The sequence below is a fragment of the Neofelis nebulosa genome, chromosome 2 (genome assembly GCF_028018385.1).
Source record: "Neofelis nebulosa isolate mNeoNeb1 chromosome 2, mNeoNeb1.pri, whole genome shotgun sequence".
Classification (NCBI taxonomy): domain Eukaryota; kingdom Metazoa; phylum Chordata; class Mammalia; order Carnivora; family Felidae; genus Neofelis; species Neofelis nebulosa.
This window is the reverse complement of record NC_080783.1, coordinates 83,530,742-83,674,920: the sequence shown is the minus strand read 5'-3', so window position 1 is coordinate 83,674,920 and position 144,179 is coordinate 83,530,742. Positions and strand designations below refer to the sequence as shown.

Genomic DNA, 144,179 nt, shown 5'->3' with positions numbered 1-144,179 from the left:
TCCGACAACCGTGGGATAGTCACAAAAAGAAAAAGCAAGACAGACAGACCTGGATCTACTTGTCCTTGAACAATTTTTTCCCTACTGAAATAAGTCCAAGACATGTGCGTGCACACATGCATACCTGTGCCTCCATACCTACTGCAGGTGTAAAGAGTTACTAAATATACTACTTCAACAGCTGGGATTTCACGAGTTGACTTTTCACAAGGTGTTTATGGTTTCTTAAAATGTGTTTGGCTCTCTTTTTTCTTCTTCTGAGATTTAAAAAAGTTAAGATAGAACTTAAATATAAGGCTGAATTGGTCAAGACAGTTACTACAAGGTTACTTTATACCAAATCATAGGCAGTGAATTCAAGCTTGGCTTAGTGTGATGCCAAATCACCCCACTTTGGCCAATAGCATTCAAATAAGGTAATCAGAAGACAAAGTGGTCACCATGAGGCCCTGCTGAAGTCGCCAGTGTGTGTCTATCTCTGCACCTGATTAGGGAGAATTCCCTTTGAATTCAGTGGGAACTAAGAACTGAGGGAACAAAGTTAGGGGAAACAAAGAACTAGATCCTAGTAGGGGATCTGGAAATTGGTGAAGTAGCCGCTCTCACTGTTATTCATTGGGCCTTGACCTATGCTGAGTTACTAAATAGATAACTTAGCTCAGAGATCCCATGATGCACACCCCTACCTCATGGAATGAATGAGCTCTTCTAGGAAACCAGACACCCACTGAGGAGACTAAGGAGTGCCCTGGAAGAGTTTCAGGGACTCCCTTTCCTGCAATGTCTCACTCATCTTCCTCTGGTATCCCCTCAGCTCATCTTCAATACAAATATTCACTACATAGGAATGTACTAGAAACTGAGTTGGACACTACACAGGAGACCTCCCTCAAGGGGTTGACAATCTGATGAGAATCAAGACTTGTACACAAAAAGCTAAATAATTATACAGCTAGAATAACCAGAGTGCCAAAGAAGTAAAGCAATGATAAGTATGGAATTCAGAGAAGGTCACTGTAATAAATTATAATAGATAAGAGTCCTTTCCTTTGCAGAGATTTAAATCCTTTTTGACATTTGATTCTTAAGTTGTATTATTTGGGGCAGCTTTCTGTTCTACCTTCATTATAATAAAAAAATGAGGAAGAAAAGTAGAAGAATCTAGCACAAAGAGTAGGCATTTGAATTATAAAGCTTCAGTTGAGCACCTACTATGTGTCAGGCACATAAAAAGAGAAACAAAATATAATACATGGTGGAGTAACTGAACCCCACTCATTAAGTTCCAGTTAAAAGACAAGTATGTATGACCTGCATGGGATCCTCAGATGGCTCCCAAAGATGCCATAGGCAAACTTGAGGAGGTGGAGGCCCATGAGAAGAACAGTGAGAAAGAACGTGGCTATCCCTAGAGAGGTAGAACACAGCCTTGTAATAAGATATTATAAATTGTGGGGGCTAGAGATGTAGGCAGATCAGAACAGACAACTAAGACTAAGAAGGGTATAAATGGTGGCTGGAATGAAATGTTATCTAAGAGTTATTATCTAAGGAATTCAGAAGGTTTAACAAGGATGAGAAAGATGTAAATGAAATGGGACCGGAAGGAAGAAGATATGCTCTTTCCCTGACCAGACACCACAGTATCAGACAAGGGCTCCATAAAATCTTCCTTTTATCTGCATTTGTCCTCCATATGGTGGGGGACATCATCTCCTTCCCAAGGGGAAAAATAGGTGCAGGAATCTGACACCAAACCACAAATGAGACTTGGGAGTGAATTATCTAATGGCTTGTGCTCCAGAATTTCCCTCTGTGACCTAAAGATAAACATGATAAACAGAGTCAACTCTCAGAAAGCCTGCTCATGAAGGCCAATAATATGAGTATATATAAGTGTGCATGACTCCAATAATTGTTTTTCAATACATTTCATTTATTCAAAATGGAATAAGAATAGAATTCAAATATTATATTAAAATAGTATTTATTTACCAAAAAAAAAAGTAAATATTTACTTCCTTAGTCAGATCTTGAAGGAAGATTTAGCAATAACAGAGCAATGAATTGTAGAGCTAACATATCATGCCTAGGAATTGTGATAGCTCAGTCCCCATGAGTCTCAATTAGTTAAAAGATTAGTCCTTACTCAGCATGTATAGATGATTCATTTTTATTTAACAATAACTAACTGTATCTCTGGGTTATGCAATTTATCAAAATGACTATATTCTAAGCAGAAAGATGAAAAGCAACAAAAATAATAAAGGATATCTGGGTGTGGCGTGTTTTCATGCTTCCTCTCACCCTTAAACCAAAATGTATTTCTTGTGCTTTCCGGTTGCTCAATGACACAAAATTTCCCATTGCCCCTTAGCCCATTGTTTGCACTGCTAGGCTCTAGAGGCAACACAGAAAAAGGAATAGAAGTGGAATCTGCAGCTAGTCAGCCCTTCAGTCAAATCCTTGCTCTGTCACTAAGTTGCAAGCATTAATTATTAATAATTCTTGAATTCCTAAAAAGTCCTCATCCTGGGCAAATTGCTTTACCTGTATTATGTGTCATAATAACTCCATGAAGTAATTACTATTCCTGTGCCCATTTTACAGATGAGAAAAATGAGACATAGAAAATTTAGTAACTTGGCCATGGTCACAATAAGTGGTAGAGCTAAGTTTTGGTCCTACACTTATGTCTCTTAACCTTTACATTACCTCTCTTTCTTGGATTTAGACTCTGGGCAACTTAGCTGCTCTGGGCTTCAGTTTCTTCATCAATAATATGGAGAATAGGGGCACCTGGGTGGCTCAGTCCAAAGTGTCTGACTTCGGCTCAGGTCATGATCTCACGGTTCAGTTTGTGAGTTTGAGCCCCATGTTGGGCTCTATGCTGACAGCTCAGAGCCTGGAGCCTGCTTGAGATTCTGTGTCTCCCTCTCTCTTTCTGCCCCTCCCCTGGTAATGCTCTGTCTCTCAAAAATAAATAAATATTTTTTAAAAAATAATAATAATATGGAGAATATACTACCTATCTTGCTGAATTGATGGAAAAATTAAAAGAGATGATAATGTAAAAAGTTTAGTGCAGTTCCTGGCCCAAAATAGGTAGTCATTAAATAGTAACTCTTATTGTATTTGATAGATGTTTGTTTTTATAATGTCTAAGATTTCCCTGATAAAATGGTTACTTCATAAGTTGTATAGCTACATTTTCATGAATAAGAATAAACTTATTAGTAGTAGTCTTTCATTAAAGGAAAATCACAATTCCCATTAACTTCTTTTACCTATGTACTTTGAGAGCAAAGTCAAATGCTTAAGAGAGCACTGATTAGGACTGGATTTTAGTCAGAGACTGTATGTAAAAATAAAAAAAAAAAAAAAAAAGACCAAAAGTATTTTAAATGAAACTTGAGAGGGTTGATGGGAGGTGGGGGAGAGGGGAAAGTGGGTGATGGGCATGGAGGAGGGCAGTTGTTGGGATGAGCACTGGGTGTTGTATGGAAACCAATTTGACAATAAATTATATATATAAAAAAGAAACTTGACCTCAACTTTTAATCATCTAAATAACCAAAAATAATGGCTTATATTGATCCTGAAACACCATAGTATTCACTAGTAATATGAGCCCACTCATGTGAAACGGCTGGTTATTGGACTAACTTTCTTATAAGAGACACTGTTGCTGCCTCTGCTCAACAGCATTTGCAAAGCCCCCACACCTGCCCCTTCTCCCTTCCTACGCCCTTGCTAACAGAACACAGATTTTATTCAAGGAATCCAAAGTCATCTGTTCCAAAGAGGTGAGGACCCTCCCAACCTGAGGTGGCAAATCATGAGGGACCTAAACTCATGCTGACATTTCCACCCTCCTTGCCAGTGATGGTTTAACAATGGACTTGTGCTAGGGTGCTAGATAGGAAGCCTAATGGGGCACTCGGAAAAAGATTTCAATTTTGAAAATAAACACTTAAATAGAAACTTCCCTCTTTGCACGTGTATGTGACAATTGCAACTGCAGCAACTAGCTTGACCTTTAGGGGAACAAATGTTAGAAGACAATGTGCTGAAGATGTCAGAGCAAGAGGATAAAGAGAACCTGAGTCCTCAATGAGCCAAGAAAGAAAATAATTCACCTTGAATGTGCTCTAAAGAAGCCCTCCAGACTTCTGGTGAACTACTTAACCTACTCAATATTGAAACCATTTTGAGGGGCGCCTGGGTGGCTCAGTCGGTTAAGCGGCCGACTTCGGCTCAGGTCATGATCTCGCGGTCCGTGAGTTCGAGCCCCGTGTCGGGCTCTGTGCTGACAGCTCAGAGCCTGGAGCCTGTTTCAGATTCTGTGTCTCCCTCTCTCTGCCCCTCCCCTGTTCATGCTTTGTCTCTCTCTGTCTCAAAAATAAATAAATGTTAAAAAAAAAATTAAAAAAAAAAAAAAGAAACCATTTTGAGTTGGGTCTTCCTGTTGTCCAAAGCTGAATGCATCTTAACTGACATCCAAACCCAGAAGACTACGTCTTGGTTAAACTTAGAAAGTCCAAAATAACAGAGATAGTCCAACATGTATTCTTGATTCTGATTCCTACCAAAGGCATTTGATTACAGGGAGAAGGAGAAACAGCAAAGTAGTATTTTTAAAAAAAAAGGGGGACCATTTTATCTGACCATTGTCCAGATACTGACTATTCCTTTCCATGCTCATTCCATTTCTTTTGACTAGCTCCTAGATCCACATCAATTTGCTCATTCTAAATCTCTTTATAGATGTCTCCGGAATGTTGAAATAGGACCTCAGATTCTGTTACAATCCTGGGAAAAGTGACTTCCAAACTAGAAATCTATGTCCTTGTTGAAATGTGCTTCCTCTCACCCTATACACAAACATCAAGTGCCACCTCCAACTGGCATCACTGAACTTTTACAGCACTGGTGACATCCAGAAAGTAACTCAGTCTGATTGGAAGAGGGTTGGGTAACTGCCCATGAACCACGATCTCTTTGACCATGTTGAGCATCAGCAGTAGAAAACTGTTTTCTGAGTGGGCACAGCCATGGAGAGTGAAGTACAGGAGCTTCCTAGAGCCACTAAATGAAAAGCAGAGACTGGCAGTAACAGCTTCCTTTTATCAGGGGTGATTGGATGATTGTCATGAGCAGCTGTTCTCTTCCACTACTGACAGACAGCAGGATTATATCTGGGAACAAAATTCCCCACAGTACAGTTTGTGAGAATAAAAACACGCTATGGAAGGACATTATAAAAATCTTCCCTGGAGACTTTACATTGTTTTCCCCTCAAACTCTCAATATGAAATGAAGATGTACGTACATATATATACATAATATCTACATAGAGGGAGATTGAGAGAAAGAAAGAGAATGAGATTGATTTTACATACATGTGAAATGAAGGGGTGATACTTAAATACAGTCCTGCAGTGGAGACAAATTATTCTTCAGTGCTATTAATCTGTGATATGCTATATCCTGAGGACACAGTTCACCCCACCTCACCAGTGATTATTGTCAGCATGAATTATTCTTGCACTGGTTAGTCAATTCCTTTCTTCACAGCCTTGACTAAAGAACTCTCCCTGCAATTTCAACTGCACTTCTTTCTTACCACCGCGTCTCATATCCTCTTTGTTTCCCTAGGTCTCCGATTTCATCCTTTCCCCTCTCTTCTTAATCCATCATTCTTTGTGAGGCACTGCTGGCTGAGCACTGCACAATAGGCCTTGTCTTACCCTATTTACCATGCCCATTAAATCTATTAGTCTCAGTACACCATCAGCTTTTAAAAGTGCCCCTTTCACAGGCCCCCCTCTTACCTGTTCTAATGACATTGTTCCCTTTCCCACTGCCCTTTGAACACTCATGTCATTAAGCTCCAATTTCACTTTGCTTTTGCAAATGACAAGATGGCTGCCCTCTATAATCTTACTCTGGAGCCTAACAGAGTACCTTTACAGCAGCAGCCACGAGAGATACCTATTGATGGCTCTTCTTGCCTCTCCTTCTTGCAAGGTTCCAGAGCTGCTGTTAGTATTTTTCCAGTTGAAGCCGGCTCACAAAGACAGTTTTAACTGGTCATTCTCATTCACACAGGAACATGGGTATTCTGAATGACTTAGAGCCCTTTCCTTCTTCCCCTTTCCTCCCAAGCATTCTGGTCAGATGTTCAGCTTCCATTCATGCCTTCAAATATGTACTTATTGAGTGTATTTCTAGTGCCAGGCTCTGGGCTAGGTGTTAGGGAAACAATAAAAATGAGATCCAGCCCCTTCTGCAAGGAAATTTCCATCTGGGTAGAGGGGAGAGGGGGCAACCAACCACCGCAGTACAGCAGGCTGATTGCTTTATTCAGGCCAGAGGGAATCCAAACACACCAGCTTCTGTTTTGTTGCTATACTAAAATTAAATGGAGTCTGTGCAGAGCAGGGTCAAAGTGGACTGCATCAAAATAAAGATGGGCCTTGGTTCACAATCTGCTTCAGCCACAACTTTGAATAACCTGAGGCAATCACTCGTACCTACTACAGAGTCTCAGAGCCTTCAGCTCTGCAGGTGAATGACTATAGCACCTATACCTCTCAGGGGCTACTGTGAGGATGAAATGGAACAATAACCTGGGGAGGTTCCTAGCCCAGCACCCGACACTCCATAAATGTTGACTAGGGTGCTCATACTTTTCATATTTCCCAGAAACCCTCCAATTTCTAAGGCCCAGTATCCCTCCACTAAACTGTTTCCCGTGGTGCCCTACAACTGGTGATTTTTTTCTGGTGAGTTTGTTTAAATAAATGTATGAGCCACATCAGCTTCAACTCTACCTGGGTTGAGGCAGCTCAGTTAATTTTCCACCAGCACCATACCTCCAGAGTACATGTTACCCATGAGACTTTAGGCACAGGGAAATTAGTTTCGAGACTCTTTGGGGAATTTATTCATGTCATAAAGTGGAGCTGGATTTATTACCAGTGACAGTATCTACTCAGGGGAGCCAAAGACCTGAACAGCAAGGGGTATGGGGGGAGGGTGCAGTTCCAGGTCACAATAGAGCCATATTATGAAGCTTTCCATGTAGTCTCTCATTTGCTCTACCTGAGCAGAAAAGGCCTTAAATTCATCTCCTGCTGCATTTTATTGTGACAGAAGACCCCCCACCTTTACCCCAAGGGAAGGGGCCCTCGTAAAAATCCTCCTGACATATTACCACCCTAATAACTGTACACTATCAACTGAAGGGCAGTGAAAAATGATTATTGAGCCATGTACAAACCACCCCAGCATTTTTAATTACAGATCATACAAGAAAAATAGAACTTCTTTTTTTGTTTTGTCTGTATTCAAGATAATCTTATCAGGATTGTCAGGAAAGAATAATATTGCAGTCAAAAGAATATTCAGTGCCCCTTCAGGCACTTTTCAGAATTTAGAGTGTCGGCACATATTTGAAAAGCAAATACAGAAGAAATGCATAACTTAGGGAGTTCAGGTGCTAAATTAGCAGAAGCTGAAGAAAAGAATGAGTCAGGGAAATAGGGAAGTGCTTCCCCACAATGCAACCTAGTCTTTAGCCCCAACTTTTCCAAGTCTTGTCAATGTGCTGAAGTCTGGTGTTGATGTTCAAATCATCTGACAACTTGTAACTCAACCATAAGCAGTTAGACATAAGCTACAAGTGTCTATTTTTACACACCACCAGCAATTCCCTCGGGAAACCCAGGCTTCCTTTCAGCCTGCTCTTCTGTCATCCTGAGAACCATTCCCTCCTATAGATGTTCCATTCTCTTGTTGGATGCCTTTAGAAAGTTGCCTTCCAGTTCCTAATTACCTCAAGCAGCTGCCTAATGCAGCTTCCAGGCACAAACCACTGTGGAGTATCCATTTTAACACTCAGCACTATCACTGACTGGTGTTGAGAGAGAGGGATTGCTTCTGTGCCTGTCAGGAAAACAACAGTTGTTGTATTCATTGGCCTCCCAGGAAACTAGGATGCCTTGCCATTGTGCATGGGATTTTCCCCCAGGGGCTCTGGCTGATGAGCCATCAGGCATACCAAAGAGGAATGGCTTTATTCTGCCCTCTGCTCTCCTTGGCAGGGGTTACCTCATTTGCTCAAGTACCATCATCAACACATCTATATATACACTGCCTACAGAAAACATTTTATAAGCCAAAAGCAGTTATGACAAACCCCATTAAGACAATGTTCTCTAGGTAACACAACACAGTGCCTATCTCCCAGGCCATAGCTTACTTATTTCAGGAACAATTCCAATTACAAAAATCACTCAGTAAAGACTTGTGGATTAATTGATTCCTTGATTGGTCTAGAATCCATCTATTAAATACTCTGAAATCTGCATTTTGATATAAGAGGGTGGGGTTTTCACAGCAATGGCATTTGCTGCCAGGCTGTTTAGCCTGCCCACATTTTATAAAAAAGAAGGTAATATCACTGAGGCTCTTTTGTTTCTTCACAAAGAATAGAAAAGGTGCCACAAAGAAAGAAAGAAAGAAAGAAAGAAGGAAAGAAAGAGGAAAGAAAGAAATTAAAACAGGAAAGGAAAGATTATGGGACTTGGCTTTTATTGCTGAAGAAAAACAATATTTTGCCCATATTATTGGTGGCAGTTTATACTGAGTGCTATTTAATTTGAGACCTGTTTTCATAGTGGCAGACAATTAATTACTACTATTTCAAACTCACTATTCAACCATCTCTTCCTTTCTTTTCACTAGTGGTTTCAGTAAACAAATCAGGGTCAGGAGAAACATGTTGAAAGAGCAGGGTTCTTTAATGAGAATAAACATGCACAATGGGTTCTCCTAATTTGAGAAAATACATTTCTCCCTTAAGGCATCTGTTAGGACCAACCTTCCAACACTGAGTTTCCCCAATATTGAACTCACTCTGCCTGGTAATTGGGGTAACTTCCATGTTGTGACATTTTCCAGGAAATGAAGAGACCCAGAGTGTCCTGCCCTCCCTGGGAAGCATTCACATTGACTTGGCATCACAGAATAGATCTATTTGCTTTGGGAAAAACTGGCCAACACTTGATTCCCTGACACTCATCTTTTGCATGAATTTCTTAGGATGACATGAACACCAAGGTCCTAAGAGTCTGTTTGTCAGTGAGGTAGAAGGAATATTGAACATGTTGCAGGATCTGAGTTCGAGTTTAAGACACAGTCTCCCTCAGACTCAGTGTCTTTGTCCATAAAATGAAGGACAGAAACTAGCATGTCCCTCCCCCACCCCCCCCACCCCCCACTTCAGCGCTTCTCTGGGATTCCTCACTAAGACACCACAGATGGTGTGTCCAGGGAGGGAAGCAGAAAGGGAAAGAAGGGGGTATGAGTGCACGTGGTGCCAGGATGTCATTTTTTTCCTTCATTACTCTCATGTGATTTTCACCAAGAGAGTGGAATGATTCACAGGGAAATAAGATTCTACACAGTAACAGCCTGGTTAGTTGAACTGAGGAGCCCAGTTATGTTTTCAAGAGGCCCTCAGTCATAAAAGAAGTAGCTCTCCTTTCTGTGGAAGGATGGTATTATTCACAAATACCTCTAAAATGCATACTTTAGGTGTTCTTCCCAGAGTGCTGATGGATTTGTGATACAGTCTTCTGCCATGACCAGTAATGTGTATTTGAGAAATACATGCCAGGATGAGAGCAGAGCGCTATAGCCTAAGTGTAACTACATGCTGTAACATTAGCTGAGGCTCCCAAATCACTGAGCCCTCCCCAAGGCAGAGGGCCTTGCAAATCCAAAAGACAAGGGTGGGGGATGAGGCAAGAGGGAAGGAAAGAGAAGAAAAAGAGATGAAGAGAGATACAGGAGGGAGAAAGAAAAATTGGGGAGAGGGGGCAGGTCATTTTGCTACTTAAAGAAGAAAGATTGTGGTGGGGGGGCACCTGAGTGGCTCAGTCAGTTAAACGTCTGACTTCAGCTCAGGTCATGATCTCACAGTTCATTGAGTTCGAGCCCCTCGTGGAGCTCTGGGCTGACAGCTCAGAGCCTAGAGCCTGCTTCAGATTCTGTGTCTCCCCTGCTCACATGCTGTATCTCTTTCTCAAAATAAATAAATAAACATTGGGAAAAAATTTTTTTAAAAGAAGAAGAAGAAAGATTATGTTTATCTATTAAATTCTATTTTCACTTTCAGATTTGTTCATTTTTCAATCCATGTATAATCTCCTGCTTTGTGTCCTGTCTTTTCTCTGGGCAAGGCAATAGGAAACAGTGTGTTGGCTTTTGCATTATTTTTTTATTATTTTGCGATAGTTACTAAGGCTTTTCCCCAATATTCCAGATTTCCTATTTCTAATTCCTAATTTCTATTAGGTCCAGGGTGAGATCGTCCTTCCCTGCCCCTTGAAATTGGGCAGAGACATGTGATTTATCTTGCCAATGGCAAAAATAATGTGTATTGCTTTTGGGCAAAAACCACTTAGAAGCAAGTATTTTTTGCAGGCTTCCTTCCTCCCACCAAAGACCAGCGAAACCCCAGTCTTTGGATGGTCCATCAGCCTGGCTCCAAATTAATTAAACCTGGAACAGAGTCCCCAGCTGTCCACAGTGGACATGTGTTGTAGGCAAGAAATAAAACTTTGTTGAGCCACTAAGACATTGGAGGCCCCTCATACTGTAGCATAACCTAGTCTAACCCGAGTGACGCATTGTTATCACTGGTTACGATTAGTTTCTGTCAGCTACTGTTGCTTAAAGTGCAATTCTGCAAAACATAAACTTTCTAACGTTTAAATAAATAAATAATAAGGTTTTTCCAAGACTGGGTTCTGTTCACAAAGAGTTTTTAGGATCTTTTGCTGAGTGTGGCGTTCACCAGTTGCAGTTGCATCTAAACAGAATTTTCTGTATATTTATAGCATACTAGGTCTGAGAGGAAATGTTGATTGGAAAAAATAGAGAAATACTTTTGCCATCATCATAGACATTTTTCGGGGATTACTATTAGTGAATAATTTTTATGAGTATAGAACAGCTGTAAACTTGTCAGAAATAGACACCAGAAAAATAAAATTATTGTTGTCATGATTATTTTATCATCTCCAATACCCTGAAGCTAAGCACTCAATGGTTTTTAACACCAAATAAAATTCAGCCAGTTCAAAGCAGGTTTATAAATGTAATAATCCTGTGAAGTTGAATCTGTAGAAATAACTCGATTGATCTGAAAGCATTTTTTAGATGAACATTTTTAGCTAAAGGAATCAAATATTGGAGAATGTAGACATAAATAAATGTTACCTAAACTTTCCTGAACAAAGCCTCATCCAGCTGTTGGCATCTTTAATACAAAAACCCAGTCTAATCTATAGTTGCAAATTTATTTATTTATTTATTTATTTAAAAAAAAAATTTTTAACGTTTTTATTTATTTTTGAGACAGAGAGAGACAGAGCATGAACGGGGGAGGGGCAGAGAGAGAGAGAGACACACAGAATTGGAAGCAGGCTCCAGGCTCTGAGCCATCAGCCCAGAGCCTGACGCGGGGCTTGGACTCATGGACCATGAGATCATGACCTGAGCTGAAGTCGGATGCTTAACCGACTGATTCACCCAGGCACCCCTATAGTTGCTAATTTATGACAGTGGCTTACATAGTCTGGAAATCATGGCCTTTCTGTACACTCTCAACCAGTAACAACTAAATACAAGAGAGGTATCTTAACAAAGTGAGGGATAGATTAGCCATTTCAATCTCCACTCCATCTCTCATGTTCTAGAAACATTCTGGGAGGTAATATGATTGTAGGTCCTTCCTAAACTTGAAGCTCTGACAAATTCAAGAAGAAAACCCAAGCACAGAAATCTTGTCATTCTTCAGTGCAGATGAGTAGACAACAGAGAACCTGGATTCGAAATAGCCTGTAAAAAGCAAAAGAACTGGACAAAGATAGATCTGGGCAGAGAAGGGAGCATTATGTTCATTTCTTTCTGTGTCCAGAAGGATTGGGGGTGATGAACTAAATAGAAGTTTCCCAGACCTACATCAAACCATATCAGTAAGCATACCCCACTTTGAACAGGCTGTGAAGTTAAGACAGCCTGGTGACACATTAATTCCATTATAAAGTAAAATTCATATGCATTACACCTTAACAAATCATTATCCTTTATTTACATTAAAGAATCAGAGGATTTCTTTTTTTCATCATTTTTTTTTCTATTTTTTTATATCTAGAAATCATTTGTCATAAAAAGCTGTCTCCAGAAAATTATTTTCCATTCCATCTTAATTACAACTTAAAGACTCAAAATATCTTTAGTAAACAAACATATATGGTAATGTAAGTTATAAGGAATAAACATGAAATTAACATATACTGATCTCATTTCATTTCAATAATCAAAAATAAACATAGGACCAAAAACCAGAGAAAAGAAATAGCTCAGCCTTCACCTACCTCAAACGTTGCTTACTATTTCTCAGTCTTTTCCTGTAGAGAAATAATTTTTAAAATGTTTCTGATTGCCATTTTCTGTATTAGAGTTTTTGAAATGATCAAAATGTGCACTAAAAAACACAATACATTCACTGTAGTCTTTCTGGTTGTAAAATCCTACAATGAATGCACTGATCTTAAATTAGTAAGATAACTGAGAGGGGGTATATTTTAGCTTCTTTTCAATCTCAAATAATAAAGCCTCAATTTATCAGAAGACCATAATGTATTCTTATTCAAAGCTAGTTAATTCACTTTTCTGGTCAGTTTGAATAGAATCAAATATTCGTTATTGTTTCAAGCCTCATTATGAAACAATTTCCCCATATTTTTTTTTTAATTTTGATAAATTTAATAAAGTGAATTAATATTTGCCTATTGTAGGAAGCACATGCTATTGGACATAATTGACCTTTTAAAATTCAGGGTCTTGCAGGGCTTTGAGACATAACATTCTACATCAATAGAGGTGATACAGATATAAAAGATTTAAGACAGCTGTTCTCAGTAGGGGTAAATGTATAAAAATCATCATGAAGATTTTTCTTTTTCAAACTACATATGTCCATCCCCACTTGAGAGTCTGGTATATGTGTGGTCTAGAAAAAATCCTCTGATGATCCTGAGGTTCGTTGCTTAGGAGATTGGGTAACTCCTTGAATATAGCACAGAAGTGTTATTCGTTTGTTTTTACTAAATTTGCATATTGAAATATTTTCTTCTTTCTTAAAAATTATGTGCAGGGAAAAAACTCTAATTTAGAGAACTGTTCCACTGAGTTTTTAGTTAAGGTCTTCACTGCCTGCTAGCTCTGCTTTTCTATCTATATTGGCAAATATGCTGTCTTTGTCTTTCACCAAATTGGTAACATTTGCTTAGAAAATTGAATCTGAAGAGTTGACTATCGCCACCAAACACCTCTGTCTTGTAGTTAAGTGGCTTTGCTGTAACCTGCTGGGAAGAAACAGTGGCTGATGGGCCAAGTCTAAGACACAGAAAGTGAAATGATTCTATTAAAGAAAGAGATTACAGCATCAGGCTTTGCAAACTAGGCTAAAGCTCTAAACTGCAAAATTATCTTGATGCATGTGATTGGGAAGGACTAATTAGAAGAGAGGATGACATTTTATTTTCTAACCAGCCCTCTCTGATCTGAAGCCACGACACCCCCTCACTTGTTACCTAGCAACCCTTCTTTGTATATGTAAGGTTACTCTATTCCTGCTTTGTTATTCAATTTACTTGCCATTTTAAAAGTGTCCTTATTCTCTTTAGGACTATCCCACCCTGGTGTGATTGGCCTTCTGCTCTAACATATCAGAGGGCCATCAATTAAGTACAACCAAATGTCATTGTACAGCCTACTGCTGTCCCTGCCATCAGTAGATTTCCGTAGATCAGTGCTAAACAAATGCTGTAGATTTCACCTTGGTATTTATGATTTTACCAGAGCCCTCCCTGTCTGCACCCCAGCCAACAACCCTCCGCCTAACCCAGAAATTGCTGTCATTGCTTTTATCTTGATTGAACGAATATAAGCAGGACTGGCTCCTTTTAACTCAGTGGAAAAATGACTATCAATTTAAACATTAACTGGTGTCCAATCTAATCATGAAGCTAAAAACAGAATTTGCTTCTGCACGTTACAGAGTTTCTCAGAAAAATCACCACCTAGCTAAACTTCACAATTTCACCTAAACCCCAGCAATATGTAAATAGGTAATCAACCACATTTGGAAACGTATTTTTTAATCAGGTAGTTTAGATGCATAATCACCTTCAAATCAAACCACCATTAGAGGCCATTAACTCTTGAAGGAAGGAAACTCAGCTGGCAGTCAGAATTCTATCAGAGATAGAGATCCCGGCTCCACCTTCAATATCTGTAGAGCCCCAGGCTTACACTCATCTTTTAGCCCCCCCCCGCCCCCCCCCACTTTTTTTCTCCTTAAAGAGAATTGTGAATCTTTCTTAATGCTGGATGAGAATTAGGAGGCTTAACAAAACCATCAGCCTATAGCACTTGAGTGCTTAGAAAAGGTCTATTGCCTCTTTACTGTTTCTATTTTCCCCTCAGTGACTTGAAAATTGTTCCTAACACCAAAAGTCTAAGTACCTCTAGAACACCAAACTCTAGTACATTCTAAAATACAATACCTAATATAAATCTAATGTACATCCTAATGATATAGTTGGCTCAAAGCAGTACCACGATATTACTCTTTCTAAAATAACAATAACCCCTGCTGAAAGAACCTGCACCCCCATTCATGGCAGTACCCAAATAATTCCAAAACCTCCACTGCAATTCTTTTAGGGTTTTATACAGAAAAGGAATTTGAAAGCATTTGTCGTCTATCTCCTACTGTGCTAGTTAGGGGATAATGGCAACAGGTGGGCCTAAGTCCTAGGATATGAGACAGTGGGGTGTATGGCCTGCCAAATTTAGATAACTCAATTAAAGCAGCCCCATTCACCCACTCCAAGGAAAAAGCTGGGAGCTGGGGGAGGGTGTCATGGTGAGCTTGGGTGACAACTGCAGATTTTCTTCTCCTGGGTCATTAGCTATGTTTGTATTTCTATAGCATAACTGTGTTGTAAGCTAGCATGGTTATTTTTGCCTTTGCCTCATCACTCAGTGCAAAAGGGCAGAGGTGATTGCTTATAAATTCACACAGCTGCTGGCTGGGAGAAGGCATTTGCAAAATAATTCAGTAACATGGACCTTTATTTCACTGAAAGAATTGTTTCTTGAACATTCTCCCTCCTAAACCAGGAGAGCACCAAGCTCCTGCAAAAACCTTCTCAGGTTAAAGCAAAGCACAATTTCCAGTTCTTGTGCCAGCAGAGGTATGCAAAGATTTTCTCAGCAGGAAGTCACTCATAGACATCACATGAATATTTAAACAATGGGAAGCCAGCAAAAGATTCTTTCACGCTGCAGGATGATAGTGACTTCTGAAATTATCACAATTATCATTCCATTATTGCAAAACAAATGACCTGATTTATTATGCTCTGCCTCTGCTCATCTCTGGATCTCTTCCTGATATATTACACAACCGGTTACTTAGGCATTCTACACAAACAGCATTTGTATCGACTACTTCATTAATATTTTGATTATTATAAATCTCAGGAACTCAATCCACATCTTAGACTAGAGTCAGCTCTCTCCCAGCCTTTCTCCCTGAAGATGATTTGAAAATTTTAGAGTGGGATATGATGATCAAGCCTATGGAATTCTGCAGAACGAGATAGCTGACCACATAACTCTCCCTTCATTGCAGAAATGTTCCTCATGTATATCCCACAGCAGAAAAGGTTAACAGTTCTTGAATCAGCAGGAAAAGAAGCTTACATTCAGGAAATCTAGGCAAAAATGCTATTTCTTAGCACGTTTCCACTGCATGTGTCACAGATCGTCTTAAAAAAAAAAATCCTGGTTGTTTTTCCCTTTAAGAAGTAAAGATAAGAAAAAAATCATGGAGGAATTACAACAGTTAAGTCATCAATAAAGTAGCAGAGACAATACTAAAACCCAGGTCTTCCAATCTTGTTCTCTTTTAAATCCTTGAGCTACATTAGGCAGCTTCATGTGCCCTATTTACCCACGCAGAACAAGTTTGTTTACCCTCTTAGCAAAACTCAGCAAAGAGTAGTTACATCCCACCGGTGACACAGCAGGGCAAGACAGGAATTCGGGGACAAAAAAAAAAATCAAACAACACACTTGCCAAAAGCAGATCATGGCAACATGCATGTTGTAATGAGATAACTGATGAGCCGTGAGTCAAATTCCTACTTCTTCCACTGGAACATTATCATAGTTTAAAGTGCTTGAAAAAGAGCATGTCTGCAATACACTAATGACTTTAAATGGGCTCATGTGTCAGCCTGTAGCTTGAAAAGAAAACTGAAACATTTTTCATGTGCTGTGAAATGACTGCAAATGATTTTAAGCTTTACCTGTCCAGCAACAATCAGCCCTGTCCTCATCTGGGCCTAATATTTACTCAGGAGGCACATATTACCATCTGCTTTCAAGGTGAATCTAAGATAGGTAGTCCCAGGCAAACTACCAATGAAACCTTTGGATTAATTCTCCTGGCAACACCCCTCCCACTTCTTTCATTATACTCCCCAGCCCCCACTGTACCCCCCTAAAAAAAATCAAGAAGCAAGTGTAGAATTGTCAGGACCCCAAAAGCAACTGACCTTGCGGAAACTTGTGAAGTTTCTATTGCAATAAAAATATCTTGAACGTTATATAAGATATTACACAAATATGAATAAGACACAGTCCCAATCATCAGGGAAATGAGAATTTAGAGAAACATAGGAATCAAAAACAATCAAGATAATTCATTTGAAAGAGATCACTACAGTCTATTTAATATAAATTTGTAGATTTTTTAAATAGAGAACGTCAGTAGAACTATATCCAGCATACAAGAAGAAAGGAGCTAAGAGGTAATCTCTTTTGTGGTTTGGGGAGAAAATCAGACCACCACTCAAGAGCCATTTAAATAAAGATTAGGAAGATAATAATAACTCCTAGCCCTCTTCCAGCTTCAATCCCAGAAATGAACATTGAAGAAGTAGCCAGAAAATGGGGGAAATTTGACAAGTTGGTGTGTTCTCATCTCAGTAGACCATAACAATTAGGGTAGGATGCTAAGGGAGTAATTGTTCCCAAACAGAGGCATGAAACAAGACTATGCCTTGGATATAACTAGCTTTTCCTGGAACCAAGAGGTTCACTGGTCTGATCTGGAGAGAAGCATGGCCTGCTGTTTTATTTCCATCCTCTGCATGGGAGGGATCAGCCTCATCTCACATCAACGATGCTGAGAAATATCATAAATTATCCATAATCCCCTCCTTTATTCAAATAGACATACTCTCCCTGAAAGGAATAATACCTAAGAGAAGTGTGTTTATTTCCCTTTGCATTGGGAAGGGCACCCAAATACAATCATGAATCAACAAAAGACAAAACTGAACCTTTTGCAGTACAGCAAAATTATTTGGTAAAACATTTAGACTGGGCCCATTTTTCTAACTAGCACCAAAACCTTTCTTTATGTTCTACTTCCTTATCTGTCATCAATGATAAAGCCTTGAACTTTTAAGTCATTTAATAACCAAGCAAGAGAATGAGAGAGAGAGAGAGAGAGAGAGAAATAGAAGAAGAAACAATGGCAGCACTGTATAAGCGTGCAAGTTTAAACCTTGGAGGAAAGCATTCTGTTGCATTACAAATACCTTGAAAGATTGGTCTTTTTTCTACTATGAAAATTCTCAGTATTCTATTATAATCTTCTATTGTCTAAATCAGACACATCTCTTACCACAAAACAAGTTGTAATTGGCCTTTGGCACCACAATTGGAATAATGCAGGAGAGGTTTTGGCAGACATCATTTAATGTTCTTCCATTATATTTTCCAGGATGCAGTTTTATTTATTTATTTCAATCTAAAAGAATTTTTTTAAATAAGGGATAAATATGTTTTCTTGTGTATCTTGAATTTCTTTGGTCCACTTGCAATTCATAATGATGCTAAAGGAGTATTTCTACCATTTTGAATCTTAAGTCATAACTTAGAGACAAAAGAGATAACCTTTCATCGCTGGGGATTAAGGTCTCCAGCTATATAAACCCTAGTCTTAAAATGGCAGTAAATCCAAATTAATAGACCTCTTTTCAAAGAGATTGCAAAATCTAACGTATGATAATCATGTAACAAAATATGTGAGAAATGTCAGTGTTTGTATTGATATTAAATTGATATCACATAGATTAATTGCTCTTTACTTTATGTGTCTGTTCCATTTATTTTGAATATCCCAGGAGGTATTTTTAAAAAGGGTGGTAGGGAGAGAGCCCTGGCCTCACTCCAGATCTCCAGAACCAGAATTTCAGAGAGTTGTGAGTGCTTGGGAATTTTTTTTAAGGGCCATGAGTGATTCTGATGCTTAGACAAGGCTGAGAACCACAGGTCTATTCTAGCCTTCAGGACGTGGGTGTTCTACAACAAGAGAAGCAAATGGGTTTTCCATCTTTCCAAGGCTCCAAGCAGAAGGATGGTGACAGGATTAAGCTCTCATGGAAGAATGTTATCTACACCTTCAAGAGAAGGCACAATACAAGTGATCTAAACAATTTTGCCATATATCCACAAAGGTCACCCAAATATTTTCCCCAGTTTCCTCTCTTCTATTATCCTTTTAAATAGGAACTCCCAATGTCCTCTCCAACCTTGGCCATTCATATGACTTAACAGAGTATGTCCACTCAAGGCACATCATCTATTTTACAGAGCAGTGCTTTGGGTAGACAATTTGTTCAAGAATTTCACCTTGCAGATAGGTTAACTGGCAGAGAATAGAAGAACAGATGAATATAAAACTGTCAAATGGAATCACATTAAATTGATGAGTTCCCAGAACAGAAAAGCCTACTGCACCCCTCACAATTTCCCAATCATATTAAAGAAAGTTTGAAGAAGAAAAATCTAGAAATAAAGGAATGAAATTGCCCAAATATATGACCATAGGGTGATACCAAGTTATGCTGCAAATAGACAAGAATAGGGTAACAATTCTATAATAACATATATAATATATACATACATATATAGAGAGAGAGGGGAAGAGAGGAAGAGTACTATTAGTACTCTGACATCACTGATGTAGGAATATGTAAATTCTCTAGTTAATTTCACAGCAGACTACAAAATACATAGGACAAAGTAATCTCCTTGCTTATTTAACAATGCAAGGAAAGTATCTTCTATGTGCCAAGCACTGGGCAAAGAATTTAGTCAGTATGATTAGTTCATTTGATTAATGCTCACGGCAACTCTATATTTACTATTAGTATCCCTACTTTACAAATTATAAAAATGAGTCATTGAAAAAGTTAAGTAATTTACCAAAGACCACGTAATTCATAACTCATAAGCAGCAGAGAAAGGATACAAAATAAGGCAGTCAGTCTGCCCCAGGGTCATGAAATTAACCTCAATGGTCTACAGTCTCTCATCTGTTACCAACAAAGTGTACTGCAGAGAGTGTTTATCTATGGACTCTCCCAACAGCTCATTTCATTCCTTACTTCTACCAAGTTAGGACATTTTCTTACTTCTCCTTTCTCCTGCAGAAGCGTATGCATCTGATATTTAATTTCCTCAGGGTTTTGATATCTGCTGGCTCATAGAATCCACATCAAGGATCAACACATAAAAATGGCTTAACATGTTATCTCTTAAAGATAATAGGTTTCCACTTAATCACAGGCTGTTAATGCTTAACTCAAAGCTCTAGTTACTATGGGATTCTGGCCACTGATGCCTATAGCTGGCATCTTTGGGGTAGAATCTGTATCTCATTAATATGTGTACTGTCAGTACCCAGCACAGTACCTGAGCAGAACTCAATCCTAATGCAATGTAAATTTATTGGATTGTAAAAGCAGGCCAGGATGCTCCTACAACCATCCCACATAGGCCAACTTCTTCCACAAAAGGCTAACTGGCCTACCTAATGTGAGCTTTCATAGCTCCTTTGGGCTCAAACTACCAAAATACCTCTAAAATGGGACATGTTGGTTAAGAATCTCCTTTTGCTTCTCATAAAAAGTAGGCCACATATGTTGTACAGGAGGATTGCTATAGGCAGCCACATTCCAGCCATTCATAAAGAAGAGAGAATGGATGGGGGGCCCTCAGTGCCACAAAAAGGCAAATTTTGATAAGAGGATACCTAGAAAAAAGGTCCTGATCATGGGCCAGTGTTTAGGTGAACCAAGTCGTAGGCCAATGGAAACATGGAATCCTGGCTTCCCAAGGGGACCTACAAGTTAAGAAAGGCTTGCTGAAAGCAAACAGAGATCTAAAATGGGAAATTGGAAAATTACTTTGGAGCTTCACAGATTTGCCCAGGGATATGTCTGAAGAAAAGTCCCCAAGGGTGCCTGGGTGGCTCATTTTGTTAAGGGACCAACTCTTCATCTCAGCTGAAATCTTGATCTCAGGGTTATGAGTTCAAGCCCTACATTGGACTTTGTGCTGGGAGTAAAGCCTACTAAATAATAAATAAATAAATAAATAAATAAATATCCCCGGTGAGGCAGATTACGTTACACTTCCCAAGATAGCCAAACACGATCTTTCATTCCACATGTTCTTTTGTACACAGGTATGTCATTGACACTCCTCCCATCAAAAGATGAGTCTGTGTCCCTTCTCCCCCACTTAAATATGGGCAGGTCTGAGATGACAATGGAAGTGATACTATGTGACTTCCAAGGAAAGGTCATAAAGGGCATTACAACTGCCTGGTTTTCCTGGGACACTTACCATTGGAACTAGGCTATTAAGAAGCCAAGGAGCCACATAGAAATGGCAGACAGGGATTCCAGCCAACAGCACAGCTGAGGTCTCAGGTGACAGCTAGTATCAAGCACCAGACATATGAATAAGGAAATCTTCAAGGTGGCTCCAGCTCCAGCCACCATCTGACTACAGTCACATGAGACACCCCAAGAGAGAACCATTTAAATGAGTCCCATCAACCTTCAGAGCCATGATGGATAATAATAAAATGATTGCTATTCTTAGGTCATTAAGTTTTGAGGTGATTTGTTATGCAGCACTAGTAACTGAAACACTCAGCATGGAAACAGTCTCAGGATCCACTTTCTGCAAAAGTAAGGATTAAAGCCCAAAGAAGAGTTGAGTTTTCCTAATAGCACACAAGGGAGCTAACTGCAGTTCAGACACTGGATGGGACTGGTTGAGTCACAGCAGCCAGAACATCTCCTTTTCCCTTTTTATAAGTTCAGAAGCTATAAAACCTCCCCTGAGAGCATGCTGAGTCTGCCCAGAGAGAAGCCACCTCACAGATGATTAGAATGTAAGTGGATAACGAGCCATTTGAATTATCTGCTCTAGTTCAAACACATGCTGTTGCCAATATGCTGTGGCAGCCAGCTAACATCTGAGCATCTTTAATTTAAATTGCATATACTTAACTTGAAATGGCATCTATACTCTCAAACTAAGAATTTACTGTACCATCATCAGATCATAGGAGAAATCATCTTTTCAGGAATTTCCTAAATTTGCCTTTTTACTGCGCTCTAATGTGGTAACAGCTTAATGCCTGATGGCACCCAAGTCAAATGTTTCAGAGTATGAGATATAACTCCTATTCCAATCAGTTTGTTAATACACATGCTGTTTCCTGTCTACATATGTGAATGGAATAATTCTCAGCAGCTTGGGTCTCATTCCCTCATAAACACAAAATTGTATCTGTAACCTTAAACAATAGACACATTCATAAAGCCAACGTTTAATATATCAAGCTTTATCAGAAACAAACCTTTCAAGGCAAAAACTCCAAAGGAAGCTAAAAAAAAAAAAAAACTTATGATAGAAATTTGAGATTGTACTCAAAATAAAAATAATAAAATTTTAATATAGCATTTGTAGAGCTCAAATTTTAGGCTCAGGATAATGACAAACAAAAAAGCAAATATACCAAAACCATGTTAGACTTAGTCATACTACGTTAACTGTTTACAGATTGGGAGATTATTTTATTAAAATGACCTCTTTTCAGCTATTATCCTACTTAACTGACTGCTGTCATATTTAACATTGCTGACCACCTAACATTCTCCTCCTCCTGTCCCAAAGTTTTCTTTTCCCTTGGATTTTACAATATGCCATTCCTCCTTCTTTTCTTGCTTCCTGGGAGGCAGTTTCTAGAATAGAGATGAACCTGACTCATATCCTCTGTCAGCCCCTCACTAGGTGGTATGACTTTTCATAAGCTAAATTATCTAGCCTCCATTTCTGTACCTGTAAAGTAAAGATAATAATGATATATTTCACACAAAACTACAGTGATGGTTTGATGAAATAATGCATAAGTACAGAATAAGTATTTAGTAAATGTTAACTATTATTTCAATATGTCTTAGCGGTTTTCAGTGTATTTTGTTGCCTTCTTTCTCCTCTCCTGGACCCTGAAAAGCTGGGATTCCACAGGAATCTATTCTCAGCTCCTTTTCACTTCCTTCTAACCATCTTATCCCCTTTTATAGCATCAATCACCTTCAACATGTCAATGATTCTCCAATCCTGACCTTTCTCCAGATCTTTATTTCTCTCTATTGTCCTGTTCTTCTAAAGCAATCAAGCCATTACTACTTTATGTGTTCAGTTCTTGAGGGCACTTCATATATATCAGAGGTCCTAGAAATAGTCTACTAATAGATCTATCTATGGGCTATCATTCCAGAGAATCCGAGTCTGAAGGCCCTTAAGGTCAATCTGTTTTAGAAGAAATACAGTTAAGATCTGAACATTGAGGCCAATCCTGTGACAATCTAACAAGCTAGACAAGTTCTATTCCTGTGTGTCCTGCTGTGCTGGGTTTACCTGTCCTAGTACAGTCTCCACCCAGATCTCTGCCCTGAGCCTGCATGGACTATATCAAGAGGCTCCCATACCCTCTAGCTTCTAACTGGGCTTGGTTAATGGGGACCCCTGGAAGGCTTTTGGAGAGATGCAAGAGAGAGAGAAGTTGGCATACTTATTCCCTTGGTTCCTCCCTGTCATCTCTCTCTGCTGATTTCATCCCTCAACTAATCACAGCTTTTTTTGTGGCAGAACTCTCCAGAAGACTCTGTCCTGTGGTGTTCTAGGCCCCCATGTTACCAGCCCCAGGGCATATCACTAACTTGCATCTAACTTTGAACACAGTTTCTCCATTAAACCCTCCTCAAATGATTCCAAAGTCAGGATGCCATTAGTCTTCTGCTGGAACCCTGACTTAAAAGCTTGCCTGTTTAGTAGCATCGTTTTTCCTTGGGAAACAAAAACAAAACAAAAGAAAACAAAACAAAACAAAACAAAACAAATATATATATATATGTGTGTGTGTATATATATATGTATATATATATATATATTAGAATGTTGATATATTGCTTTGCAATAATTTTGAAATATATTTAACATAACTATAATTAAAGTATTTATAAAATTTCATGCCTTTTTCCATTTAATATTATAAAATAAGCATTTTCCATTTTGCTAAATAATCTTTACAAACATCATCTTTAAATCTGCATAATATAAGTGAAATAAGCCATACAGAGAAAGACAGATACCATATGGTTTCACTCTTATGTGGATCCTGAGAAACGTAACAGAAACCCATGGGGGAGGGGAAGGGAAAAAAAAAAAAAAAGAGGTTAGAGTGGGAGAGAGCCAAAGCATAAGAGACTGTTAAAAACTGAGAACAAACTGAGGGTTGATGGGGGGTGGGAGGGAGGGCAGGGTGGGTGATGGGTATTGAGGAGGGCACCTTTTGGGATGAGCACTGGGTGTTGTATGGAAACCAATTTGACAGTAAATTTCATATATTAAAAAATAAATAAATAAATAAATAAATAAATTAAAAAAAAAATCTGCATAATATTCTATTAAAGGGATGTGCTATAATTTGCTGGGTTTTTCTCATATTAGTGAACATTTGGTATTCCCTTTCAAATGACCTTTTTAATGCATACATTCACACATACCATTACACATATGGTAATTTCCTTTCCATTTCTCTACAAGTTTTGCCAGAAGGCAATTTTTAAAATTTACATATGTTCTATAAAACAAAAGCATTCATGTTCCCAGAGACCTCTCCTTTAAAAAGTTTACTTAATCTTCTCCAAATGGAAAGCACAATGGATTTGAAGTCAGAAGGCCTTGGTTCAAAGCCCAGACTTTTTGTTGCAGTCTCTATGACAATGAATACTTCCTAGAAGAGGCTAAACAGTTGATCTCTAAGGCCCCTTCAAGTCTGATATGCTCACAAATGATTCAGAGTAGGATCACAATCATAAAGATGAGGACGGACAGGGGAAGACCATGAGTCTTCAGTTTGGAAGGATGATGTCTTACGGATCATCTGGTTGATAATGCATTCTCTCCTTGTTCTTACTCAGCACTCTGAGAATTTTCCATCTTGTGTATGAGGAAGCTAAGGCTCATAGAGCACCTGTGACTTACTAAGACACAAATTGAACATTAGTATTGGAGCCAGCACTCTACCCACTCCTGGTGACTCCTGGTCCAGTGGTGTGTTCAGGGCTCCCAGTATATGTCTTGAGGGGATCATTTAAACATCTGCCAACTCGCTTTGCTCATTCCTGAGATATAACTCTTTCACCTGTAAGATTTTTTTTTTCATCTTGCAATTCCTTAACCTTCCTCACTATACTTTCCCATCAGATGATATCACTGATTGTCTCCAATACTACATATGAAATTGTTAACAAAAACAAATAAAAAGTCCTTACATGAACAGAAATTAGTGAAGATTGTCTATATAGCTTTTTCTAGTGCCCAAAGAACCTGGAGACAGAAGTTAAGCATTTGAGGCCAAAATGGAAAAAGGGAGGGGGGGTGGAAAGAAAGCTAAGAAAACAAAATAAAATTGAACATTGAGATTACACTAATCAACAGTAGTACCTCAAACCTGACTGTCCAGCTCTGCAAATACTCTGAATCAGCAGCAGCGATTTGAACATTCTACATGCCACTCGCAAACCTTTTCAAAGGAACTGTCTTATACATTATCTCATTTTCTTCTCACAACAACCCCTTGAGGTAACTATAGCAAGATTTCCCACTGAATAGAGAAATGGAGAAGAGGACTTTTGTGTAGGATTTGGTTGCCCTAAACAGAAATTAGGCAAAGTGGATGAGCATCTTAAAGTCAGACCACTTCCCTAGCGGGAGGGAGGGTCTTCAGAGCACAGCCAGTTGCTGGAATCTGGAGACCCTGGCCAAATGAAACTTGAAGCCCTACAGGTTTACATAGAGACACCCTGCAGTATACTTTCTGGCTTTCTTGGCGGCCAAGATATCAATGAAATACAAAGTGTATTTTCTTCCAAAAATATGCCCTCTCAGCTTCTGAAAACAGGGGCCCAAAATAAACTATGAAGCAGACCCCTCTATGAATTACTCCTAAATAACTATATAGACCGCAAATTCAACATCTGCAACAAGGCACTGACAAAATGAGAAAGTAGAAAAAGAATAATTAGTGCCTCCCCACTTTGTTGAACTGCAATGTTAGAACTAGAAGGAACCCAAGAGCACTGAATTCAATCTTTCGGTCTCAGTTTCTGCATTCTCTTTCTTGTCTGGACATTCCTCATTGGCAGCATGCTATCATTTCTACCTATCTTCTGTCCATTTCCTAAGAATAATGCTGTCAAAAAAAAAAAAGTACTTCCAGTGAATTAAGAAGATAACAAATTATCCCTCTGTTAGAGATTTACCCAAGAGCCATTCTCCCTCCTTCCTGATAACAGCATCCTGGTTTGTTGCATAAATCATGACTGTACTTGATCATTTCCTTCTTTTCATATCCGCAACTTCCCAGACCTCCCTGCATGTGACTGATTCTACACCCATGAGAGATGGGACCAGCTGTTAAGACGAAATCCCTCTGGCTCTCACCACTTGGTTTCTGGGCCTTGACATGGTGTGAGAACTAAGTGCTTGAAGCCATGGCCACTATTTTGCAATCATGAATGATTGTTAGCAAGATAAAAAGCCAACAGTATAAGAATGGTAATCCAGAAAGGTGGAAAAGCCTTATAGTATCTCTAAGTAGATGAACCAAGTTCCAGGTGACCTAAATTCCAAATGCTTGTATGTAATTAATATTCTTTGGTTGAAACCATGGTTAGATTGCTTTTCGTTTCTCATAACTGAATGCATCCTAACTGATATACCCTTTCAGGTTACGCGTGTAATTTGACATAGGTTTCAATGCCTCAACCCATAAGATCAACTAATATATTCATTATGGGTTCCTGCAGCAATGTGGCAGAAGACATTTTATTTTAATTGATGCACAGAGAGGTTAACTGTCAAAGCCAGGGAGTTTGTTCTTTTTTTTTTTTTTTAGTGTTTATTTATTTATTTGGAGAGAGAGAGAACAAGCAGAGGAGAGGCAGAGAGAGAGAGAGAGAGAGAGAGAGAGAGAGACTCCTAAGCAGGCTCCATACTGCCAGCACAGAGCCCAATGCAGGGCTTGAACCCACAAACTGTGAGATTGTGACCTGAGCTGAAACCAAGAGTTGGACACTTAAACAACTGAGCTACCCTAGTGCCCCAGAAGAGGTATTTTTTGAGTAAATTGCCACTACAAACGGCCCTGCATTCCTTTTCTCATCATTGTCAATGGTTTTTTGAAAAGATAGATGAGGTCGGTGGGCGGGGGGGGGGGGGGGGGGGTGATGCTTGGGTGGCTCAGTTGGTTAAGCATCCGACTTTGGCTCAGGTGATGATCTCACAGCTTGCAAGTTCAAGCCCCACATGGGGCTCTGTGCTGACAGCTCGGAGCCTGGAGCCTGCTTCAGATTCTGTGTCTCCCTCTCTCTGCCCCCAACCCACTTGCATTCTGACAGAATACATCCCCATTGGAGAAAGTCATCATAGAAATAATACCACAGCAGCAAAAAAGCAGGGTTCTCTTCCTTATATTGACCTTTAAGTGACATATATGCCATGTCCCCACAATAAAGATCTGACTATTCCCCAAAGAAGTCCTATGTAAAAGTCGAATGGAACACATCCCACTGCCAACACTAACACCACCATCAAAAGGCAAGTACTTTATTTATCAAAAGTCAACCGTTCCAGAAAGGCCAAAATGCCTCATTATCTTTTGCAAATTTACCTCAGTATTTTTAACATCTACACTGTTCACCCCTTGTTGAGTTTTTAGTCGTATAATATGGAAATCTTCCTTTTCACTAATGGATACCTCGTTTTGTGAGCGGGTCATGTAAAAACCATGGTCTTACCAGGAGGTGAGCCTTGTGAGAATAGAGAGTTCTGGGATGTTTACAAAATTCAAAATTACTTTGAGTGGTCACCCAGAACAGTGTTTTATAACTATGTGATTCAGGATTTGAACCCTGGTTTTCAGATTGTGTACTCTGTGTTCAGTATCTTAAATCCATTTGCCCTCCTTTGGTGTTTCCTTAACACTTTTCATGGAATATGGATCTCTTTCTATCTTTAATTATAGATATGTGCATTTCTCACATCACCCTGTAGAGGACAAGATTTTTAGGAGTAAAAACTTTTTTAAAATCTACTCAGACCCATCAATACTCAGACAAAAGACTTTTACTTTTTATTTAAACTGATACATCATAAGTCTATAGCTACCATAGAGGAGAACATGGCAAAATATCCCTGTGCAGCCCACACAGCAGCAAATGGAGAGAAAATGTTTTAAATAAATTTCCACCATTCCTAAGTCTGATGTTGAGGTCAAATTTCTCTCTCATTTAAAAAATTTAAAACACAGATACAACTGTTCAAGGGCTCAAGTTTTACAATCCCATTCCAAAAACAAAGTAGTCACGAGTTGGTTTCAGATTTAGATTCCTTTGCTAATCTGCAGTTTTGGAGTTATAATAGAGCCTTGTGACCTTTGTACATTAAACCAGTTGTTTCTTTGCCCCATCTTCTCATTAAACTCACCCCCCAACTCCATCACTTCCCCTTCTTTGGGGTTTTCTGCTCCTGCAGACTCAAACTTCTTATCCTCTGCTACATATCCTCCTGACTTTCTTGACATGCATCATTTGCCTTTCATCCCTCCTGGAATACTATGAAGTCAGGTCTCTACCTCTTGACAGAGAGACTGAGGTAATTCTCCAACCAGTCTAGTACTCAACCCACTGTGGTGTGGTCATTTCTTTTGAAGTCCCTGGTTTGAGCTTTTATCATTCCCCAAATTCCTCAGGACATATGCCTACTTCTCAGTTGCTTAAGGATAACCTACATATGCCTCTCTCTCTCTCTCTCTCTCTCTCTCTCTCTCTCTCTCTCTCTCTTTTTTAAGTTTGTTTGTTTGATTATTTAGAGACCACAAGCAGAGGAGGGGAAGAGAGAGAGGGAGAGAGAGAATCCCAAGCAGGCTCTGCATGGTCAGCACAGAGTCCAACTCAGGGGTCAGTCCCATGATCTGTGAGATCATGGCCTGAGCCGAGATCAAAAGTCACACGCTTAAGCAACTGAGCAACCCAGGCGCCCCCATATGCCACGTTCTTAATCTCAAATGTACAGCTGTCTGTTGTGCTTTCCTTTGAAAAAGTGGCATCCCTATTTTCTTTGTCCCTCCCTATAGCTGTCCACCTAGCAGGTACCAACTGTTTAATGTAAATGCAAAGAAGAACCAGCTCAACATTCACTGAGGCTATTTTCCAGTTGTGGGATACACTTGCTGCCACTTAGGCCTTCTCCTTCCATCACATCCATGTAGTGAAATGATGACTTAGACAGATGGAAAGATGTAAAGAGAAGCCTAGAAATGGTTGGACCCCACTGAGTGCTAGTCAGTGGCACAAATGTCAAAAAGTAGTCAATAAAAACTTCTTCCCGATATTCCACAATTAAATTAAGGAAATAAGTCATCTAAATTGCCACTTTTAAAAACCAGAACTAGCTAATACTGAGAATTTATTATATGTCCAACGAACCCTCCCACAGAGAAAAACAGAAGAAGGCCTCTGACCTGCAGTAGTTACAAAATATTTGAAGAGATGCTAAATGTTTAAGGAGAATTCAAATGAGGACACACATATTCTGCTTCAACCTGTTGCACCTTCTACCTTTGGTACCAGCCTGTACCCAGTCTATGTGTGCCAGCAGGCTTCATTCTCTTAGGCATCTCCCCTCCTCCCTGAATATTGGGGGAAATCCAACAGTAGGCAGCTGGTTGTCTTAGCAGACATTTTGAACTTCAATCAGAAAGTCAGTGCAAACCTGATGTGGGCGGCCCTAGTCTCTCATTTAGTGGATTTAGTGTTGGACACAGAGATGTTTTTTACCTGTGTGATTTTCAGACTTCCCAGTGCCCACAATGTATCTCATACAACAGGCCTCCATCCCATCAGAGGGTGGAAAAAAACTCCCAGATGGGCTCAAAGGAAAACCAAAAGCAGATAGACTTTCCATCAGAAGAATAGCAGAGGAAAATTTATGCTCTGTGCTCTTGCTCTCTGGGGCGTTATCATTTTGTGGTGTCTCCATGGCACATGGACAGCACTTGACTTTTATATAGAACACTGCTAACTCTGATTACCTGTGAGTTGAAAAATCTCTTGTTTATTCTGCCCTAATCCTTCTTTCACTTTGAATACTATAAACAAAATTAAACGAAGTTATATAAACAACAAAAACTCTCCAGCTATAACAATCCATCTCAGTAGATAGTATCTCATAAATGATTCACCTCCATTGCTTTAACCTAGAGCCTTTTGTATTTTGCACATCCAAGTGAATAACCATTAGTAAGCTTTATGTGTTGCACTGTGTAAATTACCTCAGGTCTGTCATAATCTAGGGAGTAGCACTGATATTTGTGGGGTGGGGGTGGGTGGAAGGTCTGTTCTAATAATTTCTATGTTGAATCTCTTATCCCAACAGGAGCTGCAGGTTATCAAACAGAACCAGATTCACCTCCATACCTGATCTGGACTTTTTCTTTAATGTTTACAAATAGCATATATGTTCTATTTAACACCTTAACAAATAAAAAGAATTTTTATTCCAAAGGTCTTATAAATATTTTATATGCTTGACAGGAGAGTTAATTGTAATAAATGCTTAAAATACAGCCTCAAGGAGACACCTGAGTTTTTAAATGCTGCCCTCCATTACCTTAAAAATATATCTAAAACTAACAATCCTATTTACCTGGTGCAGGTACTAAACAGAAAACAAGACTTCTAATGCAGTCTTGCCTTTACTCAGCTGCTGAATAAGAAAGAAATTGCCTCCAAATAATTCCAGGCCTTACTTCAGCTATCCAAGGCAGTAGATAAGCCTTTGTTAAGGCAGATTTTTTTCCCCTCACAGCTGCATTGGAAAGGAAGGTGTCAAATTCCAAGGATACTATAGTAATGGAGTCACATAGGATGAAGGTAATAAGACATAGCTGAAAAGAAGTACATGTGGGGCTGTTGGGGCTAGCACCCACTTTTGGCAGAAGGGGAGGTCAAGTGGGAGGCCTTTGGATCCTCTCTTCTATGTTTCTCCAGTCCCCCCCCCTCACCCTGTGCCTACTTTATCAGCTATTCCCACATTCTGCCAACTATGACGCCTCAGGTTTCCCTGCTTCCATCCAAACAGACCTCTTCCTCATCCCATTTCCTCCAACACAGTTAGGCCAGCACTAGCTATTTATTAACCAATTCATAAGGCAGTTAGTGGCAGCTGACTCTCCATGTATTAGACCTTAGAGATCAACTTCTTGCTTCTTGGAGTTCTAATTCACCCTTGGAAGTGAGGAATGCAGAGGAAGATCTTTCAGATCTTCCTGAAGATTCTAAGTGGGGGATTGCTAACGCCACATCATAGGGGACTAAGCTTTCTGTTATCACATTATTTGTGTTTTAAATTAAGGCCAGGTTGGACATGGACTGTGGAACAGAATGTAACCTGGTCATTATAGTTTCTTCTTAGACTTATGAGGATAATATATACAGAAATGTTATGTACAAAATGTACAAAAATATGTCCAGGCCAAATGACAAATTATCAAGAAAGACCAAAGAAAAGTTATCAAGAAAATGAAAGAAGGGAGGTGAGGGTCTATGAATTACCCTGGAGCAGATGAATAAAGTTTTTAAAATGCAAACACCTGAGAGGAAAACTACACACATTTTAAAGTGCGTTGACTTTTGCTCCAGTTCTGAACCATGTTGATAAATAAAACAAAAGTGGATAGTTCGCATGAGTCGATCCTTAACAGCACACCACCCTATGAGTCATTTTATGGTGTTTTTAACAAGCAAGGTCATTAATACAATACAATACAAACCAAATAAATAATTTAGACATGAGCCCTACTGCACACAGATTTGGGGTTCCTTTGTATGACCTTTGAAAGAAATGGTTCCTTGGCATAATTGATTACTAGTGAGAGTGAGGTCAGGTGGATTCTCTCCTCCCATTCTGAAAAGGAAAGTAACACTGTGGGTCAGAACAGAGTCCAAGGTGAAGAGAGGAAGGAGGTTGTTAGCAATGCACACTTCTCTCCTGCCCTCTTCCATTTTCTCAATCCCATGCTTGAATTCAGGGTCCTGAGCCCTGACCAGAAGAATGGGTTTTCTTCTGCTCCACATCTGGGGCATTGGCAGGAAAGATGTACCACCGTGCCTGTGCAATCACACCCCCAAATTTTGTCTGCAATGGGAAGACCCCATGAGAAGTCTTAGGCTCAGTCTGCAAGCTTAACTAAAGAATAACAACTGTGAATGGGATCACCTTTACTCACTGACACTGTGGCACAGTGGTTAAGTCACACTCTGGAGTGGGATCTATGTTCAAATCCAACTGACAGCTTGCTATTCATTAGAAACCTCGGGCCTCAGATTCCACATCTGTAAAATGGATGTAATAATAGTATCTACCTCATGGGATTGGGACTTAACTAAGCTAATGATTGTCAAGCACTTAGTCTGAGTGTTGCTGACATACACTAAGTGTTCAATAAGTCCTGATTATTACAATTGATATTCTCCTTATTACTACAAAAGGAGCAGACTATGACAAGAATACAGACCATGCTGCCAGACTCATTTTTCTAGAAAGTGGTGAAAAAGTAACTAATATCTCCATTCCTAGAGTCACCTTGATCAAAGCTAAATTCAGTAGGACAAAAACCAATGGGTGAAATGGTCACTAAAGGAAAGAGATTAGGATTTTATTGTAGAAATGATAAGAGACCAGGTTTCCATATTTTGTTAAGCCAGGGAGGTAAACAGAGCTGCCTATGAAAAATGTGTTGAACATTTCATTCCAATAAGTATAGCTTGTATTGAAACTGCTTTGAAAAATGTGATTATTAGGAGAAACAGAAAAAGAGTTCACAGGATCTCTCTGTATCTTTTCCAATAACTTCATGTTAATATATAATTGTTTGAAAATAAGCTTCACAATTTCAAAATGTTTGACCCAAAACATGGCATCATAGAGTGTTTGTGGCAAAAAAATAAATAAGTAAATCTGGGAGATTGACACAACCCTTGCTTTGACACACTAAAACACTTGGAACTAAAGAGACTCACTCAGCTTTTTAGCTGGTTAGGAGCTTCTCATCAGAGCTTGTTGTACAGCCCAATGTTGCTTTGACTCCATCCATCAGTACCTAGGTATTGTGGGACCTGCTATTTGCTCAGCCCCTTGACAGAAACCGAGAATCATGTGTGTGCCCTCATCCTTAATCCATACCGACGAGAAGGAAGGTACAGAAGTGCATTATTATTATTAAAAAGTTTATGATTCTGTCTTTCTACCTGGTTCTGGAATACAGTATATAATCGTTTCCCAGGGCTGCCATAAAAAAAGTATCACAGACTACCTAAAACAATGGAAATTTATTGTCTCACAGTTCTGGAAGCTAGAAGTTTGAGATCAAGATATCAGCAGAGCCATGCTGACTCTGAAACCTATAGGGAAATCTTTCCTTGACTCTTCCTAGCTCTGATAGGCCCAGGTATCCTTTGACTTAGAGACACATTACTTCCATTCTCTGTTTTCACATGACATTCTTCCTGTGTATCTTCATACTGTCTTCCCTCTGTGAGTGCCTATGTCTGTGTCCAAATTTCCCATTTTTAGAAGGATACCAGTCAAATTGGAAGAAGGCTCACTCTAAAGGCTTCATTTTGGCTGACTACCTCTGTAAAGATGCTATTGCTAAATGAGGTCACAATCTGAGGTACTGGGAGTTAGAACTTCAATGTATCTTTTGGGGGACAGAATTCATTCTGTACATAGTACATGGTAGGTGTCCAATGGATATCTGATCACTAACTAATAAAAGAAGGAAACAAACCAAGAAACCACAGGTACAAGTCATGAAGACGGGGAAAAGATTATTGGATTTATTAGATATAAGTGAGTAATTTGGGAGGAGCTTAATATATGAAAAGAGGAGAGGGAGAGATGACTGAGAGATAGGCAGGGACCTGTTCAAGAAGTGCTGGGATGGAAGCTTGGACATTACCCTACAGGCAGCTCACAATTACTGGCCAGAGGTTGTTCCAGAGTTGTTTACTGAAGTAAGGATGAAAGCCAAATAAGATACAGTGCCCATCCTCAAGGGCCTCATTGACATGTAGAGGAAATCACGGTCCAAGCAAATCATTTCAGTTCATTGTGTGTTCTTGGGAGCAGCAATGGTGCTATATGCTCAATGTCTTATGAGTATAGCCTACTGCAGATAGTGAACAATTGTTTGCTGAATGATTCTAATATGTAAACGTAGTTTTTTTTTCTCATTTTTGTAGATATAGTAACAAAAATAATAGAGGTATTAGTAACTACATTGTATAGCAAGCACTGTGAGAAGCACTTTGATGTATTATCTCAGTTAGCCCCCATCACAATGCTGAGTTGTATATTGCTATTATCTCATTCTGCAGATGAGGAAAGAGAGGCTTAGAGAATTGCCCAAATTTATAGGCCTAGGAAGAGCTGTAACTGGGATTTGAACCCAGCTCTATAAGACTTCCAAGCCTGGATCTTATCCATTATACTGTGATGTTAATTGATGAGCTTTCCAACTCTCTTTACTTGTGCTCTAATTCTAGAAGTTAATGGTTATTCTTTTAAGTAAATCATTATCCTTTCATCACCAGGGGTAAACCTTATAAAAATGCTGATTGAGTGAAATTCAAGGGCAGTGTGTTTGTCAGTGGCCATTAATCAATCAATAGTCAATGTGTAAATTCTGTGCTCAACAATTAACTTATTGGAAAGTGTGTAAACAAGACAATTCTGATTATGACAGATATTAGACGATAGCTAAGTATGGAGACACAACATTAGGGACAAGCACACACCCTCCATTTAATTATATTTGTAAAATACCTACTGCACATGTAATAAACTTCCTGAGAAATCAGTCCCCTGGGACCTTTAGGTAATTGGGAATCATTCCTGTCGGCCTAATTCATGAAACAATCAGTCTCACTAATAATAAATGGAAAATCTTGTTGGAAGTGCAATTGTAAGACAGCGGGTTACAAATAAACAATTAATACAATTGTTTTGAGTTCAAATATGTGATTTGTATTTGATGTCACAGTAGTTTTGGAAGGAAGCATAATGATCCAGTCCAGAGGCTCTTAACCTCAGAGTCCTATGGAACGTTAGGGACCTGTCAACCACTCCATGTCTATTTGCATGTGTGTGAGTAACATACTGAAGAGGAATAATACAGCTCTATCAAAATCTTTTTTGGGTTTACCTGGCAACAAGGTTGAAAAGCAAACCATTAATGCAAACGAGTAAATCAAGACTCAGAGATGTTAAGACAACTATACAGGATCAGAGTAGTCATTCACTAGAGGAAGAGCCAGGACAAGAACCCTACTGCCCCCACAGCCTGGAGCTCCATGTCCTATGCCAATCCTTTATTAAATTATAGACCTGAAAATGTGAATATGGTCCCTAAACTGCTGCAATGTCTAGAGAAAGTAAACATCACCCTATCATTCCTGATACCTGCAAGTAGTTCACAAGATGCAAAAGTTCCACATTAGGCCATGTATTTTAAGGTACGTTTACAGTCCAACAAACATTTATTTATTTATACTTTAAAAATCCATCTTTCAAATACTCTGATGGTATTATATTTCAATGGAATGTAAAAGCAACTTCCCTTTCCTCCCTTCCTCTATCCCAACAGTATAATACCTTCCCTACTAAGAACCCTGCTGTTATTGGGAATGTAATTGCCTAGCACCCCACAGAGAATGCATTCTCTGAAGTGCCTGCAAAGTTTTTCCTTCGAGACAGGGCAGAGTACTCTGAAGGCTGGAGGATGTTCAGGATCTGTTAAAACAATGAACTTTATTTCTGCCCCCCCACCCCACCCCCAATGAAAATAGAAACCTCCCAAATTAAGGACCTGACTCTAAGCTCCATTTTCATATTATCCTTGGGCTAGATCTACATTATTCAGTTTATGCAACTATAGGATTCTGAGCAGGACCCGAACGTATGATCATTGAGAATCTTACTGACGCATGACTGCAGTTTCTAATTCCCACTGAACACTAGACATGCAACTCTTACATGCAGCCCATACCACTACTTCTGGTTTTCCTAAAGCCTGTGTTTGGTGACCTTGAGTTAGTGAAGGAAACAGAGAGGCCATGTCTCCCCTTCACTGCCACCATTCCATCGTTCCATCACAGCCACCATTACGACCTTGTGTTGGCCCAGGGGATGAAAACAACTCAGGATCAGGCAATAACACTGACCAGAGACCAACAATCTCATTCATCTTGAGAGGCTTTTCCCCCATCGATCCTTTCCAATACGACTTCATGTATCACGTATCTACAGTGTGGCTTTCTCTTGATTATATTGGACTAGAATAGAGTGACATCCATGCTGGCTTTCAGGGTTGCCAAATACCTATGCTTGTAGCTTAGATGCTGCAAATTGACAAGAGGTTGCTCTGTATGTTTATATTTTAAGTGATAAGGAAATATATGTGCTGTTTGCTGCCATGACAGTGAGAGAGCTCTGATGACATAAATGTCTCCAGAAAGATGAGTGAATTGGCCCTTTCAGAGAGCAGGGCTGCCAAGAAACCGAGGGAGTGGAGGTGGTGTCAGCTTCAGGGAAACACAGTCTGGCCTATAAATTAGGCAAATCACTTTCCCTTATAACTGTACTTTAGAAATTGATTTTTATATTAAAATGGACAGATAGATAGAACATTCAATTAACATGCCTCACTTTTATCTCTTTTGGTTCAAATTAACCCCCTTTTAAAAGCTCTGGGCACCACTGAAAATAAATTTAACAAATCATTTGAAAGTTCCTAATCCCTGATTAGAATCAAATCATTCTGCTTTTTCTACTGCAAGCATCAAAATACTTTTTAAGAGGTTTTTGGGGAGAGGTGGAAGGGGAGAGGAGTTAATTTGTTGGAGAAAAAAGTAAGACATTTTCAAATGACAGAAAAATCTTTACACGTTGGGGACCAAAACCACATTTTGCATTCACAAAATCAAACTCAGGATCTCCCATCCTCGGATCAGTTCTCTTGTTTTCTTGGATGACTTAATTGGCACCCACCAATTAAGAAACCAGTAATTCATCCACAAATATTTACTGAGCACCTACAAAGTGACACACAGAGGTAGAAAATAAGCAGACAAAATCTTTCTCATTGAGTTGACGCAAGAGATAGACAATACACAAATTAATGGGGCTGTGTTGTCATATACATGGCTGTGAAGATATATAAATCAGGGTAAGGGGATAGGCAGCATGAGATTATATCAGTTAACACAGGATGATGACAGAAATCCTCTCCGAAGAAGTAACTTTTGAGTAGAGACCTATATAGCTAAAATAACAATGCCGTGCAAACATCTGGGGAAGAACATTCCAGATGAAGGAAACAAACAGCAGGGACAAAGACCCTTAGATAAGAAAGGTGCTTACAGAAAACTGGTGTAGCTGAACCACAAGAGATTGGGTGGTAGGAATGAAGTCAAAGAGGCATCCAGGGGCCCAGACACATAGCTTCTCACAGGCCACGGTAAAGATGGATTTAATTCTAAGTATCATTGGAAGCATTTGAGAAGAGGAATAGAATAATCTGCTTTATATTTTTAAAGAATCTTCCAACCAATAGGAATTAAAATCACTTTTTAAAAAATATTTATTTCTTTGTGAGAGAGACAGAGCATGTGTGCACGCATGCAAGCAGGGTAAGGGACAGAGAGAGGAGAGAGAGAGAATCCCAAGCAGACTCTGCACTGACAGCACAGAGCCTGATGCAGGGTTCAACTTCATGAACTGTGAGATCATGACCTAAGCCAAAATCAAGAGTCATTGCTTAACCCACTGAGCCACCCAGGCACCTCTAAAGTCACTTTTAATTCTCTGATATTTGTATCCTTCATCTTTGGTTCACAAATTCAGTTGATTCTTCTCCACATATCCATTCTTTTGTTTCCAGCCACATTCTAGATCTAAACTACATCTCCTTATATGTGGACCATCATACCGACTTCTAGCTCTCATGCCTGCCCCCAGTTTCTCCAAGATCTAATCCAACTAGCAGAAGTGTCAAATTGCTCTTCCCCAAATACTCACCTATCCATGCTATTGTCCTGCTTTGGAAGAAGCAATTTACTCTCTGCTGGCCTTAGGATAACACTTACATTTCTGACTCTATAGTGAAAAATTTCACAATAAGACCCAAATATCAACCCCTAAAGACTCCCTTACCCCTCACCCCCCAAAAATTTATCAGCCAACCTCCTCATCTGTCCTTAAACATGCCTGGCTAACTCTTGATTCTAAGCCACACTTTTCCTAGAATGAGACTCTTTTTCCCTTTATATCAGCCATTTACATGATTTGTCCTTGGGGACTTAATTCAAAGAGGACCCTCTTCTCTGATGTCCTTCAAAATGCCTCCAACTCAGAGTGTGTGAAGTGCACATGTCCAGCAATGCCCATTTTGGTATATATTTCATAGTCTACCTTGAGATACTATGTACTTGGCTTCACATAATTATATGCTGTCCTCACAATAAAACTGTAAGCTCCCAGGGCCCTTACTACTTCTAAACCAATTCAATGGCTTACACACATTTGGCACAGAGTCAATCTTCAAGCACTTCTTAGAATCATAGACCTTTTAACTAAAAGAAACGTTAGAGCTTTTCTGTTTCTGGTCCCTCATTTTATGGGCACGAAAATCAACACCCAGGGATGTGATGAGCTTTGCCCAGACTCACATAACTACTCAGTGACAGAAAAAGAACTCAGGCACAGGTCCCTTCACTCTTTCCAACACATCATGCTGAATGGATCAAAGAATCAATTCCAGTAACTTGTCTCACTGTTATCACATTCTAACTATTATGGCTACAAACTTTCCTTCTTTTTCACACCTTCCCCCCCACCTACAACACTGCTATGGCATACTCAGATGTCCTCCACCAACCATGAAAAACATAATTATGATTCTCAGTGAGAATCCAGCTCTGAATGTCTTTACAAAAAGGGAACTCATTATTAAAGATATCAAAGGGATTGCACAATTGATGAAAAGCTTGAAAATGGATGGAATACGCAGTCACTGAGAAGGTATGGGAGGTAGGCTCCACAGTCATGGTTCCAGAACAGGGTGAGTGTGAACAACATAGCACCACCATGATGTGATGAATGAATGACCCCAACTGCTCCTTCTATCTGGTACCATATGTGCAAGACCAAAGTCCCCACTCACCCACAAAGTGGCAGATTGCTCAAGTGTATGTACCACCAGGAGATGGGGAGAGGAGAAGTCTGGATCTTTCAGCTTTGACAGTAGAAATCAGGGAACCAGAAACAATACTTCCACAAAGACCACTCATGAAGGGGTTTAATCATCAAAAAAGTAATTGTGTACTCTCACCAAGGGGGAATGAGGGAATTCAAACAAATTTCAAATGTCTACTATACTGACCATCCCTACAAAGATCAGAGAAAATTGTCTGCTCTTTAATTCCACTTCTGCTCAGCATGATAGTGTGGGAAAGGGGTAAGGGGATGAGTGTGGTAATGAGACATGTATGGATGTTTGGCTGTCTTACTAAGAGATCTACCACTTGTTTGAAATGGGCCAGGATCATTTCATCTTTGATGAAATGCCAAAGCATAGGTATAATTACATCCAATTATCCTTGATTTTCACATAGGGAAACTGACTCAGAGTGCTCAAAAGGAGGTTAAAATCAGAATCCTCCCAAGAGGTATATTTGAATGCAAATACCCATAATTCTACATTGATTTTTTAGCCCCCGAGTACTATCATTTCAATTATTACTAAGATGATAATAAAAGATTATTTTGTCCTACCATATGCCTGCATTTTACTAGGAACTTTATATATATACATTATCTCATTTATTCCTTAGGAAAAATATTGTATAGTCAGTATTATTTTTCTACATTTTAGGCAGAATAACTGAAGCTCAGAAAATCCAAGCTACAATTTGAATATTGATCTATTTGTTTCCAAAGTTTCTGTGCTTTCCATCTTGTTGTTGGAAAAACAGATGATACAGGAAAAATAGAATATTTGGATCCAACTCCTGGCCCTAGCTGTTATATAGGTCTGTAGCTTTGAGCAAACTGTTTTAATTTTTCTGTGTCACAGTAGCTTTATCTAGAAAATAGGGATACCTAATAATCACTACTCATTTTCCCTCATAAGGCTGTTAGCAAGAACACATATAAAAGGGCCTTGAAAACTGTTAACTATAAACCTACAAAATGCTGTTCAAATAAATCTTAGTAATTACCATTATTGTGATGTATAAGACAACTGGAGACAGTAGAATAAAGGCTAAGACACAGAAAATAATCTGGCTGAATGTGCTATGCTGGTGGGGCAGGGGAAGGGGTCCCAGAATGTAACTTTGCTCTGACCAGGTCTACCTGTGTATGGGAAGGAGGTGCAAGGAATATCTTAAAGACTGTACCCTATAGGATCTGAAATTAGGATATCATTTTGCAGATGTCTTGCTATTACAGAAATGAATGAAACAAAATAATTTGAATTTAAAGACAGTCTCATTACTCTTGACAGATTGGTTGCCTGACAACATTTTGGAACTGCCAGAGGAAGCAAGGTTACTTTTATGTAACTTTAAAACTGTCAGGAAAGTGGAGAGTAAAATTAAGTTTGTTCCATTTTACAACTACAGGTAGAGGTAAATTGCACTGCTAGATGAAGGAGAAGGAATGTGACAGCTCTAATGTTATAAATGAATATCTTTATGGGCACTGAAAGTTTGTGTATGGAGAATGATTTTTCTGCCATTCAGTAGGATTATAGAAAACTGATGTATTGCAGATCAGACCCAAAAGAGAAAAGTGGAACCAACAACAATATAATAACCACTCAAAAGGAGTACAGATGCAAGAAAAGATCCATTTGTTTTAATTTAAAGATATTTCTGTCTGAAGGAAATGTGAAAATAGGAGCATCCAAACTGATGTTTACATAGAATTACTTCCAATTTACACTTCGCCAGTCTCCTTCTTTTTATTGGAGTTTATGAATCATGATTGTAACATGAGTATTTATTTATGAATATGGAACAGTGTGCATTTAAATACACCCTACAAGCACTGAAAGCTGTACCTATAACCATTTGCCCATCTTTTCAATTACAATAAAGAAATATTCCTCCTCTTTCGAAAGGCCAAGACTTACATATGGGCCCTGGATCCTAAGTCCTCTAACCTTCCAAAAACCCTATTAACAAACCCCTCCCTCTGCAGTCTCATCAACCTCTAAGCTCCTCTCCATCATCACCCAAATATAATCTAATATCTCTCACCTTGGAATTTGAGGAAAACATGTCATCTCTTACCCACTGTCCTGTCCCTCTAGGACCCTGCACAGCCAAGAGTCTCAAAGTTAGACATTTGGATTCTGTCTCTTTACTCTCATGCACTCTGCAATCCACTCCCATCAGGCATCTTCCTACACTAAACACCATCCTCTTGATAAAAATTCTTCACATTGCTTGATTAATTTCTATGCTTCTCAAGTTCCCAGTATCATTCAAGACATGTGACCATGTCCTCCTTTCTTCTTTCTCTGGGCTTCCTTAACATCACACCTCACTCCCCAGTTGTGCTATCATCTATCTCTCTGTGGCTGCTTTTTAAGCTCTTTTGCTGGTTCTTCCTCTCCCACCTGATATTAAGTGTCCTGGACACTCTTTTCTTCTCATATTAGAGTCCCTCCTGAGGCAATCTCATTTACTCCTATTGCTTTAAATTCCAGATATGTGAAATGACTCCCAAATTTATACTTCCAGCCTACCCTCTTCTTTCAGGCTTCAGAACAGCATACTAGAACTAGCAAACACTTGGTGTTTGCCCTCATTTTTCTCCCCCACTACCAGTATCTCAGAATAGTCCAAATTCAACTTTTGATATCCCTTCCCACTTTGTATTGGCCACTCATTCAATATACTTCACCTCAGCACTTGACTTTATTATGTATACTCATTTCCAGGCCAATGACCTCGGAGTTGCCTTTGAACTGAGAGGTCCCACATCTAGTCTGTATACTTGACCTCCAGAACATACCTCTCTCTTCTCAACAGCTGTTAATAATCAAATTCCAACTATTAGCATCCTTTACCTGGGCAGTTACAATGACGTCCTAATGGACCTCCCACCGTCATCTCCAATTTTTTCCATATATGGGGGGATGTATGCTTCTAAAGGCAGCTCTAATCATGCCACTTCCATACATAAACACTTTCCATGGGGAGTTAAATTGCACTTAAGATAAAATCTTCACATACCCGAAAGATTATATACATGAAGCTATACCATGAGCAGAATGCTACTTTCATCTCTGTCACCATATGGATCCTGCCAAGAGGACAACTTGCAAACGCCATAAAGAATCAACCTAAGACAGCCCTGCCTTCAGTGTGCTTGGGAGATTAAATGTCACATAAAATAAGATGAATATGGGTCTGCTAGAACGAGAAATTACATTTTAATCATTTTTAAATGAATAAATTTATAAAATCATTTATTAGTATATACCTTAATGACAATAATTCTATCCTTCCATGAAATGATCTAAAATACACTAAATTACTAAAGTCACCTTTTTAAAATTTGTTAAATGATTTAAAAAAATTGAAATGGACTTATTCTCTTATTCAATAACTAACAAATACTTTTGCTACCTTGGAGTGCCCTAATATAAAGAAGAAAAGGAAATCCAAATTTTATACTCACTTGACCTTTGTTTGAAGCCAGTTATTTCAAGATATGTGTTTTTAATATAAAATAAGATTAAACTTTATTTCTTCAAAATTATTTATACAGGAAAATAAGGTGCATTTATTTTATCTGTAATTTTATTTCATTATTTTTTGGAGGACCAGCAAAAAGATGTCAAATGTTAATTCCTTAAAATCAAACCCACCTATGATCTCTATCTACAATAATTAATCAAGCACAATGAATGGCATCGCTCAAAATTTGCTGAGCTCTAGAACAGCTTTTTAAAGATGATTTTTGCAGCTGTTAATAACCGTATAAACTCTAGTGATAGTTCATCATTTATTGACTGTCATCATTATCTTTCATTCAATTATTTTAGTGCCTCCACAGAGTTATATAAAATTGCTCTGGTGCCCACTCTCTACTACCTGGCACCATGTGCTCATCAGGCAACCAGGCAAAAATGCACAAGGCTTCTCTGTTTTAATACCAAAGTATCAGTTTTGCTACCTGCCTTCAGTTTATGGATTGCTCTTTAGTCATCAACCCAGAAAACCGCACGCCCAGCAATCATTGGAATGCTACACCTACTTGACCCATATTCAGGGCCTGCCAGAGCCAACTAATGTTCCAATGGAGAAACACATTAACTACCAATTCTCTAGGTTCTTTGAGCTCTATTCCCATAACAAGTTAGGGCATCAACAACCAATGTCCCCAGACTGTACTAACCTACTTCCTGAATTGCAATCTAATGTAATGAGAATTGGCCATTTCAATAGTGGCTAGATCTTTTGCAAAATTGTAGCTGCATATATTGTCTCCTATGTCTCTCAGAGACAATTCAATAAATTTCCTCCTGATTTTAGCACTGAGAAATGGGTCCTTTTCAGTAAATGGGTATACTTCTCTATGTTAGCCTAGGAGAACTACCTAACTTGCCATGTTCACTTTTTGCTTTAGCAGCTGGGTATCAAAGAACTAAGTTTATTATTGAATTCCTCTAACTAGCTTACTGAGAGTTCCTGGTATAATAATTTCTCCTCTTTTCTAAAATCTAATTTTTCCTGGGTGCCTGGGTGGTTCAGTTGGTTGAGTGTCTGACTTTGGCTCAGGTCATGGTCTCACAGTTGGTGAGTTCAAGCCCCATGTCAGGCTCTGTGTTGACAGTTCAGGGCCTGGAGCCTGCTTTGGATTCTGTGTCTCCCTCTCTCTTTTCCCCTCCCCCACTCACACTCTGTCTCCATCTCTCAAAAATGAATAAATGTAAAAAAATTGTTTTAATAAAATTAAAAAATAAATAAATACATCTATCTTTTCCCTCCCTCACATACTAGAAAGATACAGCACAACTTCATCAGTAACACTGATTCAGTACAACAATAAGGCACAAACCCAGAAGTAACTAAAAAGTTCCCCAAAAGGCCTATGTATTGAGCAGGGATATCACCTTGAAAGAAAAGCAGATTCTCCTCAGTAATTGCTTTGTTATAAAAGTGAGGATTCTCACTGGGTTCTTACCCTAAATTATTCTGAGTCTACACATTCCTTTCCATTCCTCTGTACTCTCTCTACCCTCACCTCAGTTAGGAATCATTGATCTAAATCAGGAGTTGGCAAACTTTCCGTAAAGGGCCAAAGAGTAAATACTTAAGGCTTTGCAGGTCATACAGTCTCTGTAACAGCTACCCAACCCTGCTATGGCTCGGAGGCCACCATGGACAATACATAAACAAATGAACGTGGCTATGCTGTAATAAAACTTTGTTTATAAAATCATGTTGTTGGGGGGCGCGCCTGAGTGGTTCAGTTGGTTAAGTGGCTGACTCTTGGTTTCTGCTTAGGTCATGATCTCACTCCCTGTCTTTCTGTGCCCCTCCCCTGCTCTCTCTCTCTCTCTCTCAAAATAAATAAATAAACTTAAAGAACAAAACAAAACATGTTGTGGGCTGAATTGGGCCATGGGCTATAGTTTGCTGACCCCTGACATGGTTTCTAATGTTGGTTTTTAATTTTTATTTTAATGTTCTGAGATGTTTATGTCTAATATAGTAGCCACTTGGAAATATTTCATTGGAGTAGAAGAGAAATAAATTATAAATAATGGAACAACACTCAGAAACTCTATATTATATATGCAGTCAAGATATAGTTCACTAAAGTCCTGGATACTGAAAATTTTGAATGGGATCTTTGTTTTCCAAAAGTTTATACTCTCCTATAGGAGAAGGGTGCCTCTACAAATAAGTATAACACAGGTGCTGAAAGAAAGCTGCAAACAATGTCCTGTGGGGAATCACAAGGCCCCCTCTGGTCCTTCAAACCCAGGGAGTAGAAAGACATCCTATAGAAGTGATATTGGATCCAGGTGGGACTTCACCAGGTGAAGATAAAGGAAATAGGCATTTCAAATAGAGGGGCGGTATGATCCAAACAGAAGTGAAATAGGCTGGCAGTGTGCAGAGAAATTCCTTAGCTTGGCTGTAATATAGGACAGGTCTAGAAGAGAACTAAGCAATCATAATGATAAGTTTTGTCAAGGATGCAAGGTTAAGAAGTTTGGAATTTTTAGTGGGCAACAGAGAACCATTGAAAGCTTTTGAACAGGGAAAGAACTGTACCTTGGTCTTTATTGAGTATCAAGAAAATTAATCTGCCAGCAGCATACAAAAAAGGACAAAAAGTGAACATAAAATCTTCTTAAAAATGATGTGCAAGGTAGTAGAGGCAGAGAAGAGATGTATGCCTCTCCTTTGGGGCATATGCAAATCAACTACAGGTAGGGCTTTTTCAAACTGCATACTCTTATCCTAAAGATTTTGATATGGCTCTTATTGGAGAATCCCACCCCCCATGCTTCATTCACAGCTGGTAACTGAGAATCAATGCCTTTGCAAGTCATTGTTACAGTGCGCTGTATGCCTTAGAAGTGTTGGGATGGGGGGCAAAAGTTGATAAACTCAGGGAAGAAATATAAAGGAGGTGAAATATGGTAGTAAGAGTAGAAATACAAATGGATTTAAGAGTCTTTGCCCAAACAGGACTCGGAAAGTCCATTCTGAAGTATCTGGGAGCTGGGGCAGAATCTATAGAAGTGGGGGTGTCAGAAAGGGCACAGTCAGAGCAAAGGTCATTTCAGTGACAAGCACATAGGATCTGAAGTGTCAAGCAGATTGTGTAGGTGAAGAACAAGCCAAATATGGAACATGTGGATCTGAAGTTTGAAGGAGTTGAGGGTGAAGATGAAGTAGAGATGTGGGCATTGACCAGAGAAGTGATAGTCATGGACACTGTTCTGCCTCAGGTTGTTGAAGGAGCGTGTCAGAGAGAAGTAAGTGCCTGAGGATCACACACGTTTTAGTGCCACAAGAGGAAAGAGAACCAAGAAGGAGCAGTTAGAGAAGGAAGGAGAAAAAAATAAACTGTCCCAGAAGGAGGGAGTCAAAATAAAGGGGACCAACAGGGGAAAAAAAGGTCAAAAAACCAAGGACTGAGAAACAGGCCTTCGTACTGAACAAAGATGTCACCGTTCACCTTTGGGAGGACAGATGGGTTATAGCAGAACACAGGCTGCAAGGGATGGAGGAGTGAGCTGGGTGAGGAATTGCAAGTAGCAACTGTAAATCCTCTTGAGAAATTTGGGAGTGGTTTGTTCCTGGGTTACTATAAATAATAGGAATGCAGGAAGCAGGAAGTCAGGAGATGAAAGGGACATCTCAGTAACAGGAGAAGGGTTTTCAGTGGACAGTGTTTGGGATTAACTAGCCCCAAGGTTACAATCAGCCCATGGTATGATGTACAGGCCTTGAGATGTTTGCCACTCAGAATACAGTGGGTTCTGGCTTTCAGTAATGGGACAGCTGGCCAGCAATCATCATCATTCTCATCGAAAGTAGTTAGAAAACCCCTGAGTGAAAGTCACATGCACTTTGCTTAAAACAGTTTGTTTTAAGCAAGTGAGGCTTATAGTATGGAGAAACTAAGAATCCCAGAGAGAAAACACAAACTTTGAGTGCATATTAAAAAAAAAAAAAAGCAGCTGAGAACACATTGACTAATTGAAATAATAACTATACATTATGGGCAAACGAAGGAGACCATTCATTTTGTGAGGCGGAATGTGAAGACAAAGTTATAATTTGTACATGATTAAGCAGTGTTGTCGAGGAGTGGCTCCAATCGTTTTTGGGTGCCCAGAGAGTGTCATAACTGCTAGCCATGCACCAATTAACCACAAGGATTCACAGGCCAGCTCATCTCAGTAGCTGTGTCAGATTTCTGGGTGTCCTGGCTATCACTGCTGAATTCATTCCCGCAGTTCACCTTTCCATTAGTTCCCTCTTTTGTAAGTTCAAGTTTTCCACAACAACAAATATATAAAAATAAAAATAAATAAATATATATGTATATATAAATGTATATATAATTTTTTTTCTCTGTGATTGGAGCCCACCCCTGACTGTGCAAATCAGAGTTATGGTAGGTAAACACACACCAGGGAAGAGGACATTTCTAAAATGCATTTCTACTCACATGCCATTTGTTCAAAAACCCCTGATTCTTGAAGTACCTGAGAAAGGTGTGGTTGGGAAGTTGGGATTTCCATGCTGTCATCAGAGAACAGTCACCACTTTTTCAGGAGGGGTAAAGAAATTGCTGCCATTTCTCACTGGTCAGAAAGAAATCTTGAGTTGTGATGTGAGCCAAAGCCAAGCACTTTTTCAGTGTTCACTTTTTTACTTTGTCACAGTGTCTACAAAGCTGAGCTGGGCAGATCTTAACAGCCTGGGCAATGTTGACTGTAGGCTTGCCTTTACAGAGTTTACTTTTCCCCTACTGAAAAAGCTTCTTTCTCCTAGTTATTTTGTGGCTAGAGCCTCCTAGATGGGGAGGCTGCTGGACCTTCCCACCCCATCAGTCCCAGGCCTGGGAGATGACATCATGCCCCCTGACTGACAGGTAGATTGGAATCAGTTGCATGATGAGGCAGATCAGATTGAGTGATAATGCCGGAATGTTCCAAATGGCCAAGTAAGGTATATCCCTTCTGCCTTAGAAGGAGACCTTTATAATTCCTTTGTTCCAAAACATCCTCAGACACTGCTGTCCCTGCCCTAATCCAAACCATTCACTTTTAGGCCAAGTCATTGAAAAACTTCCAAATGATGCTCCTAAAAACATAGCTCCATTCTCTTAGCATCTCCACCCATTTCAGTGAGACTCTCTCCTTCCTCTGAACAGAAATAATACTAAACTCAACAGCTAATGACCTCTTCTGTACTGGATACCAGCCATGTATCCTTGTTGGTCTTACTGGGAAGGCCAACAGTCTTATACGTGTCCTGTCACGGGGCTCTTTATATTCTTGGAAGAAGTGGAAAAGGCAACAATATAGTGACCACACAGCAATCTCTCAGAGACCACCCAGCAAGTAGCTGAGGAGCACAGCTCATCCACAGATGGCCTCTAACAGGCTCACGGGATATTCTCCCATCCTGTGAGAAATCATGGGAGAGGCTGGGAGACACTTTCTATTATAGAATCATTAGCAAATGATCCACATACAGTTCTGTCTCTTGGCTGCTTCTAATCCTCACTGAACTGATCTTGGTACCAAAATAAAACAGAAGCTGAGGCCCAGTCTACCATCCCAGTATCTCTCCAATCGATCACTTCATGAAAAAATTTTAAGCTTCTGCAGAGCAAAAATAGCATAATTTCACAAAAAAGAAAACAACAGATTGTCATCCATATTTGTTGAAAATATTTTCCCCAAAGAGTTAATATTTATATTACATAAAATCTCATATAAAATGATGAGAAAAAATATCTAACGACTGCCACTTATCAGCAATTCAACTTTGGGCATAAAATTTAATTTCTTCCAGACTCAGTCTTCTCATCTATAAAATGCAGTTAGAAACACCAATCTTGCTGAAGTAGTGTGTAGATTAATGAGATAATGTATTCAAAATGCCAAGATCAAAGTACCAGCATAGTAGGTTCCTTTCTTTCCCCTTCATGTGCTCCAACATCAAATTGGGGAAATACTTTTATTTTGGAGGGAATATAGTTAGGAGGAAGAAATGAGAAAATATTCAATCTTACTAGCTACCCAACAAATGCAGATTAAAAGATACCTTGCATCTTTTACAGAGGATAAATGAAAAATAATGATACTGTCTTAACCTTGTCAACCCGGTTGTCAGGAGGACTGTGCTTTCATTCATTCTCCACTAATGGCAGAACAAGCTGGGAAACTCTTCTGGAAAGCCATTTGGCCAAACCCTTAAAAACATAAAATGCTCATATCCTTTGACCTGTACATCTATCCTAGAAATTTCTTCCAAGGAAATTGTCTGAAAATGCAGAAATACAAGGACAAAGATTTTCATTGCCACGAGATTCATTATAATGAAAAGATCTAGAAATAAGTTAGCATATAGTATCAAAGTACATAATTTAGTTACATAAGGGAAAAATCAAAGAAAGCAAAATCAGATCAGTATTATGGTTATGTTTTTATCTGTGCATGTAAACAAGGAGAGGGCAACATGAACAAATTTTAAACGACTGCTAGAATCTGAGGTAACAATTGTACTGAGATAATCTTTCCTTTGATTTGATTTCTGACATTTTTGTTGCAATTGTGTGTACAATTAGTAATTTTTCCTTAAAAAAAAAAAAAAGGAACATTATTCCCATTTCCACAGCCTTTACCTTAACTAGGACCTCCACCTTTCAGCTAGACTCACTCCCTACTATTTTTTTTTCTCTCATTGTGTTTCTCTTCCTACCAATGTAGGCAACAATAACATTCAACATTTACTGGGTACTTTCTCACTTGTCCCAGGCACTCTATATAAGACCTTTAAATACATCTTTGTCTTATATAAAATCTTTACAACTGCCACATGAGGAAGGTAAGACAAGAATCCTCATCATTCAGATGAAGAAAAAGAGTTTAGGAGTCTCTTGTGCTCTAGGATCTGAAGCAGAACCTATATTTACCTGACCTCAGTTTTAATATAGACTTTTAGCGCATAAAAATTGTTACTTTTAACTAGAGGTGAGCATAAAGGGGTGTATCTTCTTATTTCTATAAAGACAAAATAGAGGCCTAATGCTATGAGGCCCACTTCAGGGATCTAATGGCAAGAGAGTTTCTGAAAGGATTATCTTTATCCCTTTAATCCACAATCTCAAGAATCTTACTTGCTCAGTCAACAATCTGTTTGGTTCAACTGAACAGAAAATAGCAGGTGATTTTGAACACACTACTGACTATAGAGTAGGTATTTGATGAATATTCACTGGTGGAATTAATGACTCTGAAGACTTGGTCAGAACCCAGGCAGGATTGTGAAGTCAGTTTTCAAAACCCACTGTCTCCCTTCTTTCTTTCCCTGCTCATCTCTTTCCTTCAGTTCTAACTTAACCACCTCCATCCTTGCTAATGCCCATTATCCACATACTCTGTCCTGAAACCATAAGAAGATACTATAAGGAAAGGATATAGTAAATTTGTACATGCTCATATGTGACTTTTTAAAAGATTACTATCACGTGAAGCTCAAAACAAAGAAACAAATCTCTAATTGTGAAACATTAGCTTCTCAGGTATCAGACACTAAAGAAAGAAATTGCTAGAGAGAGTCAACAGTCAATAAATCCATTAAATGATAGTTAAAAGAAGTGTCCTACTTTGTTAACAAAGGGCATTAATAGATCTACCTATTATCAGATGCATGCATTAAATCACTTTCTTCAAACCATAAATAAATATAGTACCCAACTATATTTGGGTATCTTAAATATAAATTGTTGTGTACTTAAAAAAAAAAAAAACAACTTTGTATGCACATTCCTTCTTAAATTAAAAAAAAAATTAATGCACTAGGATGCTCTTGCATTATATACTGCAAATAAAACTAATAGAAAAATAAAAACTTCCCGATTATATAATATTTATGAAGGATAATTATATCTATGCAAACAGTGTGATGCATCAACTGAAAACAGTGGTAAGGTATAAAAAAAGACATTTGCCAAAGCCCTTAAGGCCTCCTGGTTGATTAAACTTGACATCTGTCCAACTTAATAGGACTGATCTTAAGGAATTCAGCTCTTCTTTCCTTATCCATTGTTACTTCAGTTGGACCTTGTTAACGGCTTTATTAGTGTCAGACTAGATAAGAGGGATTGGCCTTTCCACCTTCATCCAAAGCATTTCCCGGTGTGTAGACTCAGGTGATGAAAAAGAGCAAGCACTTTCAGAGTTTGCTTCCTCTGAGGAAAACTTTTCGTGAAACCATTTTTGGGTCTTAATTGGAAATGCTGATTTTATTCGACCAGGAGGGTAGCCATCTATATGAAGTCAAATATATTTCCTGATAAAAGAGATTCACCTGGCCAGGATGGCATTCACATTTCTGGCAGAGGATGGACAAGTCAAAGACTCCAGGTGGGTTGCTGTTATCTTGAGACAACAGTCTGCTGAACAGGATGGGCAGTAATTGACCATCATGTTACACTAGCAGAACAAAATCCATTCCAATGGATTGAGCCAGTTCTCTTCCCAGGGGGTCAGAGCGTGAAGCAGACATCCTAATTATCCCCAGCCAGCTGAAACCACACATACTGAGGCTTTTTCCATTGGCTTCTTGGTTATGAGAGATACAGAGAAGCACACAAAGTGTCTAAGCAGATGTTAGATCTGCAATGTCAATACCCAAAGAATACATAGCCCCACATTAGACAGGGTGTTAGTCTAGTGCCCCTGGGGTCCATACTGACTCTCCTCCCTCAGCTTCCTTAAAACCTTGACTTTGGGAGTAAATCCCGGAATAATGATCAGGGCCGACTTAAATAATGAAATTGGAAAACCTTTGCTAGAAATTCTCTCCATATTAAACTTACTAGCAATTGCCATCAGTGTTCTTTCTCCACCCCCTTTCCCACAGAGACTTTGAACTAAATGTAAGTTATATGGAAGTTGAATTAATAATATAATAATCAGGGGCACCTGGGTGGCTCAGTCAGTTAAGCATCCAACTTCAGCTCAGGTCATGATCTCACAGCTCATAAGTTCGAGCCCCGCATCAGGCTCTGTGCTGACAGCTCAGAGCCTAGAGCCTGCTTCGAATTCTGTGTCTCCCTCTCTCTCTGGCCCTCCCTGGCTTGCACTCTCTTTCTCTCTCTCTCTCAAAAATAAATAAACATTATAAAAATACATATAATCATATGTTGATCTTGAAAGATAAAATGAGAATGCTAGCTTCTCACATTAACATCTCAATGATATTCAGTCAGTTCCATCCAGTGACCCTCCAGAAAGCTGTCACAATGTACAATGTTTCTTAAATCATTATAACCAGGGAAATCTAATAAGTAATCTGAATTTCCTCGTTAACATACAAAAACTTATTGCGAGCCTGTTCTCACAGCTCCACTGGGATCTGGTCCATTTTTTTCCACCAGCCTCACCTCATACTCTAGCACTGTTTTTCTTCTTTGCCTGACTCTAGCTAGCCTTCAAAATGCCCTTCCTCCAGGAAGCCCTTCATGATCTATTTGCTATTAGGCTCTCTGCATTACCATTGTGCCATTTGCATATTCCTGTGATAGTATCTGTCATGTTTATGATGATAATATGGCTAAATTGTTTGTCTACCCACCAAATTATGATTGAAAAATCCATTGCAAGTACTCACTTCCATGTCTGGTTCATACTAACGACTGAATAACTCTAAAATAAATGGATGGATCAATGACCAAATAAATGAATGAATCCTAACCCTCTTGCCTATAACATCCTTCCCCTCTTCTTTTATCCAGTTATCAAAAACCTTTCTTATCTCAGAGACAAGCAGGTATGAACATACTAAAAAAACAGAAATGTTAAAACAATGTAAATATAAATGGAGTTCTAAAATTAGGTGGCACAACTCTATAAATTGACTAAAAGATATTGAATTGCACAGGGGAATCTTATAATATGTAAATTATGCCCCATTACAGCTATTTTCTAATGAATAGAAAATAAAATATTTATATTATAGAATGGTCCAGAGTGACAACATTTCAGAAATAGAAAATGGTGGGGCATGACAAGTAACAGGAGTAGTTACGGAGTTTCCTCATTTGCTTTTTTTGTTTGTTGGTGAAATTGTTTTTCACCAGGACAAGATGTTGCAGGAACTTTGCATTAAAAATATTTAAATGAGCGTGTCAGAGGTCACAAGTCGAAACTGGCCTATTACCAAATTGGCAGAAGGGACCCACCCAGTTTCAAAGTTTGATATATACATGGTTTGGAAAACAACAACTTTTGTTTTATTTAAGTAATGAATTGAATTCAAATTTATTTAACTCTAAAAAATGTATTGACAATAAATTAAAAACAATACATTTTTGCAATGGAATCTTATTGACATAAGTTTTGTAGTTTGCTATTTCTAAGCAAAGCGTTATCTGTTTTCAATCATCCTCACTGCCTCCTAATTTCCATTAAAATTTTCTTTGGCGTGTGCCAGGTCTCGTCTGCTGAGTTGCGAATGAAAGGATTTCTTCATATAGTCTGAAACATCTCAATTACATAAAAGTAGCCCTGTTTTCCTTTTAAGTTCTTAACTGCCTTACATTGAGAAGGAGTCCATCTTAAATAGATCCTCTTTTATAAATAATAGTAAATGCTTTTATCTGCCCATCAAAATCATGTTGAAAATTCCTTTTCGACCTCATTTTTATGACATCCCCACCTCTTCCGATAGAATTTATTCTTAGAAAGGGAAGTCACACCACAACAATAACTTCAGACCTCTTTTCATTGCCCGAGGTACAAATTCAACATGCAAATAATTCTTTTCATTATCTGCCTGTTAAAACTTAGAACAAAAGTTAAAGACAATGAATTCCTGTTGGAAACATGAAAGTTAAATATACTCTTTGACAGACACTTAATAAAATCAGATATGAAGAACAGGAAGGCTAAGTTGTTATAAGCATCAGTTGGCATGTCTTACAGTTCTTGGTGGTCTAAGATCACCGCTTTAAATTTCAAAGGATTTGAATAAAGACAGCTTCACAGTTGCTCTGGAGTCTTCAGATCTGAAAGAATCCTTTTACAGATCTAAAATGGACTGATTTGATATTTATTACCAAGCCGTCACGGTCTTGCAAAAAATCAGTGATTTATATTTGTAACCATATTTCCAATGAGAATATCTTTTTTATTGGGGGAGGGGGAGGGTGTGGGACACATAGATCATTCACAGCTGTCCTTGTCAAACAGTTGCTTTTTATGTGTGATCATTGCTAGATTCAACACTATACTGGCATTTCCATACTTGTTCTTAGTAGGTTTTCTTGTTGTTATTGTTGTTCTGATTAGAAGCATGCACTGCATTCTTTCTAAATTATGTGTCACTTTGTTGTGATTGTTATTTCTGGCAATTTAACAGTCTGTTGAAAGCTTTGAAATGACTGTCCTCTGTCCTTTGGCATAAACCAATTACCAGGATTTAAACCTATCTGACAAAAAGTGTAGTGACAGATTTGAGAACAAACTGGTTTTAAATTGTCATTTTTGAATATTTAACCTTCCCTCTTTTCCATAACTAGATGTTTTCAAGTACAGTATGTGATCATGAAAACAGCATCAACTTTTATTTCCTTAATAAAAAGTGCATCTTCCAGACTTTCCTATATCCTGTAATGACGAGCAAGAGCTTCAATTCACTTAAATTAACTACTTCCACTTAATACAATAGTGATGTGTTCGAAAACTTCAGAACCAAGATTGATTTCTGAAAACAGAATTTCATTCTCGAAGAAACACGTGCAGCCGTTTTCCAAGTTTTCTTCAAGGGAAGAGAATAAAAGCAGAAATGCGTTTTCTCAACTTAAAACTCTGAGAGATATGCAAACCTGGTTTAGAATGTGGTGCTCCCAGGTTTCCCTGCAAAAGTTAGAGTGTTTTCTTAGCTGTAGCGGATTATTATTCATGATGCGTCTACAGAAGAATTCTTCTGGCTTTAGCTCACCAGGCAGGCTGTCAGGTGAAGCAGCTTGGAGGCAATTTGACACAGTAACAAAAGTAACCAGATTCCTTCCCAACCGCATACTGCACCAAAGCTGACATCACTTTCCCGAGCCATGAAAGTGTTGAAACACTAAAAGATATGTCTGGCTAATAGGATACGAAGTAAAATAATGAAAAGCACTTTTCTTTGGTTATTCTCAAACAGGTCATAAATATTTACATCCCATTATAAAACACCTTAATAGCTTGGTGAGATTGAATGCAATAGTGCTTAATGCAATATAACTCCAAACGCTTTATAACTCCAGTGGACTTTATAACTACACCTTATAGAGTTTACCATGCAGGAAAATCTGTGAGCTGACTGGTTAAAGTTCTTTGTTTAAAAAACACCCAAAAGAAACACTATGTTCACTATATGGACAGTATTTATTAAAATAACATCTACATTTTATGTACAGTTTCATCCAGGGGCTATGTGAGTCTTGGAGGCATCAGACAAGGCACTAGTTTTTGTTTTGTTTTTTTTTTCCTTGAGGGTTCCTGCATTACATATTACACATCTTATGAAAAGGAAAATGCATGTGCTTAAAGCAAAGCACCTTCTGTCTCATGAAACTTACATTTAAATAATGCCTTACGGTTCACCAAACATTCTCTTGTTATTGTCTTATTCAATCATCACAACAATCCTCTGAGGTGAGTAAAATGAGTAGAGGGGAAAGGGTGTGGGAGGGAAGAAATGGATATTTTTGAGCACCTACTATGTACTAAACAGCATAGGAATGTAAAACTACTCATTGGTTGCATTCTGAAAACCATGTGGGCTGCGTGATTTCATTTTGTGATTTGATTTGTGAGGCTCAGAAATATTAATATCTCAGCCAGTGTCATATAAGGAATAATTGGCAGAGCTGGGATTCACTCTTGAGTCTTACTCCAAAAAGAAAAGTGTTCTTTCCTCCATTCGATTAACTGTGACTCAAGTAATTGACACAAGTAATTCTGAGACTGAGGTTTTCCCAATATTTTGTTGTTAAAATGTCCCGTCTTTTATGAAGTGTGAAGCTTCTTGAGTATCCTTCAGTGGCTGCTCTTAGAAGTATCCTTTCTTGACAAAATGAAACATTGAAAAGCCCGAATTAGTCTCTCATATTTCTTTTTAATTCTATAAGTCAATGAAATACAGAACTTTGAGAATGAGGATATTCTGGTTTTCTTCATGCAATGACCTGGAGCAGGTCTGTCAGGTATGATCACAGGCTAGAGTCCTCTATAAATAGGATGGGGAAGAGGGAGTCAAATTCTCTGTCTTCATGAGTAACATATGAATGATTCACAGGTGGATAAGCAAAGGGAAACTCTCTTTATCTTTTGACCCATTTACTACTGGCCCAGTTACCTACTATCTGCATGTGAGAGAAGGATAAGAATACTGCATCAATGAGTTGTTAAAATTCCCTCCTTCACTTTTTGTTTCTTAGTCTGATGGAGCTCAAATTATGTTCCTTAGACCCCAAGAGTTTTGTTGAGGTACATTTGGAGCAATTAAGAGGTAATTGTAGCAGGGGCATCTGTAGTGGCTCAGTCAGTTAAATGTCCAACTTCAGCTCAGGTCATGATCTCACAGTTCATGAGTTTGAGCCCCGCATCGGGCTCTGTGCTGACAGCTCAGAGTCTGGAGCCTGCTTCCGATTTGTGTCTCCCTCTCTCTATGCCCCTCCCCTGCTCACACTTGGTCTCTCTCTCTCTCTCTCTCTCTCTCAAAAATAAATAAACATAAAAAAAATTAAAAGAGGTAACAGTAACAGATAAAATTAGAGTGCTCTTCAGCGGTTTCAGCAATATTTTTAGCTACTTTACATATGGAGGTTTCGTTTTATGATTTCTTTTAAGAAAGACTTTTGTACTATATATATAAGTGCATATATATATATATATATATATATAAACATATATATGAATACATATAGAAGATATTGAAAACAACCAACCTTAGCCTTATGCTTATCAGTCTGAGGTCCTCAGACACCGAAAGATCTGCAAACCTGTAATAAAGTTTGGGAAGTTTTTCTTAATAATACAAAAACACTAACAGTCAATTTTAGCATAATGAGTTAACTTAAAAAAAAAAGATACTTGTGAGTAAATGCTTGGTTAACTACTCTGCTTTAGAGAAAGAAAACATAGGATTTACATCTCAGGGAGTTCAGAACATCAATTACATAGGTCTTTGATGGCCAAAAAGAATAAAGGAATTAATTAACACTTTAAATAGAGAAGGTAGTTTGAAAGACCAAATGATATAAAACATGAACTCTATAATGAAAGACCATTATCAAGTCAGCAGATTTTCTCCATCAGGCTCTCTTCCTTCTCTGTCTGGTTTCCTTCTACTTTCTCTCTTGATCCTCACTAAATTCCAAAAGTCACTAAGAGCTTGCAGTGCATTAAATGTGAAAACTGGCATCCAAAGTCTTCTCAGTGGAAACATCCCAGAGATCACTTTTGGCAGGGCCAGGAATCCTGAATCTTCCTGAACACGTGTCCAAGGACTGCTAGAAATCCCTCCTTCTGGAGAAGTAATCAAGCATCTAACAGTACTATTTAGCTGTAAAATGGGATTAAAGGTTAACATGAATGGATTCATATTCACAGTGCCAACAGTAAGAATAAATACTTGACAGAAATTTAATATGAGTATCACAAGCCATAGGTGAAGAACACTGTTGGCATAATTACATTAGGATTTCACAGCATTCGCCATCAGATTTTCTCTTCCTCTGACCACGAAAGAAAAAGCCTTTTCCACCATAAGTCAGGTAAGTGCCATTGAAGGGCTTGCATTCTATATTTGACTTCTTGATGTGATAGTCATGATGTGAGAGGCTTAAAAAGCATTTTTAAAGTGTTTCCCTCTTAGAGAAGAAGGAAACTCACAGTTTTTGATTTCTTGCTATGGGTCAACCTGATTTAATTTCATGAACACCCAATGTGCCGGGGAGATTATTAAGGTTTTAATTTAAGGGATTTTTTTTTCTGTTTTTGTTATTTTCATGGTTGTGTTGGCACGGTTGGCCAGTCGTGCTGTTCTGAGGCAGCCCTTGACCTCCAAAGGAGAACTTTGGATTGCTGAAAGAATAACAGTACCTGCCATGGCCATTTTGTCTGTGAGGACCCTCACCTATTCAACTGGAATGGGACTTCTTCATATACCATCTCGTCAATCATAGTGTCCAACATAGTGTCCAAATCCCTCTTTCCTGACAGGTGGGTCAGGGCCAATCACTGAGGGGTAAATGGGTATAGATCAGGAATGAAAGGGTGAAAGGGTGAAAGAAATTAAGAACACATCCAGAACAAAGAAGTGAGTAGACCAGAAAGCTAGAAAAAGAAATACAAATGAGTCATCCAATCAAGTGGTACTTCCCAGTAGAAATCAGAAATGAAGACAGTGGGCTAGGATGATGACAACAGTGAAGCTGGCCCTTTTGACATCAGGGACACAGGGAAATGCAGAACAAAAGGAACACAATGAAAGCTTAAATAGACCCTCCACCCAGTCTCCAGTGCTCACATCCCTACCTTGGTCCTTATACCATTCTTTGCTCTTTCCCTTTTGAGGGTATGATTTTGAAAACTAAGATTGATTTGCCTGAATGTGGCTCTGGGTCACAAGCAGAAAATGCCAAACCATTGCACAACTTTTCTCTAAGGATCAGAGATAAGGGTCTCTGTTACATTAACTTCTTGTTAATGTTTTTCAGCAAAAAGTTCAATTTTTTTTTTTTTTAAGGTCATGAAATACTGAGAAACTCTTGCCCACTTTCTGTTGTTACTGTATGGTCTGATTTTATCATTCACATTTTACACTTCAAAATGTGGTCAGCACTGAATGAGACACATCAGGGAACTATGGGATGAGGGAGTTAGAAGGTCCTGGGCAAAACTTGTATAATGCAACCACCAGCCTCTTCCTTTCTTCCTTACAAGGTGTGCCTCTAGTAACCTCTGGAAAGGAATTCCAGAGCATTAACTGGCCTTACTAGTTCTCCAGCTTGGATAGCTGTATGTATTCCCAGTTTTTTCATCTTGTAAATTTCACAGCTTCACATAGCTATCAGTTGAATGTCCATGGCTTTTGTCTCTATTCTGCTGGCTTCATTGAAAACCAGTTCTACCAAGACTAAAGTTGATCTCTGGTCCAGGAAAAAATGATTCTGGGCTTCCCTTTAGATATGGTTGGTTTTCTTCTAAACTAGGTAAAAACACACCTTGCCATCACCTGGTTTTCTTTCTTTCCAAAGATCACCTGTCTAATCTACCTGATGGACTCCTCTTCCTCCATTTATTTGACTGTGACCCAAATTTATATGAAATAATAACCTTAGCCCCACCATATTTAAGACACAGTCATCCTCTCTCTGCTCTGGATTTTATTAAAGAACTTTCTATACCAAACATTTAGATGTACTGAAAAGTCTCTCCCTCTTGTTTTGCCTACAACAGGCATCCGTCTCTACAGTTAGCTTCTTTGTACTTCTTACTAAGAAGAATGTGGGAGAAACCATCAAAACACAGGTCCATAGATAGGACAGCTAGTTAAACCTCCATTATTACAAATGTCAGACATGAGTGTCAGAGAAATTGAGTGACTTGGCCAAGTGAACAACTACCAAGGAGAGAGATTTGGGTCTAGAACCCAGATTTCCTAACAAGAAATGCAGTCCTCTATCCATTATAGTCTTCTATCCACTACAGGACCCATCTTTACATTCACTTCACAGAATATTTTTGTAGAATGAAGTGCTTTCACAAAGACCAGTTCAACAGAGTAGAAAGATTGGAAGCCACAAAATAGAATTTGGGAAGATATTTAATCCTTTACAAAGACCAGATACCTCTGCTCCATCCACTGCAATAGCAATAACATAATCTTATGAACTCACTGAGAAACAAAGAGTCTTCTGTCTGCTTTTTAGCAAGAAGGAATCACATTGGGCCTGAAAGTGCTGGACTCTTTCTCCAGCCCCAGGTCAGATTTCCCTGGGGATCAGCTTAAGTCCAACACTAGTTCTTGGGGCAAAATTTCATAGTGCTACCTCTAGTTTAAAGGTGTTGCTCTCAACTCAAGAACTGAGATAAAAATATATATTTTTTTTTATAGCTTAGAATATACCTTCCCTACCCCAGGGGCACCAATATGATGGAAACCTGCAACCAAGAATAAGCTATACAATGATTATCTAAGGCATCTGGTTTTCCCAGCCCCAGGCATAGATTAAAATTTTATAGGTCACTAGTAGCAAGATGATGACTATAAATGTCTAACCTCAAGCTATAGGAACGTGAATCTTTCAGCATTTAATCTACTTCATTATTCTCCTTGGGATGATAAGACAACTTAGCTTGGAGGAATTTTTATTATTTCTCAGGAAATGTAGGCAACCCATGATCAATATCATGAGAACAAAAGCCACTGAGAAACAATAATTAACAAAAGAAGAGGAGAAGGCTTTGGGCTAGCACCAAGAATTTAACAAAAAAGGTAAGTCTTACTTATCCTAAAAAATAAGTAGACAGTTCTCCAGGTTTTGTATACTACTGAGCCACTTCTCCCTTCCCAATAGCTCCCCAATTTTCAGTGTGACACTCCTGCAAAAATCCTTATATAGTTGCCATGACTAATTCTAGAACTATTCTCAAATAATGCCAATTGGCTATTAAACCATGATTGTGGCCTAATACTTAACTGATTGACAGCCAAAGAAAGGTCATTGGTCACAAAAATACCCACTAAAATCCTGGAAAAATCACTTGATATGAACTGCGTCTTTTGGTGGCTTACGTTTACAGTTCTTTCTTTTTAAAAAAATTCAAAGCCATGAATACAGATAGATTTCAGTTGTCCTTGTGTTTCTTGCCTGAAAGAACACTTTAAGTGCTCTTGAAATGGTTAGATGAGTAGCAGAAACAACTGCGTCCTTTCAACCCTGATCACAACAGTTCTAAGATTTTGATGAGTAAAAAGAATTGGAAAGATTTTAAGTTAATAGTGGCCCTCCAATTTCTAAAGTTCTTCCAGAGTACAAACTATGTTGCTTGTACTCTTCTGGCATGGTTTTGCTCATTTGCAGGAAAACCATATTTTGCACCACATCCTCACATATTGATATGTTGAGGAAATAAACAGCAAACATCACTTCCCATCCATCTGCTAAGCTTGTTAGAAAGATGAACACCCAGCGTTCAGATGTTTTGCACTCAGGTTTGAAATTCCACACTAGGCATAATTTTCTTTTACTTTTCAAGACACATTTTAGTCCAAGAAGAGGGAATTTACTCCTTTGTTGAAAATAAATGACATCAGTAAAATAGAAAGGCCAGCCATATTGGACATTGTCAAGACATGTCTACAACTTGGTTTCTTTTGAGACTCTAGAAACATAAGCAATAATTCTGAGGAAAGAAAATTTTTATTTTCAATTTTCTTATAAGCAAGTCTAACCAGTACTGTTTATGTGGTGATTACATAAATCAAATACCAGAGGAAATACTGAAAATGGCACTTAATCTATTATTTCTAATAAACTGTTTTCAGAAGATCTTTATAGTCATGCATTCATACCCAGAGTTACACAAGTTCTTCTTGGGTTGCAAATATTTTAAAAGTGTGAAGCAAAACAATAAACTCGAAGGAATAGGCAAAACCTCACAGTCACAGTGCCCACCAGAAATGGAGCCAAACGCTCTCATATAAAGAGCAGGAGAACAGAAAGTACATGCATCCCAGGTTTGTCCCTTCCAATATTTTGCTTCCATTTCTATTTGGAATTCCAGCTCTTCAGGGAAAGTTTGCCCTTCTCTTCTGCGTCTGATTTACTCCTCACACCATAAAAGATGGAACTGGTGACCTTGAAATTATGTCAGTGAGAGAGAAAACAGCAACAAAGCAGATGCACAGCTGAGAATTTCTAAGTTATATCTAACACAAACCCTTGGGGTCCTGTGCGACATAATATTTTTATATCAGTGTTGGTTTTCTTTGTGTGATTATAAAATGAATATGTTATAGATCTTTTAATTTTTCATAATGACATGAAGAACTTCAGTTAAACGAGTACAAGCTCATCTGTAATTTTATAAAATTAAATATATCAAACTTCCTCATGGGGCAACAGTTCCTGGAAATTGATCTTGTAGAAGCCATAGTGAGGGCCTAATGAAGAAGCAAAGAACAAAAAAAATAATGAGTTTTGAACAAAAGGATTCAAAAAGGTGTCTATAGGCCAGTGCTTCTCAAACTGTAATGTACACTCCAATCACATGGGAATCTTGTTACAATACAGATTCTGATTCAGTAGATCTAGGATGGAGGCACAATCTTGCACTCAGCTCCTGCGTGATACTGATGTTACAACTCTATGAACCACGTCTTGAGTGACAAGGGTCTAGTAGCCCATCCCCCAGGAACCAGGAAATTCAGAATAGGAAACTAGACCTATTAGACCTCATAAATATTGCAAGGAAAGAAATGAAGTGTAAGAAAGATAAACAGATGAGTTTCATGCAAAAAGAGTAAACTATTATAAATCAACAGACATTTATTATGGACTTCTTTTGTGTCAGGCAATGTTTTATGAGCAACAAAGGACTAACATATAAGTAAAGAAATAATCCCTACTCTCAAACTACTTAAGTCCAGTATTCTAGCTTGTCAATTCTCATCTTTTTTCAAATACAGGACACCTCTTTAGGGAGAATCCCTTTTATCTCAGGTACCAGATTCGATGCCCTCCTGCCTATTCTGAGATCTTGTTTTTCCAATTGTCCCTCCCTTTCCTGTATTGTTCAAATGTCCTCCCAGCCTCCTCGTCTTCTGCCTATATATTCTCCTTAGAGTAATCTTACCTACCCTCTACTGCCATGGCTTCTAAGCCAGTGGCTCCTAGTTCTCCATCCAAGGCAGAGATTGCTTTCCCAAGATAAAGTCCTTTTTTCAACTTGCCTATTGTATATCTCCTCCTGGCATGTACAATTTAACTGAATTTATTATCATATCCACAGAAGGTTCTTCTATTTTTTTCTATTTCCCAGAATCTAGCCTTTCTTCTGTATCTCACAGCTACAGTTTAGTCTCATAACTGGCCCCTTTGCCACCTGTCTCTCTCCTCCACTGTGTCCATAATCCATATATGTGCCAGAATTCTCTTCCCATGAAATAAATCTGAATATGTCAGTACTTTTCTTATACATTTCAGCACTCTGAAAGCTAAATGTACAAACTGCTTAGCTCCGCATAGCAGATAAGGACCCTGACAAGCTTGGCCCCAGCCATCACTTTAATCTTCTTTCCCACCCTCCAAACCACATGCACACAGCATATGCTTAGACTCCACTATTCGGTTCACCAGTCACCAACAACATCACACCCTCTTAGAACTTTGCCTCTGCACATCTTGCTCCCTCTGCCTGAAATATCCTTCCTCTTTCTCTGCCTGGAAAATTTCAATCCATTCTTTAAGATCCAGCCAGTCTCCGTGAAGCCTTTTCTACTGAGTTATGTGTGTCTTCTTCTAAGAGCCTACAGAAGTTACTCCATACTTCATTTAAGGCACATACCAGATCAGAGAGTGCTGTCGGCCTCTGTTTTCTCCATTAACACAAGAACTGGTTGAGATCAGACAATGCCTTACTCTTCTTGTTACCAGTGCCAGGCACAGTGCCTGGATTAAAGCAAGTATTCAGTAAATATTTACTGAATGACTAAAGATGTAAAACAGAAACTAATAATGCAAAACTACAGATGACAAATGACTGGTGCATATTAAAAGGGTTATAAGCCTCCAAAGGAAGGAGTGTTTACTGTGTACAATTAATTGCTAAAATGTGTGAAGTATGTATGACCTTCAGAGTAGACATTCAAGGCCAGCCTTGTGCAGGAAAAGGAAATGGGAGTTGGGCCTTGAAGGATGTAATTAGTAGACAAGTGTAGGTATCATTACCTGTAAGGTAGTCAGAGGTTAGGGAGGAGAGGCAATTATATGCTATATGTAATAAGGTGACCATCCCGATTAGGTTGGACAGTATTTTTTTAAAGAGAAATAAGAGGTAAAATTGAGTAAGGGACAGAAGGAAGGAGGGGATAGGTACCAAACTTCAGAAGAAATTGGCTTCGCTGTGGTAGGAAATACGACAGCAGGTGGCATGCCACACCCTCCTGCGGCACCAAATCACATTTATTATCAGGAGTTGTTGCTAGTTTCTTAATACCATTCCTCAAGCGATACATGTTCACTTTTTCTGGTTCTGCCTTTATATCTGCAATCATAAATTCTCCCTGTAAGCAACCTCATAATAATTGAAACTCATTTAAAGTTTTCTTCACTTTCTTTTCTCAAAACGTATCACCCACACACATAATATCCCTTCCTTGGGGCTTCTCTCCTCCATTCTTTCGATGTTTTGATCCTGTTCCTAAAACACGGAAGCCTAATGAAAATTTGAGCAAAGCTGAGGAATCCTGGCTCACGTGCTGCATTTCCAGCCACTTAGTTGATTGTACTCGTAGCAAAGGCTACTACTGTGAACAGAGCCCCCGCAATACCCCACTTCCACCTCGGGGTCTGGAAAGCCATCTTGGTCCCAGAAGACTTCACACCAGTCACCCAGCTGGATTAGAGCTCTGAAGGCAGCTTCCAAACTGCTAATGATACCAGAGAAGAGGAAGAGAGTCAGCTATTATCAATGGTTTCTGCATTCCTGATCATTCATTTTTGGGGTTAGATGTCACAGGAAGCAAGCCCTGTAGAAACAGGGCGCATGAAAAGTCAACTTTGGTGCATAAATCATTATTACACTTGTGCAAAAGAGTGTCCAGATGCAATTAAAAGTGTACCCTCAGATTATCCTCTCTTTAAAAAAAAACAAAAACCAAAAAACCGTGATTGTGTATAGCCTGTAAAACTGCCATTTTAAAACAAGGCGGATTTTCTTTCTAAGTAAAAGGACTGAATTCACCTTTGGGATAGACTCTTCCTTTGATTTGGGGTAATTGTTTCAAGAGGCCACTTCACTGACAAGAATATAAAGGAAGTCCCCACCCATTATTGTCCTTGGGGAATATTGTGAAGTAAACTGAGTGCAGGTGTTTTCAGCTGAGAAATTAAGTGTTCTGTTTGGTAATATAAACCATGGGGTACAGGTTTATTGCCAGATTCTTCATACTGGTTTCTTTCAGGGAATGTTTCTTTTATTGTACTATTTGATGTAGACAACCTGCAGCTCATCCTTGTGGACATGTGAGTATGTGCATGTCTGTGTGAGTGTGTGTGTGTTCTTGACCACTTGAAGGAGACAAGTTGGAGAGAGTGAGAAAAAGGTCACACCAGCCTGATCTTGACCTCATGATGGATGAGAGACGATGAAAGGAACTGGACTGGGAAATCTCAAAGAAACATGGACTGGACGTTTGAGGTTCTTTGTGTAGAATTGTTTGAAACCTTCAGAAAGAACTAATGTAACAAATAGATTTTTAAATAATTTATAGTTGGTTTTCTGTTGGAATGCAATGACCTGGCCACACACACTTGACAGGCGGGGCTTGAGTTTCTTCCTAAGACAGCAGCTATTCTCTTTGTCAATCATCCTGGGAAAATACTGAGACCAGAAATAAGGCCTGAGGAGGTGAACCTTAGTCTGGAAAGAAGGAGGAACACTTTGGTCTCTTTGGGGTGGCTGCAGATGTGAACTCCAAGGCCTAGAAAGCATTCCAGGAGGTGTGAGGAGTGAGAGGCTGGGCAGGTGGGCAGTAAAGCAGTGGGAAAGGATTTTGAGGGTATTTGTGGTCTGTGGACTTTGAGGCCAACCCTGTGTAGTCATGGCTGTATGTTAGCATCTAGAATGTATTTCCCCCCAGCGTTGCTCCATGGCTTCACCAAAGCCTTGGGAAATTTCCCAACTTATTCTCAGCTATGCTTCTGGGAATTTGAAGAATGATCCCAGAACATGCTGAGGAAAGGGGTAAAGGGAGGGACAGAGCTCCTCTCCCCTGACCAGGGCCATGGTGCAAGCCAGCAATGTCACCAGGAAAGGCCAGTTACCTTGAACTAGAAGAGTACCTGCCTGTACACTATGGATTGACAGGGAAGTTAGGAAGAAAGTACTGGAAGATTGCTCATAAAAACCTAGAGAGCAACTAAGGAGCCTAAGTTCCTGCATGGGGGTGGCAGGGAGCTCAAAGTCATTATAATTTGCATATGAATAAACATGTGCTTTAGTTCTAGATACACAGGCCAGTGAGTGCTAGGCATAAAAGCAAATCAAAGAATTTTTGTTACTTTTGTCTGATTATAAAACTTATGCATGCTCATTGCAGAGAAATTAGAAAACAAAGTTTTCAAAAAGAAAATTAAAACAACCCACAGCTCTACCAAGAGATAACCATACTTACTGCTGCACAGTTTTATAATCTGCTTTCTTGATCAGTCATTTACCTCTGGGCTCAAAGAAATCCAAAACTATTTTCCACAAAAATTCTTTACCCCACCCATAGATATTCCTTTGATTCACCTCTAAGCCAAAGTGAGAGAGTCTTTTATTTCAGCCTCCATTCTAGTATGGTAATTTTCAAACAAGGATATCAACCAATCCTCCACCCCCACCCCAGCTCTACCTTACACCTAAACCAGTGACATAGAAAGACTGCATTCCAGGTGTTTGTAAGAGTGTGACCTTGAAGTCACTAGCCCCCACCCCCATATTTTTCAAAAACTCCACATAGAGAAAAATTCTTGACCAAGGATTCTCTGAGGCAACTGTAATCCAATAATTCCTCTTCATAGCCCCAAATCCACTCTAATGTGCCCACAGAACCACATGTCTAAACTATATGCTATTTTCTCATTTGACTTAGTGACATTGATATTTCCTTGGGTTATTACATAATTTATTAAGACATCATCTGTAATAGCTTCATGTTAGACATTTGAGAATATCTCACAATTTATTTCGATATTTAGCTTAACTCCATTTTTTATCATTACATCTAAAACGGCAAAGAGCATCTTTGTACACAAATCTTTTATGAAGATGATTAGAGAGTGGAACAGAGAAAAAGCAAGAGATGGGCTGGTATAGTAAAGGGCCCCTGTCATCCAAGGGCCATGGGATAGGGAAAGTCCTCAACAAGAGCCCGAGAGCTACACAAGGGAGAAGAAATACTAGCAAGAGGAACAAACTCCTCCCCCTTCTCAGTTTCATTTAAGGGCAACATTGCCTTCAGCTTGTGAGGTACTGAGATACCCACCAGCAGTGTCATCTAATTCTATAAATTCCCTATTATTCAGTATCACCAGGAAATGGTCTATCTATTTTGATTAAGAATATATTCTGGTTAGGGGCGCCTGGGTGGCGCAGTCGGTTAAGCGTCCGACTTCAGCCAGGTCACGATCTCGCGGTCCGTGAGTTCGACCCCCGCGTCAGGCTCTGGGCTGATGGCTCGGAGCCTGGAGCCTGTTTCCGATTCTGCGTCTCCCTCTCTCTCTGCCCCTCCCCCGTTCATGCTCTGTCTCTCTCTGTCCCAAAAATACATAAAAAACGTTGAAAAAAAAAATTTTTAAAAAAAAAGAATATATTCTGGTTAATAGAGTATTGTCACCAATGACTAACATTATAAGGGTTGGAATAAAGTAATGTTTACTAACACTAAAGCTAAGGTGAATAAAAATGACATTTTTGTCAATAATTCTAACAATTTGTCAGAATCTACCCATTCATTCGTTCATTTCCCAAATATTTATTGAAGATCTATAATTATGTAGGGCACTATATTAAGTGTTATTACATCAATGATCTACTGTCTATCCATATCAGTACATATTTTAATCTGTCTGCCTTTACATAAGATTTGAGGTGGCCATGTCATGTCAGAGGGTAAAAGTCATAATTTACAGAGAATCAAGCTATTAAAATTATTTAAAAATAAAAAAGACTGCTTTATAAAGCTGCCAAATATGTAATCTGAATGGATCTAATGTTATATTATTTTAAAAATTCGTCTTTCCTCAAAGCTCTTAAATAGTGTGAAAATAGAACCAACATCCAAGTAAAAATCTGTGGCAGATCTAATATTTTTAATGATACAGATAGTAAGTATGTAAGAAATACTGCATGTCTTTATTTTCTAGAAAACAATTTAGTTTCAAGTTTCCTTCCTGCCTGTGTGATGGGAAACACAACTTCAGTCATTCTAAGGGAGCCCAGTGTTGGGCTACGTTTCAAGGTCTTTCAGAGTTCCAAGGCATTCTAAACTCCCATGGGGAGCACAGGCCATCAGTGCCGAGTTGTTGGGACACCCTCTGTCCCAGCCTGCACAGTCTCTCTAGATCCACTGCTCCATGCTTCTGAGTGCACTTGGGCCTGGAAACATGAGCAAGGCCAGCACTCCAGGCCCAAAATCTGTCCCTCGGGTAGCCTCTAAGACTGTGTTTTCACCTCAAAATACAGACCGGCAGCAAGATATGTGGCCCTTTGTCTGTCCCAGACCCCAGAAATCTGCTCTCCTTCTGGAACCCCAGAGGGGATCCCTTTGGACTCTCAGATCTCTATGTGTTTCCCCAGAAGCAGTCAGTCCTTTTCAATGGATTTCACTGGACACTTGCATGGTTTCAAAGCTATGTGTGTATCATCTCATTGAATTTCATTCATTCTTCGTCACAACTCTGCAAATTAGGCTTTATCCCTAACCTATAGGGAAAGAAACAGAGAGTTCAGGTAATTTGGCAGAAATCACACAGCCAGTGAGCCAGCACTGCAATAGTCATCCCTTATCACTCTCAATCTTATGTTTCTGTACCTTCTAGTAACTCTTCTCATTCTTTTAAAAAGACAGAAAACTTGAGACATCAAGATTTTATGTGGTTTATTCTGGGGTATACCATCCCATGTTCCTCTAGTTTCTTGTTTGTTTGTTTTTGTTTTTAATCATAGAATTTAGGCTCATAAGCACATAAACTAAGTGAGACATCATTACAGTAGTAGTAAGAATTTAAATTCAGCCAGACTTATCCAGACAATAGGATACTTATCAAAAGGACAAAAATGCATGACTTTTAAAAAAGAAATTAGTGCCATTTAGCAAATATCTACCTAGCAGTTTCCATGGGCAAAATTCTGTGTTCGGTGCTCTGAGAGATAACGAAAGAGATACTACCCCTGTCTTCCCCGGGCTTGCCGGCAATGGAAGGCACATAGGTACACAAATAGATCAAAGAAGTGAATGAAACTAGGCAGGAGGGACGCTGAGAGAGGCACAGTGTGGGCTGAGCGTGGACACAGCCAGACTCAAGTTTCCAAACCAGAGTGTAGGAGCGTTGTGGGTATCAAGGCAAACAGTGTGGGTGACCCCGCCTTTGTCCGCCTCCCAGGGGAGGAGAATGCTAGAAGCTCAGCTGTTGCAGAATGTAAACCATACGATTGCCCAGAGTTACTGACTCGCCTAAAGCCATAAAAAAAATTTTTTTTATGAGTTATTTTTCACTTCTTTTTCTGCCAGGATCAAGTATCAGCATTGTTATATTCAGAAACATACCACTTTTAACACACTCAAGAAGAGCTGGCCCAACCTGGGTAGGCATAAAACAGTTGTCAGAGGCAGGAAGTCTCCCAGACTCCAGCCCCAAGCTACAGCAGAGTAAATTTGAGACATTCAACAGATTTCTAATGCACTGAGATGCCTGAACTAGCCTTCATATTTACTAGTAAAGAGACAAAGAATGTTGTTTTGACAGAGCCAAAAAGAGATTTCGGGCAGATTTGGAATACTCAGATGAGTTTCTAAACTCATCTAAAAATCTAAAAATTTTTAAAGTCACTGCTCAGAATCCTAAAAGTATTGCGAAGATTTCTTCTCCATCACTGCTTTCTCTGAGCTCCTTTAGGTTGTCCCCAACAATACCAGGGGCTTCGAACTATCAGAACAAATCGTTAGACTCCATCTGTACCCCCCTCCGCCCCCCACCATTTGTTGAATTCTTTACCAAAGAGAAAAATGTCAAGAGACTCCAGTTGCTTGGGTTTTAGGTTTTGACTGACTCCTACCCCATCAGGGGCCAGGATCTCCATTTTCTTTGTCTTTGACTTTTCAGGAGACCCAGAGAATGAAATCCAATACTTTTGTCTGCATTTGCTGCTAAAAGCCTTTTTTCCCTGGCCATGCCACAGCTCCCTTGAGGCTCATTAAGCACATTTACATTTGGCTCTTAAAATCCTAAATACCCCATTTCACGCCTAGCAATGGTGTATTGATGAAAGAAGCACTCAGTGATGGCCAGCAGGATGAGAGTGAGGACACTTTTGACTCTGGATATCTCCCACAAAGGATTTGTACATGCTGTTAAGGACTTAAACAGAATCATGTGAGCAAGAGACAATTGTTGGAAAGACACATGCACACAAACTCCAATGTTATATACTGTCAGATATACCGGTTCGTGTGCAGAGAAAATGGCAAGCGTCTAAAATTTAGTGGAAAGGCACAGAGGTGTTTGAGAAAGAAAGAGGAGAAAGTGAAAAGGAAGAACAGAAGAGAGGGGAAGCAGAGAAAACAGGAAGGAGTATGCGTAGGAAGGAGAATGTGCATTGGATTTTAGTGTAAATCTTCCCATCAGAGTTTTAAGGATAAAAATGAGGAAATAAGGTAGGGCAACTAGTAAAGACATATGAATCGTGTTTCTGCTAGATGACAGTGAGTGTGTGTGCCTGCCACATGGAAGGTTAATGAGGGACCAACGGGTCCAAATCACCATGAGATTCAGATGGAGACAATTGGTTAGGTCTTGTCCATCTTCCTTTCCACCTACACCCTACACTTAACGCCCAGAATAAAGTGATACTTATTTCTGTGACTTCATCCCCTCAGGATGAAGGGAACTCGGCACACAACAGAAAGTGACCTATCACCCCTTCTAGTGTCCTCAAGAGAAATTCAATTCCACGTGGTTTCCTCAAGGATGAGCGAAGAACAATGCTCAATAGTGGGGGCTTAACATGGAAAAGAGATCTTTTATTTTTTATTTTATAACTTTCTGTATTTAAAAAAAGTAAAAGTAATAGATGCATAAGAGTAAAGTTTAGATGGGGTTATCTGTGTATTTACAGGTAACTTACATTTTGGTTTTCTTCATTATTTTTTTTTTTTAATTTTTTTTTTTCAACGTTTTTTATTTATTTTTGGGACAGAGAGAGACAGAGCATGAACAGGGGAGGGGCAGAGAGAGAGGGAGACACAGAATCGGAAACAGGCTCCAGGCTCCGAGCCATCAGCCCAGAGCCTGACGCGGGGCTCGAACTCACGGACCGCGAGATCGTGACCTGGCTGAAGTCGGATGCTTAACCGACTGCGCCACCCAGGCGCCCCTCTTCATTATTTTTTTATGTATGAAAAACTATCAATAAAGACGTTTTCATGGGTAGAGGGACAGGGCTGTCCCTTGTATCACCTGTGCCTCCCTCTGCTATGTCTGTAAGCTGATTACAATTTTACATCAGGTGAACTTCCTGGTATAGAATAGATATGTTCCCAGAGACAAATGCATAAATCAACCTTTTGCCAATTGAACCTTCTTTTCAGTGTGCCAAGAGCATTTGCTATTTACAGAAACATTTCATGAAATCCTCCTATAAAAGTGAATAATCTAGCTTTATGTATATAAAGCTGCAGTTGGTACCACTGTTAAAATGGAGTTCACGTGTGCAGCGCAGAGAATTGATTATGAGGGCAGGTTCCAGAGCCAGATCACATGGGTTGCAACCCCAGGGCTGCTACCTCCTACATACATGTGCCATGCCTGGCAAGTTACTTAACTTCTGTCACTTCTCATCTGTAGAATGGACTCATCTATTCATCTATAGAATATTAGCAACTTTTTCATGAGGTTTATGTAAAGATTAAATAACATAACTACTTAAATCACTTATGAGCTGGCACACAGTAAATGATCAATGTTAGCTGTTATCCTTAGTATTATTTCTATGACTATTACCGTTGTGGTTATACTGTTACTAATGCAGCCGTTGGGAAGGCTGCAAATAAGTCTTCCTTCTTCCTCCAACTAGATGGCAAGCCCATGAGGGCAAGACTGGTCTCAGTCTAGGCTCTATGCCAGCTCCAGCACTAGAACGGAGACCCCAGGACATAGAAAACCACTAATGAAAATCTTAATTAGTTGCAGCCGCCAGGTAACTAACACATGGTACCCAGTAGTGTGCCTGGGGCCAACCGAAGCAGTCAAATGAATGAATGATTGAACGAATTCACTAACTGTGGGGCACCCCCTAGCGATCCTAAAAAATAATATATAGGTAGTATAATTCATTTAATTAAATCCTAATTTTATTTTTCTTAAAAAGGCCTTTAGGAAATTTAGGGCCGTCAAAGCTTCAGCTAAGTGAGGAAAGGCACTAAGTGTAATTAGCAAGCCAAAAACAGATGATGTTTTCAGTAAGGTTTATGTCTTGTTAAAAGGAAACAATTTGTACGATCCTCACTAAACACACCTCATCTGTCACTCTCCCCCAGCCCCGCTCTCCCCAGGGCTCAGCTTTCCCTCTGCAGTTCTCCACACTCCACAAGTGTGCAGCTGACACACTTGAAAGGTTTGCCAACTGACAGTGAAGCCTGGACTTTGCAATTGGCCTCCCCCACGACATCTATTGCCAAGGGGGTCTCCTCAGCCAAAACACGTGTTTTATAAGATGTGCCCCCAAATCCAGTGATTCCCACATCAGTAAAGTCTTGGGCTGCCAAGTCCATAGTTTCCACATTAGTTGAAATTATCAAGGTTCAGCCAGGCCCTTGATGTTGCTTTTATTGAGCTGATTATTTTGTGCACATGGAGTGTATGCGTAAATTGTTAAAACCATTAGTTACAACCCTCCTTAAGGTGTATTGTTCATGCAGCTAGTGTTGAAAACAATGCGGCCCCTTAGGGAGGATTGGAGGCAGTCGGGAGCAGAAATTGAGAGGGAAGAAGCAGGTGTGGTCAGCCCTCCCCTGGGGGAGGGCACAGCACAAGTCTAATCCACCCCCTTCTCCATTTTACAGAGTTGGAGACTGAAGCACAGTAGAGAGGGATAACTTCTCCAAGAACACATAACCACATGTAACAACTAGGATTTGACCCCCGCCCTGTGCTCCCTCTTGCTTTGTTCGGCTTGATGTTAGAGTATTACCAAGAAAAACCCAAGAAGAGCTAAGAGGAGAGCCTAAGAGGAGGACGTGTCCAACGTCACTCATACTCAGTTGGGCTTTGACAAAATTAATATGTATCGGGGCGCCTGGGTGGCTCAGTCGGTTAAGCGTCCGACTTCAGCTCAGGTCACGATCTCGCGGTCCGTGAGTTCGAGCCCCGCGTCGGGCTCTGGGCTGATGGCTCAGAGCCTGGAGCCTGCTTCTGATTCTGTGTCTCCCTCTCTCTCTGCCCCTCCACCGTTCATGCTCTGTCTCTCTCTGTCTCAAAAATAAATAAACGTTAAAAAAAATTTTTAATATGTATCTGCATTATTAATGGGAGCAAAGAGTCACTGAGCAGTTACCACATTCAACAGTCAATGCTAGGTGAGATGGTATGAGATACGGTCCCTATCTTCAAAGGCCCTAAGAGACAGTCTCTGGTTCAGATACAAATACAAGGAGGTGACCTCATCTAATATGGGTCACAATCTACTGCTGGCCCCTTTTCAAGGGTTACCTCACTGTATCATCACAGCATTACTATCAGGTGGGTGAAATTATATCCCTATTTTAAAGATAAGAAAGGTAAGAGAATTATATCCCCATTTTATAGTTAAGAAAACTGAGTCTCAGGGAGGTTAAGTAACTTGCCCCCACCCAACTAGTAAGTCAAAAGACAGGATTTTAACTTAAGATGACTGGATTTGGAGCCTGTACTCCTAACCTGGATAGTTTCCCAGACCTGCCATAACAAAGACCACAAACTAGATGGCTTAAAACAATAGAAGTTTACTCTCTCAAGTTCTAAAGCCTACATCAAAATCAAGGTGGCAGCCCTTCTAAGATTCTCAGAGAGAGAGAATCTGTTCCATGCCTCTTTTGTAGCTTCTGGTGACAACAGACAACCTTTGGTGTTTATTGGCTTGTAGATACATCACCCCGATCTCTGCCTTCACATAGTATTCTCTCCGTGCATGTGTGTTCAAATTTCTCTCTTCTTTAATACACTTACTTTTTATTCTTTTTAATGTTTATTTATTTTTGAGAGAGAGAAAGAAAGAGAGAGAGCGTGCATGTGTATGAGCGGGGGAGGAACAGAGAGAGAGGGAGACACAGAATGTGAAGCAGGCTCCAGGCTCTGAGCTGTCAGCACAGAGCCCAATACAGGGCTGGAACTCACAAACCATGAGGTCGTGACCTGAGCTGAAGTTAGATATGTAGCTGACTGAGCCACCCAGGCGTCCTGAAAATTCCCTCTTCTTATAAGGACATTAGTAATATTGAGTAAGGCCTACTCTCATGATTTCATCTTAACTTGATTAAATGTGCAAAGACCCTATTTCCAAATAAGATCACATTTACAGGAACTGAAAATTAGAACTATGATGTATCATTTTTAGTGGGACACAATTCAACCCATAACATAACCGCTACATCACGGGCCTCCCATAATCCCAACTTTGGAAAATATCTCCCATCAAACCCTCTCAAAGAGATATTTGTACTCTTTGCATATTCTTTTTTATTCAACAAACATGAGATCACATCCCATCATCTACACCAGCAACTAAGTAATTGTATATATATATATATATATATATATATATACACACACACACACACACACACACACACATATATATATATATATATATATACACACACACACACATAAAATCAAGGAAGCTCTCTGACCCAGGGCAGTAGTGTCCAAACCCTGATTCTGGTAGTGATTATTTGAAAATAAGTATCTATAGAGTCTTGAGCTCCCTTTTGCACCAAAGTAACTTTTCTGAAGAAGTTTTAGCCCTAAGCTGCTATTAGGTCTTTGGAAGCAAGTCTTATATAGAATTCTAGAATATCCCACAAGAAAATGTTCTGATGGGTCCGCCCACAACATTTTATAGGTGATTAACATGAGGCCTGGAGTCTACAACTGGTCTGAAGTCACATGGCTAATTATGACAGCAAGAGGAGGAGGAGCATGCAGGCTTCCTGGCCTCTAGCCCAAATCTCTTTTCAGAACTCATAGGGCTGCTGGTCTTCTGTCTGTTCCAGATGTACCCAGAGGTGTTCTTGGTACTCTGCACTGTTTTAGAGCCCCAAAGAGGTGTGTATATCCACCCAGGGGCACAAACATTTTCCAAGATAAGCGGGCTCTTATGCCCCATGCTTTCTGAAATATCTCATTTGACTGATGAAGTTGAGCAACGTCAGTCTGGGTAGCTCGAACGTGCCAAGTGCCAGTGTTTTGCTCTGGCCCAGGAGCTTCTCTCACTCTAGAATCCTCCACTGTAAATGACACCTCAACAGCACTTCCTTTCTTCATTCCTTTCAGTTTGACAATTCAGATACGAAAACATTTGCCAAAGATAAGAGTGAAGTAAAAGACTCCAAAGAGAAAAATTACACAGGTTCACCTTGGAGAATATGATTCTCTTCACTTAGGCCCAGTTGGCAGTGTCTGATCAGGAGGTCAAGTGGCAGAGAGCCTCAGTAGTATCACACTCTGAGATTCCCCAGACCAGGGCAGCGGGGAAGGGAAGCTTGCTCTCTCCAAGACTGTCCACCAAAAGCAGAGGGCAGCCTGTAGCAATTTCAGTGTCCGGCTTTACGAATAATTCTCTTTCCCAAGTGGCCTTTCTACCAACAGCTTGTTTGAATAAATCAATAATGAAAAGCTCTAGTGTGTAACACAATGGAACTCTAGTTAATGGTCACTGAAGAGATTAGATGAAAATGTCTATCTCTACGGTTCTGTTCTGAGAAGCCAAATGACAGTCCCATCTTACCTCATCTTCACAATTCTATCCTTTGGGGGTCAGAATGGCAGATATATTCATGCTTAGGTAGTAAACTGGGCTATGAGATATTGGGGAAGATCAAGCAATTGGGGGTGTCACAGGTTTGGATCTGACACCCAGTGTCAGCGTGCTCTTCACTCTGCTGCCCAAAGACTGAGCAGTTTATTCCTGGGTAGACAGGAAGTACTAGAATATCCTGACTGAAAGTCCCTCCCAGTCCTTCTCCTTCTGAAGAAACTCCTGCTCAACCCTGATGCTGGATCTCCCGCCCCAACCCAAATGCTCCCACAGCTCTCAAAGGACTCTTCCAGCACTCGTGGGTCATCTCTCCCCAGGGGATGATGACAGGGAGCCTGTGGGGAAGCTGGGGGCTGAGTGGGCAGGAGCATTTGGAGGGAGTAAAAGAAGCAGTATGTGTTGTGCCCAGATGGGTACCCAGAGTGAAAAAGCAAACCTCGGTCCAAGGGGCTGGCACAGGATGAAGAACAGAGTTGCAATCAGAGATCAAGGGCCAGATCAATGCAGAAGCATAAATGGCAGAAAAAAGCAGCTAGTGGAGACAGAAAGGGAAGCAAAACTGAAGGACTACCCGATCCCCATAACCAGGCTGTGCAGGTGAGGCTCAGAGCGCGTGGTGTCAGCTGCAGGTGTGAGTAAGGATGTTCTTGGTGGAGTCAGACAGGACATTGAGGGAGGGTTGGGCAAGAGACTGTCTAAGGTTGAAAGCACAACACATGTGAGAACATTTTTCACATGGCATCCTATTTTTCCCTGCCACTTGACCAACGAGGGGTAATCTTTATCAGCTCTGTGTTCCTGGAGCCTAAACAAACAATGCCTACCACAGGGTCGGTGCTCCATAGGTGGGTATTGTTATACACTGTCCAACTCCCCAGTTGGAAGGACTCCTTTCTGACAAGATTGGGCTGAAAGGTGCTCACTGGCCTGCACTTGACCCTTTTGCAGGCATATAGGTAAAGCAGCTGGCTTCTCCCAGGCAGGCAGGCCTTTCCTTCGCTGGGTAGCTGTTAGAAGAACCTCTCATATACTTTGCATCCCTGTAGCCTGCACACTTGAGTCCTAGCTCTGCTCTCTGCAGCCACTTGAAATAATTCTGACCACATGGCAGTGCCTACCGTAAGGATGGAGGCCCATGGAATGTTCCCAGAGAGGTCTTCTGAAGTTTGCATGGCCTTGTAACCTCACTCCTTTAAAGAGATTAATGGGGAACAATGTAAGTTTAGAAACCCATGAGGAAGCCTTATCTCCCACAATCTTCTCCTCAGTTCCTACCCTCCATGGACCCACCCTGTGGTCCCTGCCATATCCCATCTCAGGGCCTTCCTGCCAAGTAAATTTTTCCAATAGCAACATAAATGTTATTTCCTGTGGGAGGTCTTCCCTGAGCTCCCCTGCTCCTCAACCCCAGAGGGTCCTCCTATTTTGTCTCACTTCACCCTTTCTTCTCCTTTGTAACAGTCTCACAATTGCAATTTAAATAATCAGACAGGGACTCTGTTAGTTAACATCTGTATCCTCCACTAGAAGGCAAGGTTTTGTCTGTTTTACTCATCTTTGCATACCCATCTAACACCTGGCTCATTTTACCAGGTACTTAAACTTTTCTATTGAATTACAATTTCTCAAATTTTTCCAAGGGATCAGCAGCAGATTCATAGTGTTATAGTTTATGACTTCTAATAAATGGTATGCTCCCAAAAGCAATTTATCAAATCTTCAGCTTTTAGCAGAAGGAAAGGTCAATGGACACCTGGATAGTGGAATCTGCCCACGCTACTGCTATGCTTGGACTATGTTTCAACTGTCACGTAAGCACTGCTCATCTGGCCAGGGAACTCACAGTCTGCCCTCACCCCCTAACCCCAAATCACTTGTAATTGCTCTTCTTTATGCTATTAATGTTCTCCACTGTGCATGTATGTTCCGATTTTGCAGACTTCCAGAAATAACTGAGGCTCTGGGGCATGTCCATCATTTCTATTTCATCAGTTTCCTTTGGACAAGATAAACCTTTGCATGTTGTTCTAAATTCTAGCCCATAAAGTCCCAGTGTTTTCAATGGCATTGGATTTGGTTCTAGTTGATTTTGGTTCTGAAACTCCAGATTGTTAATTCACTATTTTTTTTTTAATTTTCTTTAACATTTATTTATTTTTGAGAGACAGAGAGAGATAGAGCACAAGCAGGGGAGGAGCAGAGAGAGAGGGAGACACAGAATCCGAAGCAGAGTCCAGGCTCCGAACTGTCAGCACAGAGCCCGACGCGGGGCTCGAACCCACAAACCACGAGATCATGACCTGAGCTGAAGTCGGTCACTTAACCAACTGAGCCACCCAGGCGCCCCACTATTTTTAATCTCTATATAATCTGAGATTATGAATGTAGTTCTCAAACATCTCCCCTGTTATTTCCTTCAGCAAATTATTGAGCACCTCCCTCATCACTGTGTCCTCTGCCATGCTGTCTTCCTGACATCTAGTTTGTAGGCCTTTTTCCTCTCCCCGCCTCAAATTGCACCTGAAAGTCTTCTTGATAAAACTGGTGAGCCTTCTTGCCCTTTTACTTTATTCTTTACACTTCCTGGTGTTTTGGTGTGTGCTCAGCCTCTTGTCATTTTGCTTTCACAAGCCACATTTGAGAAAACTCAGTCTAACAGTGTCTCTGGGGCTAAATGATACCTTTTCAGATTTTCTTTTCTCTTTCAAAATTATGATCATTACCTTAGAAGGAGAAATGAAACGGCACCCATTTCAGGAGTTCTTGAGATTCCTGACCCTGATTTTTACAGGTAATGGAGAAATTTGGGCAAGGAAAAGTGCAAGCGTGGGTTGCTGGTGGAGGCCACCAGCAGAGAAATAATGGGTTTGTTGAGTCTCTATGGCTCTACCCTTACATCCTACAGCCTGTGAAGGAAAAGTGATAATAATGAAAATAATCAACACTTAAGAGCTACCACATGCCAAACACAGCTTTAAAGACTTTCATTCATCAACCTGTTTCATGCAAATCACGGGAGACAGTGCAGTTTTCTATTAAACCATCTTAGGCCCTTCTTGCAGTGTCTCGTATCCCTTCTGGACCAGTAACGGGAGTCCTAAAACCTGCTACTTGATGTTAATCCTCTCCATTGCTTGGTAAGGCGTAGAGTGCTAGTTCTTATACAGGATTCCAGCTTCACCACCTTGAGAGGAATAAACTCAACCTCTTCCCAGAACTCCAGGGATACAGAGTTTAATATCCTTCATCCTCTTCTCCATTTCATGTTCTTCTAATCAACGTATTGAAAATTTTTAATTTCCTCCTACATCCTTCAATATCTTTTTTCTTTCTGGTGTCCTCCCTGGATAAAACTTTCTGCCTGTCCAGAAAGGTTTGTTAAGCCCTTCCAAGAAGCCAAGTTTCAGAGCAGCTTTCTTCCTGGAGTTTGATCTTACATTCAAGAAGCGGGTTGACACGCATCAATAGCACAAAAATGGGGGTGCCTGAGTGGCTCCAGCTTCAGCTCAGGTCATGATCTCTCTGTTCATGAGTTCAAGCCCTGCACAGGGCGCTCTTTGGATCCTCTGTCTCCCTCTCTCTGCCCCTCCCCCACATGTGCAGGCATGTGCATGTGTGCACTCTCTCTCTCTCTCTCTCTCAAAATAAATGAACATTTAAAGTAAAATAGCACAAGAATATCCATCCCCTGAACCCACAGAGATGTAAACAGCTAACATAATTTCTCATGCTCAAGCATGAGAATATCACTTTTCCAGTTAATCCCCTGGGATAAGCTATATAGACATTAAGACATAGCAGGAAGGAAGGAAGGAAAGAAAGAAAGGAGGTAGGGAGGAAAAGAAGGAAAGAAATATTGAAGATTTAAAAATTGTATTTCTTCTATTTTTACAAGAGAAACATGTCAATTTAGTTCTCTACTCAACAAAGGCAATTCTCCAGATACATGCATAGTTCATTGTCACTTTACTGGACCACTTCTCAGTTATTACTTCTTAATGATTCATTTCTTTAGGTTTGCTAAATTAGACACATCTATAGTCAAAGGTGCTCTGGAGGCCCTGCTGATTTCCACCCTTTATTCCCCCCTCAAGGGTTACTAGAGGGAGGGAGGAAGAGGAGGAAGAGGCACGTGCTTTCTGAGAGGGGAAATGGTAACAGTGGCACTGGCTGGCGGGGACCCTGCTTCTATACTACCTCAGTCATCCTCCTTTGCTTTTCCTATTGAAGAGCAAGGTTGGGTTTAATAGCCAATTCATTCAGCAAATGTTTGTTACGAGCCTACTTCATGCCAGACTGTACCTAGGTGCGAGATACAAGAATGAATATTTCAGGCATGAAAGGGCCTCAACAAAAATGAACCTAGAGCTTGAAGAATTTAGCTGAAGAATAACACATAAATATGCAACATTTTAAAAAACTTTGAAGGACCTGTTGTAGAGCCTAAACACTGAGCAGCTCCTCAATGAATACTTTTTGAATGAATAAATGACTTGTAAATGTCGAGGAGTAACTCTCTTCAGCCTCCTGACGATACTGCCTACTTGATAAGAACAGTAACAGTATTACTCCAGGAGGTTTAAAGTGACTCACACTCATGTGTTTCTAGATGTGTATTGTTTGCTGGTCTCCTTCTCTGTCAGGGAAACACATTTTCAAAGCCCAGTAATGGTTTTCCTGTTTCAACCTGTAGCACTGCTGACATAGTTCAGACCCTGATCTGTGCAACTACCCACATCTGATTGTGTCTTTTCCTGTTCAACATCATTATTAACCTGTCCTGCATCCCACATCCCCATCACACACCAACTCCGCATCAGTCAGGGTGGAGTCCTCAACAAGAGTCAGTACGGTTCAGAGAGTCTGTTGAAAGGACTGCTGATACCCCTCGAGTCTCATTTTTGCCTCCCTTATAAACAGTCAACACTTCCTGACAATTCAACTTAAGCATCATTCCACTGAGGAAGATTTTCTAGAAAAACCCAGACTGACTTAGATGCTTCTTCACAGGCTCCCAAAGCTTCCTGCGTGCACAATGTTCTGAAATTGTCAGCATTTTTAAAATATATCTCATCAATTACACCAGCTGCTAAAGGGCCAGAACTGTGTCTTTTTCTTTACTGTATCTCTAATGTCCATTTCAGTGCCTGGAACACACTAGGGGTATGTGTACATGTGTGTATGCACACACGCAAATATGTAGAGAAAGATAATGGAAAAGAAACGTAAAAAGTAAATGCACCTGGCTCCCAGAGGTAGCTGGTAGGCAGGCAGGAAATTGCCAGTGTTGACTGAGTTCTCACTCTAAAGGCTGGAAAGAAGCCAAAGGAATAGAATATTCTAGCACATAGAGATACTGCAGGCTAAGTAGGGGGAAAAAGGCAATTTTTTAAAAAGATGAACCTTGGAGAATCACAGGGATGGAGAAGGACAAAGTAACAATATGCAAATTACATTATTATTTTGTTACTGGATTTTTAGACAATATCTGGTTATATACCCTTGGCATTATTCCCATGTTGTGGGGAACGAGGAGCTGTAAGAAATATAGGCCATCACCAGAGCCAACCTGCAACATCACTGAAAGATAAGCAGTCTGTGGTCAAAGCCCCCAGCAAGCTTGTGGCTACACTCATTCCCCTCACCCAGTGAGCTGGTTTGGAGGGGGTAGACGGTCACCACATGGCCACAGCTGCCCCAAGTGGTGTTTCGCTGACAGAGAAAGTCTTCTTTGTGCCACCATCTTCCTGATCCCTTGACCTCTCCACCCATAAAATAGCTTACCTGTGCAGCTCATTCCCCATAGGCCCTGTTCTCTGAAGGGAAAGGGAACATTCGTTGAGCACTTTCTATGTGCCACACACATCCAATTCAATCCCCAAACACCTTCTGGTACAGAAGACGAGGGCCATTTTACGATGATGAAACACAGACTCTGGAAGATGAATAACCCATCCTTGATACCATAGGTAGTAAGCGGTAAAGCCAGGATTTGAACCCTACTGCTTGATTCTAAGGACCGAGCTCCTTTCATTACAATAAACTATTTGTGCTAAGGTAGCCTTAATGTTTCTCTTTCCCTGTTAAAATTTACACTGGGCCTTTGGTTCCTTGCCCCAAATAAGCACCCAGCAGGGCCATGCCAGGTACCATAGTAGGGTTGGCAGATAGGAGAATTTGGGACATAAGTGACTTGCACACACATACACACACACCCCAGTCACATCCGGTGAGCACCACAGACTCTAACAACCACTGTACCGAGTTTCTTAAAAAGGTTCAACATGTGCAATCAGATGCAAAATTATATGGAAATTCATAGTAAGGTAAAATAGAACACCTCATATATCCACAAAACTGCCTTTGTATTTATAATTTCATCAGGAAGGGCAAACTTATAGAAAGATAATGGCACCATTTATCCTCAAAAGCAGGTTTATACCTATGCCTACATATGAGTTAAGGTTAGTTTAAACACTGTAATCTCTTTTCATGCATTTTTAAAATTTTAATTTGTGTTTAAAATATTTAGATGACTTCTTTGTACCCATGAATAAATAATCCTATATATGCTTTTTTGGCCCACTTAGCAAAAAATGACTGATCTATATTTTAATCCTTTCCTACAATATCACTAAAACCACAGCTTTCTTAGGAACTCAGAAGACGAAATGTGGACTCTGCCCTTTGTCTTCCATTCATCTTCTCCCTACTCCAAACCGGGAAGAAATAAAAGCATGATCCTCCTAAAAGGGGAGGGGAGCTTGGTATCTTGGGAGCCTCCAGAAAGATGATGTCATGTAAGAAAAGAGTTCCAGGTCTCTTGTCCATGGCGGTCCATGGCCATGCAGGGATTATCACGGAGCACTCAAAGAAATCTTACATCACTTCTTTCCTTTAGGACTAGAGTCTAAATTTCTGTAAAAATTCTTCCAAGATGCGTCTGTTAGAATTGCACTGAGGATCAAGGTGGTTCATGATGACTGAAAGCTCAGAATGAACATGAAAGAAATGTGAGATATGGAGAGAGGTGTTAATTTGAGGCCTGGCGCTGGCATAGAATTATTTAGAAAAGTAGTCAGAGTTCAGTGTGTGAGCCAAGTTTATTTTTGCACATGATTAGCTTAGTTAACCAACATCAGATGCCCTGAAGCCAGTCCTCCCCACTCCCACCACCGAATCCAAAACTCAGAGTTTCAAGAATTAATAGCAATAAAAAATAATTAACTCACAAACATGATAAAGGGACTTCCCCTTCTGAGAGTCTCTATGAAGCATGGCAAAATAAATCTACGTGGCCATTTGCACAGCCTGAACTGTATAGTCAGAGAACCCGTTTATACCAGAAGTATTCATCATCACAGATTCTGTGAGATCCACAACTCCCATTTTATAGATCAAGGCTCTTGAGTCTGACACTCAAGAAGTTATTTGGGGGGAGATCACATTGCCAGCCCCAAAATAATGCCCCTTCTATAAGGGGTGGTACCTTTGTAAGAAGTTGTGGTTAGATGACAAAGCCTAAGATTCAGGTAATCAATTATCTAATCAATACCTTTTATAAAAAAAAAAACCAACTCTTTATTAAAGCAGTTAGGTCTAATGATATTAAAAAGCACATTAAGAAAATGTAACATTAGAGTAGGATATAGAAAAATATTTTTGTTAACTCTAGAATAGATTTTACTTTTATCACTAATATTTCACTGATGTTAAACAGAAAGCAAATTTGGAGATATAAACTGGTTTCAGTAAGAGCGTATGAACCTCACCCCACCCCCCAAAAAAGTTACACAAGGTCCTGAGGGGACATATTCCACACAAGTAGGAATTATAATTAAAATTGACAATATGCTTGACAATATGACAACATTGGTCTCAGGCTAATAATAGCTGGTATTTAAATAAAATAAATGTTAGAGAAGCACCCTGCCTCTGATATAAATATATCTTATCTGCTATTTCTTTATATTTGTATATATGTTATATGTTAGGCAAATGTTACCTTTTTCAGTTTTACAAATAAGAGTGTGAGAGACTAGAAGAAAAAATTGAAATGTGTAATGATGTTACAATAAAAATGCCTGCAAAATATTACACAGACAGGTATTACAAGAACTGGGACAGGATTCCTGGTCTCCTAATTCTCATTCACTGATCTTTCCACCAGACCAGTCCAGCTGCTTTGTACCTGTCATGCCCAGCGCCGTCATGGGTCCCTGGGCAAATAGTGGCGAGGTGAGACTGAATAGTCTTAAATCATATTTCTAAGTATGGATAGACCCTTGCCCACTAAAACTGCATTTGACATGAAGCAAGGATAGAATAACTGAAGGATGGATGATAGAATTATGATTCAAAAAAGATCCTGAAAGGCCAGGACATAGACCATGTTGAAAACACACTCTCTCCTGAAGAGATCCATCCATCCTTTGATAGCTGTGATTTACACTTAGTGATCAGTAGTCATTCTTTCATGTATGACTTTACTAAAAAAAATATGTATTATGTGTTTATCCAATGATAGTGACGCGTTTTTGTGCTAGGTCCTAGAAGCCCAGTGGTATATCAGTTAGCTATTGCTGTATAGCAGACTACCCCAAAACTCAGTGAACCTACTGATTTGAGCCAGCCTCACTCATTTATCTGGACAACTGGCAGTTTGGTTGGTGAGGCTAGTGTAGACAGTAGAATTCACATGTCTGGCAGTTGACTGACTATTGGCTAGGGCAATAGTGACTGGAAACATACCTTTTGTCCCCCAGTAGGTAGTCACAGGGGACCAAGAGAGCAAAGAGAAGCATGCAATGCTTGTGAAGGTCTAGTCCCAGAAGTTACACACCACCCCTCCCACTGCCCGTTATTAGCCAAAGAAATGACACATCCAGCTCAAAAATAGAAGATGAGATGATAGAATCTATGTCTTGATGGGAGGAGCTAAAAAGTCACATTACAAAGGGTATGGAAACAGAAAGTCATAAACAACTGTGATCGTTCTTGTAATCAATCTAGTACAAATGATGAGTCAGACAAGTATTGTCCCTGCCCCATCAGAACTCAAGAATTTAGCTGCTATAACTTCCACCCATAAATTCTGGTTTACAGAATAAATCCAATCACTTTCCACATGAAAGGCTAATCATGTCAAGTTCCTTCCAACTATCATGATGCAGGAGTAAGACAGGACTCTGAAGTAGTGAGGATGTTTATTTCACAAGGTGTCTGAAAGCCAAGAGGCAGAAATCACTGCAAGGATATGTTGCAACTTGTTTCATCTCAGAGATCCCCTCAAAGTAATGCATAGCTGCCTGGCAGAATAGCTCTAGTATATAAGCTTGCATATGGTGGATTTTTAAATGAAAACCAGTAAGGTCAAATACAAGGTGAAGTTAAATAAATCTTCAAGTGAGCCAGTAGGAATTATCCCCAAAAAATGTCATGAGGATAAAGTAATATCAAGTGAAAGAGATTTTTACAGAGAAGATGTACATGGTATTGATCTAAGTTATCTGTACATAGGACTTATGAAAAATGGCGAAAAGGTAAGAGATTTGGGGTCATTCAAGTAAGGGGCCGAACACAAGAATCTGGGCTCACTAGGTTTGAGTAAATAAAGCAATAGGTTCACTGTAGGGAAAAATTAGTCAAGTTGTTGCAAAGATTGTACTGTGTATTACTAGGACTACTCAGAGATGACAGCAGGTGTTTTTATCAATCAGGGAAAATTAATAACAAACAACACCCTGTTTTTAAGAGCTGCCACTAGTGATGAAACATGAAGTTTCCAGCATGACTAGAACATACACCATGAAGGATTCCAGTAGAAAGCCCTAAGAATCATCCAAAATAAAACAACGGCAACAAAAATATATATACCCAAATCACCAATACAGATGATGTCGAACTTGTTTCTCTGATATTGGTGGCATTATCGGAAGGAAAACACATCCTTAAAGCCAGATGTTCCATCAGCTTTAACAAAAAACTATTTGAAAGATTTGAAGGTGTGCTCCACACAAGGGAAAGAACAGTAGCCTATTATGGGGCTCTAGCTGGCAATGAGCTTTCCCTGAAAACGTTTTTGAGGGAAAACACCATGACCTTGTTTGATCACTCATCATATTCATCGGCTTTGGCTCTGAATGCCTAGTACAGGTATTTCCAAAATTCATATTCAAATTAAAAGGCACAGACACACCAGCACTGCCACCTCATCTCTGAAGGGAATTCCAAAAGATAACACTTTCAAAGCATTTTGAAAGATAAAGCAGCATTAGAATTAGTAGGTAGGCCCCTCTAGTAGCTACTTTGAGGGAAGTTTTGGATTATAGGCTGGGCTGGTTTTCATCTTGTAGACATTGGGAAGACATGCCAGACAACATCCAGGTTTAAAATTTTTAATTAGGGGTCAGGAAACCAGCACCCTTAGGCCAAACTCAGTCCTCAGACTGTTTTTATAAATTAGCTTTTGTTGGAACACAGCCCTGCCCATTTGTTTACATATTATCTCTGGCTGCTGTTGCCTACAATGGCAGAGTTGAATAGTCGAGACAGAGACCTTATGGCCCACAAAGCCTAAAATATGTATTATCTTGCCCTTTCCCAAAGTTTGCCCACTCCTGATTGAGATCGCCCCCAGTGTACATAGTTAATTGATGTTTGTGAGTTTCCAACCATCCCTTTAATTTTATATTTATAGCTCTATGTAGTTATTATCCGTTGGTTGGCGGGGTCATTTCTTTATACTGTTTCAGTTTGTTATGTTTAAAGCATTTTATCGAAAACCAAAGAAGAGATACAAAAAACTACACAAACAAATATATAGTATAATGACTTCTTATAAGGCAAAAACTCTTGTTCCAACACGGAGGTCAAGAAATAGAATATTGCCAGCTACCCAGACCTCCTCTCCCCAAAAGCATAACCAATAACCTAACTTTGATGGTAATCCTTTCCTTGCAATTTTTTTCTTGTTAGGTTTGTCCCCCAAATGAGCATCCCTGGGCCCTAATTTTGTCTGGCTCATTTAAAAAGTTGATATACCTTTGAAGTCATGTTAGTCTATACTCACAACCACCACCACCACCACCATCCCCTCTTTGTTTCCCTTACAGTTTGCCTGTTGAAGGCTCCAGGTCATCTGAGCCAGGGAATCTCCCACATTGGCCTCTTTCTCACTGCATACCATGGTGTAGTTCCACACGTTTCTCTCTCCTAGGGATTTCCTACGAATCACAGAGTTGATCAGACTTCTTTGATTTATTTTTCTTATGTAACTTTCATTTGACAGGGCTTCAGAAAGCAAATGGAGTCAAATACACCATTTCAGTAAACGTGAAAAAAAATATATGACAACCAACAAAAAGGTACGACAGAGTGGCCTGTGAGCCCTCCCCTCCGCTTTCATTCAGTCCTCACAATACCTTTTAGGATGGATATGCAGCTATCTGTGGCCCTATTTACAAATAAGGAAAGGGAGGCTAGGAGAGTAAGGGGCTTGGCCAATACCATTCAGCCAATTGGTGAGGGAGGCAGGACCAGCACCACACCTCCTGCCTTCTAGACATCTGCTTTCGTTCCACAACCTCACAATGTCTCCCTGCTTCTCTGTCCCCAGTCTGATGATTAATTTAACTTCTTAAATGTGGTATATATTAGTTTAGTGCCTACCATGGCCTACGTACTCTGCCAGGTGCCGAGGACACAGACAGACACGGTCCCTACCCCCGCATAGCAATCTAGTGAAAAAGAAAAATATCTTCATTATTCAAATAATCATTTAACCACCAATGTGCTTTGTGCAATAAGAGAAAAATACAGGGTGCTTTCAGAGTGAGTAATACAGTCAGGAACTCAGTTTGGGGTAATGGTTAGGGAAAAGTGCTATTTAAAGGGACAGCTAAAAGGGTGATTGCGAGAAGCAGGCAGACTGGGAGGAGAAAGGGGTGGCGATGGTGGTGATGGGAGTAGGCAGGCCCTTGGATTCCTGGCAAAAGGAACTTATCTTTGAAGTCCTTGCAATGAGTAAGAGGATGGCAGGCACTGGAAAGCAACAGAGAAATGCAGCGGCTGGGGGACGGACTCCAGAGTCAGGCTGCTGGGTCACGCTACACAGCCTCTGATGTTCTGGCCCCTACTCATTGCCTGACCTTAAGCAAGTTCTCCAGTCTGTGCCACAGTTTCCCCGGCGGTATAAAGGGAACGAGGAACACAGTAACAGCCCTATAGGATTAGCATGAAGCCTAAAAGCGTTAACTGATGTAAAAACACTTATAACAGTGCTGGTGCACGGTCAGCAGTATGTACACACAAATGTGTGTGAATGTTTATGTGAATAAAAGAAGGTGAGTATACTGAGCACAGACAAGGTGGTGGTGGTTACATTGTCATTCTTGGACTTTATCCTAAGAACAGTGGCAGACCTTGAAGGTGTTAAACAGGAGAGTGACAGGATCCAAAGGGCTGGAAAAACAAATGCCTAAAATAGCAACAACGGCAAAGTGAACATAAGACAGGTGATTACCTGACAACACTAATATTTTTATCTGCTACAAACTTCTGAGGAAAAGAGCCACCATTGATTAAATAAACGAATGACTGGATTAAAAATGAAAGTATCCACATAAGCACCATCTCTTTCTCCACAGCTAATGAATCATCAACTATAAATTCAACATTCAGAGAAGGATGACTGAGATGCTAGACAAGACTGATAATTGAAATGGGATGTTTCTGGTTTTGCAAAAGAGTTATTGGTATGTGTGTCCCAAGCTAGGTTATTATCCCCTTTCAGGGCAAAGATGAAGTCTCCCTTGTTTTTGTAACTGGCTCTGCATCTTTGTTCAGGGTAGGAACTCAGGAAATTCTGACTGCAGTGGGTTGAACAATTCTGTGCTATTTGATCTCACAACTGTCTCCGTGCATGCCATTCCACGCCAGAAGAGCCTACACAACACCCCACTGGGAAATTCAACCCCATTCCAGGGATGTGATCAGGCAAGAAGCCTGAGTGACTGCAGCAAATAATGTGAACTCCCAACAGGAGCTGCTCCCCCCAACAGGGGGAAGTTCTAGGCTTGTAATATACTGTCAGACTGCTCCATTGATACATTATCATCTACCCAAAAACCTTTTGAGAATTAGCCTACCATTTGGTTATACCCTTGCATCTAGCATAACTACAAAATGATGAACACTTTCTTGATGAGTCCAATACCTTCCATACCTTCCAAAAGTGTGGTTTTGGTAGCTGTGCATGGCCCCAGCAGCCTTAATGCCATTAGCAAAAAAGAACTACCCCTAAAAGCATGTTATCTGGTGACCCCCCAAAGAGCTACCACAAGAGACCATGAGATGACCTCTCCCATAGGCCTCAAATACAGCAAATCCCTTCCCTGACTGAAGTAGGATGAATTGGTCCTACTTCAGTCAGGGAAGGGATTTAATTCCCACATCAGTTTTGACAACCACCACCACTACCTGCTGGGTGACCTTGTCGATGGACCTCACTTCTTTCTGCCTTGCTTTTATCTTCTCTACAATAGTGCTCGTAACAAGACTACCTCACAGGGTTGTAGGGGATATAAGGATATGCATTGCTTTGCCCAGTGCCAGGCACATAGGCAAGAACTCAATCAATGTAAGCTGTTATTACCATCCCAAGGTCTTTAGAGCAATGAATTCTGGCCAGTTTTACAATGTTCCAAAGTCTGAAAACAAATGGTGTTAATTCACTTTCATTTTAAAAGTACCACCCAGCACTTTTAAGAGGAGTGGGTAGGTGCAGTGATGTCAAAAGATCTGGTGTTTGTAATCCCCAAAAGGATCAGGAGGTTTGGCCCTGCTGCCCCAACCAGACTCTGAAGAAATTGTCCTTCTGGGTGATAGCAAAATGTGAAGGGACCCACAGAGAAAGAGACCTCTTCCAAGATACACAGTAAGGACATTATAAGAGATGAAATTCCAGAAGAGGGACATGGAAGCTCTCAGTCACATTTCTATCAACAAAACCCCAAACTTGGTTTGCCTATGGCCCATTTTTCAATGTAAACTGAACACATCTCACAAAGGAAGATAAATCTAACAAGCGCATACACTAATGGTGTAGTCTGTCTGTCTGTCTCTCTGTCTGCGCCTCTCTCTCTCTTTCTCCTCTCTCTCCAACAGTTTAGGTTTAAGAATATAAGATCATTTCTTACACCTCCTGCAAAATCATCTTTTGGAACCATGGGCAGCAGTAAGCCCTGTAAAACCTGTCATCAAAGAACATTTACTTGCACTTCAGTCTTTAATGAATTAAATCTTTCTGTTTCTTATTCACAAAAGCACAAATGTGCTGGGGTGTCTGGGTGGCTCAGTTGGTTAAGCATCCAACTTCAGCTCAGGTCATGATCTCATGGTCTATGGATTTGAGCCCTGGGTCTGGCTCTGTGCTGACAGCTCAGAGCCTGGAGCCTGCTTTAGATTCTGTGTCTCCTCTCTCTCTCGGCCCCTCCCCTGCTCACACCTCTCTCTCTCTCTCTTTCTCTCAAAAGTAAATAAACATTAATAAGAAACAAACAAACAAACGAATGTGACTACTGACTCCTGTCCCAATTATCGCCTTCTTATTATGGATAAAATTGTCACTTCTGACCAGGCTAAGATTTTTTTTAATCATAGAGAACTAGGGTGTTTTATTATTAATATTTTCCAGAAGAGAAAATTCTCTATTTCATAAACCTTAAAGCCTGCAAAGATTAATTCTTAATGATAATACAGCCTAATCTGCTATGTCAATCAACAGTGATTATTAGCACAGTGATAGTGTTTTTAATCTAAACACACAAAGTCACCAGCCATCTTTGCTGTTATTGCTTACAAATTAAATCAGAGAAAAGCTAAGTACAGAGAAGAAATTTGGGCACAAAATCCTTTTCCTTTGCCCTACCTATTTTCAAATTTCCTGGAAATGAAAATGTTGGCCTTTAAGAATTTCAAAGGTTCCTCACAATTTTACATCATTTTACATCAATAAATCAATGACAGCTGCCCATAAAAGTTTTGACAATATTTATTCAAAAGAGTTGAACATAAACAAATGGAGTCACAGACTGAAATAAGATTAGTGAAGGGGAAGGACAAAATACTCTTACAATCAGGTAGTCCTAAGGACAAATTAATCCTCTTTCTTTGTAGATAGATGAATAGACAGGCAATCGTTGTTACTAAGCCAATATGAGACATTGGCCCTTTCCTAGTTAGGGTCCCTTTCCCAGTTAAGGGAATAGAGTGTCTTAGCTGGTGTGTTCAACAAGGGCATCTCTGCCCATCACAACAGGGCCCAGAGCAACCCTGACTCTGATGAGAGCCTAGGGGATTTAAGGGATTGACAGGTGTGTTAGATAGAGGATCAGCCTGTAGCACTGAGACCTAAGAAGGAAAATGAGTTCCCAAAAACCCAATTACTGGCCTTTTGGGCAGCTCACTGGGCACAGCTGCCATGGTGTCCAAAGGTACCATATATGTCAGAGTCTTTGTGGGGCAGTCTATGGTCCACACAGCAGGATACAACAGTTATGACCAGAAATTTGTCTTCTGTACGGATAACATGATGACAAGAATGAAGCTCTATAATAGGCAAAGACACTCCAGAAAAATATAGCTCTTCTGTAAAAAAGGAACAAGGTTGCCCAGTAATTGCTCACCATGTCACTCCTTCAAGGACAATACTGTACTAGCTTGAGTAAGAGCTGAGATGAGAAATTGCCACACAGGACTCTAACAACTTAGATAGCTGATCGTCAGATTTCCCAAGTAAGAACTGAAGTACAATTCCCTGAAAAAATCATTAGGCCCCTTAGGTCTGGTTCTGATTCTGATCTCAAATTTATGTATGATTTTAGAGAAATCACTCAATTTCTCCTTATGTCATTTATACCTACCTTATTTATTGTGGAAGTAAGGGTGAAAAGTTTTGAAAGTTATTAAATACTAAATATATATTAACTATTATTTTTATAATGATGTTATTGCAACAATATAGTATTAGAGAAACCATGGGATTTGAAAGATTTACTTCAGTTCAAATCTTCCCACTCAGTTCCTGGGTAACTTACTTTTACTACTGCTTGACTCATTTTCCTCATTCTGTAAAATGGGGGTAAAAACTTTATATTTTATCTCATCCAATCATCTGTGAGTTAAATTCAGGATACATTGTAGATTCTCAGCAAAGGTGAGATTTCTTCTCTTTCTTTTGTCAATAGCATCCCAATAAAGACTTCTCTTTAGGTGATCATTCTCTCCCCAGGAATCCTGTTCCAGGGAGCCCAGTGAAATTCTCTACAAAGGCCTGAGACCAGCTGCATGGAAAGGAATTTCCCAGAACTTGGCTCTTCCTTCACAGTTTCTTACTTAGTTGTGTTTTCTATCCCAGACATATTTAACACAAGCAGCTCAAGGGAATTGCATGATATCTCTGGCCTGGTCTGAGACACGAAGCCATCTGGAGAACATAACTTCCAACACTCATTCCTGGTTGCATCACACCTAACCACAAATCCCCATCCAAGCACAGAGTTTCTCCACCACTTTCCTCTCTCCATGGACTTAAATTCATGGGCCTGTGATGACCTTTTAAAGCTTAATAAAAAGGAAAGCCACTCTCCCCTTAGTCTCCTCTGGGTTGTTTCCTTAATTAGGGAACAGAAATATGGAGAAGGCAACATAGGAATAAAGCCAAACTATCCAAAGTCATTTCTGCATTGTTCTGGAATGTATGGCACATGTTTTCCTGGGAGCAAATTTATCTTCTTAATTGGGTTTTATTTAGTCAACTATTGAAATTAATTTCCATTCTCTGAGCATATTCCATTTGATAACAATGGCAGACAGCCTGAGATTAAATTTTCACTGTGAATATGTTACCGAAGAAATAGTTTGTGTGGCTAATCAAGAACAACACATCTTTGATAAAGACCTAAAGATTTAAAAACTTTAGCTCAGAAACAGTACTCAGTGTCCTGCTAAACAACCAACAATCTATTAAAGTCTGCCTTTCTGCCTGCACATTCGGTCTTTATTCTTATTCTGGTACCATTCCCGAACTTTCCTTCCCCACTGGGCTAAAGTTACTTCAGAAGTCTGTCCACACGAAATGCAATCATTTTGCTCTCTGCCACCTTGGCCCAAGCCAAGGAGAGCTGGCCCACTTCAAATGCCTCATGGTGGCTTATTGTTACTAAAACACATTTTGAGCATAGAGAATGGCTGAGTCTCCTGCAGTCCTGAGGTTTGGCTCTAACTGGTGGGTTGACTCTGCCTGTGACCAAGAACACAGCTGAGTAGCAAGGTGGTGAGTGTTCTCTACAACATAAGTTGACCAGACACTTAGAAAAAGGCATTTCTGAAATATATGCAATAAATATCCACATCCAGTTGTGGTCTCTTTGGTTATGACAGGGAATAGAAAGAAATCAACAGCACACAATTAGCTCTTCGTGCATGGAATAGAATTTCTCAACTTTCCTACTTGTGACCCACTCTAAGACTGCCACATAAACCAGACACCTGAAAGATATCTCCAGAGATGTAAACAAGGTACTCCTTTGGTCACCTATGCCCAATGGCCCAACTGTATTCTCAGACTCTGAATTTGGTAAGCCTTCTTTGCCCTGGTAGTTAACAAAGGGCTAGATCTGCAGTTGTTTGAAATGAATTGATCAAAACATTGCGGATGTTTCTCCCAGAGCTGGAGGAAAGAAGCAGCTCTAACTGTATCAGTATTTATCAAGAGACATGTCCATAAACATATAACACAAATAGGTAGAGATAGAACCAACATGATAATAAGTTCAGCAGTCTAATTATCCCTAGGCAATTTGATCCAATGCACCCATGTGTTTTTATTGAGAGATTAAAAGTTGGGAACAGTGGGGCACCTGGGTGGCAGAGTCCGTTAAACATCTGACTTGATTTGAGCTCTGGTCATGATCTCGCCCCATATTGGGCTCTGTGCTGACAATGCAGAACCTGCTTGGGATTCTCTCTCTCCTCTTTCTTTTCCCCTGCTCCCACTCGCTCTCTCTAGCTCTCTAAATAAATAAATAAATAAATAAATAAATAAGTTGAGAACAAAAAAATTAGGAAGGCTATACAGACAGTGGCTAAGACAAGGGCTACTATGTCAAACCTGGCTTCGAATTGCAGTTCCACTATGTATCAACTCTGTGGTCCCAAACAAGATATTTAGCCTCTAAGCCTCAGTTTTCCCTCTTTATATACTTAGTGGAGGGTAACACATATTTTTTATGAATATAATTTATTGTCAAATTGGCTTACATACAGCACCGAGTGCTCATCCCAACAAGTGCTCTCCTCAATGTCCATCACCAATTTTCCCCTCTCCCCCACCCCGCCATCCACCCTTAGTTTGTTCTCCATATTCAATAGTCTCTTGTGGTTTGCCTTTCTCCCTCTCTGTATCTTTTTTTTGAGGGTAATACATATTTAAAAATGAATAAAAATGAGGAATAGTAAACAAATACCACAATGTTATATAATTCTTTTTGTCTTAGTTTTAACCGAGCCCACTAGAGAGGTGCCAATTATTCCCAACTTTCAAAGTGAGATACCAAACAACCTGAACAGGATTTACAAAGGAGAAGTTCTCAAATTGTTTTCTGACCCTGTCCCCTCAGCCACTCATGGGCATCCAAAGAAATCATTTGATAAGGCTGGGAGAATGAAAGGTTGGAAATTTCTACCTTCACCTCGGTACTAATGAGAGAGAATTCAGGAGATAACTTGGTGAGCTTGTTAGAGGTCTCATGGACATTGAGTGACATAGTGAATGGAAACTGGGCCATACATGAGAAATATAAAGAGCTAGAGCTGGCTGTAGTGGCTCGTTGAAGAAGGGTAGAGAGTTGGACCTGGAAAGTAATTGCATTACTACAGAAAGAGGATCACAGACGTGGGCCGCAGGAGAGATGATGAGGAGCATGGAGGAATTGTAGGCCCTTCCCAAGAGAGATATCACGGGCAGAATTCTAAGTCTTCAAGATTCCATTTCCTTATGTCCACTCCTGTATAATCTCCTCTCCTTCTATAATCATATCCAATGAGCAAGACCCAGGAATATGATAGGATATCACTGCCAGGATTAGGCTACTAATCCTCTGAGTTGATCAAAGGAGAGAGTTCTGAGTCATCCTGACCTAATTAGATGAGCCTTTAAAGGATGACAAAGTGTGAGAGAGACACTCTCCTGCTGGCCTCGAAGATGTAGCCTCTGTGAGTTCTAGAGTTGCAAGGAAATAAATGTCACCAACAACCATATGAAATTGTAAGAGGACCCTAACAGCATTTGAGATCACCACTCTGGCCAACACCTTGATTTCAGCCTAGTGAGACTCTGAGCAGTGGACTCAAGTCAGCTATGCCTAGACTTCTGATCTACAGGAACTGTGAGATAATAAGTTTACATTATTTTATGTCACTCATTTTTTAGTAATTTACGTCATGGCAGTAGAAATACTAATATGAGGACCCTCCAGAAGAGCAAGAAAACTTCAACAGAAATGTGCTGTTGATAACCAGATGCCTAGAGCTGAAGAAGGTAACATAGACAACCAGTCAGAATGCACCTCACTTGTGAGGGAACACAGCAGGCAAAAGATCCTCAGTGATGCATTGTTGGGGGAGAGGTGCTCCAAAACCTCTAAAGTACCCCACAGGGCTCCAGCACCAACTGGTAATATTCTAGTCATGTAAGGCCTCTCCTGTCCTTCACCTTTTCTGTCATAGCTATTCCTCAACTTCAAGCTGACTTGTGGGGATGAGGGTCAGAAACCACAGTCGTTGGCAAGCTGGGGGAGAAGGGGTAAGAATGCAACACTGAAAAGAAGAATGTAGAAAAAGCCACTCAGGTACCTCCCACCCAGCCTGCTTGCCCACTACCAGCTTTCTACCTACGTAGGCCTAAAGTGTTACCTTTGAATGAGGTTCCTACATTTGATCATTATCCTAAACCAAGACTAAAAAAAGGAACTGAGTCTAGTTTGTTTGTTTGTTTGTTTGTTTTTTCTAGCTAAAGTGACTACAGAGCATTTTATTATCTGAAAATAAGATGAATTCCAAGCTTAGCCAAGATTTTATCCAAGGGTAGGGGAAGGATCAACTGAGTTTATAGAAGCATTATTTTTGAAAAATAGAGTTAGTTTTATAGTGGCAACATGCTAGTTTGTTCTTGGAACACAAGAGTTACTGTGATTTGGGGGCACCTGGCTGGCTCAGTTGGTAGAGCATGAAACTTCTTGATCTTGGGGTTGTAACTTCAAGCCCCATTTTGAGTGTAGAGATTACTTAAAACTAAAATCTTAAAAAAAAAAAAAGAGTTTTTGAGATTTTAGTGATTCAACACAGCAAGAAAAATCTTTCTGCCCTGTTTCTAGATAGAACCCATCAGGTTGGGAAAATGAAGTAAGAAAATTTTGTCCATGTGAGCTAAGGAGAACCTTGAAATTGATCTAGTATAGTGACTGATAATACTAATTAATCCATGATCAAAAATTCTGCCATCAGGTTGTGCTGAATTCTGTTCCATGGGGATCTCAGACTCTTGTTTCTACCTTAGTAGGGAAAGGGAAGAAGGTTGGGGTACTCGAAACCACTCTCAGACTCAAGCATAATATGGTGGTGACAGTTCTTCCAGCAACTCTGCTGTACCACTGAAGTGAAAAGGATTTCCTGTACACTAAGAATTGAAAATTCTTCCATGGTATCCCATTATTTATTCAGTGCAAGTACACTTGACAGCTATCCTATATAAGATACATAATTTACCTAAAAGGCATGGTCCTCACTCCTGAAAAAACTGTTGTCTAATACACTGTTTTTACTATAAATCCCTCCTGAAAAAAAAAAAAGAAAAGGTGAGCATGAATGGCAAGTACAAACACACACTCAGAGACACCCCCTAATTAAAAGATGTCCGTGTTTGGGGGCACCTGGGTGGCTCAGTCGAGCGTCCAAGTTCGGCTCAGGTCATTATCTCAGTTTGAGCCCTGCATTGGGGCTCTGTGCTGACAGCTCAGAGCCTGTAGCCTGCTTCCAATTCTGTGTCTCTGTCTCTCTCTGCTCCTCCCTTGCTCATGCTCTCTCTCTTTCTCTCAAAAATAAGTAAACATTTAAAATAATAATAATAATAATAATAATAGTAATAAAAGATATCCATGTTTCATTGAAGTATGAAAGTCACAAAATTGCATTTTTATTTCTACTCCTACAGAGGAAATAGTTGAGAGAAAGTCTGGGCTATTGGAGAGACAAAGTCTCAAGCAGTAAGCAAAGAGAATGAGGATGGGGCAAGTGGGGTAAGAAGAAATGCTGAGGTTTAGACCAGAGAAGAGAGCAGAGAGAAGCAGGCACAGAGAATTCACCAAGCCAGAAGCAAGGGAACAGTGTGAGGACCCCAGCATCCCTCCAATCTATGACTTAACTTCTGGTGAGGACAAGGCCTGGAGGGCTGGGCCCTGGTGAGAAGATCTCATCACTGCATTTCACTTATCAGCATAAAATGAAGGAGGTGACCACTGAGGAAGCCTCCTTCTGAGCAGTTTTATCTCCTGTCTGAGGAGCTGGGTCTGACCACTGCATATTTCTAGCAGTGAGTCATCTGAAGACTTACTCTAAGTCTCTGGCCATAATCACGCTTCCTCCCACCTATATCCCTGCTTGGAATGTCTTTATGTGACACCCTTTCATCTCCCTATTGAAATCTTGCCCTACCTATAAGACCTAACTCAAAACCCATCACACCACAAAGCCCTCAGCCATGTCCCTGTTCTCTAACATCGAATTAAATTTAGAAGGAAAGAAGGGAATGGACATGCTCACATCACCTACTTTATACAAAAGACTGTGTTGGATGGTGTCCATTCTGTTCCAATTATCTCTCACTGTATAACATACCATCCCAAAGCATAGTGACTTGAAACAGCTGCCATTTTATCATGCTCATGAATGCTGTGTGTCAGAGACTGGGAAAGGACACAGTGGGGACAGTTCGTCCCTGTTCATCTTGTTTGGAGCCCTGCCCAAAGTAACTTTCAGGGTTGGGAATGACTCAGTAACTAAGGCCTGGAATAGATGGAGGATCCACACTCAAGATGGCTTCTTCACTCACATAACTGTTGCCCAAGTGGGATGGTGAAAAACAACTAGGACTCAACCAGAAGGCCTACATGTGGCCACTCTAGTATGGTGGCCTCAGGGTAGTAGTCAGACTTCTTGTATGGGAACTCTGGCCATTTATGACCTGGCTTCGGAGGTCACATGGCATCACCTCTGCTATACTCTTCTGGCCCAAGTGAACATAATCCGTCCAAATTCAAGGGGAAGGTACATAAACCTGCACCTCTCAATGGAAGAAGTAACAAAGAATTTGCAGTTGTGGGTTTTTTTTCTCAATGTTTATTTATTTATTGAGAGAGAGAGAGAGAGAGAGCACAGGAGAACCTGATGAGGGGCTCAAACTCATGAACCATGAGATCATGACCTGAGCCAAAATCAGGAGTAGAAAGAATTTGCAGTTGTGTTTTAATTCCACCATAGACAGAGTGACACATTTAATTCTCACAGAAATGTTAAGAGAATATTAGTATTTATACTTCACATATTAAAAGAAAAGGTTCAAAGAAGTTAAGCAAGTTGATTATTATGTCACATGCCTAGAGAAAGGCATCCAAGTTTGTCTAATTTCAGTGCCATTGATAATTCCATTTAGACTTTCTGCCATCCTTGAGTCATCATCACATTGACATTTCCCTAATTCTAAACTGTTTGAGAGCACAGATTGTATCATTTGTTTCTTATTACATACACATGGCCTAAATACCTAAGTCAATAGTGAGACTTGTCATTAATATTAGCCAACTGATTTTCAACCCTTTCCCCTGCCAAAAGCATTGTTATCTTTCATCTTGCTTCTCTTCCTTATATTGCATAGGTAAATAAACTTGACTGACACAAAGGCTACTCCCTCTCCAGGGAAAGAGGGAAAGTATGGCAGAAAGTCAAGTACACAAAAACAGAAGTGTTTTTTTTTTTTTCTGGCAAAGAAAACAATGCAAAATGTACAATTCATTAATTCAACAAATATTTATAGAGCATTGCTATTTGATAGACACTGTTGCAGGCAATGGAGGTAAGAGACTGACTAAAGTCCCTGCCCTCATGGACTCACAACTGAGCCTCACTCAGGAGGCTGAATTGGATAAATAAATAGAAAAAATATGTCAGGCAATGATAAGTGCATAAAGAAAAATAATTCAGGGCAAAGGTGTAGAAAGTAACATGGTACTGTTTTAGCTAGGGTGTCAGAGAATACAAATTGAAAAGGTAACAAAGGAGGTTTGCCTGGGTGGCTCAGTCAGTTAAGCATATAATTCTTGATTTCAGCTCAGGTCATGATCTCACAGTTCATGAGATCAAGCCCTGTGACAGACTTGCACTGACAGGCTGACAGTTCAGGCTGCTTGGGATTCTCTCTCTCTCCCTCTCTCTCTGCCCCTCCCCCCCAGACGAGCACACACTCTCTCTCTCTCTCAAAATAAACAAATAAACTGAAAGAAAGAAAGAAAGAAAGAAAGAAAGAAAGAAAGAAAGAAAGAAAGAAAGAAAGAAAAAAGAAAGAAAGAAAGAGGTGACAAAGGAAATGATGTTTGAAATTCAACTAAGTTGGTTGAGTGTCTGACTCTTGATTTCAGCTCAGGTCATGATCTCATGGTTTGTGAGATCAAGCTTTCCACTGGACTCTGCGCTGACACTGCGGAGCCTGTTTGGGATTCTCTCTATCCCTCTTTCTCTGCCCCCCCCCCTTAACTTGTAAGAGTTATAAAGCAATGGAGAGTGACATTATTTGATTTATATGTTTTAAAGGTGACTTGTGATACCCTGAAAATAACTGATCATAGAAGGACATAGAATATTAAAAGACAGTTACATATTTTTTGACACTCCTCCCATTAAAGGGTGGGATCTATTTTTTCCTCCCCTTGCAACTGGGCTGGCTCTGTGATTATTTGAACTAATAGGATATAATGAAAGTGGCGCTTTGCCAGTTGTCAGAACCAAGGCATTCAGAAGCTGGCAGCTTCTACTTCCAGTGTCTTGGAACACTCATTCATGTAACCCAGCCACCATGATGTGGAAAACTCAGGTAGCCTCAAGTAAAAGCCATTTTGGAGAGGAAGTGAAGCCCCCAAATGATAGCCCTGGATAGGCTTATAGCCAAGAGCCAGCACCCACATTCCAGCTATATGAGTGAACCATCTTGAAAGCACATTCCCCAGCTTCAGTCAAGCTGTCCCAGGTGACAACACAAGGAGTAGAGACAAGCCATCAAGCTGAACAATTCTGAATTCCTGACCCACAAAACTGTGAACAAACATTTCAGTGTAGTTTGTTATGCACCAATTAAAGGAAGAGTAGAGCCAATGAGAGAGCTCCTGTAGTAATCTAGGTGAGAGATAAGGGGGCTGAGTCTAGGACGTTGTCAGTGGAGGGGATGAAAACTATTAAGAAGAGTCAGGAAGTGTTTTTACACAGAAGGAATTACCAACTATCTACGGTTGCCTAAAATCCTGTGCCCAGACTGAAAGTACTGTTATCTAAAATTAATGGTAATGGGTTAAATTATTAAGTGTTTCACCAAATGTCAGGCATTGTTCTAAAAGTATATTACATACTTTACCTGATTTAAGCCTCACGACAACCTATGAAGTGAGTACCACCCTCAGTCACATATGAGGAAACTGAGGAATAAAGGAGTTAGTTAACTTTCTTACATTTCTTATTGGAGGAAGAGCTGTTCCTGGTAACTTGTATGCAGGCGGGCTGGCTCCAGAAACTGTGTTCGTAATGAATCTTAGCCTCTGTGTTATACAACATACACTATAATCTGAGTTATTCCAGTAACTAGCTCTCTGACCTTTGAAAAGTTACTTGAACTTCCTGGGACTCAGTTTTGTGATCTGCAAACTGAAGAGGCTAAAGAAGATGATCTATAATCTCTGAAAAATGTAACATCCTGTGATTCTAAATGCCAGAATTCCTAGAATCGGGCCTGTTTGTTTCTGGAATTCAGAATGGATAACCTCAAGTGCAGTCACAAGAAATAAGAGACAGAAAGTTTATTACAGACTCTAGAGAAACTCAAGGACCAACCCCCTCAAGACAAGAACATGCACCCAGAGCCAGCTGCAGCTTGTCTCCCTCTCTTCTTTCCTTCTGGCTCTGTAGCCCAATGTGACATCAAGATCACCCACATTTCAGCCCCATAGTTCAGACAGTGCTGTTAAAAAAACTACAAGTTCTCTCTGGGGCTCAAAGACCAGACCAGCTATCATGGGTGGTACATGGGAAGAGACGGCAGAACTTCTGGGTGCTAACCATAGGGCACTGCTCTAATCACCTCAAGCATGTTACCAAAAATCAATGTATTTCATATTGAGAATACATACAGGGCTTAGTTGTGAGTTCCAAAAGTTTCCATTTATCTCAAATCATTTCAAATCCCCATGTTATCATGAAGACAACTAGTATCACAACTAGGAATGCATTTTCATCTCCTTAGAGGAAGGGAGCTATCTATATTTGATAAACCTGGAGGATCATTCTTTGCCAATATGATCATTTTTCCCTGAAAACAAAACCAGTTAACTTTTTGAGTCTGATGTTTTGTATATATTCTTCCCTTTGACATTTTTACTAATGTCATCATCCCATTTTACAGATGAGGACACTGATATTTAGAAGTAGGGAGGGGCAGGGCTCCTGGGTGGCTCAGTTGGTTGAGCGTCCGACTCGTGGTTTCTGCTTAGGTCATGATCTCATGGTTCCTGAGTTCAAGCCCCAAGTCAGGCTCTGCACTGGCAGCATGGAGCTTGCTTGGGATTCTCTCTCCTCTCTCTCTGTCCCTACCCACCCCTCTCAAAACAAATAAACATTTTTTTTTAAAGAAGTAGGGAGGGACAGAATTGAGATATGAGTTCAGAAAGTCAAACTCCAGAGTACAGGCTCCTAACACTATACCACACTGCTCTTCTGTTTCTTATAGTGAGAAGCTAGGCTGACCTCTCCTGGAGATGTTTCATGTTTCTATAACATAAGAATGAGGCTCTCAAGACCAAAGATAACAACCATAGGTTCCCAACAGCCTGAAAGTCAAATGTTCTTGCATCTTTGAGGAACTAAGAGTCATTTTAGAAATTATCCCATTCCATGTAGCATGAATATTTTGGGGGAATGGAAAGATCTTAAGCCCTCCCTGCCCACCCTCACCCCAACTCACAAATCAAGAGAAAGGATTGGTAATATTACTGGGCAGATTCAGGTTGCTGACAAAACCACATTGAATAGGGCCATTGTGCATTAAATATCCCACCAAAGAAATAATTTTTTTCTACTTCCAGCTTCCATGCCTTTGGGTAGTTAAGACTTGAACTGATTTGGTCACCTTGCTCTGGCCTCTGCCATTAACATGTTATATGGCCAGCCTAGTGAGCTGAGCCAGATCTCCCCAGAAACCTGGCCATCTTGCTGTCTGTGTCCCATTTCCATGTGGCTAAATGGCCAGGAAAGCAAGCCAGGATTTACCTTAGACCTATTTTATGCTTTGCCACTCTCCCCATGAGGTGGGTTTTACTGAATAGGCCAAGATCTACTTGGGAACTGGTTGTCTTGATGCTTTTCCTCCTCTTATGTCCTCTGAACTATGGCATTCTCATTCCTCTGAACAAGGTCCCAGCTGGCAATGGTAGAGACATGGTTCAGTGGGTGGAATCACTATCCATTTGAAGGTCACCCAATTATGCATGGCTTTCTTTCACTGTTTGCAGCTTCTGTTCTCCTGAATGAGTAATGGACCCTCACCTGAGCACATAGATTATCTTGCTTTCCTTTGTGATACTTTTTTCTCTTGCCCAAGGTCATGGGGTAAGCTGTGCCAAGATATCCCGAGGTCCAGATTCTTCTCTCTCCTCAAATATGATCATAAGTGCATGTAATGCTCCACATGTCTCTGTATCTATTGGTTTGTCAAAAGGGATTAGGATACAAAATTTTGGAGCTTGTAGAAGAGCTCTTCAGGATCTTTGGCTGGCCGTCTATGCCAACACAGCTTTCAGTAGAAAGTCTTACATCTGTAAAAGGGATATTCATCCAGACACTAGCAAAGTAAAACTTAGTTTCATATTTGTCATTTTTGCTCATTGGTGGAGCTTTCTGGGAAACTTCCTACAGTATAGGTGACCAAGGCAAAATTCCTGTATTTTTATATCCCATGACTATAATACATTTTAATACCATCAAAACCTCACCCCAAATTTATATCATACTAACTCAACTTTTACTAGAGAGTTTTGTGTTGATTTTACCAGTTTATTTAAAAAGTGGTGCCTTTATCTCCTATCTGTATTGTTTCTTATGTGTATCTGCCTCAGAAACTTTATAAAAGAAAGCTTATACCAACACAACACCAAGGCATTCTTCTTTCTCATTTTCTTTCTTTCATAATACCATCAAAACTTTGCCCAATTCTTAATTCTCCTATCCTTCCTAAAGACAGAAGCCAAGAACAGTATTCTCTCTCCACTGCTAGAGATGACCAGAGAATTGAGGATAACATCATCCTGTTACTCTCAAAGACCACCAAACAAATTCAGATGGGGAAAGTTATGCTTTAGGAAAGCCACTGTCATTTGTAAGTTTGCTCTCACAAGCATCATGTAAATTGGGTTTTTATAGCACTGTTTCCATAGAATAGATGAAAACCCACAAACTTGGGCATCCAAAGTCACCTGACACATTTCAACTGCATAAGCAGGAAGAGAAATACCATGGTGCATTCCACGAAGTTACACGGCCCCTCAGGCCAAACATAGAATCTTATAGTGAGGTGTGGGACCTTAGGTTGTATAATATAAATAAATCCTGAAAGAGAAAGGCTGTTCACAACACCTCTGGAACTGGTCACCAGCCTCTACTTTTCCCACAACTGAACATTTCTGGGGTTGGAAACATCTTTCATCCTAATCTGTCTCCTACCCTGTCCTCATTCTACTCTAGAAGACATCAAATAACAAATCTAAATCTTCTTACACTTTTTGTCTCTTGGAGCATTTTAAATTAATCATTGTGTCCTTGAACCATCACCCTGAACTACCACCAGGTTTTCTCTTCAGAAAAATGAAACTTCCCAGTTTGACTGAATGTTTTCTCATGGGACTTGGTCCCAGACCTCATACCATTTTGTTCACTTGCCTCTGGATGTGCTCCAGATTGTCAAAGCTCTTGTTTAGGTGGAGAGTTAGCTTCCATAAGGGAATAAAATTGCAGATATGCTGTGGCCACCACAGAGTGGAAAAGAATCTTCCCCTTTGCTTATATGAATTCTAACATCTCTTTAGTGCAGTTCATGATTGTGCTGGATTTTTAGCAGCTATATCACACCAGTGGCTCCCTATCTGCAGATAGCTAAGGACTTGGTTTGAAAGGGAAATGTTAAGAAAATGACTACGCTTCTGACTCCTTCCTTCCCTGAGCCTATACTCTTTCCTGGTCCTAAAAGCCAATTTCTCAGGCCTCATGAATGAAGGCATTACCCCTTCTTGAGAAACATACTGTAGCTGGCTAGAGTGAGAATCCAGTTAGTGAGGGGTAAGACGACTGAAGGAGTTGGAAGGGCACTCTAGAATCAAAGCAAGTGCAGCATTAATAGGAGCTTCTAGTAGCTTTTCACTGGTCCCCATCCAGCCACTCACACAGTTTAATAAAATTGCCCCAGACTGCAGAACTAACTACTCAGTTATACAGCTGATTTATCTGAGTAGTGTTCTTGTCCACTATTCTATACTCTCTAACCTGTTAGTTTAATATTTCTCAGACCACACTCCATGGACCATTACATTAGAAACATAAAAATATGCATTCTTTGATGCTACACCAGTCTTATTGAATCAGATTCCCTGATGGGATCCTGAAGTTACCTTTTTCACAAACTACCCAAGTGATTGTTAAGTACATGAATGTTTGGGGACCAGTATCTTAGGTAACTCCAGTTAAACCATTCTCCACCCGGAAAAATAAGAGGATAAAGAACAGACAGCCCTTCAGGAAACTAACAGATTCTCCTAGGTGTTTAAGTGGAAACTCCTTATCTCCTAGTCTTTAAGATTTACTGGAGGCAAAACAAAAACAAACCCCAAACTTATCCCAAATATCATCAAACAGTGGTTAAGCAATAGTGCCCACAATAATTTCCTCCCTCCCTCCCTCACTCCCTCCCTTTCTTTCTTTCTCTCTCTCTCTCTCTCTCTCTCTCTCTCTCTTTCTGTCTGTCTTTCTGTCTTTCTTTTTGGTGGGAAAAGTGTTGATAAAAGCTAGTTCCTCTCATGGGACTAAAGATAAGATCAAAAGATTTGAATAATTGCTAGTCACTGTTCTACCGGCAAACAATATTATTACCTGAACTATCAACATCCTCTATGATTTAGAGACTTGAAATGGAATAGGTTCAAGAGACAAGATGAGGCTCTAGAGGTAAACAGGAACAAACTGTAAATGACCCTGTAGTCCTTGATAAAGAGTTGAGACTTTATCTCCTTGGGGATAAAGATAAAGATAACAGAAACAGGTTAATTGTTCCCCACTCTCTTTTCTTTCTTCCTAAGTGAGAGACTGAAGCTGGACTACATTTCCCAGTACTCCTTTAGTTAGATGTGGTCATGTGGCTAATGTCTGGCCAATGGGCTGAGGGTGAAAGTTTTGTAGTCCACTGCCAGGCTTGGGACATAAAAACCTCCCTTTCTATCCTGAATGGTTCTTTTTATCCCCATCTACCAGCTAGAAGTTAAGGACTACAGACATCTAAAAGATGATAGAATCAAAGGAAGGAAGGAGCCTGGGTCCCTGGCTCACCACATTGGAAGCTGCTTATTTGAACATTCATATTACACTATTGCTTGAACAAGAACTAAATTTTATTCCATTAAGATACTGAAATTTGAGAATTTATTCATTACAACGACTAGTATTATATTAATACAGGAATTATAACAGTATTTAAGTTAACATAATGAGTTCTTTGTATAGAAAAGCCACCCTGATGCTACACCACTTGATGTGGTAAAAAATTAGATTCAAAGATAAACAAGCACATCATTTGCTTACAAAGAATCATCTCTGTTTAAAATTTAAAAAAGAACACAGGGTACCTGGGTGGCTCTGTCAGTTAAGCATCTAACTTCAGCTCAGGTCATGATCTCGCAGTCCATGAGTCTGAGCCCTGCATTGGGCTTCGTACTGACAACTCACAGCCTAGAGCCTGCTTCAGATTCTGTCTGTCTGTCTGTCTGTCTCTCTCTCTCTCTCTCTCCCCCTTCCCCTGCTCACGCTTTGTCTTTCTTTCTCTCCAAAATAAATAAACATTAAAAAATGTTTAATAAAAAAGAACAAAGATCAAGCATATTAATGATCATGCAGCTCAAAATTACTTCTATGGGTCATTTAACTTAGCAACCTGCCTATAGGCAGATGAATATCCATCAACCACCAAATCAAAGGGTGTTTACATATTTTTAAACAGCTCCAATAATTATACTACCTCCCATAGTAATTCAGAATTTTTCTTTGGCTCAAGATATTTTTCTTCATTTATATATACAGTTTTGCTACATTTGAAAAATAATCTCTGAACAATTGGTATGGAAGTCTGATAGTTTCTTCCAAAATACACTCTTCCCTTCTAAACTATCATACTTCTTGAAAGGCCCATGACCAACCAGTTAGAAACTGTTTTCCAGCCTTTCTTGCAGCTAGGTATGACTATTTGATTGCATTCTTTCTGATAGAATGGAATGAAAGTGTTGAATGTAACCAACTCCAGTCATAGAGAACATTTGTTCATGCGACTGACAATGTAGTGCTCTTTCCTGGCAATGAGGTTCCCTCAATAAATGTTAAATTACTTTCTTCTCCCCGTTATCTCTGTCATAAACTCAAAACAATGTGCTTTATGAGATACTATTTTCTGAGTGGGAGAAAATGGAAGTAGAGGAACAGGAAATTAACTTTTTCTGGCACATAGTACCATATTTTAAGGTTCCCATTTGGTGCTCAATTTCTAGGCCCACAGCGTCTCTTTAAGAAAAAGAGAAACATTTTAAAGTATGTCTAAAAGTTTTAGACATCTTCAAAGTTTTATAAAACTAACCAGCATAATTTTTGTAATTAGAAAAAATAAAGTACAAAAATTGGAAAATGCAAAATTCTTATAATTTCATCCATAGTGGTAACTGTATTATTCTAGTTTTTAAAAATGTGTGTATATGTATTAATATATGGTTAATATATTTAATTTTAATTAATATATACTAATATATACATTTAAATAAATATATTAATATATGCAATATCTTTTTTTACAAAAATAAAATCATAAGTGCATGGAGTTAGGTAATTTGCTCTTTTTCTTTTTTGTTTAGCCTTTATTTAATAACAGTTTTATTATGATGTAATTCACATAGTGTAACATCCCTTTTAAAGTGTACAATATAGTTTTTCTTAGCATATTTAGAGTTGCAACCATCTAATTGCAGAAAATTTCTACCACTCCAAAAAGAAACTTAATATTCATTAGCACTCCCAATTCCCTCCTCTGTCTAGGTCCTATAAACCACTATTGTCTGTCTCTATGTGTCTATTATGAACATTTCACATAAATGGAATAATATAGCATGTGGTCTTTTGTGCCTGTCTCCTTCCACTTAACATAATGTTTCCCAGGTTTGTCCATGTTGTACCATGTATCAGTATCAGTACTTTATTCCTTTTTTAGGCCAACCAATATTCCATTGTATGGATATACCACATTTTATTGTCCATTCATTGGTTGATGAACATTTAGGTTGGTAATTTGCTTTTTTGCTTATCAAATTTTCATTAATATGGAATTAAGAATCTGTTTAATGCCTGTGGAGTCTACCATTGAAGAGGAAGAACCATTGCACTGAATGAGATGCACCATGTTTCTTAATCCAGTTCCCTATTTATAAACTATCTTGCAATAAATATCCCTATAGACAGATCTTAGCAATTCTGTCTCACTTGAAGTTAGAGTTGGGCAACTAGAGTGAGATTGACCTTTTCCTTAATGCCCTTGTATTCTGGAGAGTAAGGTAATTGCAAACATGGGACAAAATAGGCAATGGAGTAAGAGAGCCATGCCACTTTCTTATCTTCAGTCAGGGAAAGCAGATTTAGGAATATGCCCCTGAAAATGTCTGTAATTCTACAAATAAAATGATTTGCCTGACCAAGGGCAGACATAGGTCATAGACTGCCAAGGTGTGGTTCTAGCCTCTTTCAGATCTGAAGCAGCCTGAGGCAGTACTCTCTTGGCCCCAAAAGGCTGAATATAAATCGTGCTTGTTGGCAATTTCTGCTGACGTGCTGCCTGACACATGGCTAAAAGCCTTTCTCAGAGCTGAGAATAAATTCCAAGACAGCAATGACAGCTATAACAATGATGCCACATGTTAAAGAGTTTAAAAGCCCTCATCAGGAGTAGTCATCCAACACAACATCCTTTACATAGATGGATCCTGCACACAGGAAGACAATGGGGAGGGGGTGTGGTATGCTAAAGAAGGGGAGAAAAAGATTGTTCTGCAAAAGGCTGTAAGAGTGAGGTTTATAAGCAATATTTAGATGAAGTTGCCCCTGTTCCACCCTTACCTCCCCAAGCCCAAAGGGATCAAATTCTTCCAAGGCATTTCAGTCATGAGCAGATGTCTACTGTGCAACAAGAAAATGAGACAAAGGGGAATACAGCATCGCTTGAAAGAGCATAATAAACACAAATTATGCTGCCTCCAATGGACCGTACGGCTTTCATTTGCAATCTGGCTTATTCCACGTGATTTGTTTCAAAAGGATTCAGGTTTGTTCTGGGATGGGATGGTGAGAGGTGGTTAGGCTGACATTGTGTCTTGGGGATCAGCTTCTTTAGGGTGTCCACACAGGGCATGTGCTACAAGAGCATTTCTAGGGGGTCAATGGTTTTGCTTAAAAAGCAAAATCATGAACAGGAAAGGTCTGCCAGCCTCTTTGAAGAGATAGAATTTATCCCTTTTTAGCAAGAATTTGCCACAGACTAATTTTTAACTAATAAAACTGTGTGTGTGTGTGTGTGTGTGTGTGTGTGTGTGTGTGTGTGTTTTCAGAGAACTGTTTTGCAAAAGGAACATGCCTTGAGATTTACAAGAAGAATTGGCAACATGAAGCAGACTGAGGGACCTTCTTGAGTCAAAGGAAAAAAAAAATCCCCGGTGGTTTCTGGCTCACAGATACTCTACAAAATGTCCTGGGATGGGGACCATCTGGACAAAGATATTCCCACCCCACCAAACAAAATGCAAGTTAGAAAACAGGAAAAACACACCCCCACACACAAAGCGAGCCAAGGAGCCAAACGATTGAAGGGCCGCAACTTTGCACAATGCAGGAGGAAATGGAGCTCCCCAGGCAGCTCGGGATGTACATCTGCTGGCAAACCTGAGGGATGCCCCCCAGAACACCCTAAGAGAAGGAAAGATCATAGGTCCTGCTGAATGTTGGGCTAGAGAAGACTGCCTGGCAAAAAGAGAAACAGGAAGATAGGAAATGGAGAAAATTTCATTTTTATAACTATTTTCCATTCTGTCTCCAAGCACTCAAAAGCTGTTCAAAATAAAGACTACTTCCTGGATGGCTTAGGACGGTCATTCCTTGGGATTCCTTAGTATATTTAAATGGTTATGAGGTCTAAACGGGTGCAAAATTTTTCCTGTTAAATCAGATGGACAGTCAAGTTATCAAACATATAAGTAAACATGCAAGGTAGTCACACAGACAAGGAACTTTCACTGGCATGATATCCTACATGCAAACCTAATCAAACATTTTTAGTTTACTAATGTTTACTATTACCCTTTTAAAATTCTTCTACTTGACTAGATTCTCCAAATTTACAGGTTTGAAAAAATTTTTATCATAGTCATTAGAGGTCAACAGGAATAACATACATCTTTGTACTGTAGTATCACTGTTGCTTTCATGGTATTTGTTTTCCAAGTATAGTAAGATGTCAGGCTATCCATTCTTTCCATAGGAAAATGACCAGTGATTTTATTTGGAATGGAGTCTAAACACATAAAACATTGTTTTCCCATCAGAGTGGTGAGGGCATGTTTTCCTTTGTATCTCATAGCTGAACACCTCAGGCTTACCCACTCCCTGTAAATCATTTCAACATCTATTTCTTTGCATTGGATCTTTGAACTATGTAATCAGAGTCTTTTCTGCCAATCAGCAGCCCATCCTTCTCCATTTAAGAAAGCTGTTGGTTATAGACTTCTGCTTTCCGGAACAGCTGTCCACAACTTGTGGTACACCATTCTGTGCTGGTCCAAAAAGACTTGGCAAGTGATCCAAAGTGCCCTCTCAACATAGAGGTGAAGTAAAGGCAAGTTGACTGCTGCCTATCAAACAAAATAACCTCACAAAGACACACAGGGAATCACTAATCCAGACCACAGGATAGTCTCCAGCTATTATCAGAGTTTTAAAAAAGAAAATCAATTCATGTGGCCAGGCCAGAAACATTGTGGTCCTCGTTGCTAAGCATCCACTTTCTAGTCAGGAATTTTGCTTCACCATCCAGCTTCCATTGCTTTGCGATTTTTTTTCTAAAATGCTTTTCTGTGTGTTTGTGTATATCTCTCTATCTTCACCTCTAAAATATGAGATAAAAAGATCTGGTCACTTTAAGATTAGACTATTTAGAAAAAAGAAAATAAAGTGAAGAAAGATAGTCCTCTTGTAGCCTTCCTTCCTTCCTTCCTTCCTTCCTTCCTTCCTTCCTTCCTTCCTTCCTCTTCTTTTTTTGGTAATGCAATGCTTTTCCCCTAGAATATAAAAATTAACCCCATTATATAAAAACATAAAAGTGGAGCTGCTCTGGTCAGATGGGATCAAGGACCCCGATCCTTGCTTCATCTCCCCCTTCCAGTACTACTCTCCTCTGTCAGAGACAGAAACCTACCTGCTGTGTCCTCGGGATCTACAAGAGGTCTGGAAAACATTGGTTTAGTAGAAAGACCATTCATTGGGTGAGTGTCAAGAGTCCCAGGTTTTCATTTAGAAATGGAACTCAGGCCATGTCATCCCACATCAGGAACCAGAAGGACCAAGATTATCTAGGAGGTCAGAGACAGTCTCAACAGTCAACATGGTGGAAGGGAGTTGGCATAGCCCCACATTTCAACAAAAGTAGCTCCTCTTACAACTGGTTCCTATATTGGGGTTCCACTGGGGTTCTAGAATTTGTAAAACTACTTGAACAGGTGATCTCTAAGGTCTTTTCTTTTAATCATGAAATTGTACACTAAGTTGCTAACTTAATTGTAGTCTATCTAAATTTCCTTGGAGAAAATACTTTCAGAAAGGCCATAGAATATAGCCAATTTATCCATCTGCCAGCTGCTGAGCAAATGTTAGTATTTTTCAGTTCTCCCTCCCTTTTATGCTTAAATTCTCATAGTAAAGATACCTGGCTACATTTCTTTTATTTTTAAATTTAAATTTATTTATTCAAATTCAAGTTAGTTAATATATAGTCTAGAATTTGTTTCAGGAGTAGAACCCAACGACTCATCACTTACATATAACACCCAGTGTTCATCCCAACAAGTGCTCTTTTTAATGGCCATCACCTATTTAGCCAATCCCCCCATTCAACACCCTGACAGCAAGCCTCAGTTTGTTCTCTGGGTTTAAGAGTCTCTTGTGGTTTGTCTCCTCTGTTTTTATGTTATTTTTCCTTCCCTTCCCCTATGTTCATCAGTTGTGTTTCTTAAATTACACATGAGTGAAATCATATGATATTTGTCTTTCTCTGCCTGACTTATTTCGTTTAGCATGATACACTTTAGTTCCATCCACATTGTTGCAAATGGCAAGATTTCAGTTTTTTGATCACCGAGCTGTATTCCATTTTATATATATGCCACATCTTCTTTATCCATTCATCAGTTGATAGATATTTGGGTTCTTTCCATAATTTGGCTATTGTTGATAGTGCTGCTATAAACATTGGGGTGCATGTGCCCCTTTGAATCAGCATTTTTGTATCCTTTGAATAAATACCTAGTAGTGCAATTGCTGTGTTGTAATTGTATTTTTATTTTTTTGTGGAACCTCCTACTGTTATCCAGAGTGGCTGTACCAGTTTGCATTCCCACCAACAGGACAAGAAATTTCCCCCTTCTCCACATCCTCACCAACATCTGTTGTTTCCCAGGTTGTTAAACTTTAGCCATTCTGACAGGTGTAAGGTGGTATCTCCTTGTTGTTTTTTTATTTTCCTGATGATGAATGATATTGATCATCTTTTCATGTATCTGTTAGCCATCTGGATGTCTTCTTTAGAAAAGTATCTATTTATGTCTTTTGCCCATTTCTTAACTGGATTATTGTTTTTTAGGTGTTGAGTTTGAGAAGTTCTTTATAGATTTTGGATACTAACCCTTTATCTGATAGGTCATTTGCAAGTATCTTTTTCCATTCCATCGGTCGGCCTTTAGTTTTATCAATTGTTTCCTTTGCTGTGCAGAAGCTTTTTATCTTGATGAGGTCCCAATAGTTCATTTTTTGCTTTTTGTTCCTTGCCTCCTGAGACATGTCCAATAAGAAGTTGCTATGGCTGAGGTTGTTACCTGTTTTCTCCTAGGATTTTGATGGTTTCCTGTCTCACATTTAGGTCTTTCATCCATTTTGAATTTATTTTTGTGTATGGTATAAGAAAGTGGTCCAGTTTCACTCTTCTGCATATCGCTGTCCAGTATCCCCAGCACCATTTGTGGAAGAAACTGTCTTTTTTCCTTCAGAAAAGAAAGATAATCATGACAGTTCAGGAAGCAGGGTATTACTTCATTCAGTTCTTTAAAATGGCTTATTATAGCCATGTACATAAAATGTAATCACTTTAAACCAAGTTAACTTTATGAGTTTGACCCAATTCAAATCTTTTAGCCACCATGCTGTTCCCAAGCGCACACATTTTAGAAACACATTCTACATGGTTACTCAAATTATACCAAGCATCAGTTAGTTGTGTAAAAATTACATATTGAAGAAATGATAAAACTTTTATAAATAACTTTTTTCGAAAAAAAAGAAACAATTAATCCTCAAATAAACCAAATTTACCTCTATTCTTAACTTTGCCTATTACCTTCCAGTTCCTATGTATTCTTTACAAATCTATCACCATGGTGTCCATGCCAATTTGCAATACGGTTTTCAATTATTTTGTAAAGAGTGGTAAGTTTCTATATTTTCTTCCTAGTTATGATTGGTGAAGACTGCATAATATTCCATTGTGTTGATGCATTATAGTTTGTTAACCATTCCCTATTTGTATTTCAGTCATAGATCAAACAGCAAGAGAAGCTCAGAATCATAACACTAAAGGTTGTAGCTCTGCTTGTGAAGGCCTATTTCTGAACTACCAAAATCCTCTGCTGTGTCACATTACCCCTGGGTCAACGGTTAGCAGATTACAGTGCCTCACTTGATGTTCTCAAGGCTGGAAAACATATATGGCAATGGGGTGCAAAATGCATACCATAGAGGACTTTTCAGTCCTTGGTCTCTAAATACAGAGAAAATTGGAAATGTGAACCTACACAGTTTCATTAGGTTTTGATGAAGTTTTTATCAGGTGGTAGTCATTCTTGGTTATCTTTGATTCTGCTTTCCAGAAATTTCTATAGAAGCAACTCAATTCAGAAGTAATATTTTTCTTTCAGAAAGAATTTAAACTTCAAATAAACTCACAACTTTGGAGCTGGAAGTTTTTAAGGATGGACCCATGGTAACTAGGAAATATTTCCTCATCTAAACATACTTCTGCTTGGTGTTCTACAAGCATTTGGCTATTGTGAACAAAGCTTTTGTCATCTGCTAAAACATCAGGTGTGACTTTGAATTTTCAGAATAGGTAGGCCTTGACTTCTGAATTTGGTTTTCACATGCAGTGTGCGATTATTTTGATTATGTTCCGCATATGTTCAGAAGGTTTGTGAACAGAAGCCTAAAAATGTCACTTTTGAGAAATGTTCCTTTTTGTTCTCCTCTTACTGTGAGTCCTTGTCATTCTTGTTCCAAAACATGCTAAAAAATTCCAACTTTCCAATGCTGTTTGCACCTTTGTACTGCTCATAGCAGGTACATGGGGCTGTATAAATACTAACGAGGAAATCAGTCTCTGCAAAGTGCTAAATAATCACATTGTTGGAGCTATAACAGCAATACAAAGCACTTCCATTTTCACAAGTACATTTTGAATGTAATAAAATAAAGAGTGTTAGTTAAACAGAGACATGTGCACCGGGAGAGGTTGTAGAACTATTCAAAGGTAACATTGATAGAGGTTAATATACGAAAGAGGCTATTGGGAACAGGTTATTATTATTTTAAGTGGAAATATACTTAAAGCATCAAAAGGAATAGGACTGCAATCTTATTATGACAGGTCCTCAAGTTTGTGATTTTTTTAAAATACAAATTTGCGTGTGTATATCATTCAATAAAAGTTGAAATGCTTCCAGCATTTTTCCACCTTCTTCCTTGTTTTTTTTTTGTTTCATTTTGTTTTGTTTTCTTCTCTAAAACCTTCCAAGTTCAGTATGTCAAATTGGTAGAGTCCAACTGAGACAGAATACTAGCTTCAAATGAACTTTGATTTATAGCAACCGCAATCATGCAGAGAATAATGACCACTTTCCTCAGCAACCACCAGAGTTCATGTGTCGTTAGGAAAATGGAATCCTAGCCTTTGTCCTCACTTAGAAAACCTATTATTGGAACTTTGAAGATGGGAACTCCATTGCAATCATCAACACCAACCACTTGCAAGCATTTTCTGCCAAAAATAAGTACACTTTAAGCCTTCCTCCACACCCCTTCTTTTAATAGTTCCAAAACTACACTTGGACAATCACTAATTTTTTTTTTTGAGAATGTTATTGACTCATCCAATCACAGCAAAGATATACACATGGTCAAAGTAGTACTTACCTTTCCAGAATTGTCCTAAATGCATTTAAAATTCCCTTTTTACTTTCCCCTGACTCCCAACCTCATGTTTTATACAAAACAATTTAAGGATATACTGAATTCCTTTAGTACCTAGCATGATTGAGACTTAATATTCCACCAAACATGTTTTTTTAAAAAACCTTACTCGCTAAAGTCATTGAAAGTAATCGAAAGGCATTTTGACAGGTGTGAGGTGGTATCTCATAATGATTTTGATTTGTATTTCCCTGGTTATGAGTGATATTGAGCATCTTTCCATGTGTCTGTTAGCCATCTGGATGTCTTCTTTGGAAAAGTGTCTATTCATGTTTGTTGCTCATTTCTTAACTGGGTTATTTATTATTTAAGTATTGAGTTTGGTAAGTTCTTTATAGATTTTGGATGCTAACACTTTATCAGATACATCATTTGCAAATATCTTCTCCCATTCCATAGGCTGCCTTTTAGTTTTGATTGTTTTCTTCGCTGTGCAGAAGCTTTTTATCTTGATGATAACCATTCATGCTAGCTTTTTTTTCCCTTGCCTTTAGCGACGTGTCTAGCAAGAAGTTGCTCTGGCCGAGGTAAAACATAGGTTGCTGCTTATGTTCTCCTCTAGGATTTTGATGGTTTCTTGTCTCACACTTAGGTATTTCATCCATTTTTAACTTATTTTTGTATATGGTGTAAGAAAGTGGTCCAGTTTCATTCTTCCACATGTCACTGTCCAGTTTTCCCAAAGCCATTTGTTGAAGAGACTGTCTTTTTTCCATTGGATATTCTTTCTGCTTTGTCAAAGATGACTTGACCATATAGTTGTGGGTCCATTTCTGGATTTTCTATTCTCTTCCATTGATCTATGTGTTTGTTTTTGTGCCAGTGCCATACTATTTTGATGACTACAGCCTTGTGATATGGCTTGAAATCAGGAATCATGATGCCTCCAGTTTTGCTTTTCTTTTTCAGGATTGCTTTGGCTATTCGGGGTTTATTGTGGTTCTATACAAATTTTAGGACTGTTTGTTCTAGTTCTGTCAGAATGGCTAAAATTAACAACACAAGAAACAACAGGTATTGGTGAGGATGTGGAGAAAGAGGAGCCCTCTTGCACTGTTGGTGAGAATGCAAACTGGTGCAGCCACTCTAGAGAACAGTATGGAAGTTCCTCAAGAAACTAAAATAGAACTACCCTATAATCCAACAATTGTACTATTAGATGTTTACCCAATGGGCACAAATATACATATTTGAAGGAGTACATGCACCCCAATGTTTATAGTAGCATTATCAACAACTGCCAAACTATGAAGAGAGCCCAAATGTCTATCAGTTGATAAATGGATAAAGAAGATGTGGTGTATACATACAATAGAATATTAATAAGCTATCAAAAAAAGAAATCTTGCCATTTTCAATGATGGGATTGGAACTAGAATGTATTATACTAAGCAAAATAAGTCAATCAGAGAAAGACAAATACCGTATGATTTCACTCATATGTGGAATTTAGAAACAAAACAGATGAACATATAGGAAGGGAGGAGAAGATAAGAGAGGGAAATTAACCACAAGAGACTCTTAATGCTAGAGAACAAACTATAGATTGACCGAAGGAGGTAGATGGGAGATGGGCTAGAAGAATGGTACTAAGGAGGGCACTAGTTGTGATGAGCACTGGGTATTCTATGTAAGTGATGAATCACTTAATTCTACTCTGGAAACCAATATTGCAGGGTATGTTAACTAACTAAAACCTAAATTTTAAAAAAGCAGGAAATATCTCTATTATTGCCTCTACTCCTTCTTTACAGCTTTCATAACCCCTTAGTCTATGACTACATCATTATCCGAATTCTCAAAAACCTGCCTGAGATACTACAAAAAAATTACCTCCTCAAGAAATAATTATAGCTCTGGGCCTCCAGGAGCTTACAAACCTATCTTATTATTCTAATTCAGAGGGTGTTCATTGATTCAAGAATCAATGGGTGTTCAAGAATCCCTAACTCTCCGTGATTTTGTTTGTAGCTCCTCCACCACCCCAAATGTAAAAATTTTGAGTTTCGGTAGACAAACATCTTACCAGACCCTAGGAAAATAGCACAGCATACTGACCTAAAACAGATGTCAAATCAAATTGCACCTCTGCCACCCCCTAGCTGTTTGATATGCAACAATTACTTCTCCAATCCTCAGTATCATCATCTGAGGATAACTGCGCTTATTGGGATTATTGTAAAGATTTAATAAAATGCTTATGAAGTAGCGCCACAGGACTTGACCCAAAATAAGCCAAAAAATAAGGTTGCTTTTTCATTAGCTTTATTTTTAATCTTAACCATTTCATTTTGTTCAGTTATGGCCACTTACCCAAGACCAAATGAATATACCCTCTATGCCCATTCTCCTAGGTTGAAATCCATCTGTCCTGTATTATTTTCCTTCCAATGGCCTGTTAACTTATATTCTTAAATTACTTCTTTTTTTAAATTACTTCTTGTTTGAACTTTTCACCTGGATTATAAATGCTTTTAGGTAAAGGACTGTTTCATATGCTTTTCTGTTGTAGAATTATTTGGGGGAGAAGATCACTTATTGAACACTATTAGGTGCAAAGTGTTCCACACATTGTCAATCACTCAGCAAGCTTTATTGAGAGTTTACTATCTACGTGTAAATATATCAAGATGGTTTGTAGGCCTCCAAAGGCTTACCTTGGGTAGAATTAACTTTTCGTGTTTTGGTCATTATTTTCTAGAAGGTTCATGTTTAAAATAATGGTATCCGTCCTTTTGGTGTAGTTTCACACTGCCAGCAAATCTCCCTGTTTATTTGTAAACATCTCAATGTGAGCAGGAAGTTCAAGCTCTCCTAGAAAATGTTCATGTACAATAAACACAAAGTAATAAAGATATCACAATTTCAACACAAGTCTGCAGGGAGCCTGAGAAACTCACAATCATATAATGTCATAATTTCAAAATACTTTTAATGAGCTTCTGTAGGAATTGAGTTATAATGTTTTTTTCAAAAGATTTGCAACATGACATGAATTCCCCATCAAAGTGAATCTCACGTTAGCATCCAATTTAAAATGTTACAAAAATGACATTATTGCCCAACATCTGTTTTATCATCTGATGATTCTGTTGTAAGATTATAATGGTGAAGTTATTTCAGCAGAAGTCAAGAGAGACCCTTATGCTGTCATTATCCTTAGATTACTTTCCTATTACTCCTACATCAGGCTCATGGCTGGGAGGGTAGACAATTATCTGGTCAGAGGAGATGGTAGGAAGTAACCTTAGCTCATTCTCAGATTCCATGTAGGGCCCCACTTTATGTGCTCCAAAAAAATGATTGTCTATTTGTTAAACAATACAGTTGTTGGCATGCTCTGAGTGTTTGTGTGCCCCCAAATTCTTATGTTGAAATCTTAATACTGAAGGTGATGGTATTAAGAGGTAAGGTCTTTGGGAGGCCCCTAGGTCACTAGCACCTGAGGGTAAAGCCCTCAAGAATAGGATTAGTGACCTTGTAAAAGAGATGCCACAGAGATCCTTTGCCCCTCCTGCCACTTAAGGATGCCAAGAGAGTTACCAGCTATGAACCAAGAAGAGGGTCCTCACCAGAAGAAAACCACACTGGTGCCTTGATATTGGACTTCTCAGCCTTCAGAACTTGGGAAATAAAATGCTTGTTGTTTATAAGCTACTCAGTCTGCAGTATTTTGTTACTGCAGCCTGAATGGACTAAGACAGTTGTCAATTACCAAACATAATTTCTAGAAATTTAGAAAGAGAATATATTCTAATTCCAATTTTATTTTAATAAATTATATTTCTTCTTTTGGCTCCAAAGTGGTTTTGTTTTGTTTTGTTTTGCTTTGTTTTGTTTTGTTTTGTTTTTGAGAGAGAGAGTAAGAGCAGAGGAGGGGCAGAGGGAAACAGAAAGAGGAAGAGGGGAGAGAGAGAGAGAGAAAGAATCTGAAGCAGGCTCCACACTCAGCATGGAGCCTGACAAGGAGCTTGATCCCATGACCCTGGGATTATGACCTGAGTTGAAATCAAGAGTCAGATACTCAACTGACTGAGCAACCCAGGCACCCCCAACCCCAAAGTTTCTTAATTTGAAAGATCCACAACAAATGTGATGATCTGTCTATTGGTAAGATATGTAAATATTATTTCATGGCTAGAGATTGTTAATAAAAGCCATCATGCTACTCTTTGTAAAAGTAACTACCATATATATGATTAGTAGAAAATTATTTTCTAGGGCACCTGGGTGGCATCTGACTTCAGCTCAGGTCATGATCCCATGGTTTGTGAGTTTGAGCCCTGCACTGAGCTCTGTGGTGACAGTGCAGAGCCTGCTTAGGAGACTCTCTCTTTCTGTCTCTCTCTGTCCTCCCCCACTCATGTTTTCTCTCTCTCAAAATGAATAAATAAACTTAAAAGGAAAATTATGTTTGCATATTTAAGCTGTTTGAAATAATCCACTCAGACTAAATTTGTGATCAAGAGTCTCTACTACCATACCCCATGCATATATGGCATTCAATTATATGCTGAAAAAATAAAATAAGGAAAGCAACTTAATATATACATGGAACTTTTGCTAAAGCCTTGAGTTTTATATTCTGGACATTAAGAAACCAAACCTCACTAACTTTCATGTTGACACTAAATATTTAACACACATTTGCTCATTCATATTTTTATAAGACGTGTTGTATGCGCAAAGCAGTAGACGCCATGAATTTTTTGGAAGATACAAGGCCAAGGTATGAGCTTGGCTTTTTCCAGAATGAACAAGAAGACAGGAGAGACTTAAGGTAGCATGAACACATTGCAATCACAATTACTGGAGAGAATAGAGTCCCTCAAATAGAGGGACTGATTTTTTACTTGGGTTATAATTTTTATGGTGAATGTGTTGTTACTACACATAGGGAAAGCCTCTAGCACACTGCCTAAGACACAGAAGAGACATGAAATAAATGCTAAGTACCATCTTCCATTCAAAATTAAAATAAGAATAGGAGCAGCGAAGTTTTAATACTACTGATCTCCCACATCTTGTCCCCACTTCTCTGGTTAAGAAAAACAGAACTCAGCTGTTGGTGAGCAGGGAGTGCCTCTTTGATTCACTGCTGCATCTCCAGGATTTGGAAGACTACCTGGCATATACAGGCATTCAATAAATGATTATCGGCCAAATAACTGTCTTTCCCTACCTGCCCCAGTCACCCCATCCCTGCCTCTCCTCCTCTAATATCACTGCATGCTAAACCCAGGAAGAGAGAGCAGGGCAAGGAATAGAGAGGAAGGCAGATTGGGGCTGGGTGTCTGGAGCCTCAAGGAGGAGGCTCAAGGCTTGGGACCATATACTCTGGCCAAAGTCTTTTTTTTAGCTCTAAGTTGCCTACAAAAGCATTAAAGATTAATGCACAAATGCACTATTAAGACTTGACTGTTCATTATGGTAAATAAAGCTTTGTCTGAAATTTGTAAATAAAAAATAATTTCTTCAAACTTCACAGAGGTTTCCATCTTAATCAATAAGACCTTTGGAATCATTCAGAATGACAGGAGACTCAGATGGGAAAAACATTTTAAAATGCAAATCAATATAGGAATCCCATAAAAAGATTGAAAAGCAGTATCAGTTAAAAAAAAGAACAACTAGGTTATTTTATTTTCTGTAACAAAAATTGAACCAAGCATGGTGTATCACTTCGAAGGGTCATCAATCTCCAAATTAGAAAAACATCACATTCTGGGATGCCATGATATTGGCAGGTTTATAAATCAGCCTTGTTTTTGCTCAATCATTTCAAAAAAAAAATAGAAGATTTGAGCCTCTAGTCTTTGCAGAGATAGGCTGCTCCAGAAAAAATATAGCATATACACACACTGTTATTTACACATGTTTACATAGAGACATATACACATATATTAGGAAAAAACATGCCTATATTTGATCCATCTTCTTTTTTTTAAGCAAAAAAATATTTAAAAAGATCCAAGTTGAATTCTAGACTCTATTCAGCATGGTTTTACTGCCCATGATTCCCCATTTCAGCACACTGGATACAGTACTTTTTTCCTAGAAATAATGCAGTACAAATACTCTGTCGACAATGTGGAATAATCTTAAATACAGTTAGAACCCTATTAAAACACACACGTGTACACACACACACTTGAGCTTACACAACATATAGGCCAGAGATTATTTTCTTCATTGCTTGAATCAAGAAGAATTTAACTCGTTTTATAATGTTATATACTTACAGGAGACGTTTAGGAATTCTAGCCAAAAGAATGCTTATATTCTAAGAGTTATATTTGATTTTTTAAAAGTCAGCTTAATAAGCCAGCCACATTTCTGGAAGCATTTAGGTCCTCTCAGCCTGATATTGTGCGGAAGAGTAGGATGTTACATTGTGATAATGAATTATAGATATTCTCCACTGAATTGAAATTTCACTGCTATTAGTAAAATAGGATATAATTCTAAAGGAATGTTGGAGTCTTCTTGAACATATGGGGCAAATTATAAGTAAGATAAAATAAGTAAAGTGGAAGATGTACCATCATTATGTAGACAAAATTTACTGACTTCAAGAAGTGTAATTCTAGAAGTTGAAGGCCAAAGGTCACTTACCCCACACATATGCACTCAGCAAATGTTGCTTTAAATAATGAATAAATGTTGGTTTAAATAATGAATCTCCACTTTTCAACATAACAAGTTATGATGCAGAAAATCTAAATATCTTGGCCAGATCACACTTTTAGAAGTGATAGCGGGAACCCCACATCTTCCAGCAGTGGCAGTATAGCTCCATACCATGCAGACAGCTCAGGTGTAGACACAGAAAAGAGGAGAGAGATGCAGGAAAGGAGATGGGGAAAGAGAAGGAAAATGTATGGGATCCTGTAGTGGGGGAAGGGAAGTGGTCAGAGTCCAAAGGATAGGAACCAAATTCAAATCCATCTCAAGCAGGAATGGATTCCAGGCAGGAGATATAGGAATTCAAGACTTCTGCAACATGGTAGTTCTTGTAAGGGAGCAGGGTTCTCCACTAGGAATTAGACAGGTGGAAGCCAAGTGAAGAAGAGGCTCCTGGCCTACTGGCCAGGGGTCCAGAGTAAACCCTCAGAACACTGAGTGCATTTGCCTTCCACACAGAGGAAATATGGCAGAGAGAACGAAGGCCAAGACTCCACTCAGAAGATCAATTGGGATTGCCTGGTCACACATTGATGGGAAGGCCTCAGTATAAGCCATTGCCAGACCAAGACTGCAACAGCTTCCAGACACTTGGATAGCCTACATTATTTCTAAATCCTACCTATAATAGGGATATGACTATAGATACCACATTCATTTGGTGCCCAGCGGTTCCATGACTCCCGAGGTCTGAGCCTGCCAGGGTTAGCTAGATGGGACTGGGACAGGCAAAGGCTCAGGCAGTTCATCCAGAGCTGCTCCCACAAACCACATGGCATCCAATGTCCCCTTGTCACAAAAACCAGCATAACTGATGGCTTGGTAATTTCAAGGTCACATGATAACGAGCCAAAAGGTAGAGATATTACGAATGCAGTAAAAATTTAGTCACATTATAGAAGCCAACTAAAAGAATCAAAATGATGTACATGATGCTGTGAAAGATGGCATGAACTGAAAAACATGAAAAAAAAAGTTTAAACTATCAATATGCCATTTTAACTAAAAATTGCAAGGAATTTCTAATAATAATACTATACGCAGAGATTGATATTGGTACTTCCCTATATTGAAAATTAAGTGCATCAATTGGGCAATGCAACTTGACTGTTACACAGAGCTTTAAAAGTTGTGTTTAGGGGCGCCTGGGTGGCGCAGTCGGTTGGGCGTCCGACTTCAGCCAGGTCACGATCTCGCGGTCCGTGAGTTCGAGCCCCGCATCAGGCTCTGGGCTGATGGCTCAGAGCCTGGAGCCTGTTTCCGATTCTGTGTCTCCCTCTCTCTCTGCCCCTCCCCCGTTCATGCTCTGTCTCTCTCTGTCCCAAAAATAAAATAAATGTTGAAAAAAAAAAAAAATAAAAGTTGTGTTTATACCCAGCAATTCTACTTTTAAGTATCCCTCATGAGGAAATAATCTGATAATCAGATACTTTTAAAACTACAAGACTCAAGGCGCCTGGGTGACTCAGTTGGTTAAGCATCAGACTTGTTTTTGGCTCAGGTCATGATTTCATCATTCGTGGGATGGAGCCCTGCATCGGGCTCTGTGCTGACAATGTGGAGCCTGCTTGGGAATCTCTCTATCCCTCTCTCTCTGCCCCTCCCCAACTCATGCTCGCTCTCTCTCTCTCTCTCTCTCTCTCTCCCTTCCTCTCAAAATAAATAAATAACCATTTTAAAAAAATACATAAAGTTACAAGGCTCACCACACTATTACTTGTAACACTAAAGAAAGTTGGAATTTCCTAAATATCCAAAAATAGGTAAATTACAGTATATATATTCCACGAAGCATTAAATAATCATTAAGCACATTGATTTTGAAGAATTGTAAATACTGTATTCTTTGTTAACATACATCATAAAATTACTATATGGTACCTAATTCCAATTATATTTGTGTATGAACACAAAGAATGTGTCCCTATGCTTTTGTTCATATACATTTCATATACACACATATTTGTATACATAAATATAAAACATATAGATGAAAAATATATTTATATAACACAGAAAAAGACTAGAAGGAAGTTGAACAAAACTTCATCAAAACACAATACTTGTTAAAAAGTTTTTATTTCAATTCCAGTTAGTTAACATACAGTGTAATATTAGTTTCAGGTGTACAATATAGTGATTCAACACTTCCATACAACACCCAGTGCTCATCACAACAAGTGCACTCTTAATCCCCATCACCTATTTTGCCCATCTCCCCCCGCCACCGCCCCCCAGCTTCCCTTCTGCTAACAATCAGTTTGTTCTCTATAATTAAGAGCCTCTTTCTTGGTTTGCCTCTCTCTCTTTTTTCCCCCTTTGTTCATTTGTTTTAAAATATAGTGCTTTGGGTGATTTTTATTTTATTTACTTTGAACTAAGATTCCTACAATGAACCTTTTTATATACTGCTTTTTATAGTCATAAAAATATAGCAAGTTATTCCTTTGTATTGGTCTGTTTTTCATTTTAGACAGAAAGACATACCTGGGACTTTGGAGCCATGTAGCTTTGTACTAGAGTCTTATTTTGCTCCGTATACCAGTTTTATGATCTTGGACAGCTTATTTATCTTCTCTGAGATGAATTTTCCTCATATGTAAAATAGAGACAATATCACCTCAAAGAGTTTTTTTTTTTTTTAACGCTTATTTATTTTTGAGACAGAGGGAGACAGAGCATGAACAGGGGAGGGGCAGAGAGAGAGGGAGACACAGAATCTGAAACAGGCTCCAGGCTCTGAGCTGTCAGCACAGAGCCCGATGCAGGGCTCGAACTCACGGACCGCGAGATCATGACCTGAGCCACCCAGGCGCCCCAAAGAGTTTTGACGATTAAATTAAAAAAAGAAAAATATAACATTTATCATGATACCTGAATTTATCAAGTTTAAATGGCACCTGTTATAATATCGTTCCCAGTAACCTTGCCCCCACAACTCTACTATTCTACCACATACACTTTCCAAACACATGCATCCAATCTTCAGAGAACAGGTTTATAATGATGTTCAATTAGCACCCTATACCCGGCAGTATACTGCCTCCAGGGTTATGATAGACTCAACTCTAGGGTAAGAAAAGAAATCTATTTACAACAACATTGTATATACAATTAAGTCCCAGCAGCTTCCCTGGCAATTCATTCTAGCCCCATAATTACCTCCTTCCATATCTGAGGAGCTTTAAGATCACTGCTACAGTAGTCTGCTCTTATCCACAGGGGATATGTTCCAAACCCCTCAGAGAATGACTGAAACTGTGGATAGTACCAAGTATTGTATAGACTATGTTTTTTCCTGTACATACATACCTATGAGGAACTTTAATTTATAAAGTAAGCACTGTAAGAGATTAGCAACAATAAATAATAATAAAATAGAACAAGTACAACAATATATTATAATAAAAGTTATATGATATGGTCTCTCTTTCTTTTTTGAAATATCTTATTGGGCCATAGTCAGTTACCTTCCTCCTTGAGATAATGTAACATGATAAAATGCCTATGTGATGAGATGAAGTATGGTGAATGATAGACATTGCGACATAGTCTTACACGACTACTGACCTTCTGACAATACAACAGGAGGATCATCTGCTGCTGGACCACAGTTGACCACAGGTAACAAATTGTGAATAAGGGGTGGGGGACTACTGTACTTATAAATCTAACTCTTCTGTTGAATTGCACAAAGTCCTATACTCCCATACTCTGTAAGATTACTTTCATATGCCATAATTTGACCTCCATGCTAAAAATACAATCTCCTTCATCTTTATTTTTCGGACACTTATTTTCTCTTTACACAATTCTGGGCATATGTTGCGTTAAACAACTCGATCAACACACAGAGTCCCAGTTGTACTCTCCCAGAAGTAACGTTTCACCTGGGAAAGTGAAGATGATAGCCTGATAGCCTAAAAGGTCTTGATGTATAGGGCTATTGTCTACCCTGGCATGAGAGAGGGAGAGGGAGAGAGGGAGAGAAGGAGGGAGGATAAGAGGGACAGAGGGAGAGAAGAAGGTGAAGGAGAAGGAGGAGAAGAAGAAGAAGGAGGAGAAGAAGAGGAGGAGTAGAAGAAAGAGAAGGAGGAGGAGGGGAAGGAGGAGGTTTGAGAAGGAAAGGAAGAAAGGAAGAGAAACAGAGAAACACAAAGAGAGAAAGACAAAGAGGGAAAATTTAACATATAGAAAGATAAAAAGAAAAAATAATAAGATTTTATTAGGTGACAGAGCTTTTTAAATACTGACATAAATACTTGGGAAAGTTACGGATTTTTCTTAATTTGGAGTAGAAGTAGGAGATGGGGAGAAAGTTTGGAGACAGATTTTCATCTTCCTAAATTGATGGCTAAAGTGAGGTCCATTGATTCCATAGATCTTATTTATTTGATTATTCTACTTTAATCCTCCTCTTTGAAGACTGTGTGCAAAAAAATAAATAAATAAATAAATAAATAACCTAAGTGATGGGGACATTTTTGGATTTCTGAGATGTTTCTACCTGAGGTCAATATGAGAGAAAGAAAAATATGCTATTCTATGCAACAAGTGCCATTTGCCAAACCCTCATTGACTCTCTCAATATTCATTGAGAATCTACTGTGTTCCATGCTCTGTTTTATGGTTGGGAATATAGCAGTGAATAAGAGCTGCAAGTCCTTGATCTCAGGACTGCATATTTTAAACAGTCTTAAAACCAGGATAATGAAGTCACATTTGCAATATACATTACCAAAATAAAATGACTAGAAATTCTCAGTATGCCTTATGCCCTGAAAATAAATAAAGGGATGAATGGATGGATAATAGATCAATGAACAGATGGATACAATCAATCCTAATTATTTGCAAATTCTGTACTTCCAAATTTTCCTGTTCATTAAAATTTTTCACGTCAAGATCAATATTCATGGACATGCTGGAAGCAGCAAAAAAATGGAGTCACCTGACATATATGTCAGCTGAATAAGGCACTGTTCTACCTTCTTGCTTTAGTTTTCATACTATAGACAGATCTTTTTGCATTCCACTTTGTGGCATAGTTTTTACATTTTTATGCTTTTCAGTTGATGGTTTCACTGTTTTAAATAGCCCACAAGCATAGTGGTTAAGTGCTGTCTATGATGTCTAAGTGCAAGAAGGCTGTGATGTACTTTACAAAGAAAATACTTGTGTTAGACAAGCTTCATTCAGGTATGAGTTATAGCACTGCTGGCTGTGAGTTCAATGCCAATGAATCAACAATACATATTAAATAAGATGTCTTTAAACAGAAACACACATTGAAACAAGGTATGTAATAATGAGTTGGCGAACATGGAATCCAACCCTGCATTTATCCTAGGAGCAGTGGTTCAGCATTCACTAATTCAATGTTCACAGCAACTAGATAGAACATAACTACCATGTATGATGAGAATGGATGATAGATAGATAGACAGACAGACAGGTGGATGAATGGCTCTTAAGAGCATGGGAGAGAGATCGTGTACAATGGGATAAAGATACATGGTGTTTGTTCTTTGGTGATATGTCTTGCTTCTGAAATAGACAGAAGTTTGCCTTGAATTCTGTTGGAGCAATCAGGTCCAGTTAGGAGACTGGGCATTCTGAAGGGACATTCTGAAAAAGAAGGTCTAATCCCTAAATTTCTCCATGTGTGCCAGCTGTTGGCCTTTCCTGCCTGCCCCATCAGAAAGGAATATTTTCCCAGGCATGTGTTTGATTTCAACACTCAATTATTTTCTTCAACCTCACCCACATGCTAGTACATGTCCAATAAAGTGTTGAATTTTTTTCTCTTTAACTGTAAACAGTACAAATCCAACTCCCACATAAACAGTATCTGCTGAAAAATCATGTAGCACCCACATATTTGTTTAATGAAACAAGACCTGAATGGAAAAGTTACAATCTCATTTAAAGTTTAGATGCCTGGGGACAGTTCTGATAATGTTTAGATGTGGATAATTGTGGGAAACAGAAGAAATGAAAGGTAAATATTGGCAGTGGCTGAAAGAAAAGGAAAAAGCTGTATTCGGATTTGTGAGCAACCCTAATAAGTGGCATGATGGAAAAGACCATGGATCTCATGAGTATTTGATGGTAGGTATATATTCCCCTCAAATGCCGGGAGACTTCTGATTTCCACAAGGATAACTAACGTATGAAAGGAATACAAAGTATTTATTATTGTAGAGCATTCACCAATAGCCTGGAATTTACAAAATTTAACTGGAAGCCCTACTAAGAGTCTAAGGACTTCTAGGTGGATAAAGAACATTCTAATAAATCTTGATATTGATAGCTGGATAATGCCATGAGGTAAAAACAAGAGAAGAAAGATGCTTTGGAAATGCTCATTCCCAGGGAAAGCAATACCACATTCTACAAACTTAGAGTCACTGAGAATCCAACACTTGGAAAATGAATGAAATAGAAAGACTAATCACAAGGGTCTCCTTTTGGTTGTTTTGTTTTTCAAGATTAAAAAAAATAGAAATTATGTAATTGGGCCTAAATGTTTATGTAGCTTAGAAGTGACTTATTGCAACATTTTGACTAGTGTTTATAAAAAATCGTTCAATTTATTTACTTTCGTTGAAGGATCCAAAAAATTTGAAATTTAACTTCTTAGATGTATCTTATGATCAGATTTGGTTTTAGCTAAAATTACACGTTTTTATTATTCCTGTTTTTGCATCTGGTGTGTGTATATCTGACTAACACTGATGTTTTTCCTCTCAGAAAAGGCCCTCTAAATATTCCCTCGAGTTTAAATTCTCTGTGACCAGGAAGAACATCAAAGAAAAGTCAGAAATGGGGTGGGGAAGTGGGGGGAAGAGGCAGGGGGTTAGGGACCCATAAGTGAGGCTAGAAAACACAAAGATCTAAGAGAAATAGATCAACAGAGATCAGAGATTTGAAAAGTCAGTCTCAGGGATATTAGCCATGCTGCTTGGTTAAGTTGGGCAAACTACAGGCTCTGAACTAATTAAGCACCTCCCCTGTTCTGTTCCTGACTATGGCTGTAACAACCTGCCCCACCCCTAGTGACATTATGGTGCTAACAAAACCAATATGCCCAACTCTTGTACAGGTGGACCCTTTACTTTCACTCTGTTTCACAGCCAAAAACCTCCTTACTCTCTCCAGTATATCACTATCATCCCTGTGCACACCTTATCAAAGTCTTTATCACTCTACAGTTTAATTATAGGATGTAGTAGCTCAGAATATGAGTTCTGGAGTCAGACTTCCTGTTCAGGTCCTTCCTTCACTGCTTTATACCACTGTGGCCTTGGACAAGTTACTTTTCTCATCCATAAAAGTTGGTTTATGAACAGATTTCTTTCTCTCTCTCTTTCTCTCTCTCTCTCTTTTTTTTTTTTTTTTTTTAGCTGATCATTATTTGTAACTCTACTTATGTCTGGAGAATCTTTCCCTTTAGGAATCCTGATGCAGGGCAGAGACAGCTTCTGTATGGAAACTGGCAATGTGGGACATTCATCATCCCAGGCTACCTTGCAACTAATGTAGTCACATGGTCAAACCTAGCCAATCAGACTCATCTACTCAAGACTTTGATTCAAAGAAGCAGGGCTGGCAGAGAATCATTCCAAGGCTGGGTGCCACTTTCTCAGGCAGCAGAGGCAAAAGGACCAGTGGGGACATCAGAGTTGTCAAAATCAGCAGCTCAAGTTGGGGCATCTGGAGTTTAGTGGTGTCAGTTCCGAGACGTAATTTTGACTGAGGTAAAAAGTTGCTTAACAGAAATATATTAAGACTAGAAGGAAAACAGAAATAGGGCAAGAGAAACAGAAGTGATCAAATCAGGCCTCTATTTTAAAACCTTTAAAAGGTTCTATCCTACAGAATAATATGCAAATTGTTAGCTTGACCATAAATTTTGTCAGAATTTGGTCAAGCAAAACTTTCAAACGGAAATCCTGGGACTAGATCCGTACAGCTTAGTCACAAACCACAACAGACTCCTCTCCAGGTTGCAAACATTATCATTCACATTCGCACCTTTGCTACCTACTTCTACTTACTCTTAATAGCCCTTCTCAAAAATACCTTCCTTTTCTAACTCCTTTACCAAGGTAGAATTAATTGCTCCCTTCCTCAGTATTCCCCTAGTCCTCTATAAGTGCCTAATGAAAGCATTTACAATAAACTGGGATTTGCATGCCTGCCCCAGAGCAAATTAGTTTTCAAATTTTCTTATTCCTAGAAGCTAGCACATTGCCAGTCAGTTGATAGGTACTCAACGAATAACTAAGTCTAAGTATGAAGGGCAAAAATCTAGTTTGGAAAGAAACCAACAAGAAAAAAATCTTTAATAATTAGGCATACTTTGGTCGTAGTCAGGAAATACATTCGTGTCTAGAAGGTCTATATAGAAAAAGCAAACAATTGTGATTTTTTTTGCACAGAGCTTGCTGGTGGGGGAACCGCATAAATTCAGGCATCTAACTAGAAGCAGAATTAAGTGAACAGATCCTGACATTCCAATAAACATTCTTCTCCAACAAACACATGATCAATGCTCCTCAGGCCAAAAAGAAGTATGTTAAGACAGGAGGCAAGACTAAGTGAAATTTAAGACATGCTTATTTGTTTTACTTTTCTACTTTAGTTTGTAAGCATGGGAATTTTTTGTGGAGGAGTTCTAAAGATATTTGGCAATACATAATGCAAACTAGGATGTAGGGCAGTTGAAAAAGAAAGACCCTAGTATGTATGGGTGAAGCCAGTATCCATGTAGAAACTCTTGTCCAAAGCACTCATTGCCTTCAAGTCTTCAAATCCATAGACTTCTCCATTTCTCTATTCATTAAGACCCTGGTGTTCTTACTTCCTTCCTTACCCACATCAAAATCATTGATCTATCATTAAAATTACTCCTTGGCAAATGCCTGCAAATCCCCCGCCCCTTCAATAACCCCTGACTAGCAAAATCCCAACTCTGCTAACTCTGACATTTTAGCAGAACTCACTCTTAACCTACCACCCTTTCCACCTTCTCAGAGGGGCTGCTCCATCATTAATCCCTCTCATCCTCAAACACCTCCTCTTTCCTTCTGATTCCTATCAGTACTCAAAGATGCTCTAGTATCTCCCATCTTCTAAAAAGTCCCCCCTTGACCTATAACCCTCACCAGAGACCACACCCCTCTCTGCTTCTTTTCACAGCCTATCTTTCCCTAAAACATTGTCTATACAGTCTATATCCACTTCCCTACTGCCCATTTACTATAATCTAAATGCTGCCTCTACTTCCAAAGTTATTCTTACTAAATCTACCAACGACCTCTAAATTATTAGGTTCTCATCTTACTAAACTGCCAACCACATTCAACCAAAATGACCTCCCTCTTCTTGTTGAAATGGTCTCTTTGATCCCTTCTAGGACACCATATTATCTTAAATGTTTTCTTATTTCTCTTACTTGTACCTTCTTAGGCTTATTAAACAACAAGACCTCCTCTATGTGACCTTTATATTTTAGAGTTCTTCAGCTCTCCATCCTGGAGCTTCTTCCTTTCTTAGTATATGCTATTTATCAGTAAAATAAATATACATTCACATGGCTTTAAGTGCCATCTATGTACCAATTAATTTTCAATTTGCATCTCTAAACAAAGACCCTTTTATCTAATGAATTCTTTAACATCACCACTGTAAAGTCTCAAATATATTTCAAACATAACATATTAAAATTACATTTTGATTTCTCCCTCCAATTTGTTTCAACTCCAGCCTTCCCTATTTCAGCAAATGGCATCTTTTCCACACACTTAATTGCAGTAGCCAAAAATCTGGAAGTCACACTTGTCACTTCTTTCTTTCTCATCCCCTCCTGCAAGGCATTTCCAAGTCCTATCTGTTTTACCTGAATCCACTAACTCCAGTCCATCTTCATGCTATCCCTGGAGTCCAAGCTACTATGATCTTGTCTTGGGCTAAAGCAGTAATATTCCATTTCCCATTCTTGCCTCCTCCTCCAACTGATTTTCCACACAATAGCCAAAGTGGTATTGTCTACTTAAATTCTATTGTATAATTCCCTTGCTTAAATTCTTGCAATGGCTTATTATCCCTGTTAGGATAAATCCAAAGTCCTTAAAAAAGACCACACACCTTGCATGACTTGGCCACTCCCAGTCCCCAGTAGCTCTGGCCTTAGCCCATCACCCTTACTCCCACATCCATGCCATGCACACCACACTCCAGCCACACTAGTCACCTTTTCCTTCCTCACACGCTCCCAGTTCTTCCCCCCTCCAGGACCTTCATCCTTGTGCTTCCATCTAGCTGGAACAATCTTCTCTCCAACTCACTTCTCAGCTAATTGCTGCTTGTACTTCAAATCATCTTCATGTCATTCTCAGAAAGACAAACTAACTTCCCAAACTAACATCAATTGTAATTATCTTCAAAGACTGTACTTTAATTTTCCACTGAAGTTCTTACAACAAATTGAAATTATATAATTTTTCATTTGACTAGCGTCTTTTTCTCAAGTAGATCATAAGTTCTCTGAGGACAGAAATTTGTTCACTTTGTTCACTGCTATGTTCTCAACCTGTATATCTGGCCCACTGATAAGCATTTGTTGATGGATGGGAAATGATCATTTTTTATAAAGCTGCATTTGGCTGTCCCCATCTGAATTAGGAGGGTAGGAAGTTGTTGATGTCCAAAGAGGGCAAAAATGACTACACAACATTAAGTCACAGAAGGACAACACACAGAGCAAGGGGTATGGCCAAGATACTGTGGAATAAAACCCCAGCTCGTTCTCTGAATGACTGGCTTAGAAACAAGGGGTCAAAATGTAAGATTAAAGCTGATTAAAGTTACACATTCTATTATATGGAATTGCAACTATTCATTTAATTTCTGCATCTCTTGCCTCTCTTCCTATTGTTCGTGAACTTAAAGATTCTATTAAACCACCAGACTTAAAGCTTTAAGTGAATGTACAAAAGTACATAGTTTTGCACAGTTTGCACAAAAGTATTAGGTTTACTGCCTCATTTCGCTGAGCTGTACGCTGGTTCCTCTGTCCAGGGGTGCAAACTGTAACATTTTGCATTTGATTTTATGACTCATCTTGTTACAGACATAAAATAATGAGGCTGAAAGAGATGCTACATGGATGGGCGGGGGGGGGGGGGGTGGAGTGGGGGGGGAGAAACCAAGAGCTCTGAATAACATTCTTGTAGACTCTCCAATAAAATGAAATAATAAACAAATCTCATACCACTCTTGGTCCAGTCTAGATCTAGTGATTAAAATGTTATATTCCAGAAATACTGTCAATGATCATGGGAATTACATGAATCAATAATCAAGAGTGTTCAACCCACCATTGCTTCCCCCAAAGACTAGAGGTCAGAACCTAAAAATCATAAAATGTTTATTTCATTTTCTTCTTTTGTTTCCAGAAATTTTCTCATTCTGAAGTTTAAACACTGTGTTAAATGTTCCTCCTTTAGCCTCACTGGGTCTTTCCTAACTAAGCATAATTTTCTCGTCTTTTGCAGAATACTCAAACCAAATAAATTAAGAATGAAGTGGATATTAATTCCTTAGCCACACTGGTGACTAAATCTAAATTTATATTATAGCCTTCAAAATACACCTTAAATATACTGTCTTTCTTGCTAAATGGGAGGTCAAATACCATTCCATTCAAGCACCTAGCTTAACAAGATTTGGCTCTTTTTCTAAAGGGTAATAAAACTTAAATCAATCAGCATATTCAATATAAGATTTGGTAATGAGGGTTGTTAAGCAAGAAAAATTGAGTTTCAAATTTTGCTATTCTTAAAGCTTTCTGGATCTTTAACGATTTGAGGTTTTGCTTTGCCTTTGGTCATTTGTGAATGTTAATCATAGTCATAAAGTATAGTCATAAGATAGCAGGTACAGGAGATTAAACGGATTTTCCACTAATCTCAAGTCATGAAATGAAAGATGGTTTCTTGAGCAAAGCACCAGTAGGTATTTCATTGGCATTTCCTTTTTTCTCCTAAAGATCGATTATACAAAAATTACCATCAATTAAAAATTCCGCTAAATTAAGACCTTTGTGTTTTAAGAACAAACAAAATGTTCCTGGGTAAAATCCTGTAGAGCTAGGGACCTTCTAATACAGTAATCTTTTGCTGCCTTAGAACCAGTGCAAGAGCTCACAAGCAGTTTCTTCTCTTAGAATTCAGTAGCAAAGATGTAGTTGTTAGAAGAGTGGGCTTCAGATTCAGAAAATAACAAAAGCTATTTTTTCCCTTTTCTTTTTTTTTTTAAATATAATTTATTGTCAAATTGGCTAACATACAGTGTGAAAGTGTACTCTTGGTTTTGGGGGTAGATTCCCGTGGATCATTACATATAATACCCAGTGTTCATCCCAACAAGTGCTCTCCTCGATGCCCATCCCAAATTTTCCCCTCTCCTCCAACCCCCATCCACCCTGTTTGTCCTCTGTATTTAAGAGTCTCTTATGGTTTGTCTCCCTCCCTCTCTGTTTGTAACTACTTTTTCCCCTTCCTTTCCCTCATGGTCTTCAATAACAGAAGCTATTTGCTCAGACCACCACGATGTCTATTTACTGAGTCAAGGAGCCTCTGTGAAGTATTTTACCATAATCATTTTAATATTGTAATAAATGAATATGCAGCTTGAGAAACCACACATTTTCACAATTAAGCCCAAATAAACCTGGACCCAAATAAACATCATACATGTTTCCTTTTACCTGGTCTACTTCCCCAATTCAGGCCACAAAAACCTTATCTGAAAGGCTTATTTTTGTTCTTGGAGTGGAGTGCATGAGAATGAGTGATTTTTTAAATCAGCAGAAGTGATGCAAAAAATAAAAATAAATTTAAAAGGAGACAGGCTATGGAAAGTAAAGTAAGCACCAGGAAAAATAATGACCATTTGAATTGGGCTTACTTTGGGGCCCAAATAACCTCCTACGCTCTGACAGACACAGACCAGCCATCTGAGAGCACAGTCGGGGAGGAGTCTGCTTTCCAAAGATCTTTGTGAAATGGATCTGCACTGCCTCACTGGTGACATTGCTCAACTTTTCACCTTGGAAGACCCAAGGAAGCTATTGCCAAAGAGCCTCCCTGTGCTTTCTCCTCACATGGCAGACCCTGAAGCATTCTAGATCAGCTTTCAAGAGGCTCCTGAGAAGCTGAGGTCCAGTGATTCTCTCCATTCCTCTTGGCTTATGTCTGGGCTGTCAGGGAGTCAGAGCCACAGGAGCAAAATCTTGAGCCCTTAAACAACTACTCCATCTTTCCCAGCACTCAGGACCCAGTCAGAATCAGAACTGGCCTCTCATTTTAATATGATGAAATCACAGACTAGAAAGGATGTGTTACTTAAGCAATGTCACACCGCCAGTGGGGTCTTATATGGGGAGATGAAATGACAACTTGACCCTGGCCATCTCTTCTCCCTTTTCTTCTCCACAGCCATCCCCCAACCAAACTGGACGGCTGGAAGAAAGGCTGGCTCACGCAGCCTTGTATTTTGCTAGTTTATTTGTCTAAAACTTTTGTTGATATGACGTGAGTTGAGAAGGAGAAGAGCCGAGGAGGAAAGGCAACAGTCTGCAACATGATAAAATTTTATAGAAGTCACTTCTCCTTGTAAGATGGTCCAGCCACCAGCTCTCTGTTTCTCCATGTTTCCCAACCATTTTGGCAGAGTGTCATCTCTCCAGCCTCTAGAGTTACATATGGTGTAAGATCTCACTGTGTAAACTGACAGCGGAGCCACTCCAAGTTCTCCCCCATAGGAAGGGACTGGTAGGATCCCCCGTGTCAGAAAAACAGAAAGAATATATGTTGCAAGTAGCAAAGTTTTCACCAGGAACAAAAGGTTCCTCTTTCTAAGTAAGGGTCCCTAATCATTTTGTGCATAAACCCCTTCGCAGTCAGGTAAAGTCTATGATGCCTTCTCACAACAACGTTTTTTTAAAGCAAAAGAAAAAAACCCCACACACACACCAAAAAAACCCCAAAAAGAATACAAAGAAAACCAGTTATAGTTAAATACTAATATCAAAATGTTAAAAAAAAATTATTGATATAACAACATAGTCTTTATTAATGTATGAAATAGCAAGATCCATTTGCAGGTCTAATTATCATATTTTCAAAGTACTGTTGAATGTAAACAATATCTTATAGGATATAGGAAACAAACGCAATGTGATACAAAAATAGGTGTAGTTTCTATTCACGACTAAGTCACAGGTACCTTGAATGCCACTGTAACTTGCTGCCCATATTCCTGATGAAGGAAAATGCTAAACTTCATTAGAATTTAGGGAAAATAAGGTTGTACTCTCTTTTTAATCCAAGTCCACAGACTTTCTGAATTCTATCCATGGACCCCAGGTGAAGAGCCCCTGCTCTAAAGAATCATTATGACTTACTGATGGCCATTTGCACTGCCTAATGAGTACATATCATGTACACTTGAGCATACTCAGTTTAACATTTCTTAATGTCATTACCTTTAAATTGAAGGTTATCCAGGAGCCAGTAGGAATTAGATTACTCTGCCATCACTTTCACTAGACCAATAGCTAATATATTCTCATTAGCTCAATTAGCTCAGAAGCATTATTTCCCAGAGTGAGATCATTGCACCAGCAAATATTGATTATTCACGTGGATTATAGCAGGTCTTAGGTGCAAGTCTGTCTGTCTCTGGGGTCGTAGATTCAGGCCAACATCGCAGTTGAGAATGTGGTGGTGAAGCACTGATTAAATGAGTTTAGGGGTCTCCATTTATCCTAGGGAAGTAAAGAAGGATCCCCTACACAGGAAGTGGGGACCATCCGTTGCCTGCCTCCATTTCAAGGAATTAGACAAAACCACAATACTGACAGAATTTCAACTTGGTTCATGAAATTCACCTTGCCTTCTTTGTGTTTACTAATATTCTTATCCCATTCTGTTATTCCTGTCTCTAAGCTTCAGTAGATAATAAATGCGTTCTTCACTAAACACAATCTCTAAATCATTCTCTCTTTTTTATCTCTGCATGTTAGTTTCTGCTACATGACTAAATTATAAGTCATGCATAAGGCAGAATACACACTTTACTTGCCAAAGCACTGAGCATAGCACTGGCACATTATAGAAATTTTTATACATGCTTGCCTGTTGACCAGAAGTAAATGAAAAATATTGGGAAAAAAACCAGAAGCAAATGTATTAATTTCTTTGCTGACCACTCTTTGTTTTCATGGGTGTTGTGTTTCCGAAAAGAAGTAAATAAATACATCAGACATATCACAGGGAATTGGTGCATTTGGGATGGTTTAGATAATAGTTGCCAAGGATGGATACCATTTTCTTCGGGGAAGCCATAGTAAAAATGTTATTTAGAATGTATGCATGTGATGGTACTTGGCAACAGCAGCATTGCTAACGCCTAGTGTTCAATTACTCATTCATCATCCATTTATTAAACAAACCATGTAATGAGGGCTCACTGGGTATAAAAGAGGAAGAAAACTTGGTGCGGGCCTTTTAAAAACCAAAGCTTGAAAAGCTCACAATAATCCCATAAGATTTCCTCCATTCCTTCCTTCACTCCTACCCAAATTAGACGTGGAATCAATGAAACTTCTTCCTGTCATTGTCTCCCATTTCAGTTATGTGTTATTGTGTAACATAACCTTCTTCTCCAAATCATGTTGCTGCCAAATGAATCTTAATTAAATAATTATAACATGACTTAATAGTAAATAGATGATAACTCAAATGTTCAACATTAAGGAAATGGTTGAGAAAAAAAGGATTTCTACAAAATATGGCACAACCAATTAAAAACTATTCGTGAAGAGTTTTAATAATGTGGGGCATTAGTGTTATTAAGGTAGGTACAAAAACTGAAAATAAGTTGTATACACATTGTAATCCCAACCATATAAACACGCACAAAGAAATACAACTGGACAGAAACAGCAAAATATTAACCATTGAGTATGACTATTAGTGACTATAGAAATTTTTGAAATGTAGACATTTGTAAAGAATGAGAATATACAACTCTTATACATCTTTAGGTCCACTATTTCCTTTTATCAACCCAAAAAGAATTCCCAAACTACAAATCTGATTTTGCAAACCATAATCCTGGCTCATAATCCTTTAGTGCCTTCCTATGACTTAGTGAACAGAGGCCCATTCACTTAGACTAGACTAGTCTTCAAAGGCCTCTACAAGCTGATGCCCCTCCCCTGCAGCAGTTTCTTTCACTACTTCTTTACAGATGATATTTCATATTCTGGAATGTCACCCCCAAGCTCTCCAGTCTGAACTTTTGCTCAGGCTGTTGCTTCTCTTCAGAGCTAGATTAGGGAGAGGGCCAGATGGCAACTATTCCAGTAGTGCTCAAGAATGTAGCGAAATGGAGCAAACTGTGTTTACTAGGACTCCATTCAGAAACAGCACTGTAGGTGTTAAGAAGGAATAATTTAATAAAGCCACTTGGGCTTGGGGAGGATTGGCAGGGTAAGTGTGAATAACCACAGATGGCAGGTGGCTATACTGCCTTCCAGAGGGAGTGGATCCAGGTAACCACAGAGCTTTTCCCCTCCTAAATAGGGTATACAAGCTGGGGACCAGAACTAAATCACTTGAGGCAGTAGAGAAGAGGCTTCTGTGGGTCTTATTTTCCACTAAACAAAAGTTGAACAGATATTTTTAAACCATCAGTTAGAAGGACTACCAAGCCATAAACCTGGTCATGAAGCTGACACCTTTGTTCTGCTTCTCCTGTAAGGCTCTCAGCTCCCTCCTGAGAGGGAGCTCTCCCTCTATTATCAACCTCTCCCACCCACCGCCATCTGAACACTGCCATTCTTGGAACCCTTCTTGCTCTTGGTTGACATGGCACTTCTCATTCCATTTTGTTTTAAGGATATTTGAGGATGTTCCTTACCTCCTTCATTAGATGAAAAACTTCTTATTTATTTTTAACTGCACTTAGCAGACTACTCAACACATATTAAACAAATGAATGACTGAATAAACTGTCAGGATGCTAAGCCTAGAAGACAGAGATTCATTAAGAATAAGAAGAGGTCCAAATATATTACAAACGGTGATTCATTTGGACCACTATGACTTAGGACGTGTGAAAAAGGGCAGAGTTGCTAAAGATTCTATCTTGGTGTGGCCCTAAGCTAGAGAAATAAACCCCACAGCATCCAGGGCCCATCTCAGAGCACATTTCCGTGTCGCTATCTGACAGCTGACTATATATAAGCAGTCCTATATCTTTCGTGAGGAAATGTCATTGAAATGTGAATAATCTGAAGCTCCACTGGAATCCCCTTAGTAATTTCACCTAGATGAGCAGCTCTCCAGCCTGATGTCACATTGAGTTCTTTGGGTAGAGGTAGAGCTGGACAAACGCTCAGAACAGTGTGCTATAAATAGAAGACTGCCTCACACATTCTAATAACAATAACCACCACTGAACTATTTAGCCATCGCCTGCTATATTTCACACTCCTCGTATTTCCCGACTCATTTGCAAGAGTCAAGACTCTGCCGTGAATCACAACGGTGTTGCTGGGCTTAATCCACTCTTCCAGAATTAACCTCCAAACTCAGCAGAAAATCACAAGTCCCAGAGTAAGTAAACTGGATTTCACACAGGTAAACTGGCCCATCTATCTCCCTTTTCAATCTCCCCTGGGAAGCTGTTCCCAAACACATGCCAAGCCAGCTCTTATCACAATCTTTCCACAACAGCTACAGTGCTCTCTCTAGCCATGGCTGCCAAAACTCAGTGTTATCACTTCCTATAGCTTGTTTGATAGGAACGTCATTTGTCTGGGCTCTGGGTATCCAGTTAGGCTGGGATATTCTTAAGGTCCTGGTCAGATCTTCCCTTCTCCTCTCCAACCAGAGCTCTGCAAGAATAACCGCATAAAAGACTTAAATACTAATTTATTGTGTCATTTGTTTTCAATTTTGTGAGGCTCCCACTAAAAATCCTACTTTTAAGGCAGTTCAGAAACAAAGAAAAAACAAAGTACCATCCAAAGAAGATGCTTGTAATACATTAGGTTACATGCTGCCTATTAACTACAATTTATACATATTAAGTTTGTTTTATCTGTGTCTAATATGTCAGTCTAACTTTCACAGTCCTGGTGAAAAATATCCAAATGGACTGTTTAGAGGGACTGGATGAAGTCAGTATTTTCAGGTCTGCTGAAGTGAATATTCTGCTAGCTAAAAATCTTCCTTCACTAAGCACCAGAAGTCAGCCTTTTATGAACCTAATTAGGTATTGGGATTGATAGGAGTTCTGAAGAAATTCACGGTTCTCATGCCTCTTTCCTACCACAACAAGCTGCCACGGAACTAGAAGCTGCTCTAACCACATTTGTGTCTTTGAGTAAAGGCAGTGGGTTTCCCAGAAGCCCCAGAACTGGATGTTTGAATGTCCCCTACAATATCCTGAACACTGCAGTAAAAGAAGCAGGCTGCCTCTTGACTCATTTCATCCTCTTTGAGACATTTCCAGTTAAAAGCAATAATTTCTTGAGATATCATAGCAAAATAAACACCCAAATTCCTACCAGTTATAATTTTCATTTTGATATTTTATCTGTTTTTCATTATTATAAAAGAAAGTAATTACAGATAAAGTTGAAGTCCCTCACCATTGGCCAGCCTACATCACCTTCCCCAGAAGAACGTAGTGTGATAAATTCCTAAGTTTCTTAAACTTCTGATAGTTTTTTAAACTTCACTTGAATAATATGGATTTGCTAATCCTCAACTATTTTTTGACCTAAAGAATGCAATTTCACATCATTCAACTTAACACATAGATATTTTGTGAGTGTGGCTTTTATAATGTACATAAATGATACTGTACCATATATATCTCCCTGTAATTTGCTGTTTTCACTCAGCATTATGTTTTAAAGACCTCTAAATACACTTGGAGAGTTAGCACATTCACTTTAACAATTGTATGGGATCTGGGTATATAATGGTGCTGCTTTGAATTAGTTTGTTTGCTGTTACAAAAAAAGGCCAACAGTAAGCCTCTGTGCCCATGCCATCCTTGAGTACAAGAGTAAAAGATTCTCAAAAACATAGAATAAAAAGTAGAATTGCCTGATTATAAAATGCATTTTCAATCAAACAAGAGATTGTCAATTATCTATCCCCAGTGATTATATCACTCAAACTTCCACCAGCAATAAATGAGAGTTCTTACACTCGCACACTCTCACCAACTTGACACTATCAGATTGTTTTAATTTTGCCAATGTGAGGGGTAGGAAATCATTTCTATCTGGTACTTTAACTTACTTTTGTTTTAATTACTAGTGGGATTGTGACAGCTCCAATTTCAGATAGTACTTCCTATCTTGAACTAAAATATACAATTTATACCCATTTATTTTCCTATGTCAGTAATTCTCAAGCTTCTGTCCTTGGAACCCCTTTATAATCTTTCAAAATTTGGGGGTGCCCAGAGAGCTTTTGTGCTTGTAAGTTCTAATATTAATACTTGCTATATTTGAAATTTTTACAGAGAATTACTTAAATATTTAGTAATAAGTATAAAAATAATAAACCAAGTATACATTAACATATATAAAATATTTTATTAAAAATAACCACATTGCCTTAAAACAAAAAATTTAGTGAGCAGAGTGACATTATTTTGTATCTTGGCAAATAACTTTAATGTCTCTGACTTAATAGAAGACAGCTGGATTCTCATACCTGCTTCCATACAATCTGTTGTGATATGTTGATTGGAGCGTAAGAAGGAAATCTGGGAAGTAGTTGGAAAAGGGACGAGATTTTTGATATCTTTTTCAGGTAACTGGAAATTTGTTTTTAATTTTATTTTTTATTTTTTAAAATTTACAACCAAATTAGTTAGCATATAGTGCAACAATGATTTCAGGAGTAGATTCCTTGATGGCCCTTACCTATTTAGCCCACCCCCCCTCCCACAACCCGTCTAGTAACCCTCAGTTTGTTCTCCATATTTATGAGTCTCTTCTGTTTTGTCCCCCTCCCTGATTTTATATTATTTTTGTTTCCCTTCCCTTATGTTCATCTGTTTTGTCTCTTAAAGTCCTCATATGAGTGAAGTCATATGATTTTTGTCTTTCTCTGACTGACTAATTTCACTTAGGCTAGTACCCAAAACTCAATTCATGATAGTGTCTTACAGGTTAGCTGCAATATGGAATCTGAAACAGTATCAATGGCCGTTTTGTCTTCTGCTACATTAAAATCCATTGATCTATCTTAACGCTTTAAATGGATCTTTGATCCATGAATGATTTTGTGACAGCATGCATTGGTTATCTAGAAAATACTAATTCACTAGGTTATCAGATCTTCTAAATGTTGACACATTTCATTATAGAATATCAAAAAATCATATTAGTGATATTGCTACTAATCTTGTCAGAGGAATCTTTAAGGATTAGGAAGCTGTCAAGCTCATGATGGGAGATTTAACTTTTCCAAAATTCAAATTTCCACTTGAAAGCTTGAATTTTATCATTGGCAACACATGCTCAGGTTTCTGTGGATTGATAGGTTCATTTTGTTCATTTTTAAGAAAATGTGTACCAAATACCCAAGTCTGCATCACCATAGGTTATCATTCTTTCAAATTAAAATATCATCCTATGATAAAAAGTAGCCAATACAGTTTGCAACTAAAACAACTGTACAATTGCTTTTTCCTCAGAGCAATTGTTGTAACTGTATACACAGAAGAATTACTTTATGCATTCTTCCCATTCCATCAGGCAGAATATTTTTAAAAAATATATGGAATTTCAAACCTTGGATACACAAAGTTAATCATTTCTACTGTTTCATCAAGGAGATTTTTAAAAGAAGTTATTTATATATCCCATGAATGGTAGTAAAGAATACAATGACTATTAGTACAGTTTGCTACACTGCTTTATTTTTGGCTAAAGTGCCAGCAGTTTTACTACCATTGTTTTTGTACCACAAGTGCCCACACAGTTAATAGGCAAAAAAATAACTTAATATTATCAAAAAAAAATAGTTTTGACCTCACACGTGCCCTGAAAGGATCTCAGGGAACCCAGAGATTCACAGATCACACTTTGAGAACCATTGTCCTATGCTGTATGCCCTTTGGGACCATTTGCCAGTTATCAAGTTATTGCCTCTCAATTCCAAATTTACCCCTCACTGACTGCTCTCTAAATGAAGATGAGCCCTGTGAATATTTTCCTCTGTCAGCAGGCATGATGTTAAGCTCTGTCAGCAGAAAGTGCTGGAGAGACACTGTGTGAGGAAGGGAGCTTCCTTCCTGATTTCAGATCCAGCATGCATGGCTTCTCCAACACCCAGACCCTGCAGCATAAACAGCTTCTCCAGCATCCAGATCCTATGTGCAGAAAGGCCAGCATCAGTCAGCGGCCAACAGCTTACCCCAGCACCCTCCTTGGGTGGTTTCACAGCAGAAAGTCTCCAGCAAGACACCTTCCTGTGAGGCTTTCCTTGGCATTCCAGAAGTTAGGCTTCTGTAACATTCCAAAGGACAGATTTTCAGCAAGTTATACCAGCAAGGTACCACAACAAATATCCAATGAGTCACAGCCATGCCCTCTAGCAAGATCTGGATCTCAGCCCTGGGGGCACTTTTCCTCTGATGCTCTAGCTAAGCTCCAGGTAGTTCATGCTCCTTATATGTGTTTTTTCTATATTCTCTAGCATTCTTTAGTTTTCTAATTCCTCAAAACTCCAATCCTCTTGCTATAGCTAATAACTCTTTATATGTAACTTTCCTTGTTCAAACAACTACATGGTGTATATCTTCATATTGGATCCTGACTGATATGGACCATATAGAACATAATTTTCCCATTTCTAAAATATCAACTTTGATAGTTATTATTAGAGATGTTCTCATCTGTAGAAAGAAACCCTAAACAATGAAACTTGGGTAATTTTAGAGAAGAAAATAGGAGATACAGGAAAATTTTTAAAAAGTCCATGGCATACAGTTTGAAATGGAGAGGATATGAATGAGGGTTAATGAATATGCCTTCAGGAAATTCAGGCAATTTGAGGGATCCAATCAGCCAGAAAGGGAGTTTATCTATTGGGGTGAACCATTTCATGTTTGCCTTGTGTATTAGTTTTCTATTGCTGCAATGTATTACCACAAGGTTAGTGACTGAAAACAATAAAAAACTATGACCTTACTCTTCTGGAAGTCATAGGTCCAAAATGGGTCTCACTGCACTAAAATCAACATGTTGACAGAGCTATATTCCTCTCTGGAAGCTGTAAGGGAGAATCCATTTCCTTGCCTTTTCTAGCTTCTGAAGACCACTCATATTCCTTGGTTTGTGGCCCCTTCCTTCATCTTCAAAGCCAGCAATGGAGGGTTATGTCCTCATGTCACATCTCTCTGACCTTCTCTTTTGCCTCCCTCTTTTGCTCCTAAAGACGTTTGTGATCACGAGGGACCACTCAATAAAACAGAATAATGTCCTTATTATAAGGTTAGCTGATTAACAACCTTAATTCCCCTTTGTCAAGTAAGGTAGCATATTTACAGGTTCCAAGGATTATAATGTGGACATCTTTGAGATATCATTATATTGCCTATCACACCTTAGTGTAGGATGTCTTCTGGAGTTTAGTCAGGCTTAACAGAAGGAATGTTGAAGAAAAAAAAATAA

General features: G+C 39.2%; 1 long non-coding RNA gene across 2 annotated transcripts; it reads right to left on the bottom strand.

Annotated features, from left to right (window-relative positions):
* Positions 1-54,957: 54,957 nt before the first annotated feature.
* LOC131503724 (uncharacterized) lies at positions 54,958-143,013 on the bottom strand. 2 transcript variants are annotated; one of them, XR_009257544.1, is made up of 3 exons: positions 142,921-143,013; positions 56,434-56,487; positions 54,958-55,550 (listed from the first exon to the last, which is right to left on the bottom strand). It is a non-coding gene; the product is annotated as an uncharacterized LOC131503724 (long non-coding RNA). The 2 variants fall into 2 exon arrangements; XR_009257545.1 differs by having other exon boundaries at positions 54,958-55,546.
* Positions 143,014-144,179: the final 1,166 nt, after the last annotated feature.